The 121,896-nt window shown below is 46.3% G+C and overlaps 4 protein-coding genes across 5 annotated transcripts; 3 read left to right on the top strand and 1 right to left on the bottom strand.

The window, feature by feature from the left end:
* Positions 1 to 17,860: 17,860 nt before the first annotated feature.
* Positions 17,861 to 42,823, top strand: LOC142573923 (uncharacterized). Its single transcript, XM_075683125.1, has 4 exons — positions 17,861 to 18,052; positions 21,981 to 22,051; positions 34,168 to 34,257; positions 42,410 to 42,823. Exons 1-4 carry the CDS (start codon positions 18,022 to 18,024, stop codon positions 42,758 to 42,760), a joined length of 543 nt encoding a protein of 180 aa, XP_075539240.1. The 5' UTR covers positions 17,861 to 18,021; the 3' UTR covers positions 42,761 to 42,823.
* Positions 42,824 to 53,242: 10,419 nt separating this feature from the next.
* Positions 53,243 to 63,930, top strand: LOC142575363 (uncharacterized). 2 transcript variants are annotated; one of them, XM_075684686.1, is made up of 4 exons: positions 53,243 to 53,423; positions 55,077 to 55,147; positions 57,825 to 57,911; positions 63,590 to 63,930. In XM_075684686.1, coding segments are annotated over exons 1-4 (468 nt in total). In that variant the 5' UTR covers positions 53,243 to 53,422; the 3' UTR covers positions 63,899 to 63,930. The 2 variants fall into 2 exon arrangements, with proteins under 2 accessions (XP_075540801.1, XP_075540800.1); XM_075684685.1 differs by lacking the exon at positions 53,243 to 53,423 and adding an exon at positions 53,665 to 53,806.
* An 8,643-nt stretch (positions 63,931 to 72,573) lies between these two features.
* LOC142574465 (cholinesterase-like) lies at positions 72,574 to 98,360 on the bottom strand. Its single transcript, XM_075683534.1, has 6 exons — positions 97,963 to 98,360; positions 94,256 to 94,394; positions 81,716 to 81,888; positions 77,663 to 78,002; positions 75,385 to 76,532; positions 72,574 to 73,665 (listed from the first exon to the last, which is right to left on the bottom strand). The coding sequence occupies exons 1-6, from the start codon at positions 98,229 to 98,231 to the stop codon at positions 73,527 to 73,529; spliced, it is 2,208 nt and encodes a 735-aa protein (XP_075539649.1). The 5' UTR covers positions 98,232 to 98,360; the 3' UTR covers positions 72,574 to 73,526.
* A 1,863-nt stretch (positions 98,361 to 100,223) lies between these two features.
* Positions 100,224 to 121,296, top strand: LOC142574466 (cholinesterase-like). Its single transcript, XM_075683535.1, has 3 exons — positions 100,224 to 100,354; positions 116,942 to 117,242; positions 120,163 to 121,296. The coding sequence occupies exons 1-3, from the start codon at positions 100,224 to 100,226 to the stop codon at positions 121,294 to 121,296; spliced, it is 1,566 nt and encodes a 521-aa protein (XP_075539650.1).
* Positions 121,297 to 121,896: the final 600 nt, after the last annotated feature.

A 121,896-nucleotide genomic window follows, 5' to 3' on the forward strand; every position in this document is an offset into this window, starting at 1 on the left:
GTGTAATTACCGCACTCCCACTATCTTGGTTGTTTTGTTGGTTTTGTTTTTGTGCATGTCACCTATTTTAACCATGCAGCAAGTTAGAATATGATATCGAAAACGAATATGCACATTTCTATCATGACTTCATATTTTATAACTCTTCTAAACTAATCTTACTATTCACTTGAGGGCGCATGTAGAAATTGCCCAACACTCCGCTGATATCATAGCATTGCAAGAAACCTGGTTATCAACAGAAAAGAGATTTCATCTAAAAATTTACCGCACATTTAGTCTAGACCGTCCCTCTCGTGGTGGTGGCTTAGTTATTTCTTCAACAATTGCGCACCGGGCTAAATTAGCTTACCAGCTTATGACTTCAGAAAGTGAAATTCTGGCTATAAGCATTTATATTCCGGGTCGCATCCCACTGACATCAGTTAACATTTATTTCCCCGGAGGCAATCTAAATACTAGTATTCTATAGATACAGTAATTACGTCCTGTAGAAATAATTTTTGCCGCAGACATTTACTCCCATATGATTTCGGGGTGGGGGGAAGGGGGTTCAAGATCGAGTCGAGTGGTAAACGTGTGTGAGATTGGGCTGCTAAGAATAACTTATCATGCATTAACGCGAGAACACGCATTTGTAGTCATTGCGCGATAGATCTCATTTTTGCTAGCTCTAATTTTCCTATCTCCGCATCGTCTGCTATAAAATCAGGCACAAGCAGTGACCATCTTCCTATGCTTTTTGAGCTTGTGTGCTCGTTGACTCAAATTAGTATGCATTCTGCAGTGAAGAATGTTAACGCCACTTGGAGAAGCAGAGCGCGCTGCTCATGCAAGAAGATGACAATTGAGAAGCTCGAGGCTACTGAGCCCGTTTTGAACTTGGCTCGCTTCAATTTATGCAACAAAATTATAGATTTTAAATTCATCACCTGAACACATAAGTAAGGTCTGTCCGACTCTTGGCCAATCCCCGTGAGTGGTTATGCGCCATACTCATCAAGGTCCTCATCATCATCATCATCATTTTTTGCTCTGTTCTCTGCCTTTGTCACTTCGCTGACTACGACAGTGTCTGTTTTATGAAAGGAGCAGGTTCCGAACGCCCCATTATAATTCATATACTTTTGTTAACTTCAGCACATTCAAAAAGCTCTTATACATGGCTTTATCTAATCAGCAATGGGATAATGAAGAAGAAAGGGCTATAATTGTTTTTTTGTTTTAGAAGATTCCATAAAAAAGACTAAATTCATTGCGCACTCCACCAAAAGTGGGCCTTGTAACTCTCGGTGGAACGCATGGTGCTTACGTGATTACAGGATAAGAAAAGCAGCGTTGCAAAAACTACTTCATGACCAGTGCCGTAGCAATTGGAAAGACTATAAGTTCGCGGCAGCAACATTTAAAAGAACCGTTGCAAATGCGAAAGACCACTTTGATTGTAAACACTTCGACTTTCTTTATAAGGCCACCAACTGAAAAGTGCTCTTTCGATTTCGGAGAAATTAGAAAGTCCTTCTGGTACAAATAAACGTTGACTCGGTGGTTTCAACACTCTGCGAATTGGTCAGATTATTGCAAGATGTTGCTAAACCTCGCTTTAAGTAGATTTTGCCCTATCACGCTACGCTGCCTACTCATGGTGAAGACTTCGAAGAAGTTAGTTTCGGAGCTGAAAAATGTACTAAGCCAGCTTTATAATTTAGCGCCAGGCTCCGATAGCCTTACTACGGCAATAATAACCTTATTTAAGGTATCGGCGCACTCATTACTTATCATGGTGAACCATTCCATCAAAAACTCCTGGTTTCGTCCGGAATGAAGACTTGCAAAAGTAATTCCAGTCTTAAAAATATTAAGGTGTAGGTTATTTATTTATTTATTTAATATACCCTCAAGGCCTGAAGGCATTGCAGCGGGGAGTGGGAAAACGGGAAGCAAGTCAATAAAATACGGAAAATAAACAATGTAGCGTATTAGTAATTCCTAATTATATAATATTATGTAATATCTTGATTGTTGTTTTTAAGTACGACAGATCATGTAAACAAAATAGCACCTTCATAATTCCTGTTAGTACAATGTTAACAAGTGTCGTCCTTAGACGTTTGCAAGTACGGCAAGTAAATGAAATAACATGTTAATAATTCCTAATTATACAATGTTAGATAATGCCCTACGAAAAAGTTTGTTGTCGACAATAGATACAATTTCACAGATTAGTTTAGGCCAATATCTCTTACATCTAACCTAGCGAAGCTGTTCGAAAGAATCTTACACGACTGCATTGATAATTGGCTGATAGGGAGCAGGATTTTGAGCCCACGCCACATTGGCTTCAGACGTGGGTGCTTTAACTTTAACTTTCAACTTTATTTCGCATTTTCCTTGTTACGTGTTCCGTGCTCCATTTGGTGTGCCCATGTCGACCGGAAGTCGTATGCAAATAGCTCGATGGCAGAAACAATATGCAGCTTTAGTCACTTTGGATAGCACTAAAGCGTATGAGAGTGTTGAACATATAAGCCTAACAAACTCGCTTCAGAATGTAGGTCGGGCAAATTATTTTGTCGCGTGGGTTTATGTATTTTTAAGCGGCAGGGAATTTTACTGCTCTAAACGCAGATTGTCTTCATTAACGTATCGACAGTCAAGAGGTCTAGACAAGGATCAGTCCTATCGCCATTGCTGTTTAATGTTTTACTAAGTATCGTACCTTTGCAACAGGATGTGAATGTGTACATATACGCCGACGACATTGCATTTTTGCTGCATCGGTAGACTTACGTGCTTTGTACCAAACTCTACAGTAGTATATGAGCAGCCTTCAATTGTGGCTTGATGGCATTAAACTCTCTCTTAATATCAAGTAAAGCGCCATCCTAATTTTCCCGCAAAGCGTTCCTGTGCAAAGTTCGTTTCTTTATCGCCAAATGGGTATCCCACAGGTGAATTCACCTAAATATTTGGGTGTAATGTAGAGCGAAAAGCTTAATTCTAGTGCGCACGTAGAGCATATTACCTCAAAGGGAGCACGCGCAATAGGAATGCTCTATAGGCTTAGCAGCAATCGATCAGGGTTGCGTCGAGATGCCCTCTTTATGATCTATTGCATGTATGTTCGCTCGATAATACAGTTCGGCTGCATTTTGTGTTCTGGCGGACCTGCATACAAAATTCGGCTTCTGGTTCTATTAGAACGAGAGGCATTACGTTTATGTGTTGGGCTTCCAAAATTTGTCGTTTATGATATATCAAGAAGCACGCCTGCCTTCGCTTCTCATGCGATTTCATATCGTAAGAGGAAGCTTTGCTCGGGTGCTCTTATCTAAATACATGTAAAAAGAGAACTCGTTTTTATCGGCAACCACGGCACCAAACTTGAGCAGGTTCGATGCATTTAAAAGAAAAGGTTAAATTCTAGTGACTGTTGGTTTCGAAATTTTTATTTAGGTCGTAAATTTTTTATTAAAAATTGGCAAAAAGCGCAAACCTTCAGAAAACAAAACTATCAAGTTGACAACTCTAACTCAGCAAAAAAAACATGATATCATAATTCAGTGAAGTGCATCTAATAGCACATCTAAAGCGGACAACACTGATATGTTACTCATGGATCTCAAAAAATTTAACAATATGGAAATACAACTTCTGCAAAATCCTTGTACACAACGTAACAAATTCACGTAATCTATAAACTGACACATCGAATTTGTCCGCTTTGATTTATCTTGTAAATGCCGCTTACAGAACCGCGATATCTGTTCTTCATGGAGCGCTATTTATTTGTAAACTTCGTGCTTTTATTTTTTTTTAGCTTTCGAATTTTAGAAAATTCTTTCAACAGAATTCAAGCGATAAATTGAAATTCCGCTTCCGACAGTCACTGTAGTTTAACTTGCTCTCTCAAGTGCAACAAATTTCTTTAATATTGCTCCAGTGGTTATCTCAGAAATGCGTTTTTGCATTTTACATGTATTTGAATCGGCCGCAGCGGAATAGGCCGCAGCTAAAGCTTCCTCTCAACAGTAGACTTTTCTAAATATATATGCATAGTCACCGAGGAGGTCACAATGTGTTTTCATTAATGAATCGGCCTTACTTATTTAACCATCAGTGGTATCGCTCACGTTGGCCTCAAGTTGTTTTCGTACCAAAACTATTGGACCCATTAAATGTTCAGCTACGCGAAGTGGTCTTACTAAATTGCTCTGTTCCAGTCGCTAAAATTGAATTTGATATTTTTTTCCAAACAATGCTAAACATTTGCCGGATCAATATCTGAATAGTTGTTTGGAAGACTACGTTGCACACCTGGGTACAAAGGACGTTATAGCAATGGATGTCTCCGTCTGTGAAGAGAAGGCAAGTGTGTGCATTGTACCACCACATCTAAATTGGTACTTTTCCATTCGGCTACCTGAGTTCACGCCTATCTTTCAGGCGGAATTATTGGAAGTGGTATTAGCCTTACGCAAATTACCTTGATCTCTGTCATCAGCCGTATAGTCTTAATGAATTTTCTGTCGTCTGTTGTTCCATAACCACGTTCAAGTAGTCAGATTCCTTAGCAACTGTCAATTCTCTTGTTCCAAGACACTTACGTCTCGTTCGTTTGGTGTGGGTGCCAGACCCCAAATATCTATCCTTAAAGAAATATACAGATTCAGTCGCATATCTAAATTTTCGTCCCTTAATTTAGATTCCTTAACTTTGTTGTGGGCCAGAAATTTTCTTTCCTTCCGTAAACAATACACTGTTACTAATTCCGTCTCAACTCCTCATAGTGATATCACCTCCGGCGTCCCCAAGGGCAGCGTTTTGGGTCCTTTATTACTTTTAATTTACAATAATTATCTGCCAGCAGGAATCTCCTCTAACATGCGACTTTTCGCAGACGTAATCTACCGAAAGATCTCTTCTTCAGCTGATCCTCTTGCTCTCTAACAGGACCTGGATCTCGTAACTAATTGGTTCTCACGCTGACAAATGTCTCTTAATAAGAATAAATGTAAACTAATGACCTTCAACTGCAAGAAATTAGCTTCAGCATCCAGCTGCACTCTTAATAACGGCCACGTAGCAGGCACAGCGTCTTTACAAGTGAGTACCTTGGCGTGCATCTCACCCAAACTTTCTTGAACAACTCACACGGATAAAATCACAGCACAGGTATCACGTACGCTTGGTTACCTTAACAGAAAACTTCATGACGCTCCTTTTTTGACCAAATCACTAGCACATCTAACATTCGTCCATCCTCAACTTGAATACGCGCCATCAATTTGGCCACCTATTCAAACCTATCTAATCAACGCTCTTCAACGTGTTCCAAATGGTGCCGCGCGTTTCATCGCCCGGCACGATCATTGTCAAAGACTACAACCGTCATTCCAGTGTTACTAATATCAGATCTCTGTCCTCCTTAGAATCACGCAGAAAGATTGCTCTAATCTTCATATTTCAAAAAATAAGAAACCGTCAGCACCAAATCACCCTCCCTCTCTTACAACTGTTACGAACGTCTCGCCATTTTCACAACAACCGCTCCTTCAAACATATCTTTGGGCACCCTAACGCCTTCAATTCATCAGCGTTGCCAATTAAACTATGAAATAGTTTCTCTGATAATGTTGTCCGCATTCATGACCCTGTTAGGTTTCCTCATGAAGTGAATACTATTTTTTCGTGACCCAGTTGCTTTCATTAATTTCCTCTTAATTATGTACACGCTTCCCGCCAACTTCTGTATTTGGCAATGACGAGAGATGTACCCTTATATTACTTTTGTAAAATTTGACGATGTTAAATGATGTATCCTTACATTGTGAATGTCGCCATTCATTCCGATAGTGTATATAACGTTCCGCTAACTATCATGTAACGTCACCTCGTTTTATGTACCTTAGTATACGTCTCATATACTCGTTATCTCTTTGCATTCTTTGTGATGTTTCCATTTATGAAGGTATATATTGTATAATCCCCCCCTCAGACAGTACTGCTGGAGCCAGTGAGGCTTTTTGAATAAATAAATAAATAAATAAATAAATACATAAATAAATAAATAAATAAATAAATAGCATTCCACGATGGTCCTATAATCCCCCTTTTACCTACGTCAGCTTTCATCACTGCGGCGCGATTCTGAAAAATATGCTACTTCAAATAACCTCGCGCAGTCATCGTTATCAACATCTCGTATGCCACATCTCCAATTTTACTTGGAAGAACAAATGGTGCTTCACTAGGAAAACTGAAGTAACGGTCACGAGACTACGACGCCGAGTCACCCACTGAACTTTTACCTCCACTGGTCTCGTCGGGCTATATCAGTTTTGCGTCCTTTATGCAATGGGAGTGAATCTCTGCAATCCCTCTTTTTGACATGCCATCGTTTCATTATTCAAAGGAAAAGATTTGTAGAAGAACACTTCCAAAAGCTTGGCTTTAGTTTGACTCTTCCTGTAATCCTTTCTTTTGTGGTTACCGTACTGCGTTACAGTCACAGGAACCTTTGTGAAGCCCTCTGCACCGTTCTGCGTGAGACAAAAAGAATTGCATCCTAGAATTCTTCCTAATGCTTATTATGCTCACAAATTTGTTATGTAATAGATAATTTATCATTCATATATGTAGCAGTAGACACTTTAAATCGCATTTGTAAGATACTTGTTTCATTTCGCCCCAACTTATCAACCAAAAAATTCGATAACAGTTTTTTGCACCGCCCGATTCATGGCCGGTCCCCCAGAGTCGGCTGTGCGATTTCACTAGGGAACAAGAACAAGAACAAGCACGACAACGACCACAACGGTGACGGTCAACGACACAAATGCTTTTCTGACTACCTCGACCTATGAACCATGATGACGAAATCTGTGCACAGACATCGCAAGCTATTATGAGGTGTTCCTAACGACTTTTGGCTAAGAAAAAAAAAACATAAGACACCGGAGTGCCACCCAAAGCTCTAGCTCTTAGAACGTACGTTCGTGCACAAACTTTATCTCTCGCTACAAGAGGATCATCATTCGTTCTTGGTATTTTACTCGTAAAAAAGCCATGTCGCGACATTTTGCAGCAAATGTGTCTAAAGCACATATGCATCGTGTTCTCGACATGTCTTATTCCTAAATAAAACAATACACTCGGCGCTCTTGCACGGCGAACACGCGCTCTTTTTCGCGACCGCTGACATTTCACGATGCATTGCATTAAAAGGTCTTTAGAAATCTATTAGAGCACTTCGAAATAAAGGACAGCAGTGCACACGAGGACGGAGGCTGATTCGCCGACGTATAGTAACATATTATCGTAACCTTTCCGGGCCGCTTGTTATTGTTATGACGCCTTGAAGTGCGCGAAAGATACCCTAACATTCCCCACCCCCATCTGTCACCATCACCACCGCTCCTTAACAAAAAGATAATAGAAAATGAATTACTGTTAAGTGGCACTAAATATATGGTGACCTTAAACTACGGCGGGGCGAATATTTAATGTGTTTTTTTTAAAACTCTTTTAAAACTCTAGCTTTTACGCTACAGAAAATAACACTTCCTTGCAACGTGCCCTTTTACATATGTCTATGGCTCAAAAGACCTTCACCAGCTTTGATTTTTTTTCCAGCAACTCCCGATCTTTTTTTGACAACAACTTATTAGGCGTAGTTGGAAACATAACCTTACATCAGCCATTCTTTTTTGCAAAGCTTGTTTGGAAGATTTCATAAGTTGTGGAAATGCTATTTAGGTATTGTTTAATGGCAGTTAGTGATCTTGTGTTTAGAAGTCATCCTTTGTCCCTGACAGTTAGCTGTCTATTTCGCATTTCGCAGCTGTCTATTTCGCCTGTAGTTACAGCACAACCCACTACGGAGGATTGGCCATGAATCGGGTGGCAGTGGGTCGAAAAAGAATAAATACCTAAATAAGATTTTTTTTACTGAAAATGAAATATTAAATGAATTCTAATCGTTAATAATACTTTTCATGTTATCATTTTTTAAAATTAGAAGTTAATATTTTTGGTTTCTTGTTGTGGAAAATAAAACAGTAAAATTAGCATGGAAGTCTCCTTGCTTCCATTACAAAATTATATATGGCATCACATACGTTCCTATTACAGTGTCCTAGTGCTGACGCCCCCAGAGAGAGTGATAGGTAGGGATCAAAACGTAGCCAGGAGATCGGCTTCCTGTTTTTAATGCGGATCAGCGCATCGCGCTAAACGTCGTGACTGTGTGCGTTGCGATACCGCATGCTGGACTCTTTCTTATACTATAACAATACTGAACAAGTCGTCTTTAACTGACATGCGCTATGTAAGACGATCGAAGTATTTCCTGTGGCTTTGGATCGCGCCAAACATGCTCGCATGACCCTCTCGGCATAACCAGGATAATGATGATGATAATGAAGATGATGATGACGATGATGATTTATTGGTATCACCTTTGAAACTGGGCGGTGACAAATAGTCACCTAGGCTGCTTGAGTTAATCAGGTAGCTATGCTAAACTCTTAAAACAGTTGCATCATTTGAGGTGCATTTTTTTCCCACAACAATAATCTTCGTCTGCCTTGCTTGCGTTTCCTTTCTTGAAAATGCTGCGCTTGCTACTTTCCTGTCGAGAATGCTATGTCACGCTCATAACGCGCATGCCGTTCGTGACCTGGAAGTACCGGGCTTGCAGCGTTAAAGAAAGAAAATGCGGGCAAGAGAGACGATGCTTATTGCTGCGGAACAAGACACGGCCGAAAGGGTGTCAATTTTACAGCGAAGCTCTTAAGGGCTAGTTCCCCCAGTATCGTGTCCGTGCGTAGAAACAAAATCCCGAAGATACTGCAATGTTTAGCCGTCCCGCGGTGGAGGTGAAGCGGGCGTAAAGCACTCCCCATACGTGGGCCGACCTCGAAGATAGTGCAATGCCGAGGTGCAGTTCTACATTGAGAGGCCCACACAACACAGCTTCGCTGGTCATCCTCCTTCAAAAAGTGGTAGGGCACTGATTTTTTTTAAAAAGTGTCCACATGCTTTTCACTTTAGTATTTTTGCATCCGTATCCTTAACCTTCTTTCTCTTTTTCAAAAATTTTCTATCTACCTTATACGGCAACTCGAAACGTCTCTTGTTCATCTCGAGTGCTGACCGGTTCCGTCCACTTTAAATTCAAGCGCTTCTGGAAGGATCTCGACTTCAGCGACGCCACCTTTCGGTAAGAAAGAAAAACTCGTCCCCGAATTTTTATTGCTCCCGCGGCGTCGTCACTCTACCTAACTGCCTTTCTAACACCGTGGTCTTGAACATGCCGTGCCGTCTTATTTTCTGATAACAATAACATAACTGGTGTCACGATTTGCCAGCAAGGTGAGACGTTCGCTCTAGGACATGTGCAGTGAAGACATAATCCTAGCCATCTTTTACAGTTACGCACCGCCCGAGGTCCGTTTACCCTTCCTCTGAAATATTTCAATAACAAGGCTTTGTACCTATTAATTACACGCTCATTTGCCTCTGAGTGAATGCTTTGACGTATCAATAGTAGTTTTTACGTATTTCTTCTATAACAATGGAGTATTCTTACGCGTTATAATAATAATATTATTATTATTATTATTATTATTATTATTATTATTATTATTATTATTATTATTATTATTATTTTGTGCATAAGAACGCCAACAGAGAAAAGAAAGAAAGCGCTAGCTGGCAACTATTTCATTTCAGACTACGTCATTTATTGTCTTGTATCTATGACAATAAATTTACCAGTTCTATATTCATTAAGCTTTATTCGCCCAATTGGCCAATCCTCTACAGTAGATATGAGCCCTATTGTATGACGACGACGACGACGACGACGACGACGACGACGACGACGACGACAACAACAACAACAACAACAACAACAACAACAACAACAACAACAACAACAACAACAACAACAACAACAACAACAACAACAACAACAACAACAACAACAACAACAACAACAACAACAACAACAACAACAACATCATCAAGTGGGGCACAACGCCTGCGTTTTCCTGAAGAAAACATGTGGATAGGAAAATGAAAGGAGCTGAAGAAGAGGAAGGAGCTTAAAGGGCCCCTCACCAGGCCACATAGCTAGTTTTTGTTGCACGTTGAAAGTTGTTGCGTGCCCTCTAGGGAGCTTTCTACCGCAAGAATTTTTCAACTTGCCTTTTTAATAGCTGAGATGTGAAGTCCGTGATTTCAGGAGGCCAGCGTCACCGCAAACATACGTTCTCTCCACTTGCCGTTGTCTATCCTCCACACGCAAAATTCCTTACTACGTTTTCTCATACCGGAGCCATAGGATCGCATGACACGTACGTCACGCGATCCTATGGCCCCGCCTTCTTTTTTTTCTTTTTTCACGTTCTCGTTTGCGGGGAAGGGTTCGCTGTTGCGTTTGTCTCCTTTCGTGCAGCGCACGATTTTACGCGCTGTTAACGAGAACACTTGACAAGCGGAATATGTCAGTGCTGCACGAGCACTGAGGCAGATGCAAGCGGATCGAAGAGCATGGCCGCGCGCTGCAACCCAGGAGAACAACGCAGGTAGTTTAGTTCTCATCGCGCGCGGCTGCATGACGGGTAACAAACAGATGAAACACAAGTACGTCCCTCTGCTATACGGTGACGAAGTAAAACAAAGAATCACAGACATTCGGTTTGCGTGACATGACATGAAAAACACGTTATTTGAGTCCTGAGGGACTGAGATCTTGGGGAGCCAAAACCGAAGGCTCACGAAGATCAAGTCGGTGGCTCCACCCACGATGGGACCGGCAGGTGCACATAAAGTCCCGCCGGAATGTCGTGGGCCCTCTGGACAGCCTGGAGTGAATGTGGAGATTGCTGCTCTTGAGAGATTTCGGCCATTGTTCTTTCGTGATGGGTGGAGACGCGTTAAGGGCTGGGCACAGCCAGAGCATGTGGTCAAAAGAGCACGAATCATGACCACAATTGGGGCACGACTGTGAGTCGTCAGGATCTATCCTCTTAAAGGACCGAGGAGTGGGATACGAACGGGTTTGCAGGAGTCTGAGTGTGCGAGCCTGAGGTTTGTTCAAGTTGGGGTGAGGGGGTGGAAATGTCCTCCTGCTCAGTCGATACTGGGAAACAATTTCGTGGAAAGTACATAATGTATTTTTGTGTCTGTTGGCCTCGTTCCAAGCCTGGCTACCCGCCACAGCGCGGTACCTGAAATCGCGCGCTCTCCGGTGGGCCTGCTCGTTAGGATTACATCCAAGTGGGTTAATTGAGCTATCAAGATGGGCTGGGAACCATGAGATCTGGTATCCTCCTTCGCTGCTCTCCCTAGTCCTTTGAAGTGGTTTGATCACAATACTGTTCGCATGTTCAGGTACGAGGGCGTACGAAAAGGATCTAACCGCAGTGGGTGAGTTCGAGAAGGTAGCGAGAACTTTGGAGCGTTGAAAAGCCAGAGCAATCACCGTTTGCTCCGCCACATGGGCGAACTTCGTATCAATAGAGGCTGCATTGACCAGGTTGCCCCCCGCGTCTACTACCGAGACAGCGACTTATCCCCACTGTCATATCTGGCAGCATCGACAAAGAGGGCATCTAGTTTCTGCTGATTGACCTTTTTAAGGATGGACTTGGCTCTCGCGAATCTTCTACCTTCGTTATGCACTGGGTGGATGTTTCGCGGGACGGGGTCAACCATGATGCGAGTTCTGGTTTCCCGGGTCAAGCTAACTTTGGTCGCCGGTTCATGTCTGGGTTGGATTCCCGCTTCTTCTAAAATCTTGATCCCTGGCTTAGTGGATGAAAGTCTCATTATTTGAGCCATTGTGTTAGCTTCTATTAGCTCATTGATGGAATAATGGAGTCCTAGCTCCAGCAGCTTCTCAGTGCTTGTGGACTGCGGAAGGCCGAGCACACGTTTGAGGCTATCTGATTAGGGAGCCGAGCTTGGCCTTTTCCTCTTTACCCCAATTAAGGTACGACGCGATGTAGATAATATGACCCAGGAAGAATGCCTGATACGCTCTGAGTAAATTGTCCTCTTTAAGACCGCCTCTTCGATTTGAGACGCGGGCTACATGTATTAGGACATTACTAGTCTGTCCAGTGAGCCTGTTGAGGGCCGTCGAGTTACAGCCCTGGGCACCATTGACACCTAGAATCTTTACCGAGTCCATCCTCGGTATGGGATGCCCATTTTTAGCTCGAATTTCTATCGGCAGAGTTTCCAGAGGCGCAAGGTTTCTGACCTCCTGTCTGGACTGGCGGTATAACAGTGGCTCTGATTTAGCGGGGGAGAGTTCAATGCCCACGTGTTTGAAACAAAGACTTCGGTAACCTCTAACGCGCTTTGTACCGAGTGTTCGAGCATGGCTAGTGATCCACCCGGTGCCCAGATCGTGATATCGTTCGCATTAATTGCGTGACCCACGTTCGGGATTGCAGCGAGGCGAGTGGAGAGTTTGTGCATGGCTATATTAAATAAGAGTGGAGAGAGGACCGAGCCCTACGGGGTGCCGCATGTGCCTAGTTCGTAGAGTCCTCCCGTGACCATGCCTAGTCGGAGGTGTGCCTTGCGATCCGCGAGGAAAGAACTGGTGTAATCATGAAACCGCTGGCCCAGGTTGAGAGACGAAATCCCCGTCAGGATGTGTTTATGCGCGACCCTGTCAAAGGCCTTGGAGAGGTCCAGTGTGAGGATCCCTCTCACGTCACGAGTAGGGTTAATTAAAGATTGCTTTCTTAAGCAAAATCACAGCGTCCTGTGTGGACAACGCCTGTTTAGAGCCGATCAGGTTGTGTCTAAAGAGCTCCTTATTTTCAATATGTTCAGTGATCCTGTTATGTATCGCGTACTCCGCAACCTTGGCGATGCGTGATGTAAGGGAAATAGGCCGCAGATTATTTATATGTGGGGGTTTTCTTGGTTTGGGTATGAGTACCAATTTTGCGGTACGCCAGTCTATCGGAACCTGTCCACTTTTCCACACCTCATTTATTTTGGTCGTGTCTATCTCGATTGCCCTATCGTCTAGGTCCCTGAAGAGTTTGTTCGTGATTCCATCAGGTCCCGGGGCTCATCTGCTATTTAGATTCAAGAGAACGTGTCTGATCTCTGACACGGTGAAAGGTTCGTCTAGATCAGGTGCCGAGAATCCCATGTAGTTCACACGCTCTACCGGGGGATTCGCGTCTTTGGCGAGTGGGAGATAAGTATGCGCTAAGTTGTTGGCTAATTCCCTGTAGGTGAGTCCGATTGCGGTTTGCTTCTTAATGAGCCTATCCGTTGCTAGGCTAAGGGTCTCCTTAGACTGTTTATCGTTGAGGAGAATTTTCAATAAGCCCCATTTGCTACCTCTTCACATACGCCCGTCCGTTTCGGTACACGTCTCACCATTGCTCCTTGTTAAGAAGCGCGATTTTCGATCTGAGTCTACGATTAAGCTCTTGGGTCTTCCACCTGGCTGTGAGAGCAGGGCGTGTTTGGCCTCGAGAAGGTGAGCAAGTCTCGAGTCTATTTTAGGAACTTCAAGATCCATAATGATTTCTTTGGTTGCTCCTTTAACTGCCATCTTCAGATTCTCTAGCAGATCTGCATACGTTTCATCTGGCGGGACTGTATCATTTCTGATTTTCCGAAAAAGGTCCCAGTCCACATACTCATATCTAGCGGGTAGTCTGGGTTTGACAAGCAACAGAATTTCAAGTAAGTAATGGTCACTGCCTAGCCCCTCCTGGAGGTTGTCCCACGTGCCTTTGATACCTTAGAGGAAGATGAAATAGGGGGTCGTATCTCGACTGACCGAATTACCGGATCTGGTGGGCAGCCTTGGATCTGTGACGAGTATTAAGCCGAGCTCTGCGGCATTGAAGGCCAAATTCGTCCGTTTTGCACTTTTGTAACCGTACCCCCATTCCGTATTGGGTACGTTAATTTCACCCGCAACAACGAGGCGCGCTAGACTAGGCGCCCTAGACGTGGCGCCTAGTAATGTTTTGAAGTCTCTTTTCCTGTCCGATGGTGCGCTGTACACGTTGAGAATGAAAATGTTAGAATTGATTGTTCTGTTGGGTACGATCTCTAATAACTGGGCCTCGAGGCCCGCTTTGTACGCGCGGACCTCGTGCTGAACGAACGAGATGTTCTTTCTGATTAGGGTAGCAATACCTCTGCCGTTTTCTCTCCTGTATGCTACCGTGCGGTACCCGGAGAGGAAAATTTCTGCTGTACATAGCGTTTCCTGTAACAATATAACTTGCGGCTTGTCCGCAATAGACATGATAACTGTCCCAATGGGTCCTTGTGCCTCTGGAAACTTGAGCAGTTCCACAGCCAGATTTTAACATTGTTGCTATTCGCGTTCGCCATTTTGCCTACTGAGAATGATCAAATAGCCCTTTAGCCCCACTTTCGGGATTCGGGTTTGCCTGATTCTGCACTGTCGATACCGTAAGCCTGCCTTTGGCTTGGACCTTGGGCCTCTCTAGTTGAGTTAATCTCGTCTCCATCCCGGAGAGCACTTCCATCATGCGTCCTAGGGTCTTTTCTATGGCAACTAGCTTGCCTCTGCTGTTTATCTCATCCTCCTCTTCTGTCTCGCTAACCGGTTCTGGGTTGGGAGCTTTACGCTTGGATTTTCCAGCAAGCGGGCCTAGAGCTTTAATTTTATCCTCATCGCGGTTCGAGATTTGCCTTCTAATGCTATTAAGGCTCCTCTAGCTCTGCAAGTTCGCGCCTGAGCTGTTGGTTTTCCGCCTCAAGTAATTGGATTCGGGGATCATTCACTTGCTCTGACTGTGCCTCACCACTTGCTCTTTTGGCCGTCGGGTATTATTATTTCTCTAAACTTCAAACAGTGTATTGAGGCAACAGATTAAACAAATAACTGATGTTGCCTAGAATAATTATCAAGATCACATGTCACTATGAGTTACGTCCCAGCACTGCAGTATACGTAGGTTCACTTGTGCGATTGACGACGATACTCCAGCTTCCCGCGGCGTGTAGTGGTCTAGCTAATACTTTGCAGGCAGCATCGCTAGGGCGCATTGTATGCGCTGCGCATGTTAGCTGAAAATGACCAGAGCTGGTGAGGCTCCCTTTAAGGGGGACTGGAGATATTGAGTGATGAAGAGGCTGACAGTATACAAAATAAGATAAATGAGGTCAATAAAACGGAAGCGAAACAGAAATGCTCACACTAGTGAACAGCATTAAAGCGAGACATACATCTGAGTCGCACACGACACCGCGGCATTGAATGTCCTGAAGACAGCCGGCAAGTTGGCATGAAATCAAGCCACACCCACGGTTGCTGGATAAAAAAAAGTATGCCCTGCAGAGCCAAGCCGGCTGCAGTGGCAACGAATGTAACAGCCACAGTTGCATTCTCGGCAGCTTGGCTGGGCCTGACGGCGCCAGCTGCCGGGCACGGGACGCGTCGGGCGACGGCATTCCAAGCGCATTCCTAACGCATTCTCTTATGCAGATCCCAGACAAACAGTCCCGACTGGTGGCGTCACGCCGGATGACACCGTTTTCAATGCACGCGACGTGCCACATCAGTGGTCAATATAACGGAGTGCAAAAATGCCTGTCTTCAAATTGCTATGTAAGGCTCCGCATGTCTCGACAGACTACCAGCGAGAAATCCCTCTGCTACTTAGCTTTTTTTAAAGGTGGGTTTTTATTAGGTCTAAAGAAATTCATTTTTGTGGGGGAAAAAATTCAGACACGGGAAGTTCATTGCGACTCCACCAGACAGAAGGAAGCCAGCACTGACGAAAATATTTTTGAAATACGGAGTGTTTCTCGAATTATTGTATGACTTTATTTTTCTAAATAAAAGAACACAGTGCATTTACTAACAGATATTTTCGGACAATACCTGCTTGTTCTCTTCTTTTTACTCGAAGTTAAAATAGACAGATAATTAGCGTTTTTGATCGTTTTTACAGCATTCACGCGCATTAAAAAAAAAGAGGTCACGTGAAGCAACCTGGCACTGCTATAATAGAACTGACCCAATGGAATAGTTTAACCTAAAATTTCGTTATAGACATAAAATTTTGTGTTTCTTCTCATCATTGTTTATTAAGAAGTTTTTTGAAGTTTTGTGAAAATAACATTTTATTATATTTGTAATTAGAACAAAGTTGAAATGAAAATCTTTATTTTTCATTTGCTTTCCTTGGATTTATGATATTTTGGCTACGTTCCTTTTGGTAACTGAACACTTCGGTCCCTCTTATTCTATCTCGATCATTGGACGGAATTTCCCGTTGAAAGGGGGTCCGAGATGACCACAATTATTTAAAAATGTGTTTTCCTTCCGGAGATTGATTTCACAAAGCCCCTGGTTGTTTCTTTGCCCATGTTTTTAGTGTTATTATAGATAAAGCAGGATTCATGTGGCTCGAGTTCTCCACTAGGCTGAAAATAGTTTTCATAAAATGACACTGAAATGGAGTCGACGTTATGATTGACGTGATACGATTCCAAATCCGAAGGTTAGTGCCTGCAGTTAACGATTATCAGAGAGTCCAATTTGAAAGGGTGTGTGTTTTTCTGGGATATGTACTGAATGTTACTTGCTCCGCACACGATGAGACAGACGATATTCAATGAATCAGTCAGGTTTTGGGTATTGCATGCATTTATGCAAGTGTTTGCACACATTGCAGCTGTTTTCTCCGTCAGGGCAGCAGCCAGTGATAGTTTTACTTCGCGTTATTGAATGCATGCTTGGTTAACTGATACATTTTAGCCGTCTATACACTACGCGCGAAGCAGCAGCGGAAATGTTTAACATGGTTCCCTTTTTTCAGCATATATTATTTTGCGTGCAATAAGTATACAGGGGAGAAAACTAATTACGTAGGACACAGCGTGCTCTGAACGACTGAATAGGATGTCTTAGGACGCAATCAACACTTTCTTATCGGAAGTCTCGCCTTCAATTGAAGGAAATAATAGAAACGGATTATTCATCTTCTAGAATTTAGTCAGGTGTTTGGTACACAAACACTATCCTGGTTGCGGAAGAGGACTGAAGATGGAAAACCGCAGGTCTCTATATATATTCATATCATGCGTCTTTTCTTGAACGCAGAATAACTTCGTAGGATGTCGTTCATAAGAAGTGACGAAAATTTTGAAAACGTTAGATTTCGTGCAATAATTAATTTTTTGTTTGTGGTATCCTTCAAATGTGAGCAGCCTGTACGTTATTATACGCCAGCCAGCGGGTTCGCATGACATCTGTTTTTATGCCTTGGTGAGCACGGAAGACATTTGATGTTCCGTTGTCAATGACCTTTCTACAGACGTAACGGCAAGTGACAACACAAATTCGAAGACGGTGAATTTTTAATTTTCGCTTGCTCTTTTACGGAAACCAAGAAACAACCGACAAAAGAAATGCCGTGTTACCACCTTCAAGCTTCGCGACTCCCACTGTTACTGTAAGTTCTGTGCAGTGCTATTAGAATCAGTTTTTTCTTGAAGCAACTTTTGCGGAGGTGGAGGGCGGCGGGTGAGCGGGTAGGGGAGAGCGGCAACCGTACGTTTTCGCAAGGCCTTGAAACGCATAATTTTAGGAATACTTCATTGAAAAAGTTACTGAACTTGAACACCGACTTGAGGATTCGCATCGTGGTACTTGAAGTAAGCGACTTCTTGGCTACCATAACGAATGTATAATCAAATAAAAGGACGCCACCTCAGGTCTACTGAATAGATTTATTTACAGCGATTTACAGCGAGAATGGCCTCTGCACAGCAGCACTTCGTTAAACGGCCCATCCAATGACTGGCCTTCCACAACAACTTTGTTGGACAGCTTGTGAACTGAACTTAAAATTCACGCGATACAATAAGTGGCCGACAGTTGAAGTGGAAGCATAAAAGCCATATTTCCTAGCTCGTGAAGCGCGTGAACCGAACGACAGATAAGTTTATCGCACGCCACACTGCTTGTACGGTGTGGCTATCAGGATGAACGTCCAGGGCCTTTTCTTTGCAATTGGTAAGAGCAAAGAGCGTTTGCTTGCGTGTTTTTATGCCCAACATCGTAACATATCTGGTAGCACTCACGATACAAGTAATGTTTCTCTTGATGTTTTCTTGCATTCAAGCTTACGGTGTGCGTGAGTAAGCAATTGTTCTTTCATGTTCAGAATATCGGATTCGGAATGTGACCAAACACGGGCGTGGAGCGCCAACTGTGTGAGCACATAAGAAGCCTTTGCTATGTTCAAACATTTCTTCACGAGCTCTGTGAGCAACTGCTTCGGTACTTTCGCCTTCAGCACTGCAGATGAAGGCCTTTTATAGGACGTTAATTATTGTTTCTTGCGTGAGTGCAAGAAATGTGCCTACATGAATAAGCAAAGTGGCTTTGGCCGTAGGCTATACTCAATTAGTAAATGTGTTGGAATAGTCAATACCGTACGTATGTTTCCTATTTCTAAACAAAGCGAAGTATGAAGTCCGTTCTTAAAGAGAGTCGCAAGGGGCGACAACATACGAGGAATAAGGGAGGGTGAAGTGCCGTTGTCATCCCATTTTTGTCAGCAAGTGATGCACTTGCGGGCATTGAACACACGGCACTTGCCGCGCTCACTATACTCGCGCACAACTTTCTGTGGCAATCAAAGGAAAGCTACGGGCGCTATGGGTAGGGGAATATCGGTGTTTGTAATAAAGTAGCGGTTTTTAAGAGCTTCAAAGATCATTATCTCCAGGGAAAGAGTGTATGATCCTCTGAAGGTTCCTTTTGATTTTGTGTCTGACTGGGGTCAAGTATGTGTTTAAGCAGCAACCAGGTGCTTAGGCACCCTAGCTGGCCGTTAAGGCGGTCGCAATATCCCATTCGAATTGCGCGATGCGTTTGCGTAGGCTACTGCTTTGTTTCTGCGCGAGCCAGAGCTTCTGCAGCTCTGCCGCACAGACCACAGGTGGACCAATTTAGCACCAGGAGCCGGGCCTTCCTCCTCCTTGTCTACCTCCGTGATTGAGTTAGCTGCGTCTTTGAGAAGAGTGGATATGTAATGGTTGCGGGTTCGCGTAGATTTCGAACATACTGGAAAGCGTCCCATTTAGGGTGATTAATTTTTAGCTTATTTCGCTTGTAGCCTCTGGAGGGTAGCGTAATGAAGAGAATGTAATGATTGCTCCCAACTTTTAGTTCGGTAATCTCCCAGATGGCACTGTCTATGTTTCTGGTGGAAGTAAAATAAGGCTTATACCGAAAAAGAAAACAGGGAACTAGACAGAGAAATTATGGAATCTGAACTACACGCTGTTCTAAACAACGTCAAAACTACAGCGGTGGCTGGCGAGGACCACATCATCAATAAAATATTACGGAACCTAGACGGTCAGTCGGTTACCGAGATCATCAGCCTTTTCAACATCCATTGGAAAGAGGGAACTATACCCGCCAACTGGAAACATGCAAACGTGATTTTCATACCCAAACCAGGCGAGAGGGTAAAGCTGGAGAATCTTCGCCCCATCTCCTTAAAGGGCCCCTTAAACGGTTCGGACAAATTTTGTAGACGCGTAGGTTACAGCTTAAGTAGAACATTCGCACCATAATTTAAGTGAAGCGTTACGTGTTAATGGAGCTACAAGCGATTACAAGTTACCCTCCTCCCTAGCCATGCTTTTCCTCCTCAACTCGTTCGCCGAGCGATCGCGGCTAAGCTCCGCCTTCACTGGTTCTGAGTCACGATGCGACGTCACATCGTCCACTTCCGGTTGTTTTGGAGCCCGCCCCCGCCAGCGCGGAACCTCTCCGCTAGCCGCTTGGCCGTAGACGCCAAGCGAGAGCTATCAAAGCAGCGTGCGTTGCGAGCATTCTGTCGTAGTGCCGAACATGTCTGGTATTCCGGTAACGACAGGCAAGCTGGTCATTTCGGCAAATGACTGGAGGCATAAACTCAAGCTGATGAAGGATGCTGCCTTGCAGAGGGACACGATGTCGCAGCTTGACATATTGCCAGTCGCTACGTTTGCAGTCCACAAGGCAACAAAGTCGAATCGTAGTGCTCGCGAAAAGACTGAGACCGACTCTGACCGCGGAGCTCTCGTCAAAATGGAGTACGTTGTAACACAAGCAGACGACACTTGCTGTGTGCCGGAAGTGCTTAAATGTACTGAAAAATTGTTCTTGTGCATTCTCTTTATGTTACTTTCTTTTTATAAAAACAAATGAACTAACATTCCAACTATTACGAAGATAATTTGTTTACCATAAGGCTGGAAAAATTATCGATCACGTGCCCTGGTCAGCCAATCGGATAGCTCGCCCCCACTGACGTCATATGGGTAGGGGCGGCTTAAAATTCCGCCGAGCAGTGTGCTGCGACTGGCAGCGATGTGCATTTTTAAAACCTTTTAATAAATTACACGCTTTACGCGGAGCACTTAGATGTGTCAATTAATGATCAGAAGTACCTACTCTAACGACTCAGTACGTTTGCAGAAAATCGTCAAAATCGTTTCAGGGTCCCTTTAACCTCTTGCCTGGGGAAGGTTATGGAACATGTCATTCTTAACAGGCCAAACGAGTACACTGAAAGCAACGGGCTACCCCATACGATGATTGGCTTCAGACCAAATTTGTCCACTCAAGACATCCTGTGGCCAATTCAGCAAGATATTCTACACCCGGGCCCCATACGAGCCACTCGTACCATTCTAAGGCTAGACGTGAGTAAAGCTTTTGACAATGTGTCATACGCATCAATACTCACAAATCTAGCCCAAATGAATGTCGTGACGCACACTTATAGCTATATTACAAACTTTCTCAAGGATCGCATTGCGGAAGTACATTTTGGGGACATTAAAAGCGGACAATTTCAATGTGGTACAAGGGGAACCCCTCAGGGTGGGGTCCTCTCCCCTTTCCTTTTCAATGTGACCATGCGAAACCTGTCCCCGTTACTGGAAAAAATCCCGCATACCAAGCACTATATTTGTACTGATGATACCACCGTCTGCACCAATAAAGGTTCCGATGGAGAAATCATGGACGCATTGCAAGCGGCCGCGGACACCGTACAAAATTTTATTTTGTGCGACAAAATGGTCTCACGTGCTCCCCGACAAAATCCGAGCTTCTAGTCATACGACTGAAAGAGACGCCGCTGAAAGAGACACCACCTCGCCTATACGAGTCAATATGGAGGACGGCCCAGATCCGCCCGTGCCGACAATAAGAGCCCTGGACATGCTACTTCAGCATAACACCCATAATTCTGAGGCTATTGCACGATTACAGACGACAGCCCACCAAATGTGTGGCCTGCTCAGACGAGTCGCCACACGATACCACGGTATGAAGGAGGCCGATCTCTGTCTTCTGACGCAGCCTTTCCTGGTCGTATCGTGTGCTCCTTCCCTTGCTACCACCTGGCATATCCTGGCATAGCCGAGCTAAGCCACTGCGAATTTTTTTCATTTCACCCACATTGAAGCGCGTCCGTCGAGACAGGGATCGCACCCATTACTTAGAGCTCAGCGGCACAACGCCATTATTGCTTAGTTACTGCGGTGGTCTTTTTTACGGGATGCAAACATCGTTAGGCTGGAACGTATACACATAGTAAATTGGTTTGCTAGATCGAGTCGACAGACTCGCAGGATCCCTCAGAGCAAGACATTATAATTGCATGACTGAAAATTATTCAGAAGTTACCTGCTTCATACGTTTGCTAAAAAAATGCTGCATCTGCACTACGTTCGCAGCTTTCCTGCAGCAGAATCATTTGGAACAGCCGCCGCTTGCGTTGATATTACTCTCCTAATGTTCCCATAAGTACTGTTGTACTTTATATTCGAGCAGAAACGAAGATTGAACAATTTGAAATAGTGAGCTCTCGAACCATACAGTTGGGTCTATGTGCACCAGCAGTACTATTTCGTTGTGCCATTGCGTATTTCAGTGCCCCTTCTCGTTGCTGATGGAGCAACGGGCCAGGCGGTGTGCCCGAACAAGACATGGAATCCTATAGAGGTAATGACTTTGAGATTTTTTCTAAAATTTAGCTGGGCGCTAGCAAATATGAGTTTTGAAATTTGAAATATGTTATGCAGATTGACTTCGCAATTTTTGCCACCTATAGACTTACAAACACTTCGCTCGCAATAATAAAAATGGATGGATGGATGAATGCATGCAAAACTTTAATGAAGGTCCTGAGGTACGCGACCCAGCGCGCTGCGGGCCTCTACCACGTTGGGGCAGTCAGGCCATGCCCGACTGCCGCATCGTGGGCCCTCCGGACAGCCCATAGTTGCGCCCCGGCATCGGGGCTCTTGACAGCGGGCTCTTGTCCTCATTGATTTATTCCGTGTCTCGCAACGAGGTGCAACGCCAGAGCATATGGCCTAGTCTAGCGAAGTCATTGCAGTGCCTGCAAGAACTAGTGGCATAAATGTCGGGATAAGGCTCGTGGAATAAAGCCGAGCTGGGATACGAGCCTGTTTGCAATAATCTGAGGGTCAATGCCTGTGCACTATTTAACTTCTTGTGAGGAAGGGGAAAGTCTCTCCTGCCGAGATAAAAGTGCTGCGTAATTTCATTGTATGTGGTCGGTTGATCTCTGTTCTTCACCACTGCGGGCCGGCGGGGGAGTTCTCCATGGTCGCGGAAAGCGAGACCTCACGCCTTGGAATGGGCCAGTTCGTTGAGGTTTGTGGGGCCTCCCATGAAGGATCACATGTGAGTGGGGAACCACGTGAAAGTGTGGGAGGCAATGCTTTTGCCGTCGAGGATGCGACAGGCTTCCTTACACACGGCGCCAACGCTGGAGGCGCGGATGTCTGCCCTGGAATCGCTGAAGATACTGGCATGTTTGTCGTCCAAGAGGTCCAAGGCAATGGCCACTTGGCCGCACGCGACGACGTGCTTCGTACCGAAGCGGCGTTAATGATTGAACCCCTGTGGTTGATCGACACTACCATGAAATTGTTGCTGTTGCCATACTGGGCCGCGTCAACTAAGCAGCTGCCGCCAGGGAGTTCTGTCGCGTGGCGTAGGAGCACCATCGCCCTGGCCTCCCTTCTTTCTACGTTGCGCTGGGGATGCATATTGCACGGGGCGGGGATATGATGATGTTGTCTCTGCTCTTTCGGAAGGCCCTGGCAGGCGTCTTCAACAGTGGCCGGGGTACGCCCATATGTATTAGGAGTCGTCTGCCCGCCCTGGTGCCGGAGAGTCTGAGAATCTGTGCCCTTTCTTGTGTTTCTGCAGTTTCTTCCAGGCTATTATGAATACCCAACTGCAGGAGTTGGTCGGCGCGTGTGTAGTTTGGTAGTCCGAGTGCGCTTCCTTATCACGGCATTTAGCTTGTCTCGCTCGGCCCTCTTCCAGACGTGCATGGCCGCTATACGTACGTTAAATGGCATAACAAGAAAGCGTGGACTAGCCTTATCAGATTCGCTTCGCTCAGGCCTCTCCTTCTGTTACCTACCCGCTTGATTAGAACGATGACACTATGCGTCTTTTTTGCAAGTTTGTGAATGGTGATGCTATTTGTGGGGGGGGGTCCGGCCCTTCGAGTGTCATTCCCAAGGATTTAAAAAGAACAGTGGTTAGTCGCATCTGAATGAAACCAATGGCCTATGGTATGCCGTCATGTGGCGCACCTTAAAATATCTTTATATGCCGCTTAATTAGTTAATTACCTAGATGGATTATGCAAAATATGAATATTCACTTTAGGGCCGAGTGCATTTCGTTGCGTTGTAGAGGGCGTTCAGAAACGACCGATCCAATTTTTTGTGGCAAGGCACATGCAGGGTGTCCATGTTTTTCAGCCTTTAAAGAGAGCCCGGGAAATATGAAATAAAAGCACGTGACTGCGCTCATGCGCTACCGTATTGCAGCACTCTCAACTGTGCTTCGTGTGAAAGAAGCACAGTAAGCGTAAAGAGTGGACACTCCCGTAGGCGCCTGCGGCCGACTTTGGCTCTCAGCGCACCTATCGGAATCGGCGAAACACACCAGCCTCCAAGATGGTCGCGCACGTCGCCAAATCTCGGAGGCCCTAATTTCAGTTTCGTTTCTTGTATTTTTTTTGTGTGACCCATACCGTTGCTTAAGTCGAGTGATTTCATGCAGGCGCTTGTGCCACTGTTTGTATGTTGTGACGACGAGCGCGCAAAGCTGTTTCACTCGTGTTAGTTTCATTTAAATTCATATTTGCTGTTTCAAGCTGTAACTTGCGCAACAATCATGCCAACTGTTGAGGTAGTAGAACTTTATCGCTTATGATATTGTACGTCTAGTAACTCACGCCAAAAGGCGTATCGTAAATAAATGTGCCGTGTTCCTTAAATATAAATCAACTTGCCGCACAGTCAAGAACACGAAGATAGCAGACAACAATTTATTGCAGCAAGATTGTAAGAGGCAGATACATGAAAACGGGAAGAAACAGCGAAATGCAAGTAATACGGGTGTCAGACGGCGCACAATTAAACGCGATCAAGCCTAATCCGATTTGAATTTCTCGGTCGCGATTGGTTCTTTCGCGTAAGCTGCGTGATGGAGCCAATAGCAGTCGAGACTTTCAATCCGGATCGGACTTGATCGCGATCGAAAGTGGTCGTGTGACACCGGTATAATGGAGAATACTCCGAAATTAATGGTGTGATAGCAATAACTTTGGACAAGCAAAACACATAGAGGACGTGTTGCAACTATCCAGATAATGAAAAGAAAAAGCTGCACATACACGACAGCAATTAATTTGCTCAAAATGGTATTGTTTTAGAAGGAAGAAAGATATGACGTTTTTTCTTGTACTTCTGAGAAGAATGTTGAATTAGGGCAGCAAAATTATGTGAGTGGTAGCGTGGCGAAATAAAATGACTGCAAAAATAATTGAGCACGCACAAACATCCTCATTTCGAATGTGTAAGCCAGTGTGTTCGTCAATAAACAGCTGGAATTAAGCACCTTGTGTTGGGGCTCCTTACCTGCTGTCTTTGAAGCCTTGCAATCATCTTCTGATACTTGGAATTTTGCCCTTGAGTATGCATGATGTCCCTTGGCTGTACAATGTATTTTGAGGAAATAGTGGAGATTCCTGCAATACGCAGATTGACAGACAGAAGGTAAGCAATACTGAAGGCTTCAAAGCTAGTGAATGTAGACGCTACGTTCCTTCGTATAAGCAATACTGGAGCCTGCAAAGCTTTGTAATGGAGATGCTGCGTTCCTTTATGCAATGCGTATATTTTTTTGGGCTAAGGAAGCACTGTTATAAATGCTAAGAAACAAGAAACTTTCTACGGTAACGCCTCCATACACAATTAAAACATGAAAACACGCATCTTCAGCCCATTGCAGAACAGCTAGCAATGCTCGAGCGCGCATAGCCTGCTACAGAGGTTGAGAGAGAGCGCATTATTGCCATACTGAAAATATTGCACGTGTACCGCTTCAAAATAGCTATATTTCTTTTGCAAAAGTAGAGCACCATACTTTTTCAGCAGTCGCCACGCGTATCATAAAGCTCTCTGCCCCGAACGGCATGTGTTCATAGGCCGCATTTCTTCACGAACCATTTTAATTTCTGACTTCGTCATTCTATCGAACGTGCCTCGCAGCTCGAACGCTGCCATATCGCTGTTATCGCTAGCATCACCGCTCATTGCTGCGCATAAAAAAATGAATACGAAATGAAATCCAGCGTAGCAAATGGGCAGCAGCTCTTCGTGGTTGCAAGGCTGCCGTCACTCGTTCAGGCGGTAACAGTGACATAACGAAATGCGAAGAGAATAAGTCGTTAACAACGCGCAAAAGAACTTGCTGTGGCCTTATCATGAAACAGCGACGAAGCAGACGCTGGCAGAAGAACCCAACAACGATGCTCAGGTGCATTTTACAGAAAGAGCCCGGCGCGGCATAAACAAAGAACCAACTTGGCGCGGTCTGACTAGGCTTCGCACATGTTGGGTCGTGCCCAGTGGTCGTGCCGCCTGTCAAGCTGCTAGCCGCAGCCGCAGCCACAACCGCATTTTATTATGTGTTCTGCCACCTAGCGGAATCGGCGAAGCTCCATAGCTCGGCCAAGGTCGTTTCAAATAGGTTGCGAAGCTTCGGGCGAAAAGCGGTTAAGTACAGATTGTCACCGACATCAGCATGGGGGGTTATGGGAGCAGCGATTGAAGCGCGACTATGTTTGGAGGGAACAAACATTGGGAAAGAAAAAGCGTTTTTAATTCAAACGAGACACAGTTAGATTCATTCAACGAAAATAAAATTCCCAGTCAATTTTATATATTCGTGATGAGTTAAGAAAATACAAGTTTAATTTTATTACCAGTAATAAATGCATTTTTTTCAGCGCCAATCGCTACAGGGGGCGTTGACGCCACTATCACTCGCAATGCAATGCACGTCTTGAAATGGGCAGAAAGGCGCACTCGTAAAGTTCACCTGTTGAAATACGCCCCCCTCGTAGTTCGTGCTTTTTTGCTCGTCGAAGTTTGTCTGAATTTGGTGACGCGGGTAGCTTCATCGCTTCTTAATCTGTTCAGTCAAAAGTAGTGAGTTACGACCGCCAGATAATTGTGTAGTTGTTTTCGTGCGACTGCGCTGGCCGACGGGCTTGGCATCCGACAATAGGATCAGCACTCGACACCTAAAGCTTTCGTCGGCCTCCAAAGAATGTCCTGTGCAGGGATGCGATTTCGACAATCGTACGGCTGGGCTTTTCCTGCATCGGTTTCCACGCTGAAAGCTCGAAAGGCCCATCAAGTCGAATGGCGGGGCATTTGAATATATAGCTCCAAAGGAAGGACAACAAAACAAACTTCGCGCCTTCGAAAAGAAAATGACGTCACTTCTGCTTTTAACGGACATGACGTCACATTATTTTTTCTTCTGCCGGAAGTGTTCCCACCACATAGAGATGGCGCTAAGCCCCATGAACCGCCGATGGACCGCCATGTTTTGAACGTATGGGCTTCTATGGAAGCTTCTCTACCAGGTATATTTACCTTGGCTCGGCCGCGAACGGGCTCGAGTGTCCGCTCTTGTCGTTTACTATGTTACTCTATGGTAGAACTTTATCGTTTGTGATGTTGTACGTCTAGTAACTCACGCCAAAAGGAGTATCGTAAATAAATGTGCCATGTTCCTTAAAGGGACACTAAAGTGAAAAATGATTTCTTCTGCATCAGTAAATTACTGTTCTACAACACCAAAAACACTACTCTTACAACAATAAGACGTTTGGTAAGCCAGAAAAAAGCGGAAGAACGAAATACGGGTGGCGACGCCTACTCGAGTTCCCCCACCTGGGGGCTGTGATGTCTTGAATTCTGATGGCATTTTCTAGGGCCTACTAATTATATATAGCGGTTCGGATTGACTACATTGTGTTCTAAAGGAACCAAATATTAAACAAGGCAAGTTTCGTGAACCTTTATTCAGCCAACGCGGCCCAAAGGCGAAAACATACTTTGGAATCCCTGACGTCACTCTGACGTAACAGCGCTGGGGTTTCGGCGCGAAATTCAAATACTGATACTTGGACCTTCATTTTCTCATCTAATAATCAAATTATTTTTTTGAAATGACTGCCTGCAGGGTTCTCAATCAATGCTTCATTATTCTAAACTGATTTATTGTTTCGCTTTAGTGCCCTTTAAATATAAATCAACTTGCTGCACAGTCAAGAACACGAAAATAGCAGACAACAATTTATTGCGGCAAGATTGTAAGAGGCAGATACATGAAAACGGGAAGAAACAGCGAAATGCAAGTAATACGGGTGTCAGACGGCGCACAATTAAACGCGATCAAGCCCGATCCGATTTGAATTTCTCGATCGCGATTGGTTAGTTTGCGCAAGCTGGGCGAGGGAGCCAATCGCAGTCGAGAATTAAGATCCGGTTCGGACTTGATCGCGATCGAAAGTGCTCGTGTGACATCGGTATAATGGAGAATAGTCGGAAATTAATGGCGTGATGGCAATAACTTTGCACAAACAAAACATGTAAAAGCTGTGCTGCAACTAAGGGCGTCTTGCGCTGGAGTTTGAGTTATAGTAGCGGCGCCTGGTGGCGGCGCGCGAAACGTTATCTGGGTAGTACCAGCTTGGATAGTATTGAGCCCTGGCTGTGGCGAGGCACGTTTCTAACCCAAGTTTTGCGTCGATTCGCGCTTTTTTCTGCCCTGTTGCGAGTGCGAAAAAGCTCGTCACTTATCACAGACCACGCCAACCATGCTGCGAGCTTGCCACAGCCTATATTTTAACCGAAACAGACTCTCCGTGAGACACAATGCTGGAAGCAGGAGGAATCGGCGGCGCCGATCCGGAGAGACCTAGCTCAGCCTCGAAAAGCATCACCGTCGTTACTTCTGCGTCGTGGGCTGCCATGGGCAAGATGGCCTGAATCCCAACATCAGATTCTACCGTTTTCCTTCAAGGCCTCAAGAAGCGGAGCGTCGGGCGCGCTGGATAGCTGCAGTTCGTCGCGCTGAGTAATCGAAACTTCGCGCCACGCTGACTGCTTCGCCTGTCTTAGAGCTTGCTTGATTATCTGCGTTCTAAAATTCGGTCTTTTGCACCTAGAGTCCCAACAGCAGACCGACATAGCCGCAGGCATGGCTGGTGATTCATGATTCGAGAACCGGCCACAGCGACAATTAACAATTCGACCGGTGCGAAGTGGTGAAGTGACCAGCTGTGTGCAAATGAGTGCAAATGAGCGCAAATGCATGGTCGCGCTGATTCGGTGACAGTTCACTACCCCACTAAGAGTAGCACATGTTAGAGAGTTAAATGAGCTCATCCTTGACCTCAAGCCAGCACATTGAGGCAGCGCAACAAGGTATAGTATTCATTGCAGCACATCGATGTTCGAGCGCTGTCATTAAAAGCTACATCAAACGAGCAGCGCACGAGCTCGCGCTGCAGCGTGATTCACACGTACGTTACTGCGAGCTCATATGCATTACATCAGTTATTTATCAGTTGCTAAAGGGAGAGATGGCTGCTACTACAGTGCAGACATAACTACTTGTCCAGCGGCATGCAGTCAACAAAGATTGCAGGAGGCCCGCCGTTTCGCGGCATGTCGAAAGACCGCTGCCGTCGCGGCGCGTACGATCGTGCGATTGAGCAGTTCGTACATCGCGGCGTGATGAAAAACCGCTGCCGTCGTGCGCTCGAGCAATTCCATACACATGATGTATGCTTATCGCTGCTGTGAATTCATTTATAGCCAGCATTTCTTCGCGTTTGTGCGCCTGAATCTAGCAGCGTGCAATCCTTACCAGAAGTTCAACTTCGTACGCGACTCGCTTCACTTGCGATTGACACCGCGCTAAAACTTCACCGCTTATTTCTTGGATGGCGTACACGTATTCGGCGTTGCATGCGTCGCATGATTTATTGCCTTTACGCAGCGCGCCATCCCTGAAAAAATCTTCGGCGCCCGATATTCGCTGCAAGGTGTGGTACAACAAAACCGAAAGTGGCGGGTCCATATTGTAAACGTGCTTTCGTAAGCAGACGACCGAGCTTGGTACTACTCAGTTCAGGACAGAGGGCGCTCTTTAGCACCATTTTCGCAACGCCCCCTGGGCAATGCAACAGCGCCATCCAGATAACGCAAAAAAAAAAAAGATCTGCACAGACACGCAAGCAATTAATTGGCTGAAAATGGGATTGTTTCAGAAGGAAAAAAGTGTGACGCTTTTCCTTGTACTTCTGCGAAGGAGGGTAAATTAAGGTTGAAAAATTATGTGAATGGTTGCGTGCCAGAATGAAATGGCTTCAAAAATAATTGGGCATGCACCAACATCCGCATCTCGAATGTGTAAGCCAGTGCATGCGTCATTAAACAACTGCAATTAGGCACTTTATGTTGGGGGTCCTCACTTGCTGTTTTCGAAACTTTGCAGTCGTCTTCTGATACTTGGAAATTTGACCTTGAATATGCATGATGTCATTTGGCTGTATAATGTATTTTGAGGAAATAGTGGAGATTCCTGCAATACGTAGTATGACAGCCTGAAGGTGCGCAATACTGTAGGCTTCAAAGCAATTCAATGTAGACGCTATGTTCCTACGGCATCGGCTTCACAGTGCGTCAGCATATTTGGCGGTGGCACACGGAAAGGAAGCGCCGTCGTCTCGCAATAGGCGATAAGCTCGACGCATGGTTGAGAGCACTGCGGTACGATAGTGCACGAGCGCAGTCACGTCGTTTTATTTCACATTTCGCGGCTTTCTTTAAACGCCGAAAAAAAAAAATCAGCGTGCAGCATTTACATTGACACAAAATACTGAATAGGTCGTTTCTCAACCCTCTCTACAACGCAATGAAACGCACTAAAGGGAATATTAAGGTGTCGCATAAATCATCTTAGTTAATTAACTATGTAAACGGAATATAAAAATTACTCTGAAGAGCGCCGCATGGCGGCAAACCATATGCCGTATGTTTCATTCAGCTGCGGTGAACCCCTGTTTTTAAAATCCTTGGTACAGGTTACGTGAAACACCCTTTATATTTATGTTCAGTCTTATGTGTGGTCTAAAATGCATGTAGGCGAAGTTTCTTTTTTCACCCTCATGGTTTCCAAGTTACAACACAGTGCAATAGCGGGAACTCTCCTTTTCACGGTGGTATAGTTGAACTTTTCTTTCCTGTATTTTCTGTATAAATTCGAGGGGCAGGTCAATAATATCCTTTGCATCAGGCCACAACCTGTGTCTTCTAAATGACAGAAGTCCGACATTTCTGCGTGGAACAACGTACAGCAGCTGCCTTGGCTTGACTTTGGGGTCACGTTGCCTGAATTCGAGCGTGCAGTGGTTCACTGATATTGAAACCCATGGAACTGATCATATTCCAACCTATGTGAGAATCGATGGACTAGACGCTGCATTACCGGATGTATCTCGCCAAATCGACTGGTCAGTCTTTCAAGATTGAGTAGAAGACACCTGAAAGAAACATATCGCACGCAGATTAGAAGACGTACATAATTGCAGATGCAATGCAATAGTGCACGTGTTGCTTTACACATTCGTCAAAGCGTGCAGAGAATGTCATTGAATTGGAAAGGCTTCGTACAATACGTCGCCGTGCTGAAAGGAGGTACAGGCGCACAAAGTCAATTCTTGACCTCAGAGAAGCTCGGCGCATGTAAAAGAATATAAGACGCCGAATGGATAAGCTAGCGGATCAAAGACGGAAATGATTTTGCGAGTCACTAGACCCTCGCAAGCCATTGTCCCGTGTGTGGCGTACCCTACGGGGTCTTTGCTGAAGACCCCAGCAACGACACCCTTCTAACGCCCTTGCCCTCTATCAAAACCGCCGTGAGATAGACGTTGCAGAGGAATTTTGCGCGAAAATCGCCGGCGGCACAGTTTTAGTCTCTGACATGGCTTTAAGCGACATCCCCGGTCCACGAGATACAAGTATGGAGGCTCCATTCTCTATGGAAGAGTTAGAAGCTGCTATGGCGCTCTGTAGGTGTTCGTCTTCACCAGGGTCCGATGGCATAACATATACTGCTTTGCGCCACCTAGGCCGAGAAGCACGAAGAGAACTTCTCAGCCTTTTTAATAGTTCATGGCAAGATGGTGTCGTCCCACAGGAATGGAAACGCAGCCGCCTGATACCTCTACTAAAAGCAGGAAAGTCGCTGCTCGAACTGGCATCGTATCTGCCATAGCACTTGCCAGCTGCATCGGGAAACTTATGGAACGCATGATACTCATGCGCCTCGAATGGTACCTAGAACACCGCAAAATTCCCCCTGATTATATGGCGGGATATCGATGAGGCCGTTCATCGATTGGCAGTGTCATCGATCTAGTGCCATCTGTAAAACAGCAAAAATGTTGGAAACGATTATCAGTAGCGCTCTTTCTGGACGTGAAAGGCGCTTACGACAACGTTTCCCATCCACCCATTCTAAACGCACTTTTGATAATTGAACTAGGAGGGCAAGTATATCGATGGATCAAAACTACTTGACACAAAGGTCCTTGTTCGTACGTACGGAAGACGGTCCTACTACCGACCACTACATATGCCGAGGAGTTCCCCAAGGTGGTGTTCTAAGCCCTATTCTTTTCAACCTCACGCTTCTTGAGCTGGCGGAATCCCTACCGGAAACAGTGAGTGTATCAATCTACGTCAACGACATCTGCATGTGGTCATCAGCGGTCACTCGCCTGCAGGTTCGCACAAGGCTACAGAAAGCAGCAACACACGCATCTCACTATCTTCACACACAAGGCCTCACCATCTCAACAGAAAAATGTGCGTTAGTCGCTTTTACACAAAAAGCGATGTCTCGTTATCCAGTATGCATCAATGACCAGCCTATCTCCTACAAGAAAAATCATCGGTTTTTGGGTGTCATTGTGGACCGGGCCCTCTCTTGGAGCCCTCACGTTGCCCACTTGAAGAAGAAGCTCACATCTATTGTTCATGTCTTCAAATTCATCGCCGGAAAAACATGGGGATCGTCAGTGGGCTCCATGCTACAGTTATATCGGGCGCGTTTTATCGGATTGCTACGTTATAGTTCTCCCGTGTTTGCTAAAACATTCAAGTCAAATCTTCGAGAACTTCAGAGCGTGCAAGCACAGGCACTACGTGTTTGCCTAGGCCTTCCGCGGAGTGCCTCAACAGCAGGAACCATTATAATGGCTCAAGACCATCCGATCGCGACTTACATTAGCACCGACACGTTTAGCGCCCATCTTCGTCATGTTTCACGCATGCAATCAAGCTCTCTTGCCTGCCTGCCAGAACGATGACCACAGGCGTCTTTCTCCAACGAGGTCAGCATCCATCGTGCCTATCTGCCATCGGGCTTCACACCCTCAGCATGTTCAACCTCAGCTTTGTGGTGTTTAAAACAACCTCAAGTGCGTCTTACGGCTCCAGGGATAAGAAAGAAGACCGACCTGCCTACCTTGGCCCTGAAGCAAGCAGCTATGGATTGTTTGAACACTTTCTACTTTGACCGAGTCCACATATATACGGATGGCTCTTCCACTCAGACCAGCTCCACCGGCGCAGTGGTTATACCATCACGATCAATTAGCATCCGTTACAAGATTTCTCACTTGACAACATCGACCGGGTCGGAGCTTGTTGCCCTCCGAGGTGCCGTTGATTACATTAACAACCAACCCGCTAATCGGTGGTAAATATTCTGCGATTCGAAGGCGGCCTTACAATGTCTTCTGTCATCTCTTTGTCGCGGTCCTGTGAACAACTAGTGTCGGAGATACAAGAAATGCATCATCGTATGATAGCGAAAGGACACGACGTCGTGTTTCAGTGGCTGCCTGGCCATTGCGGTGTCTCCGGCAACGACCTCGCTGACGAAGCTGCTAGGAAAGCACACGAAGGAGCAGCCCTACTGGATTGAGTCAGAGTCTGTGATCTGGACTGAGTGACCGAACGATATCCCCAGTACACTTTCTCTTATTTTAATCTTTCCGTCCCCTTTTCCCTTTTCCTAGTGTAGGGTAGCCAACCGGGCTGAGTCCTGGTTAACCTCCCTACCTTTCCTTTATCATTTGCTCTCTCTCTCTTTCTTTCATGTAGCTTGTAAGTTACCTTGTATCTGCAGCGAATTTTTAAGCTATGCAGCTGTTGTGTTGAAAACAACACGTAACAGAAACATGCCTGCGTTTGCACTCGCCTTATATGAGCATCCACGCAAAGTATTAATGCTGCGAGTGAAATTAGCACGTGAGCCTGAGAACATGCAAGCTTCGTCAAGTAACTACTACAAAAAGAAAAACAATAAAGTTGTATTGTTTTGCAAGTCATTTGTTCGTGCTGTGGAGCTTTCCACTGCCGATGCAATCATGCTTGAAGAAGCGGTATCAGAACTCTTCAATCGCATACTAACAAGTACGTCCGACAACAAAAGAAAACATCTAACAGCATTTATTATAATGTACTGGTACTTTAACACTACGGTGCTATATTGAAGAACGGCAGTGCTTCAACGTAACACGCAGAATAGCTCAACTGGTCTTTCCACTGCTTGCGATACTCGAATGAGCGAACCCTTAAGCAAAAAATTAACCCTTATCTTACGAGTGCAAATCGACATCAATGCAGGACGCACGGTGGACACGCTGCGTTTACTACTGTACTGATAGTCGGGGAGCCTGGCACATCGGCTATTTCCTTAACAACACCGTATGTTGGGTAAGTAAGCTTTTTTTTTTATCTGCTCTGTATCGGTTCGGAATGGTAAGGCAAAATACCCATGGAATATGACATACACAGTGTTATATTTATCTGCACTAATCAGAGGTGCAGCATGACATGCAGCTACATACTGTACAGCTATCCTTCCAATCTCTGTCCTTGTAGTCATTATAGCATGGCAGTGCTTGCACATTTCTTCACTCTTGAGTAAACAACAACGTTCTTTAAAAAATTACGCACAGGATCTCCTGTGGGAGTTATCTAAATGATGCGTAAGCATTTGGAACTAATCACCTGCTGTTTCATCAGAGTTAAAAGGTATCAACCCACCGCTTACTTGCAGAATAGATTTTGTCACTTCAGCCGGTTGGAGAACAGCTGCTCGTCACAAGTTCATAGCAGGACTGCCTAGATAGAAATAAATTTACCGCATAGCGCGTTCTGCCTCGGTATGTATGCGAGATTGGCTGCACAAAATGTCCTATGCCGATTTACAAAGCATGCCACGGAGTGGGTGATGTGGTGCATTTTATTCGGTGAATTCCGCTTTCCCATGCAGCATGCGAGTTCTTGATACGCTTCTTACTACGTAGAGGTACGTATCAACAAGCTCATATATAGTGTTAGATACGCACCCTTTTCCTGGCATCCCTCGAGTTCCCCGATCGCATCCAATCGCCGTCGCATTCCAATTAAGATGCGTAGGAGCGCGTCTAACACGTTCCCAGACCTGTTAGACAAGTTGGCGACTCCTACCTCAGCTGCCACCCGTCGAGCTATTGTCTCCACCCCTGCTTGACTCTTCCAGAAAGTGACACGGGAGCCTTGCACGGTTCCAGGTGGTTGATCTTGGTCCCGAGCAAAGCCGTTTTGCAGCTCTGAAAGCTCGTTCAAAAACAACCCTTCTCCTTCAGCTGAGCGCTTTCAGACAAGGAGGCAACACCAAGGCAACGCCGGTTGCAAGTCACCCGTAAGTAAGTCACAATGGAGCCTAGGGTGCCTAGGCACCCTAGTGGAACCCTCCGAGCAACCCCATCTGCCGAATCTGACTGCCCTTGCACGGGCGCCTACCATTGGAGCAAAATGGCACCTGAGTGGGCTCGGCGATTGGCCAAAAATGGCGTGACCCCGAGACACCGAAGGCGTTAAAAGCGAGAGACAAGGAGCTAAGACATGCATTCCTTCATTCATTCATTTTTTCATTCTTGCCACGGGCCGCAGCGTCCGGTTTGCTGTCGGCCGTCGATTACTTTATGACTGTTAATTAGTTTGTGTTATTACTGTAAATAATGTAAATAAACCTTCAGTTTTATCTCAAAATCCTCCTCAATGTCGTCCAATTCCCGCACTCAACGGCACGATCCAATCATAGACACCGTTGGGCAGCTTCGTTGTCCTGTTTGAGGGGAATCTGGCTACAGCCTCCTTCCGGACACTACACGAATGGTAACAGTAAACAAGGAACTTTCCTGGCTAAATTTCATCCACCTGAGTACAGTGGAATTAAAAAGAAATTATATAATTTGGACCATTCCGGAATCCTCGAGTTGAGAGCTTCACAGTCAGAGAAAAGGTCGTCCTTGTCTTCTAATAGAAACAGTGATCACAGCCTCTCAGTGGTGTACCCAACAAGTTATTCTCATGAACATGTGAGCTATTCTATCATTTTTCACAAAAGACACGGGAGTCAAAACGCCGATGTTTCTTCTCCTGCGGTTCTTTGTTCGCAGCATGTTGCTTACTAAATACGAAATCCTTCTAACTCACGTAGTTTTCGTTAGAACTCAACGTCAAAAAGAATAAAGCATCTACGCATAAAACTAGGACTTACAGAACTCGCAAAAGAAAGTTCATGTCTCGTTTGCGCACTGTGCCACGGACGTATTAATCTCCGCTTCAGGTGCACGTTTGTTGATTTGCACTAACAATTAAGCAGGTACTAAGTGTCTCGGTACAGACACTGTGCTTGTTACGGCCCGGCAGTGTTGCGGACCTAACTAGCACACACTCGGCGAATTATGGCTGATGAGCTCTTCAAAATTTCAGTACCCCGGTTTGCGTACTTTCCTGCCTTTCTTATCTTTGTGTTAGACATTTGACGAAGAAGTGGCTTCTCACCAGATGATGTAAGCCAGTGCAAGCACTAACTATAACGCGTTAGACGAACTTGATGGCAAGCACATACACAAACTAAACAAGAAATGGTACCTGTAACCAAAGTTCACGAGGTTAAGGTGATACCGCCTCACGAGGAACGTGGAACGTGATGCCGCCTTTTAAGAAATTTATAGTGTGTTTAGACATGAAGATGATTGTCTTATGGCGAGCATAGGGCGTAATTATTTGCGCTCGTGGACAAAATGGAGACTTCGGATTTTCCGATGGAAATGGCTTGCAGGTTTCTATGATAGCGATGCGCCATTACAGAAGTACTGACACAAAGATTTGAGGCTGAAGTGCCTGTGTCGTTCGGTCAGCACAAATGGATATTTTCTAAGAGTATTGATTAAAAGCAAAGCATACATCATCTTTTAATTTGACCTCTGAGGCCGTTCGGGTGGCGTACTATAGAGCATTGCGCGACATGTAGTAAAGTTGCATGAAGAAGCTTTATGACTTAGGCAAGTGTTCGGACACGTTCGGCGAGGACCTACAGGCATTGGGAGTTGTAGGTCCTCCGTAGGCCCAGGCGAGGACCTACAGGCATTAGGGCCCGCGCGGCCGCGCCGTACGCAGCCGCCACCGTAGTACGGTTCATCAAGGTTGATAATGGTTCCGCGGGGATGGGTAAGGCGCTAAAGAGCGATAACGGCTTATGATGATCGGAACGTGATCAGCGCACCTGGCGCCGCCACCTACAGTAGTTTGCTTGCGTCATCAATCCACCTTGCGCCGCCGTCGGAAACTGTTCGTGTCGTTTCAGCGTTGTCGTTTATACTGGTCGAACCAAGTTTCAAAACATCGATAATAACACCGGGCCACGTGGAGTTGAGCAAGTGGCGCAATGCTTACGCGTATTTAGCCAACTTCGGTAGGAGATTCTGCGTTAATTTTTTTAAAAGTGTGATTGGTTAGGTAATTAGTCATGTCCAATTTATGTCGTTCTTTAAGCCGTCATTGAAAATTTTGTAGAGAGAGATAGAGATAGACAGCATAAACTTTATTGTTGCTCTAAAAAAGCTTTTCGTTGTGAGCTGTGTCGGTCATGCCGGGCTTCCTTCTTCTAATCTGGGGCCCCGCTGAGACAGCGCCGCGACGGTATTAGAGAACGCTAAAAAACTTCTGATAGAGTCGTTTCAAAGATGTTCCTTTTTACATGGTCCTTTTTTCCCATGTTCTGCAGGAACTGCGCGTAATATATAGAAAATGACGTCACTGCGCGCACACGCGTCCCCGTTTTCAGTGCGGAGAGTTGTGCTCCCAAAGATCGATGCCCACGTGCCCGTGTAAGGCCCACGAATATCTGCGCCCGTATTCAGCGCTGGATTGGTCACACATAATCCGCTATGAAGGAGTAGTGCCTTTGGCGTTGCGCTGCTAAGCCCGATGTCGCGGCATCGAAACCCGGCCGCGGCGGCCGCATTTCAGTGGAGGCGAAATGCAAAAACGCCCGCCTGCCATGCACTGGGTACACATTAAAGAACCCCAGGTGGTCAAAGTTAATTCGGAATCCCCCACTATGGCGTCCTTCATAATTAGAGGGCGATTTAGGTACGCAAACTTCCATAACTTGACTAATCGATTTATGGGTTATCATTTAGGACCTTGTATGATGCTAACCCTGGCATCATACAAGATGTGGACGTGCTCGGCAAAGTGTGCTGAAGTGACCATAGGATGGTAAGAACTCGAATTAGCCTACACTTGAGGAGGGAACGGAAGAAAGTGGTACATAAGAAGCCAATCAATGAGTTAGCGGTAACAGGGAAACTAGAGGAATTCCGGATGAAGCTACAGAACAGGTATTCGGCTTTAACTCAGGAAGAGGACCTTAGTGTTGAAGCAATGAACGACACTCTTATGGGTATCATAAGGAGTGTGCAATAGAAGTCGGTGGTAACTCCGTTAGCCAGGATACCAGTAAGCTATCGCAGGAGACAAAACATCACATCAAGAAACGCCAATGTATGAAAGCCTCTAACCCTACAGCTAGAATAGAACTGGCGGAACTTTCGAAGTTAATCAACAAGCGTAAGACAGCTGACATAAGGAACTTTAATATGGATAGAATTGAACAGGCTCTCAGGAACGGAGGAAGCCTAAAAGCTGTGAAGAAGAAACTAGGAATAGGCAAGAATCAGATGTATGCGTTAAGAGACAAAGCCGGCAATATCGTTACTAATATGGATGAGGTAGTTCAAGAGGCTGAGGAGTTCTATAGAGATTTATACAGTACCAGTAGCTCCCACGACGATAATGTGAGAGAGAATGGTCTAGAGGAACTTGAAATCCCACAAGTAACGCCGGAAGAAGTAAAGAACGCCTTGGGAGCTATGCAAAGGGGGAGGCAGCTGGGGAGAATCAGGTAACAGCAGATTTGTTGAAGGATGGTGGGCAGATTGTTCTAGAAAAACTGGCGACCCTGTATGCGCAATGCCTCATGACCTCGAGCGTACCGGAATCTTTGAAGAACGCCAACGTAATCCAAATCCATAAGAAAGGGGACGCCAAAGACTTGGAAAATTATATACCGATCACCTTACTGTCCGTTGCCTACAAAGTATTTACCAAGGTAATCGCAAATAGAATCAGGAACGCCTTAGACTCCTGTCAACGAAAGGACCAGGCAGGATTTCGCAAAGGCTACTCAACAATAGACCATATTCACCCTATCAATCAGGTGATAGAGAAATGTGCGGAATATAAACAACCCTTATATAGAGCTTTCATTGGTTACGAGAAAGCGTTTGAGTTAGTCGAAACCTCAGCTGTCATGGAGGCATTACAAAATCGGGGTGTATGTAAAAATACTGAAAGATTTCTATAGCAGCTCCACAGTCACCGTAGTCCTCCATGAAGAAAGCAACAAAATCCCAATAAAGAAAGGCATCAGGAAGGGAGATAGGATCTCTCCAATGCTATTCGCAGCGTGTTTACAGGAGGTATTCAGAGACCTGTATTGGGAAGAATTGGCGATAAGAGTTAATGGAGAATACCTTAGTATCTTACGATTCGCTGATGATATTGCCTTGCTTAGTAACTCAGGAAACCAATTGCAATGCATGCTCACTGAGCTGGAGAGGCAAAGCCGAAGGGTGGGTCTGAAAATTAGTCTGCAGAAAACTAAAGTAATGTTTAACAGTCTCGGAAGAGAACAGGAGTTTAGGATAGGTAGCGAGGCACTGGAAGTGGTAAGGGAATACATCTACTTAGGGCAGGTAGTGACCACGGATCCGGATCATGAGACTGAATTAACCAGAAGAATAAGAATGGCTGGGGTGCGTTTTGCAGGCATTCTCAAATCATGAACAGCAGGTTGCCACTATCTCTCAAGAGAAAAGTGTATAACAGCTGTGTCTTACCAGTACTCACGTATGGGGCAGAAACTTGGAGGCTTACGAAAAGGATTTTGCTTAAATTGAGGACGACGCAACGAGCTATGGAAAGAAGAACGATGGGTGTAACGTTAAGGGATAAGAAAAGAGCAGATTGGGTGAGGGAACAAACGCAGGTAAATGACATCTTAGTTGAAATCAAGAAAAAGAAATGCGGCATGGGCAGGACATGTAATGAGGTGGGAAGATAACCGATGGTCACTAAGGGTTACGGAATGGATTCCAAGGTAAGGGAAGCGTAGCCGGGGGCGGCAGAAAGTTAGGTGGGAGGATGAGATTAAGAAGTTTGCAGGGACAACATGGCCACAATTAGTGCATGACCGGGGTAGCGGGAGAAGTATGGGAGAGCCCTTTGCCCTGTAGTGGGCGTAACCAGGCTGATGATGATGATGATGATGACGATGATGATGATGATGATGATGATGATGATGATGATGATGATTTAGGACCGTGGGCGATTTCCATCTTTACATTGAAGGTGCTGACGTGTGCTAGATTCCGTGGCTGGTCGCTTTTCAAAATTTTTATTGGCTTATGGGCTTCGTTCTTTCGAAACACGTCTTGACTGCGGCGATCCAGGTACCCAAAAGCGCTGTAATGTTTTTATTTTTTTCATATTGCGCAAGCTTTCTTTTGAGCCCGGAAAAAAGAACCATTTAAATGTAAACTCATGCAAACAACTCTATTGGGTGCTTCAGAGCAAGCTCTATCGCTTTTAAGATGCGACTTATGACCTAAAACGAATATTAAACATAACTGGCTACTTCAATGTTTTTCTAAATAACCTTATGGTTGTCATCTTAGAACACATGTTGCTGCAGTCGCAAAAATGACGTAGAGCAATATGGAGTCATATTCAGTGTAGCAGAAATTCATGAGATTGGCGCGAATTTTCCAATATTCCTTCCCATAGTAGGCAAAAAAATGCAATCGCATTGCTTCCTCACTTGAAGGCGCTCTACAGTGACAGCATAGGTGTTGTAGGAGACGCCCATTTCTGAGCCACGAATTAAATTAAAAAGCACGAGTTTCTTTGGCACACACCCAAGGCGCTGTAAATTAGCTTTTTTGCATTCCACCCTATGGGAATGAGCCCGTTGGACTGGAAATTGAAACCACTACCATGTGCTTAGCATAAGAGCGCCGTAGCCTGGGGGCCACCTTGGCGCGCGCATTACATTCCAGTTTTGTGTCACAGCGCGTGAAGGGTGATCTTAAGAAGCTCAACTTATATCCACAAAACATTTAAGCTCACACTTCTCCTTTCAACTGTAATAAAAATGCAATGTGTTGCAAATTTTCAGAACGATCACATCGAAACTGGTGTTAGTCCTAGGATAAACGGATATACCACTGAATCTCGATGATACGATTTTCACGGGAACCGGAAACTGAAACGTATCATCCAAAATATAGAGTTATCCAAAGCAAGCTCTCAAAAGTAAGAAAATAGGCGTACTGGTTGACAAACTCAATATCAAAGGTTCTTGGGGCCTCGAGTGACACAGGCCCGCATAACATGTTATGCGGAGCAGCACCTCTCGACGCCACACGAACCGCAGCCAACACACTTTTATTCAGCAACATTGAAATAGGTCGCAGGTTTTCGCTGAATTTGCTTCTTTTCAATATCCGTACAAAAGTTATCCAGGGAGCCGCCGTTTCCTCGCTCAAGTGAGCGCCGTCGCACCGGAAGTCGGTGTGGCCGCACGGCCGCAGCAGCATTTTACCGGCGACGGCGCTGCGCGCACGTTTTTCATCCAGTGCGTTTGGGGCTTGACACATTGTTCGTGGGCCGTTAGTAAACTGTAATTTAGTAATTTATCAAACTGGGATATAAAACTACATGTTTTAAAAATACCAGTAAAAGCCCACTTTCGCAGTCATAATATCCAAGTTCATGTGAAAACTCGATCGCAATGACCATGTGAAAAATACGGTGCTCCTATGGGACGTTGACCGGAAAGAGCAAAAAAGAACGTATTATCCAAAAACGTATCATAGAGAATCTTATCAACAAAATTTGACTTTACAGTTTTCAATATGTCGAGGATGTAGTGTAAACACTTCAATAAGGGCTAACGCTGTTTTCATAATAAGTGATTATGCTATTTGCTTCAAGTGTGAACATTGCATATAGTTAGGGACACATCCCTTAGCCTGGCCTAACTTACGCAACTGAAACATGTGTGTCGTGAAGTGAATTGTCGAAAGGATTATTAATATGAATAGTATATAAGATTATTAGTCTAAATTTATTATTAGATATCCCAAAATTACAAATTGTCGTGCAAATTTGGCCCGCTTTAGAAGTAATGCAACTGAAAACGCCATATCTCCAAAACACGCACGCATCATACCCACAGACGCACATACGCAGACACACGCACTGGCGCGCGCGCGCTTGGTACAGTGCGTACAGTGCACCAACCACTTTGTCATGAAGTGACGCTATTCATGGATGGATATGAAAAGTTCGCCACATTATTAACGTTCCGTTGAAAGCAATTTGTACCTCCAGTTCTCTACGAAAACTCACAATTACGATTTCTGTTTATTTTTAACAGCATACATTTCCTTTGCTTTCTTTATAGTACACCCCGGAGAGAAATGGGACGTGCTATGATGGTTTGTGCTATGGATCGCCGCCTGAACACGTGCATCTTTCTACTGCCTCAGATGAAGTCTTCGTAACGGATAGTACGCCGGATAGCAAGCCGAATCGCACGCCGGATAGCACGCTGGATAGCACGCTCGGCGACAGTGGGCCGACAACAACCAAAGCCGCGACTGCCACGCAAGAACAGAAGAAAAAGAAGAAGACGAAGAAGAAGGAAAAGGAGGAGGGAAAGAAGGAAGAGAAGGATAAGGAGGGAAAGAAGGAAAAGAAGAAGCAAAAGAAGGGCAAGAAGGAAAAGAAAAACCCAGAGCTCCAAGAGTGGTAGGCTCCAGCCCTTTGAAGTTATCTTTTTCTGGCGAAATCAATAAATGAAATTGCAAACAAACGAACAAAATTCTTTTTTTCCTGCTGCAATGCTTCCCTTCACAAGATTCAGCAGAAACCTGCGCATCACAGCATGACACCAAAGCGCATCTTGTGGAGATTGAGGACTTCGCCGGGCGCCTGTTCGGATGCAATGTCGCATTGTCGTCGATCAATTCTTCTACGTTTCCACTAAATATAGAGGTGGAAGAACTTCGATATTTGGTACAGCCTAAATACTGCAATATGTCACAGTGTTGAGTAATAGGCACGTATTTTCTGACAGAGCATGTTAAGGAGCAGCTTATATTAACAGCAAATATATTATTTGATACCATGAAGGTTTTCTTAAGTATAAGATAGGTGTCTGAAGCATACCTTGACGCGTATCCTCTGATTCTAATCATGAAAATGGCGTATTGGAAACCTTTGACGAGGGCGTAAAATGAGTAAAAGAAAGCTCAACATTATGCATGACGCATCTGTACATACTTTTGCCTGCACCACTATCATCATCATCATCATCATTCTTTTTTATGTACACTGCAGAATGAAGGCCTCTCCCTGCGGTCTCCAATTGCCCCTGTCCAGCGCCAACTGATTCCAACTAGCGCCGGCGAATTTCCTAATTTCATCGCTCCACCTAGCCTTCTGCCTTCCTCGACTGCGTTTCCCGTCTCTTGATACCTATTCTGCAATACTAATGGTCCAATGGTTATCTAACCGGTGCACTACATGACCTTTCCAGCTCCATTTTTTTCTCTTGATACCAATTAGAATATCGTCTATACCCATTTGTTCTCTCATCCAAAGCGCTCTCTTTCTGTCTCTTAACGTTATGCCTAACAATATTCGTTCCATGACTCTTTGCGCGGTCCTTAACTTGTTCTGATGCTTCTTTATCAGTCTCCAAGTCTCTGCCCCAGATGTTAGCACTTGTAAAATGCACTGATTCTGCACCTTCCTTTTCCAATGATAATAGTAAGTCAGGAGCTCACAACGTCTGATGTATGCAGTCCAACCCATATTTATTCTTCTATGAATTTCCTTCTCATCATCAGGGTTCCCTGTGATTAATTGACCTAGGTAAACGTACTTCTTCACAGACTCTAAAGGCTGACTGGTGATCTTGAACTCTTGTTCCCTTGCCCGGCTATTCATCATTATCTTTGTCTTCTGCATATTAATATTCAACCCCACTCTTACACTCTCCCTGTTAAGGTCCTCAATCATTTGTTGTAACTCGTCTGCATTGTTGCTGAATTGAACAATGTCATCGGAAAACCGACTGTTGTTGAAATATTCGCCGTCAATCCTTACTCCTAAACCTTCCCAGTTTAATAGTTTGAATATTTCTTCTAAGCACGCAGTGAGTAGCATTGGAGAGATTGTGTATCCCTGTGTGGCCCCTTTCTTTATAGGTATCTTCCTGCTTTTCTTGTGTAGAATTAAGTTAGCTGTAGAAGCTCTGTAGATATTTTCCAAGGTATTTACGTAAGTGGTCTGTAATTCTTGATTACGTATTGCCTCTAAGACTGCTGGTATCTCTACTGAATCAAATGCCTTTTCGTAATCTATGAAGGCCATATAGAGAGGCTTATTGTACTCTGCAGATTTCTCGATAACATGATTAATGACATGGATGTGATCCATTGTAGAGTATCCCTTCTTGACGCCAGCCTTGTTCCCTTGGTTGACTAAAGTCCAGTGTTGCCCTTGTTCTATTGGAGATTATTTCAGTAAATATTTTATATAATACTGGGAGTAAACTAATGGGCCTATAATTTTTCAAATATTTAATGTCTCCCTTTTTGTGGATTAGTATAATGTTTGCATTCTTCCAGTTTTCTGGGACCCTTCCTATAAAGACATTCGTATAGACAGTTCGTATGGACAGTTCGTATAAAGAGCCGCCAGTTTTCCAAGCATTATGTCTCCTCCATCTTTCACTAAATCGACTGTTATTGCACCTTCTTCTGCCGATCTTCCTCGTTTCATGTCTTGCAAGGCCCTTCTGACCTCATCGCTAGTTATAGGAGGAGTTTCTGTATCCTGTTTGTTTATGTTTCTAATGGAGGTATCCTGACTCCTCTCGGTACTGTACAGGTCAGTATAGAATTCTTCCGCTTCTTTTACTATATCTTCGAGATCGCTGATGATATTACCCTGCTTGTCTTTCAGTGCATACATATTGGTTTGTCCTATGCCAAGTTTCTTTCTCACTTAATTCAGGCTGCGTCCATTTTTTTACGGCTTCTTCAGTGTTTCTCACGTTATAGTTTAGAATATCACTTATTTTCGCCTTGTTGATCAGTTCTGACAGTTCCGCGAATTCTATCTTATCTCTTGAATTGGGCACTTTCATTCTTTGTCGTTTCTTTATTAGGTCCTTTGTTATTTGGGAGAGCTTGCCTACTGGTTGCCTTGGTGCCTCTCCTCCCACTTCAAGTGCTGCCTCTGAAGCTAGCCTAGTTATGGTTTCATTCATTATCTCCATGTCATCATCATCTCCCTGGTCTAAGGCTGCATATTTGTTTTGCAAGTACCAGCCTGAAATTGTCTGTCTTTACCCTTACTGCCTCTAAGTTCACCTGTTTCTTCTTGACCAATTTTACTCTTTCTCTGTTCAAATTGAGGTGAATCCTAGCCCACACCAACCTATGATCATTACACTTTACCGTACCTATCACTTCTACACCCTGCACTATGCTGGGATCAGCAGAAAGTATAAGTCAATTTCATTTCTTGTTTCACTATACGAATACCTATACCAGAGCGCCACATCATTCGCGCGCGATGGCAACAGAGGGAATGTTCAATCTTTTCTTTCTCTCACAGATCGCGGTTCTAGAAAAGCAATAATTCCCATGGTCATTTTGCTTTATCTACCAGCTTGTTGGCCAGTCTCCCTCATTGGGTATAATCCATAAAACTTGGGTAGAAACGGGGGAAAAAAGTGCAGAAGCTATTGTCGTCATCGCAGTTAGAGCGTGCAAGAGTTACGATCGCGTACTTTGTAGGTTAGCGCATCTGCAGTACCGACGAAGGCAATTAGCGCGTCGTCGCTTTCATTCGTTTGCTTAGTCTCAGCGAGTACAACAATAAAATAAATTTCAGAGCGTGCGTCCTAAGCATCGAGCCTGGCGTTAAAGACGAACTGCATAGGCCTCGTAAGGAGGGACGAATGTCATCATCAGTGTTATCAGTGTTAACATAAGTCACACACTTAGGCTCAGAGCAATACGCGGTCTTGTTCCATTTCTACATTCTGAAAAAACTCGCGGCTCAACGTTCAGAAAGAAAAAACCACGAGAAAAACATCCACCTCCATTCCGCCCTCTGGAAGCGGACGTACAGTGAACGACGTTAGACAAGCCCCACCACTACAAGCGACATGTGTTACACGCCTTCGGGTTTCATTCGCCGTTCGTCAAGCATGCGAATGTGGGTTCGACTCCCTCGACCTTTGGCGGGATTCGAACCCACTTGGAGATATCGGCGAACCTGCCGTATCTCCAAGCTAGATTCAAATTGTTATCGTGAAGGTCGAGAGTCGAACCCACTACTTTGGTGGGAGTAGAACCCTCGACCCAACATGGAGATACGGGCTAACCGGCCATATATCGTTGCATTCCAGTTGCCATCGTGAAGGTCGATTGTCGAAGCTACTACTTTTAGTATTAATTATGGCGAAGCTAATTACGCCACAGGTAATAAAGGTAGAATCAATTAAGGCACTCGAACCCATGGCCTTTGGCGGGAGAAAACCAGTAACAGGAAGTAACGACGCAATCGAATGAAAAAGTCAAGTAATGTAATGAATGTCTCGTGAGCGCACAGGCTTTGCCTTGAAAACAAAGGTTACGGCGCTAAGCAGACGAGGGCGAAATGAGACACAAACGACATGGTATTATCGTGGGTGAGCCTTCAGGAGCAATAGATTTGAGTAAATAGTTTTTAATGTTCATAAAATTTTATGCTTCCCATTGGCCGCCTCAAACTGCGTCGCAATTACGTGTATATATTCTCAATAATGCCGTACACAGTTTTGCCTCGCAGCATAGATTGACTCATGCTGGCAGAAACTGTATAACTTAACTTTGGTCTTCAAATCACGAACTGATGAGTGCATCGTGCCTAGTTCTGAATCACTCACATATCCCGTTCTTGCGGGGCACGCAATTAGCTTCAAACTTCTTCACAACCACGTTGTAGCTGTTCCAAGGCTCTCCTGCTCCAAAATGAAACATGAATGCACCGAGGGCATCCTCACCTGCATTGTGCAGGAGCCGTGCTGCCTTGTAGCATTATGGTTTATCAGAGAATCCCACAGATCTTGTGTAGATTTTCAACCTCTGCTTGAACCAGCGCTCGTTATGTTCACAACAAAAAGGTGGGCGACTGACGGAAGCTGTCCATGCTCCGTGTCCATAGTTGCTTGCCACACAGTTGTGTGGCCGAACTGTATGACGAACGCTGTGTTTTTTCTTGTCATGTCGACCAATTGTGCGATGTATTCGGTCAATACGAGCAGCATGCAGACAGAAGGCGTGTGTTTTAGTGCCAGTTTTATTAGAATGTCGGCTTTTATTTACTGGTGCATGCTTCTTCGAGTCACACTGACCAAGTGAGCCATGTGTTGGACCTATAAGAGTTACACGCAGACTGATAGTTACCGGTGAACTGGCAGCTTTATTAGAGTGCCGGCTTTCAACACTGATGCTTCTACAAGTCACGCTTACCAACTGTGCCATGTATTGGGCCAGTAAGACTTACACGCCGTCTGATGGCGAGCCGTGAACTACCAACTTTAATAAAGTCGGCAGTTCACCATACGAAATAAGGAGAGCACTTTTATCGGCCATGTCAACTTGTATTAGAATGCCGGCTTTTATTTACTGGTGCATGCTTCTTCGAGTCACACTGACCAAGTGCGCCATGTATTGGACTTATAAGAACTACACGCAGACTGATGGTTATCGGTGAACTGGCAGCTTTATTAGAGTGCCGGCTTTCAACACTGATGCTTCTACAAGTCACGCTTACCAACTGTGCCATGTATTGGGACAATAAGGCCTACACGCCGTCTGATGGCGAGCGGTGAACTGCCAGCTTTAATAAAGTTGCCAGTTCACCATACGAAATAAGGAGAGCACTTTTGTCAGCCATATCCACTTGTATTAGAATGTCGGCTTTTATGTACTGGTACATGCTTCTTCGAGTCACACTGACCAAGTGCGGCATGTATTGGACCTATAAGAGCAACAAGCAGACTGTTGGAGATCGGTGAATTGTCAGCTTTATTAGAGTGCCGGCATTCAACACTGATGCTTCTACAAGTCCTGCTGACCAACTGTGCCGTTAATTGGGTCAATAGGATCTACACGCAGACTGATGGAGAGCGGTGAGCTTTATTATTGTGCCTTTCTTTACGCACTGGTGCTACCAGTGTTACCAAATCAAGTGCCAGTGTTGCCGCCTGACTTTGGACGGGTTCGCTTGAGACAGGACAGCATCGAATTCCCAGCACTCCTGCGCCCGTTCCTGCGGCGAGCGTTGGCATCGGCGGCGTCGGCGGCGTAACCGAGCGAACGAGCACAGCGAAAGGTGAAAAAGCAAATGCGGAGTTGGAGATGAAAGCCGCGAACGGCGGAGACCAATGAGAACGGCCTGTACAGTGACGTGCGCGCGAAAAACTGGTATCATGCGAACCCGCCCGACCGCTCGATGCGTACTCGCATCTAGTTTCAGCCGGACCGTTCGTTTCGTGCTATCGTCTGCTCGTGTCAGCTCTCATTCTCGCTTTTTTTTATTTGCTTAGTTTGATCTCGTTCGTGATTATTTCAATTGCAATGGTTCGCGCTTGTTTTAGAACGCATCTATTAGGCGCCTGTTCCTGCAGCGAGCAGTGGCGATGGCGGCGACGATGGCTATGAGATGGCGCCAGAGTATAGCACGTCATCTGTTATATTTGTCGGAGGCGGCTGCTGTGAATCACACCCACGCGTCACCCATGCGTTGGCTCTCGCGATCTCCAGATTAGCGAGGCAGTCGCGGTACACTTCACTGCATTTGCAATGTGCCGCACGAGACAAATTGTCCGCGCCGGCCAATATATTGCGAAATGAAAACATATATAGAACTGCGCTCAAATTTTGCGTTAGAGAGTGTCGTAATCATCGCAATTTTTTTTCCTCGTGCACATGGCATGGGGAAAACGCGCGTGAATGTGTACAGGGGCGTATGTGTACTCTTACGTGTTCGCGCTTATGTGTCTTTGCCATTAATAATAAAAAAGCTTGCAGTTTCCCCAGAAAGGCCAAGCATTGACTGCGATAGGAAATTAGCAGACAAGCGAAATAACGAGAGCACTTTTATCGGCCATATCAACTTTTAAACATTCGCTTGCTAACTAAATCAACAAGCATGATGTCAGCGTGCACAGCATATATGAACACATCACATTCGATGACCGCGGACACTCGCCGTCGAAACGCTGGCGTGAGTGAGCGTGGCAGCAGCAGCGAGCGAAGTGACCTTCGGGCTGTGTGTCGGTTCAACGCATTCAGCGCACGGGAACACACAGCACGCACTAAGCTACGAGCCGTCTACGCAGCTAGACTCTGCCCCCAAACAGATCACTCTCGCGTCCGCCTTCTCGGCCTCCACATACAACAGGACGGCGGAGGCGAATACACCATCCAACGTCTCAAGCAGACCACTTCCAAGTCATGCGAATGGTCAGCCGCATCACCTCCAAACAATACGGACTGAAAGAAGACATACAACTCGTCCAGGCCCTGATAATCAGCCCCATTGCCTACGCTGCCCCGTACTTACCCCTCACTCCCAAGGAGATAGATCTATTAGATGTACTTCTTCGGAAAGCCTACAATCAAGCGCTCGGCCTACCACCGGGAACAGCGACACTCAAGCTTGAAGCCCTGAGATTCCATAATACAATAAGAGAAATTATAGACGCCCACCTCACAAGCCAACGATAATGTCTAGCCCTCACACCGACATGAACAGATATAGCGCGCCTAGCTAGGCTACCCCACACAAGGCAAAGGCCACGAACAAGCAATGCATCTGGCCTCCAACTTCCGGGAGCACATCAAGGTAGCCCCTACCCCCGAAGCAAAGACTCTACAGACAAAATATGGCAGTCTCCCCACCACACTATACACAGATGCCCGCCCAGTACTCCCAAAAATCAGCCATGACGGCCAGCGTTGTCAACCATAACCTTCAAGAGGTGGTCTCGATGACGGTCCGCACTACCAGCGCCCTCGTAGCGTAGGAGACAGCCATCGCCTTGGCCATCGCGTCTAGTCTGACCAATGAGTACGTCACAATTATCACTGACTGCCAGGCAGCTTGCCGTAGCTATGCGAGAGGCAGAATATCTTCAATCGCCCACCGACTGCTCAAACAAGCGTGCCCTATTCCCGGATGTTGAAATAGTACGGACTCCAGGAGACGAGTCCCTCCGTGGAAATCAGCGTGCGCACGCTGTAGCCCGAGCTCATGCCTCCCGGGCGCCACAAGAGAGGGTTACGGCCGCATCTATGGAGCCCGTACCTTTACAATACAACGCCATACTACAACACCACAGATTGAACAGACGACAATACCCACCTCCACACTAGACCCTCTCACGTGAAGACGCCGTAGCATGGCGAAAATTACAAACCAATACATACCACCATTTAAGCAGACTACACGCAATATACCCTACCCTATATTCATACAAATGCCCCCTTTGTAACGACTACGCCTCCCTATATCACACCACATGGGCATGCCCAAACGTCAAGGCAGCCCCGCAAATACCCAACCCCATCCCGAGCAGTGGGAGGCCGTGCTGACTAGTTCGCACCCTCGTAACCAGCAACAACTGGTGCGGCGGGCCCGGGAGACAGCAAGAGCCGCAGGAGCCCTATGACTAAGGGCACCTCCCGCACAAACAGAAAGACACCTGCTTGTCCCTTTTTCTTTAAATAAATGTTCCTCTTCCTCCTCAAGATACGGCCGCGCCACCACACTGCCGCCACATACGCAGTTGCAGTATGCTCAATCGACCCCAAGTGAGCGGGAAACCAAATGAGATAATGCGCAGAGGTACTTTTGGCGTTTTGGAGAATGCGGAGGGCCTGGGGGGAGACCATACCGGTTTGGTAGGCCTTAATGGCTGCCTTGGAATCACTATATATTGCCTCTCTGCGACCATCGAGTACAGCCAGCGCGATTGCAACCTGTTCGGCTACCACGGGCCTCAAATTGCGTACCGTAGCGCAGCAAGTGAGCCTTGAATTGGAGTCTACGATGGAGATGGCGAATGCCTATTGTTGGACATATGCCGCGGCATCCACGAAGCTTGCCTCAATGTGGTTATTGCGGACATGCTCGAGTAGAGCTGTACCCGTGGCCCGACGTCTGCCGACGTTGTTTGCGGGGTGCATATTGCAGGGAAGGGGCGCGATGTGCAGTTGAGACCTGAAGTCGTTGGGAAACCGCACGGCGTCAGGGCACTGGTCAACAGGATTGAGGCCCATCTCGTCGAGTATTTTGCGGCCTGTCGGGGTGCCGGATAGCCTGACCAGCTGTGAGTGCTCTTGTGCCTCGACAATCTCTTCGAGCGTGCTGTGGACTCCGAGCTTCAACAGGTTTTCGGTGTGGGTGCTTGCAGGTAAGCCGAGGGCAAGCTTAAAGACTTTTCTGATGAGTGAATTGAGCTTGTTCCCCTCTGCAACATGCCAATTATGCATGGCCGCCGAGTATGAAATGTGGCAGAGAACAAAAGCATGTAATGCGGATGAGATTGTCTTCCTTGATTCCCCGGTGCCTGTTGGCGATCCTCCGAATGAGGCCGAGAGCACTCTTTGTCTTGGCCGTGATCTTTCTGAGTGCGGTTCCATTGGAACCGTTAGACTCGATATACATCCCCAATATTCTGAGCGAGTCCACTCTGGGTACCGGAGAACCGTCACCAGTGAATAGCCGTATTTCGCTTTCGGACGCCGGTTTCCAATCACGATGGCCGCCGCCTCTGAGTCTTTTCTTGTAGAGAAGTAGCTCAGATTTTGATGGAGAAAATCTGAGCCGAGTGGGGAGGAGGAAGCGCTCGGTCGCATCGATGGCGCTCTGCATGGCGGCTTCAACTTGGCCGTCACTCCCACCGACTCACCAAATGGTGATGTCATCTGCGTAGATGGTATGGTTGATTCCCTGAATCTTCGCGAGCTACTTAGAAAGCCCGGTCATTGGGATGTTAAATAATGTTGGCGAGATGACTGAGCTCTGAGGCGTGCCGCGTGAACCGAGGGTGATCTCTTGCGAAAGGTATCCTTCGATCTTGAGCTTGGCAGTTCTCTTGCTAAGGAAGGATCGGACGAAGTCGTAGGCCCTCTTCCCGAGCCCGAGGCCGGCAATAGACTGTAGAATGAACTCGGGTGAGATATTGTCGAACACCTTCTGCAGGTCTAATCCAAGGATGGCTCTGGTATCTCCCGTGCTCCGGTCGATGATCCGATGCTTTATCAGCTTCATGACGTCCTGTGTCGAGAGGCCGGCTCTGAAACGAATCATATTGTGGGTGTACATGTCATTGGCCTCGACGTGCACCTTGAGCCGGTTGAGCAGGGCATGCTCTGCAACCTTACCGACACAGGACGTCAGGGAAACTGGTCTTAGATTCTCTATTCCTGGTGCTTTACCAGGTTTGGGGATGAGTTCCGTGCAGGCCGCCTTCCCCTGTGTGGGGACCTGTCCACTGCGCCAGACTTCATTAATCCTTTGAGTGAGAAAGTGAGAGCCGCCTCAGCTTCGTACGCTTTCACTCGCACATACAGCATACGACGCCCGGTGACAGTGTTATCATCCTTGGAGTTTATACGGAACAACAAGGTGACGGCGATGGCTGAAACGCGCCTGCAGTGTCCATATAATTTCTGTCGCATCAAAATAGTGCCAACCACTACACTGCACATTTATTGCAGCTTCCGAAGCTGCAGCAAATTATACTTAAGAAGTGGTGAAGTATCACAACTTGATATAGAAACAGAATGAGTTCATTTTAACAGTCATATTCCAGTTTCCGAAATTATCGACAGTGTTTAAGCGGAGGTAATAATTTACTTTTTGCAAGTGCCGTAATTCAGTTGGTAGCAAGCATTAAATCGTTGCACACCGGCTAACATGTGAGTCATACATCTTCTATTTTCCTGCTCTATTGCATGCTGATGACATTCTGTGCACTTTTGTCTGCAACCTTTCATCAATTACCATTTTGTCGGTCTGTCCACATCGACACATTTTCACGGACCAAATGGCAAGACACTGAACAAATGCCAGATTGCTAGCGCCTATTTTTTTATCTTTCACACACATACATAAGCAAGGCAAAAGATCCCGTGGTGCCAGCTTCAAACGTCGTGGGGCACATTGTTAGTGGGATAGTAGTGTGCAGTGCTTGCAGAAGTAGATTCTTTAGAGAACACCTGAGTGGGTAGTAGCGTCTCGTTTCAACGATGGCCTTGCCACACAGGCGTACAATTTCAAGATATATTTCTTCTCTGAAGAACGTCGAATAAACTTGAACATCTCGCAAGGAGGTACTGAAAGTAAGCAAGCTCTCAGCATGCCGGATAAGTAATGGAACTTAAGGACACCGCGTGGGCTCCACTGCAAAGAACTAACGTAGAGAATACGCCAATGAATGGTAATGGCAGTGGCCGTCGGACAGCAACACCTTGTTTAAAGGTCCACGCGAAGTCGTCATCAAACTGGCTCTTCCCAGTTACTTTGTTTATTGCGCCAGCCGTCAATTCAATTTAAATTTCACGTCACGTCGTGCCTAAAGGAAAGTAGGAACAACGTGGATAAAAGCACAACTGCGCCGATTGTCAAGCGGGCAAAGTATACGCCATGGAAGTGGGGAGTACGCCTCCCTGCTTGCAGGGTGGGATTGGCATGATGAAATTCTTCTACTTTTTGTTTACGTTTGGTAAGAATCCAGAGTTCCTTTTCTCTTGTTTGTAGGGTATTTCCATGTACATGGCACAAAGTACTTGTAATTAAGTAAGTACTCGTGCCAATTAAGATGGAGAGAAAGCCGAGATTAGAAACGACGTTTGGTTCACCGATTCCAGATATTTTAGCTGCGTACAGTTCTGTGGCTACCCATGTTTCTCTGCCATCCACCACTACTCTCTTCCTTTCTCTTAACTTTACGCCTAACATTTTTCATTCCATCGCTATTTGTGCGCTCCTTAACTTGTTCTCGAGCTTGGTTTTTGCCCGGTATGTTAACACCGGTAGAATGCAATGATTGTACACTTTTCAACGAGACGGTTAAGCTCCCAGTCAGTATTTGGTAATGCCTGCCGTATGCGCTCCAACTTATTTTTATTCTCTAAATTTACTTGTCATGGTTGGGGTCCCCTTGTATTCCAGTTGACATTAAGATAATCTAATTGAGTGTGGCAGCCCATGTAATGCGTAGGGTAGATAACCGGTGGATCATTTGCGTTACAGAATAGCTGCCAAGGGAAGAGAAGCGTAGACGAAGAGGGCAGAAGATTAGTTGAGACGACGAAATAAGAAAATATGCAGGCGCAAGTTGGAATCAGCTAGCGCAAGACAGAGGTGATTGGAGAACTTTGGGAGAGGCCTTCGTCGATGCAGTGGACATAAAGATAGTCTCATGATAATGATAGTTCTGTGGACGTCCTGTAAAGCCTCAGCGTTGCGTTCATCTTAATTGGTGCTCGGCCTTCCTTGAATATACGGTCGCACCAACTTACCGCAAGATGTGCTGCTAAAAAAATACCTTGAACCATGCAGTTGCCGTCCCGCCATCGTCATCATACTGTCAGGCGTCGTTGTTATATAGTTGTAATTCCGTCATGCTTATGGTCAACTCTGGCAAGCGAATGTTATAGCAACGTTGGCCGATACCGGAAAACTCTGTAAGCGTAAACAGCCGGTGCATCGGAAGTCTTAGAATGACCGCTAAAATATTTAAATAAACCTGTCTTCAGCGATACGGTGCACTGCTACATTGCTCGAATACTAATCACATTAGCGTCTACAGACATCCTGAAATGGTTCCTGCAGGATTTTTTTCTCGTTCCTCCCAAGCTTTGTTCCTATTCCCCCGTTCTTTCTTTCTCGTGGCTGCCGATTAACGCTAAAATGCGGGGTACATATTCGCACAATGCAGAGTGCGAACTGGCTATAAGCGTAATATTTCATTGGGTCATTGCGTGTTTCAGTGCCTTTCACCGTTGCTGACCCATTAGTGAACGAGGCCCTGTGTCCCAACAGGACGTGGAACCCTAAAATGGTAAGATCTTTTCAATCTATCTAAAAGTTTACAGAAGGTATTTAATAATTTCGTTTACCATACACATGTCAGCATCGCGATTTTTAAACTTAGTAGACTTTTAAAAAAAACGCTTCACAAACGTCTCAGAAAAAACTTTTAGTGAAATATTTGACGGAGCACACCACCACAGTTATGAGTGACATTGCAGGGCAGCTCTTAATAGAAATTAACAGTTGAAGGAATGCATTCGCCTGCGTTACTGTTTAAGTACCAAGAACGTTCTCCTAAGGGGACACTAGTCAGCTATTTCCATTCTGAACAGCGTCAAGCACATTTTCTGATACCTTCGGTATGGAAGAGCATTCGATATAGGGGATTTCGGTGCACGCTAACTGTGACAGATCGTCGTGAAGTGTTCCGTCGGTGTATGATCAAAATAATATATATATATATATATATATATATATATATATATATACTATTAAATTAAGAATGTAATAGCAGAAAGCAAATGATAAGAAAATGACGGGGAACTTTAGAAAATATCGCGTCTATAATGTGTTCGAAGCTTATATTTCTTTTTACGATGCCTTCTCTCAAATTTCTCAATAGACTCTAAAGTAATGTTGTAAGTTTTAAGAGGCAAAGAAAGCTTCCTTTAAATCGGAGACAAGCTTTAATGCGATGACAACGAAGAATTCACCAGCCCTTCCACTCTTTGAAGAAGGACGAGCCGCGATGGTGTGGTGTGTTTTACCTTAATCAAAGTATCTAGGTATTATTATTATTATTATTATTATTATTATTATTATTATTATTATTATTATTATTATTATTATTATTATTATTATTATTATTATTATTATTATTGAAAGACACAGTCAACGAATACATCTTTTTACTGCGGAGAGATTCATCCTTATTCTTTTATAAAGTAGTCACGTGTGCAAGTACCGCCGCATGGGAGAAGGGAATTCCACAATGTTTACAACAGCGTATACGTCTGCTCTACCCTTGAGGGAAAGTTGAAGCAGTTGCTTTCTAACTGGGACATGCTACCGCCATAAGACAAACACATATTAGACAAGTACGGGCGGTACGGCTGATTGGTTGTCGGCTGAATAAATATGTACAGCGGTCGTCCTTTTATTTTTTTTGTCTATGTGTTTGTGTCTCGGCTTGTTGAGCTAACATACCGTTCTTATAATGCAAGACCAACTAGCCGAGCAGTCGGACCTTTTAAAGCAGTTGCTCATTTTATCTTTGGTAAGTTCTTTTTCCTCGCCTTTGCGTAAACTGTAAGGACGTAGCTCTTCCGTTGATTCACTTTGTCTGCTGTGCAGAATACAAGCATCTTGAATGCGTCTTCAAACAAGCAAAACATCGCGCGTGGTTTTATTCGGCCAAGTGCTGACCAGCCAACACCGCCGGCGTTTGCAACAATTCCTATCCTTGGCCCACATGACGTCCCTATACTGCCATTATCAAGACTTAAGTCAGCGTCTTCGTGCCAGTGTAGCCATCTATATTTTCTTGTTCTTTGCATAATTATATTTTTGAGCCCAGCTCTTAATGGCCCGTTCCTGCGGCGAGCGTCAGCATCGGTGGCGTAACCGAGCGAACGAGCACAACAGCGAAAGATGAAGGAACGAACTCGGCGCGGCAGATGAAAGACGTGAGCCGCAAACGGTGGACACCAATAAGAACGACCCCTTCAGTGACGCGTGTGCGGGAAACTGGTTTCATACGGATTCGCACTACCGCTCGATGCGTACTCGTATCTGGTCTCAGCCGGACTTATAGTTTTGTACTATCGTCTGCTTGCATCAGCTCTCGCTCGCGCTTGTTTCGACAGTCATGGTTTGCGATTGCTTTGTAATCTGATTGTATGCGCGACGTGAATTACATAGTACTTTCTGGAAGCCAAGCGGCACCAGCGATTACGCTGGAAAATTTGACGAGTCATGTATAAAAGCCGACACGGTTGACTCGCAGATCATATTTTCAACAATTACTGACTGTTACACGTCTCTCTTAAATTGTTTATCTCATTATATCGCGAAATAAATACACGTATAGACCTGTGCTCCAATTTCGAATTAGGGAGTGTCGTAATCATCGGTAATTTTTTTTCTTGCGGATGGAAAACTGCTAGCGTCCACCAGTGTTAACCAGTGTCAACAGCCGATTCCTATCTGTTTCCCTAGCTTTTTGTGAAACAGCAGGAGCAGCAGCAGCAGCAGCAGCAGCAGTAGCAGCAGTAGTAATAGTAGTAGTAGTAGTAGTAGTAGTAGTAGTAGTAGTAGTAGTAGTAGTGGTAGTAGTAGTAGTAGAAGTAGTAGTAGTAGTAGTAGTAGTAGTAGTAGTAGTAGTAGTAGTAGTAGTAGTAGTAGTAGTAGTACCTATTGTAAGCAGCTCTTCACAGTTTCGACAAGGAGATGGTCTTCGTCAGGCCAACAAGTCCTCTTGCCGAAGCACTGGCTCCCGAGTCTTCCCTTGTTCGATCTTTGCAGATCACTTCAAATCTGCATCTTCCTGTGCACGCGTCTCTTACTTAGATTTCGCTGTGTGCTGTTACTCGCGTAGAAATTGTTATAATTACCAATCAGCATGCTTTTTCTGGGTATTAATCTCTGATACCTTATGCAAAGAAGTAAGGTGCCATTTTCGAGTACAGATAAATTTACATCTGCAGGACAGCAGCAGGCACCGCTGTGTTTACTTCTGTCGGCAAGGAAATGGATGGATCATGGGCTTTTTCTTTAATGGAACGAAATGCTGGGTAAGTGAGCAATAAGTTCGCTTTGCACGACTGCATCTTTGGGAAGCCCTGAGGTCCAAATTGCTACAGTATAAGCCCGCACCAATGGGGCTTAAAATTTGACACGCTGAGCTGCAGTGGTAGCGCGAGCAAATGTCGATTCCCGCAGTAGCTGCCTTTGTTCGCGTTTTATGGTTATGTGAAGATCATTTTGTACATTTCTTATGTATCCCCGTAAAAGGCTTCATTTAAGCTTTGGTCTCGGGACTGAATTTCGGTGTCATATTTCGCTCCAATTCAATTAGTAGAATATTCATGTCATATAAAAAGGTTTTCGATAAATAGTGTGTAATATCTATACCTTCTATGAACGAACGCACTGTCGTAACTGATCCAAATAGGGTGGAAGGTTGGACAGGGGGAAAGGACTCACAGGAGGCCCAGTGTCAGTGTGTTTCGTTTCGATAATAAGTATTTGTCTGTTTTTGTTTTGTTTTAATGATGGCCTAAACCTTTAATGACTTTAATACTTACTTGTTCAGCTTCCGCAATTAAAATCTCCACCTTCACGTGAAGAGTAAGATAGTTGATTAGTGCAAGTTAGCGGTTAGCTACCTTAACATTGAGTCATGCAAATAATGCAAGGCTATTCAAGTAAGCCACCTCTGTAGAGGCAAGATAGCGCTGTATGTCAGAGGTGACTTTAAAAAATGAAATTACTTTTCGGCGCACGTGCGAAGGGGGCATAGATAGACTAACGCTAATTTGTTTTTTCCTGAACCGGAACCGTAGTTAAGAGAGAGTGAGAGAGAGCTCTCTAATGGGTCCTGGAGAGATTAGCCTGGTGGCGCGCCTAGCATGCTACTCCATATAGATATGATGAAATGAAATATGCATAGCGCACGTCACACATAACAACTAAACCACCATGACGTAAAATATACAAAAATTATGGGGTTTTACGTGCCAAAACCACTTTCTGATTATGAGGCACGCCGTAGTGGAGGGCTCCGGAATTTCGACCACCTGGGGTTCTTTAACGTGCACCTAAATCTAAGTACACGGGTGTTTTCGCCCTCATCGTAATGCGGCCGCCGTGGCCGGGATTCGATCCCGCGACCTCGTGCTCAGCAGCCCCACACCATAGCCACTGAGCAACCATGGCGGGTGTACTGTACATACATACATACATACATACATACATACATACATACATACATACATACATACACACACACACACACACACACATACATACATACATACATACATACATACATACATACATACATACATACATACATACATACATACATACATACATACATACATACATACATACATACATACATACATACATACATACATACATACATACATACATACATACATACATACATACATACATACATACATACATACATACATACATACATACATACATACATACATACATACATACATACATACATACATACATACATACATACATACATACATACATACATACATACATACATACATACATACATACGGGACACAACGCCAACGCCACGCGTGCGGCTGCTGTGTCAGTATATTTGCAGCATTTGTCAGTAATCAGTGCAAGCGCGTTCCAGCGGCCCAGTGTTCTGCCACTGCGCATTCAAATCGGGCCTCAGTGATGCGCACTTTTATTCTTTGCTTATTTTATGTCAGAAACAATCTGCAGCCTATTTTTAACCTTAAGCGTGGCAAAATCATCTCAGTTGTTAAGAAAGGCGATAACTCATTATTAAATAACGACAGACCTATTTGCATTCTACCATCCTTTAGAAGAGTTCTTGATAAACTAATTGAGATACGGCTAACGAAATACCTTTCTAAATTTAATATCCTCTCTTCATGCCAGTTTAGTTTTCACCATGGATATTCCACTGAGCTGGCACTCATTCATCTTACTGACCAACTAAAAAAATTAATCGACGAAGGATTTCTCGCCGCCTCAGTTTTTATCAATCTAGCGCAAGCATTTGATAGCATAAATCATAATATCCTGATCTATAAGCTCGAAACAATTGGCATTAGTAGGCCTGCTCTCTCACTACTAAAAAGCTACTTATATAACAGAGTTCAAGTTCTTTCTATTTCCAATGCTTATTCTCGGTAGCGAATTACTAACATTGGTGTGCTCCAGGGATCTATCCTGGGGCCACTTCTGTTTTTGGTTTATATTAATGATTTACCTAACTGTCTTTCTTCGACAGAATGCATTCTGTACGCAGATGACACCACTATATTCACCTTTCATAAAGATATCTCATCTCTCGTTAATAAGTTAAATGCTAACTAGAAAATATCTTAAGGTGGTGTAATGTTAACATGTTATCTATTAAGGCAACTAATACCAAATTTGTTGTATTCTCTTTGCATCAGCGAAACATACCATCCATTCCACCTATCACTTTTGGTCCTCACAGCCTTCGTCAAAGTTCGTGTTCATCTTTCCTTGGTATTCTACTTGATTGTAGATACCAATACTACTTGACTGTAGAACACATATTGCTCACATAAAAATGAAGATAGCTTATGGTATACGCATCTTAATTAAAACACGCCCTTACTTCACACGTACCACGTTACTCTCACTCTAGCAATCTTTTGTCCACTCTCACATTACTTATGGCATACGATGTTGGGAAAACACATATAATATTCATATTGCGTCTCTCCAGACAGTTCAGAACCGAGCCATAAGAATAAATACTAACAGTTTACGCTTTTCTAATGCCACTTCCCTACTACACGAGAATAACATCCTCACCATTTCTGGACTCACTAGATACAACCTAGGTTTTTTTGTTCTACAGATTTGTAAATAATGAGCTACCATCGATCCCATTTTCACCATCTAACCTGATGATTCATAGTACCACCAGATTTTCGTTGAATAACAATTTTCTTCTACCAAGAATCCGCACTAACTATGGTAAACAGACTGTAGAATTCCCTTCCATATCAATATGGAACACGCTTCCTTCCATTATGAAAAACGCTAGATCTTCATCACAATTTAAAAGAGGACTAAAAATGCATTTTTTTATTGCCAGATTAACGACAAGGATTACTGTAGTCGGTCTTTGCTCGCTTTTCTGTTTTCTCATTTTTTCTTTTGTTGTTGTAAATAAACTATTGATATTTTGTTCCCGCCCAATATTTCCTGCTACTATGAGATATGCTAAACCATGTTATTATTTGTAATCAATTCTGTATTTTGTTCTGTAACCGTTATTTTCTTGTTGCTTGTATACTTCCTTATTATATGCTACTGTTGCTTCGTGATGTTAACTATAATAACTGTTTTTGTACAGAAGGTCCCGATACAGTCTTTGACTATGGGATCTCCTTCTGTATACCAAATACTTGCAATGTGACCCAACCTCTAATAGTAATAAATTCTGATACATACATACATACATACATACATACATACATACATACATACATACATACATACATACATACATACATACATACATACATACATACATACATACATACATACATACGTACATACATACATACATACATACATATCAATCAATTAATCAATCAATCAATTTTTTATTATTACATAAAAATAATATACAGATAGTGGTATACAGAAGGAGCTACCATAGTTAAAACTGAATTGGGACCTCCTGTTCATGGTTGACATAAAAGTTCATAAGGCAAGCAACAGCAGCTCAATTGCTACAATTGCAGTAATGATAAATAATGAGATACAAACCTAAGTAGATGAGTTAATTAATAGACAATATAACGACAGTAAGCAATATTTCGAAACTAGATAAAACTAAAGTAGAAGAGGAAGAAAGAGACAGACAGACAGACAGACAGACAGACAGACAGACAGACAGACAGACAGACAGACAGACAGACGGACGGACGGACGGACGGACGGACGGACGGACGGACGGACGGACGGACGGACGGACAGACAGACAGACAGACAGACAGACAGACAGACAGACAGACAGACAGACGGACGGACGGACGGACGGACGGACGGACGGACGGGATTTCAAAAATTCAAATTCGAAAACGGCCACGTCCAGTGCATTGGGCGTGTTAAAGATCTCCAGGTGTTCAAAATTAATTCGGAGTTCCCCACTACGGCGTGCCTTATAATCAAATCGTGGTTTTGGCACATGAAACCCCAGAATTCAATGCAATGCTTCAGAAGTTCTTGCAGTTTTGTTTGTTAAGCTTTGGCTGCCTTCATTCGTCAAAATGTCGAAGCAATTTATATTAAACGCAGAAGGCAATAAGGCTCTGAGGACACGCATGATCGCGACAAACCGCAGCGGTTGCACTTGTCGATGTGGTTAAATCCAAAAGCGTTGGCTTGCCCCCGAAATGTCTTAAGGTTCTTATATGCCGCTTATGCATTCGTATGCAGACATATGTATTCATTACGTAAATCTTTCAATATTTGGCTTCTGGGCCAGATATATATTGTGTTGGAACCGTGCCGTCTAACAATCCTACTAATGTCTCGCTTTAGCGCAACTCAGTTTGAGTATGAAGGGACGGGGACAAGTGACATGATAAGCGCTCATCCTGTCGCTTGTCCCTGTCCCTTCATACTCAAACTGAGTTACGCTAAAGCGAGACAAGAATATGATGCACCAACTCGCCCATTCAGCAGTTCTTGTTAAATCCTATTACTGTTCGTTTGATTACTATAACTTAGCACTTTGTTGAAAATGATCAGTTTGCGAAAAGTCACAATGCCATTTGAACTCATAGGGACGAAGGTTAGGAAAATCTATGTGGTAACCATCATTCTCATGCTGACTAAACCGCCCTTTTTGCTGCTCCTGGAGACACAGTACAACAGTTCCCTGGAATAATTATATGAAGCTTTATGATGTTTACAGACTCACGTGTTATGTTTAAGCTTGGTACGCGCAGAATACCTAAACATTTTGCTAGGCGCAGATTCTACATTATCGTAGCATCCTTGTCTGAATTTTTGTCTGTTCGCTGCATTGTTTTCTTTTGAACCTCTGTTGCCGTCTACATCGTTTTTTCGATGACGAACGCACAAAGAAAACTGTCTTTGGTGCTCAGGGTGGGAGCATTGTCGTGGGCTTGTGCCCCACGACAACGCTCCTACCCGCACAGCAGTGGGTACGCAGCACTAAGTAACAAAAACTGACAACGTTATCTTATCTCTCACTTGCTGTGCTCCTCGTGTGTTATCCCCTACAGCTGGTTATCTCCACGACTGAAACAAGAGCTTAAAGGAAAGCATTTTCAAGATGTAGAGGACATAAGAAAACGACTGAAGCTTCGGTTTGCAAGAGTTCTAGAATAATCTCGAACAATGAATAAAGCGATGGTTCGTTGGTGGCTATCTCTAAATTCAACCAAAGTCCTTGAATACTTAGAAGGACCATGCTGAACGCAGTATAGGCTGTCCATTTCGCAGGTGTTTTTTTTTCTCTACCCTAATATTGTTACGAGATTGTGTGTGCTTACTTGAATCTATGCCCCCCTTACTCAATGCCCCATGTAGGGGCCTCGTAAGGTATTTAGAAAATATTATTTATGTTGTAGTAAAGTAATTAGTCCTTCCTGCTGTATAGGTAAGCCTGCAAGCACAAATCATGTTAGCGCTTAACAGGACAATTCTTGTTTTCCTTTCGTTTTAGTACAGCGATGACATAAATGGAACGTGCTTTGACGGTTACTGCTACAAAACACCGCCCACTGGCGTGGATATCCGTCCCCCTAAGGTTTCAAAGGAAGCCACTACAACAAAGAATGTACTGGAGAACACACTCAACACTCAACCCATGAAAACCACCAAGGGACCGACTGCTACCCAAAAGAAGAAAAAGAAAAAGAAAAAGAAGAAGGAGAAGGAGGAGGACGAGAAAACGAATGATGAGAAGAAGAAGAAAAAGAAAAAGACGATAAAAAGAAAGAACGAGGAAAAAATAGTACCGCAAGAGTGGTAGGCACTGACCCTTTGAAGTTATTTTTGTGCCGAAATTAATAAAGCCTATTAGGACAGAAAACATATTATTCTTCGCTGTTGCAGTGTCTTCGCTCGGATTGTGCTGATATCCAAGACTCGTAGCGTCAGACCAAAACGCATATTCACGGGTGCGAAAGCATCTGGGCTTTGCAGTGAAGTCGTCAGGGCGCATTACCATCGTTCATTGCATCTGCAGTTCCACATAATAGAAGAGTTGGAAGAATTTAAAGGTTTAATTACTGTAACCCAAATGCTGAAATATCACAGCCCATTCTTTTTGACAGACGAGGTCTTGGAGTAGAATGCTGATAGGAGAATTACAGTGAGGATGCTTTTAATATAAGATAGACGTGTGAAGCGCTATAAAAGGTACAAGCTTAAGGTCCGCGCACCTATGCGCTGAATTCTAGTCCTGGCGGTGGCATCTTTGAAACATTTATTGAGAACATAGAATCAGTAAAAAAAAGAAAAGAAAAGATAAACACTAGTCATGTAGAACTAATGCTAAAGTTCAATGAGAACCTAAAATTTTTATAATTAGTTGATTATGCATTTTGATTTCTCGTAGAAGCAATGTGCGCCTCATTGGTTTATCCAGCTCAACGTCTACATATATGTTAATGCGCCATAGGCGATTCTTTAAAATTCTGTATATTCTAAAAAAAATTCAGTCCCCTTCCATGCTGTGAAGAAGGATAACCAACGATTAAATAATTTATTAGGTAATTAATTACTTCAATTATTAAATAAAACGTCGCCGCCAAACACGGGAGCAGTGGCGCGAGCGCGTTCGCATGGTAACGCCGAGGGGCGCCCACGAGTTAGCTGCGGAAGAAGACGACGCTGGAGCCGATCCTGATGATACTTTTGTGTCTAAACACGAACACGATCCTGGGGAAACTAGCTCACGTCAAAGCAAGAACAGCATGTGTAATCCTCTTTCTTTCTTTGTAATCTCGATGCCCGACTTTGTCGTGCCCTCTTTCCTTCTGCGATGAAGGTCGCCATGTCCAGCAATATCATATCACTGTAGTCTATGTACACGGTGCTAAATAACCGGGGTGCAAACGCGGAAACGTGTAAAACGAAACGGGCAGCACGAACGCTATTTTCGTTTTGCTTGTAGCCGTGTTTGCACACATCCAATGCAATACTATGAATATTCAATACTATGAATTCTTATAAAAACTTGCTCAACTTTCAGTCAGTCTATCCTATAGTACATAGGGGGCTCGCCATGTCCCTGGCTATAGGATTCAAGTGGCTTCAGGCAGCGTACGCCATCATGCGCTCTCTTTCACTACTGATAGCTCGCGCACTGTAGCGATTACAAGTTTAATATACACAAACCCACGAACACGTCAAAGCACTTAATTTTAATATATACAATGACACGAAATAAACGGGGACGTTAGTCACATGTTCGTTTTTGTGCGCGCCTTATTCTAAATGGAGAGACTGTGGAGTAGAAGCTCCACAAACGCTTGTTGCGTCCGTATTGTGTCTTTATGTCCTACGTATGTCATGCCATTGCACATGTTCTGAATACAATACTGACCCTCTCAGGACTCTTTTGCCCGTGAGAGCTCGCGTCTTGAAACGATTCAAGCGCTCACTGACGTTCTCAAACGCACGAATGCGTCAGGAAGTTTCTATGAACAACCAGAGCTGGTCGGTACGCACTACAACAGTTGAGTTTGCGACTCAAACGTGCTGACGCCGTGCCGCAAGGAGGCCACACAAATTTTGAAGGATAACGTACGCGTACCTGCATTAACGTTTCCTTTAGCCCGATGTGTCCAGGCAAACTATGCCCATGGCCATGCGCGTTGAGAAGAGTGCATGCGCTCGCGACTTCTAGCATGCACGCGCCCAGTGTGGTGAGAAGCTAGATCCAGGTGCCTCTAAATCAGCTGTCAATTTGCGAGCGCGAAGTGAATAGGATATTGGAAACAGTTACCTCTGCTTGCTAGAATGTGCACTACGGCGCCGCTGCTGGCAAGCGGTGTTTCAGTGCTGGTTGCTGATAAATATTTATCAACCCATAAACGCACCCTTGGCCCTACAGTTTCTTATATTTAAAAACTCCATGCTCTTGGCCGTCGGCCCTGATAACCTAGTGGATTAAGAATTCTTAAAGTGTCAATTTCAGTTTCAAGCCACAGGACAGCATGTGGTTTAGCGGTGTTCCACGACAAGCCACCCTGAAACCATTGTGAGAAAACTCTGCATCAGCGGCAAAGCCTGTACCGACCGAGTGAGGTACGACCAAAGGGAACGTCAGGCTGGCAGTCTGCTAGGGCCTTAGAAACGAACAAGGACCACTGTGACCGTACTCATCGTCTCAGCGAGATGGAATCGCATTGTGACGTGCTGATTGAGTAAACTGTTATCTTTCGACCTGCTCGAGTTTCCTAATTGAAAAGGGTTCAGAAAGATGGACCGTAAAAGCGCCCACCAAAGAAGCACCATAAAAGCGACCAACTGCGCCTTTCCAGTCGTCTTGTCAACCGCGTTTTACATGCAAAGCTCTTTGCGATTTCTTTTGTTATTCATGTAGCACTCACCAGCTTATAAGCTTCTGCGGCCGCCCAGATTGGTTCAGGAATGAAGTGACCGCCAATTTTATTCATTTTGACCACCGACTTCTTGGCCAGTTTCAGTAGTGGGTATGTGAGAATATCTCGGATGGGACCAGGCAAGAAACAGCATGCCTGCTGCTAGACTGGCAGCCGCCAACCAACCCCGGTCCACCGAGACCTGACCAACCCAATGACAGCGATGCACGGCAGCCTGCCGCTGCCACCGGCTGCAGCGCTGGCCTTGCACCAGCAGCGACTGCCGCCGCCGCCCCAGCTGCCGCCGCCACCCCTACACAAGCCCCGAAGGAAGAAGAAGAAGCCCAAGGCCGCCAAATCTGAAGATGCACCGAAACCGACGTCGTCCGAGACATCGGTGCCTCCTTCTCCACCGTGGCCCATCGTGGACCACCGCCGAAGACCGGGTCCCAACCCGGTCGTGATATTCACAGTCGCTTTCGTGGTCATCGTCGCGCTGGCTGTGGCGTCCTTCTTCCAGGTGCACTCTTACTTAGATAACCCAGTTTAACTTAGCCATGTTTGTTGTCCTACGATTTCACCTATAACCAGCTCAACACGTTTCAGGTGGTCCTGATCGTTTACTTTGAGATCCTCGCTGCCTGAGGTTCACGCGTGCAAAGTGGAAGCCTAGTGTCCTTCCATTAGGTTGGGCTGGTTGTAGGTTGTAGAAGTTGCACTGCCAAAGTTCTGGGATCTGAGTTTCAAGTATATGGTAGACAAAGTACAAAGCTTAAACGAATAATATATCCAAACTAAGTCTTGAAGAAGAGAGAAAGCAAGTGCAGGGATCTGCAGTTCATTACAAATACTATGTCCTTTACACATGTTGGCATTACAAGAATTACAAATAGAGCTGATATGTGCAACGCAGTACAACTGCGGGAAACGTCAACCGTTGCCTCATTACATACAATGAGGGAATCGGCGTCAGTAATGAAGGCGAATCCTTGATCGACAGTTTCGTCGATGGGAGTTTTAGGGTGTTGGAAATGACGAGACCTTCCCAACATGACGGGATATTTTTAGGCCAGCACAGTGCACCTTAGATTCGACTTAAAGCCGAGGTATTCTGAGTTGTGACATCACAAGCCTCACAAACGTCTAAAAATTCAGAGTATTCTCTAAAAAAAAAGAATATCTGTTGTTGACATAGCAAATCAGTATACGATGTTCGACATTTCCTTTTCCGCACTGAACCGTGTTTTATAATCCCCAATATGTGTTTTACGTACAACCTGAAGCTCCAAATAGATAATTTATTTAGTCAGTGGCACAGCTTCTCTTTTGTGCGCTTTTTTCTTGCGCTAGTGCCTTTCCGTCAAACTTTTGATTACGAAAAAGGCCCGTTTGAGTTGTAAGGGAACGATTTTATTCTTGAATCACGCGGTGTTTTGCGAATGTGATAGCTAAAAATGTGGCCCCAGCATAATGATACTCGAGATCATTGTGAACACTACGGGAAGTAAAGCATTTTACTTTAACCTGAAAGCGACGAGATTGTGTGGGGCACACCCACAATTTTAGCCCATTTAGTGGACTGTGCATAACATTTTATTATAAGCAAAAAAAAAAACCATCAGCACGAGAAAAAGCAGCAGATTTAGCGTTTCGCCCTGTTCTTTTCTCAGCAGTGCGAATCGCTTGTTCAGGGTCGAGATCCCCGCAGAACTCGCCATGACCATAGTACACCAAACGCAAGTGTCAGGCTCAGGTCGTCCAATACGAGCAGGAGCCAGCACCCGAAGAGAGTGACTCCCGACTTGGAGATTGCAAAGCACAAAGTGGCAACACTACAGCAGCGAAGATCGCCTCAGACGAGTAGCGAACACTGACAAGAGTTATGTCTTACCTCGTGCACTCGAGAGACATGGGCAAAAACTTTGCTTTGTGAGCAGTGCACTTTGATGCGACCCTAGCAACTTTATGAAAGCGTAGCCTCTCATCACTAACCTAAACTGAAATTGTTAAAATTTTCCTTAAACGGTTTCGCCCTATTTTTCACCGTATTACGTCCGTTTAACTGTACAGTAGCGCTGGTGGGGACACCTTGTGATCCTGCGGCTTATCCCAGACTATCTCGACCGCACTTCTAATAAAAAGAAGTCGGAAATAGCCTAATAAAAATTGCGTGGCGTCCGCCACAGTGACTGCAGTTAGCGCAGTCGCATATTTCTCCAGGAATTTTTTACACGCTACAGTTGAATACAGCCTCACGGATAATAACTCTGACTACCCCTTGCTGGCGCAGTAATTCAGTAGCGGTGGCGTATGTATGCCAGGCTAAAACCGTGTGTCCTGCATTATTAACGCGGTGACAGGTCCGTGAGCGCGTGGAGTCGAGTCCTGAAGCGCGCCGGGCCAGGCGGGTCGCTGCCATGGCGGCGACGCAGTCCACCACCCAAGAGGACGAGCCGGCCACGACGTTCCGGCTGACGGACAACACCGAGGAAGAGACGCTGCGCACCGCTGTCTTCCTGCCCAAGGCGCACACGCGCACGCGCACGCCAACCAAGAAAGGCCGTTGAACTTGTGGTGGGATGTGTATAGTTCCCGTACACGTCAACGCCTGCCGCCACTTCTCATTAAATAAGCGTTGCTGTGAGCCGCGCTTAAAAGCCACCCGGCGAAGGTATTTCAAGCAGCATACACGTATGCTGCCCAATGCATGAATGTCATTGAACCGCGCCTGACGCACTAAAACGGAAATTGAGCAGAATGTGCCGTAGTTGCACGTTAAGGTAGTGGGCAGTCCGTTTCAGATTGTAGGTCAGTATACCCAACTGTAGTTCTTGCATCTGTCACATTGAATTTATTAGTATTTTAGAAATTTAGAGGTCAGTTTTAATTTTGATATTTGTTTAGCCTCATCCACCTGAGTCTTGGCCGATCTCCCATGGCGGATATGAACCAGGAGTTCGGAGGACTGGTGTCCTGGCGTGGCTGTCGCATTCTTATAGAGGCTGAATGTTAAAACGCTCCTTTGCTGAGATTTTAACTCAATTCAGTTCGATTTCGGTGCAAGTTACCCAGCCCGGTCAAAGTGAACTCTAAGCCCTCTAGTACTATGTCTAACTGGCTATGCTCATTGGCTAAAATGGCTGTTGCTTTGGGACATTTAACGCCAACAACCAACCAATGAACCCGCCTCAGTCACTTGCCATACATGAATACTATTACCGTCAACTTCCATTAATTTGACCGCGACGGCACCAACCAAACTGATCGGATTACCAGGCGGGTCGAATTAAGCAAGATGCAGGAAAAACGCCAAAACTCACTGCTGATTCATTTGACGGTATTTGTCCTTATCTATCGCGTCCCCAAATCACACACGCGCCCACTTTCAATGTGTAAAAAGTAGACAACTAACGTAGGAGTGACATTAAAGTTTCTGAATCAAATAGAAATCTAAACACGCACCCGATTTTCTAGAAAAAAAGAAAAGATAATTGTTACCCAATGGAGGTCGGTTTTCGAAAGTCAGCTTTGCCACATAATTTTAAAGTCAACTCTGTCGTATTACACTTCTTTTATGCGGTAAAGCATGCGACCGTTGAGAGGGTGGTTTTCGTTCGGTGTCCGATTGAACCGCGCTGACAATTTTCGTCCCAATTTTCTTCCAAGAAAAAGGAGGCGCAGTTTATAATCATGTAAATAGCGTAATAAGACATTGTGAGGTTATTTCTTGAAATTCATCCTAAGGAGTGCCGGAAAAAGGCGTCTTCGACGAGCGATGGCGTGTGTTCAACGCATTCACTGTCCCCTAAGCTCCGCCGGGACAGACGCTGCCACTAAGGGAGTCACTATCGGGGTCCCCTTAGGAGTCAGCCGCGTGCTTGCTCACTGGTCATATTCGAATTATACGGCGAAAACCAATTATATGATAGAAATAATAATGGTTTGAGCCCATTGAAATCCATGGGCGCTAGCCGGGACCTTCAGTTGGGATCGAATTAACAACAAAAAAAATCGAATTAACCTGAAGCAAATCAACGGAAATCCACTGTGTTTATAATCTCCAGGCCTGGCTGCAAGAAAAGACCGCCTGCGAGTCTTTTATACTTGACTCAAAGCGCAAATAAATGAGGACACAAGAAGGAAAGCCAGACAGGACGAGTGCTAAGGACTGGAGCTCGTCCTGTGTGATTTTCCTTCTTGTGTCCTCGTTTATTTGCGCTTTGGGTCAAGTATGAATTCTTACACACTCGCCCAAATTTCAATTCTTGTACACTCTTATATAATGCGCGTCATGCACCGAGATGGCGTTTTTTTTTTCAGGAAACCGTCTACTTGCCAACTGCCTCAGTGCCAAGTACGGCTCTCGTTGCTGCCTCGAAGCCATTTAAGATATGAGCCGCAGCAGTCATCATTTACACTGCAGGAGTTCATCTCATTAGCCTATAATGAATATGTTATGCTGGAAAGAATATTGTACGCAGGAAAGGTGGTGTTTAAAGTAAAAGCTTTGATCAGCAATGGCATTGCAATATAGTGGCCGACTTCCTCTCCCTCTTAATTTTACTTAACAAAGAGAGGCAGAATGAGAAACATGCACGTGAAATATCCACCAATCGCTCGTGCAATCAGTGAAATTCTTAGATGAGCATGAACGTTGCGTAGCTTACAAGTTTCTGGCGTTCTGTTATAGGCTTTAGATTCACGTAGTTATATAAACGTCGCACCCAAACATGCAACAGGAGGATTACGCTTCTCTGCCTCAACAATGCACACTAATAAATTTATCGCTACAAGTACTTACTTTTCAATGATCCAAATGTAAGAGACGTGCACCGCCCGTATGCCTACCTGTATAGACGCTAAGTTTAGAGAATTAATTCTGCAAGCAAAAGAAACCGTAAGCTAGATTGCCGGAGCCTCACAGCCTGTTGATCTAAATCCAAAATACAGGCGCACAACCAAACGATTATGATGATCTCATTGATCCAGTACAGTGTCTGCTTCACATGGCATATCACGCGTGCATTCCATGGATGGATGGAAAAACTTTATTTTCGTCGTCATGTGCGGACGATTCCGTGCTAGATGGCCATCAGCTCATGGCTGACGGCGACCTGGGTGGCCCACTCCACGGCCCTGGTCTGGACGACCGGGTCTGAGCTGGCCAACACGGCCTCCCACTGCTCGAGAGAAGGATCTCGCATAATATCCGCCGGTGGCGACTTTGACAAAGAAAATTAAAAAGAAAATTCTGAGCCCTTCCACTATGTGAAGATGAAAGACCAGCCAGCTGTATTACTGAATAGCTATATTAAAACACAAACAAGCTACAAGCCGTGTACAAGCTTAGACTGCAAGTGCCACTCGAGGCCTTCCGTACATTCCACAAAATATCTATTCACCCTGACCTGCAGGCCAAGGTCATCGAGAGAGCTGAGGAAGCCGCCCGGGCCCAGGGGCTCGTGGCTGCCTACAACAACAAGGTCATCCGTCAATACCTTGTTTTCAAATAGTCTTTACTCACTCACTCACTATTCATCCTGCCACCTATATGACTAAGCTGCCTTGATTAAAAAGTCCCTCGTTCTCTCCTTGTAACCCATTACTATATATATATATATGTCATAAAGCCGTACCGTACCAGCGGTGATACATTTCGATACTGTTTTCCAGATGCGATAGAAATGTGGAACCAATTGCCAAACGCTATTGCTAGCCTAAAGGATGTCAACGACTTTGAAAATGCTGCTCAGGCGTATTTACGGGAGTTTTCAACTTAGTTTTGAAGTGCCAAGTGATATGTGCGACTTGATGTCCATTGCACGTATTTCGATAAATGCCAGAAGTGTGCAACTTTACGTACGTTGACATTGTCCATATTTGATGTAATTGCATTGCCCTCTCTGTTATGACCCTCTATGAGGGTTGGCAATATTAATAAATAAATAAAAACAAAATTAGATTTGCAGGCGCAAGTTGTAGTCAGGTTGATATCGCTGGAAGATGCCTTCGTCCTGCAGCGGACATAAAACAGGCTGATGATGATGACAGGTGCGTCACACATCCACAGCGTGGTATTTGCAAGACAGAAAGAGGAAAGGGGAAGGCAAGGAGGTTAACCAGAGGGGAAGGAGATATCTAAAAGTATACGAGTTAAGATAGGGGCATGGACGTCCACATTCCTATGTTAATTCAACCGGGCATTATCATCATGATGTGCGTCAAATCACAGACAGACGAAAAAAGAAGAGCCTCAGGCGGCGTCCTTTACTTTTGCTTTTCAGATAGCTATGCATTCATCTGTTACTGAAGCGTCTACAAACACGTGACTAGAAGCCACGTTCATGTTGCAAGCTTGAACAGTAACAAGTAGCAGGCTACTTGGCGTGCTACGTTCACAAACACCTATACACAAGTTTTGAACCACTACATATGACAGCAGCACTAATAATGCCGGTGAACAGATTTTAAATGGCTACTGTCTTTTTTGTGACGACGCCACTGAAGGCAATCACCTAACTCTATCGCGTCAACAGCGTGGGGATGTTCACAAAAAATTTGAGTTTACACGAAGAATAAAGAGCAAATAAAAATACGAACTATTTTTGGTTTGACAGTGCGTCTCGCTCACTTTCAGAACTCGTAAAGTATACAGGCAAGAAACGCAAGAGCCTGGAACATTCCTCACATGAACAGATATGCAGTCACTAAGCCGATTGTGGCTCGTATGGTGGTTGGCCAAGCACTTGTACCACACGAGAGCACTGAAGCTCACAGCTATATTGCAGTGTCTCGACTTGAAGGGGCTTGAGAGTTGACAGTAGGTTATCGATGTGGCTTCACCTAGAGCGAAGTCCAGCCTGGTTTAGATTCACAAAAGCTCAATCTCAAATGTCATCCCGTCATTGAGCGCGAGAACTAAGCGCCCCGCTTAGACACACGAGCAAGTTCCATGAGTCCTATAAAAGCGATGATATCGTCAAGGTCTCTGCGCCACGTTCCTTTTATGATGCGTCTAAATCAGAAGTCCGCGGTATTGGGCGCTTTGGGCTAGACCACTTGCAAGCGCCTCGACAGCTCCTGCACCCAACTGCACCGCTCGTAGCGCCAGTTGAAGAAAACGTCGGGGTGTGTGCCGTTGTCGACGTAAACGGCCTTGGTGTCGCCGAAGGCTGACCACGGCACTTTCCTGCAGTGTGAATTGAGAATATATAATTGTTGTGATAACTTGACGAGAAACCTGCCTTTTAAGAGGCCGTAGGTGCACAGTAGGCAACTGCATATCAGGGAAACAAAAATTAACAATGTTGACGGTGCAGTCAAAACCAAAACTGTACCAAACTTAGATAATCTGGATCAGTTTGTGCGGACTTTTCTGCAAGTGGGCTAAAAAATTATTTTTAATTTTAAGTTTTTCGCTAGTCTCAGTGTAAGAACTTTGCGCCATGAAAGTCTTCTTTCTGCGCCCTTTACTTTTATCGGCAAAAACGCGAGAGGTGCCAATTGCTTTATCGATTGCATTGCCGAAAGAGCATAGTGAGGCTATGCAGAACGGGCGCGCCGCGTGTAACCCAATAGGTAATTATTAGGGGTGTGCGAATAGCGATTTTTGAGACCGAATCGAATACGAATCGAATAGTGCCAGAAGATAAATCGAATACCTAATTGATTTTGAATAGATTTCGGATATCGAACGGCCGCGGTCACACTTAATCTAAAACGATGTTCACATCCTATAGTATTCTTAAGGTTAGCATGTTTCCGTCATTAATAGCACGTTGTGAAGCGTTGCTTATTAAAAGCATAAATGGAGCGTTAGGAGCAAACAAGCAGTTTCTTCGCACGCATCCATGCGAATCTGCAACGAGCGCGAATGATCGCTCTATGGCGAGTAAAGTATAGCTACCAAAGTAACATAACACGCCCCATTACGAAAGTTCTGATGTTTTACGTCTGTACTATGCCTGCGGAGGGGCCAATTTAACGTACTTTTGTTCCAATTTTATGTTTAATTGGGTTTGGCTGATGTTTTGAAATATTTGAAACGTATTCGAAAAATATTTGATTTTACGGATAGTGACTATTGGATTCGAAGACAGGATCGAATAGGACACTTTGATTCGTTATTCAATAGTTTCGATAATTCGCCCACCCCTAGTAATTACGAAAGACGACTCTAAGCGACGTCCACATCCCAATCTTGCGAATCTCCAGCAAACGTACTTGTCGCGTGCGGTGGTGACACTCAATACCTTTGCATTCTTGGTCGTCATTAGTTGTCAACAAAGTAGCAGACTTGAAATAACTGCCTTATGTTAAAGCCATAACATGGTGGAAGCGAAACAACGGCTGTAAATGCACTTGTATCTCTCCAGGAATGAAACGCGATTATTTGAGTGCTCCACCTTCGGCATCTGTTGCACCATGCTGAAAAGCATTTAGGCATCGAGAGATATTCAAAAGCACATGAGTCGGTTCACTAAAGCGAACTCCTCGCTAGCCTTGTTTTACCCGCAAATGTGCGCCTGCACTGCAAAAATAGTGTCAATTATGTATAAAGGACCGCAGGCTCACATTGTTTAACATCGTTCAACCCTGTACCTAAGTTCATTGTTTAACCTTTCACCGTTTATTAGATGCTTCTCAAGATAATGACAATCATCGTAGTTTGCCTATTCATTGTGTTATTTCCAAAAAGATGTCGTTACCACAGCAGCCTAAACCGGATTTCATTTGGGAATAGTGTTTTCCACGTGAATGAAAGTTCTTTCTTTTCATTAGCCTGGCAAAATAGGTGGAGGGGGGTGAGGCGACCTAAGTGTTACAACCATGAAACAGCCATGCTAGCTACGCAACCGCGTCGCTTCCAGCCTTCGTTCTTCTTCCTTGAAGAAGAAAAGTAACTCACCCGCTCTTCGCGAAAGCGATGGTGTAGTTCAAGTTCATCATGGGCCTGTAAACTTGGCGTTTCACATTCCCGTACACGTAGGCAACGCCTTTCATCTTGGTGATAGCCGTCGCCATCTCCACCAGAGGGCAGTAGTAGAGGGCGTCGGCTAGAAAGTCCACGGCGCCAGAAATCGCGTTCTTTTCGAGCGATTCCACGGCGCTGTCGGGTAACTCGTCGAACAGCTTCGGCGCGCTCCGCATCGTGAAGAAGTGCACGAGGCGTCCGATCACGTGCCGGGGTGGCGTGCGCTCGGAGATTCCTTCCGACTTGGCTATCTCGTCGTCGAACAGCGCTTGACCGTCTTCCTTGCTGTAACCGCACAGGACGCTCACGTCTTTCAGCGGCCTCAACGGCATGGCGCTCCACGGTGCGACGGCGCCGAAGGACGGACGCCCCGACCCGGTGTTGCTGTCCAGGTTCGGAACGAAGCGAAGCGGCGGCGTCATCGTCGCGCTCGCCTCCAGCAGCGTCCGCGCGCTCACATTCCTCAGGCACTGCAGCACTGCGGTCGCATCGGTGGTTTTCGACGTGCCTGCGCATTCCTTTAGGTTTGCCGCGATCATCTTGGCGTTGTCCATGCCTATGTTTCGAGGAAGCAAAGACCCAGCCACCAAGCCGTGCAATATGAGTCGCTTGAAGAATGCCGCCATCCGGAAGTTGGGCGTCAGCAGATCCAGCGAAAGCAGCACGCCGCCGGAGCCCACGCCTAGGCCGACCATCGTCTTAGGGTCGCCGTGGAAGGCGGCGACTTTGGTGCGAAGCCAGGTCAGGGCCCTGACGAGGTCGCTGAAACCGGCGTTGCTCGGCATGCCTATCCAAGGGGTTCGCAGGAAGCCGAATACGCCGAGCCTGAAGTTGATCGCCACCACGACGACGTCTGCGGAGGCGATCTCTAGGCAGGCTTTTTCGTGGTCGGACACGTGTCCGGTCTGGAACCATTCGGACGACACGACCACCAGGACCGTCTTGAGCGACTCTTCGCGCGTGCATAGGAAGGGTGCCCAGATGGAAAGCGTCAGGCATTCCTCGCGCATTTCGTCAAGCAGGGTCTCATTGGTCGAATTCTGGAAGCAATGTGGCCCGTGCTGGTCGGCTTGAAACGTTCCCTTCGCTCGTGCGAAAGAAATCACAGGAAAAGGAAAAGGCGTTAGCGACCGAGCTCTCATACATTAGTGAACAGGTGAAGTGCGTTGTGCCAAGTTCGGGGGGTAAACTTTGGCTCATTAGTAAAGCATGTTGTCAGGAGCCCTGTCTGCCTTTTTCCATATTCGCTGTACCTTCAAGGTACCATGCGTGCATACTAGGTGATCACATGTATAAAATGCAAATATACATATACATTTAATTTTCTTAGCTCCACCGTGTCCTTTGTTCAGAACTTCATCGTACGTCCTGAAATCTGCAGCTTATACACTCAAGCAATCACATCACGAGGCCACGAAGTATTCCAACCAGCGATTTAAAAAGCAGTGGGCATTTATGATACGATTTTAGCCTTGCATGGCGTCGTTGGAACTAAGGCGGATAAATTATTCAAAATTATAAAAAATTACAGTCTATAACGCACTCCTCTAGAGCAGGGGAATGGTTTGCTGTAGATTAAGCTTACGCCGTCTGCCGAAGGTTGGCACTGCACGCACACCGAAGACCGACTGCTGCTACACTGAGGAGCAGGTGGCGGGACAGTTTAACGAATGCCTTCGCAAAGCCGGACGGCGTTCCACGCTGTCTGACTTAGACATATTACATATTACATCTGACATATTATTTTTTACCAAAAACAATGTCTTATTCGGGTTTTGGGACACACTGGCACACGCCAAAATTAACGGTCCAAATGCGACCCTGTCTCATTTCTAACGTTGAGCGCATGCTCATGAAGGATAGTGTCGTTGCCTTCTGGTGCTTTATTAACAAGTTTTGCGCTGCTCTGGACCACAAACGGCAGAAGGCGCAAACGTGCGTCTGGACACACTGCTATCACGGTATAATAGGTGTTCAGAAGTCTGAGCATAAAGGACCAATACGAAACAACCCAGTGCATATATAGCAAAAATAAGAGGCATTCTGCGTTTTTGCGGATAGATGTTATTGGCGAGCTGGAAGAGCCAGGTGAGAGCTACTCTGCAGGGCCACTGTGTATAAAAAACATCTCCTTTGTTTTGGCTTTAGCATAAACATTTGGTTTCTTCCTTGCAGATTGACGTATCGCAAGCGAGTACAAGAGTACAATTACAGGCATGTCGGTCCCGACGGCGTAGTTGAAGCGGTTGACGCCACTCGTCGACCTGCCGTAAGGAATGCCAAAGAACTGCCGGACTGGCTTCTTGCCGGCGCCCACGGTACCAGGACTTCGCCAGCCCCGGATCTCGCCGCTGTCGATCCACACGCTCAGCTGTGCGGCGTCGGTGCACGCGGATGTTTGGTGCGTGGTGACGCGGTCGGCGTTCGACGACGTAGTCCCGCCGCTCGACTTCCTCCTCGTGTTCCGGGAACGCGGCCACATGAAGTACGCGGACAGCAGAAAGATGAACACGAACAGCAGCACAGAGCCGCCGATGTTTACCACGTGAGCCCTGCGAGGAAACGATTTTAATCAGCTGCGGAACCAGCTAAGTATGAAGCAAAATACGTGCATGCGTGTGTCTTCAGTCCGCGCTGCTGCAGATCTGCTCCTGCAGTGCCTGAAAACTTCCTATGTCATTCTTAGAGAGGCATTAAATTAGACTAAAGTCCTTAGTTGTGGCGCGCCCGGGCAACACAACAGCAACTATACATCTGCAAAGTCATTCATGAGTCTCGACTCACTCTGACTCACTCGGACTGACCCGTCAGTCTGAGTCAGTCCGTCTGTTACCAGTGCGTCACTCGGTTGAATAGAACTGGTAACTTATTGCGGTAAAAACCATAGACACAAGAAAGGTGAACAAAGACAAGGGCTTGGTGACACTGTGCGAAGCAAAAATTTTAATGTTTGCAATGTTATGTCGCTAAATTACAGTGCGCCATATAGGAAGCAAAAAAAAAGCTTATAATTCCAAAGTGACCACGATATTTTCCGTTTACAAATGCCAATATGAGCGCGTTTATACGCCTCAAAAGGCTGTTTTCTACGCTCTTGCACGTAATCGATACGGATTGCGATAAAATCAGACACAAGAAAGAAGACGCGCAGAGATGGACGCGTTGAGGCGCCGCACCACGTGCCGCAACCTCTAGCTGTAGCGACGCCACTGCCTGCTAAATGGCTATCTTTAATTTTATGCCCACAGTGGTTGTACAACGATATACTTCATTAATTGACAGTCATATATAAACATCAGATGCTTTCTCTCATGAGCATGGGCGTCCATTTACGCGCGCATAGATAGCGCTGGGCAATGTGTAGTCGTGACGCTAAATGCAGGGGACTACGCTGAACAGGTTCGCGAACCGATATTATATATATATATATATATATATATATATATATATATATATATATATATATATATATATATATATATATATATATATATATATATATATATATATATATATATATATATATATATATAATGTGTACGAACCCGGAACTGAACTGGAAAGAAATCAGAGCGTGTTGAACCCGAAGCGAACCGGCATTTTTCTTTTTGCCTCGGCACCCCGGTTTGATTAGCAGCGAACGCTGTTGAATAGCGTGCGGAGAACAGCGTGCAAGAGAGTGCTGCATGTATGTAGACGTGAGTGTGAAGGTGACGTTTAAGCGAACTCTGGCATTGCTCTGTATCAGTGTTCCTTTTATGGTGAGCTGGTAATTCACACGAATTATAAACCTGTGAGTCCGAATAATAAAAGTGAGTGAGTGAGTGAGTGAGTGAGTGAGTGAGTGAGTGAGTGAGTGAGTGAGTGAGTGAGTGAGTGAGTGAGTGAACTTTTATTTGGTCCAGCGAAACGCGATAAAACGCTCACCCGGCTAATCGCACGACGGGACTGACAGATCTAGTCTGCCGGCCCGATCGCGGGCCCGCTGGACGGCCAGGATTTGGTCCTGATTTCATGAAATGGAATCTGGTTCCGTAATTCCGCTAGTTATGAGTTTGTTCGTATTTACCCGAATAGGAGTGAGCCCGAGTTATTGCACCTCCGTGCGCCTAAGTGAGCTTGCCTGTGACTGATTTTGGCGAGTCTGAGTACAAATGAACTTATGTCAGTTCGGCCTTGATTAGTTTGGCTTCGAGTGATCAACCCCGATTGAATAGAATTTTCGTGAGTGTGAGTACGAATGAGCTCGGCTGATTAGTGTTTTGACGAGTCTGAGATGCGAGAGATCCCAGCGCAAGATAGCATATTTTGACGTAATAGTTATGCGGAAACCCGCAAGGTGGAGATAACTAATTAATGAAGGGGAATTATTAATTAATAGAACCTTTATTAACAGCATATTTTGTGAGCGAGTACTAGTGAGTCCCGTTCATTCTGCCGATATGCGCCTGCAACCACAGTCGGCTAGTCAACCAATGGGACGTAAAACAATAGTCGACGAAAGAATGCTAACTTGCATCAGTAAAATAACGCTTCAGCATTATCAAAGTGTTCATTAAAAACGAGGTGAGCCCTGTTCAGTTGAAAAACACTACGATGGCAGATAGGTGGCGTCGCCGACCTTAAGTTTCCACACCATGGAGTTCACGTTAACGTCAAGCATTTCTCCAGCATGCATATGGGTCTATAGTTAAACAATCCTACGTAAGCAAGCATCACATTCTAAACAAATCGGAGATTCAACATCAGGAATATTTATCACGTATTTTGCATGCGACAAAACTAACCAGAATGTTGTTTTCACGGGACGTAAATGACGCAGCATCTCACCGTGTTAGTACCCAAAGATTGCCGAAACAATGACGACAGTGCACCTTATCGTACGACCCTTTGCTTCTTACAACACAGCGCCTGTGTTGTGTTCTTCCTTCAGTTCTCGCCTTTTGCGCCGTGCAAACATGTCGATATTGAATCACCAACTCGCCCAAGCTTCCACTTTATCAAGTTTCTTGATGAAGGCCGTTTTTCACCGGTGTATCACTGTTATCGTCGCGCGGCGCGAGACGCGTCTGCTGTTGTGTCGTCTCTCTTGTTTGCGCGCGGCTTGCCAATGTGTCAAGATGGCAAGATGGATGACAGTGATCGCGATTTATACCGACAAGCCGCTTCGAAATCCATGGTGTCGCGCTTACGCTTCGCGAAATTGAAAGGGAGGGGGGGGAAAGTCAAATTGCATGGTTTTAAGGTGCTGTATAGCTAACCATGATACGATTGGGAGGTACGCCGTATTGTGGGACACCGTGATAATTTTGACCGTCTGGGATTCTTTAATGTGCAGCTAAATCTGAATACATTAGCGATTTTGCATTATATCCCCGCCTAATTACCGCCACGCTGGCCGGGATCATACTCGCGACCCAGAAGTTGAGAGCGCAACACCACTGAGCTGCCCCGGTGTATTAAAGGGCGGAATGGCTAGCCTTCGTTTCCTTCTCTGATTGTCTGCGCCATTTTCCGCCAGAACAAATGAAAATAATACTTTGGAAGGGTACATGACTCATATTGTCAAGCCAGTAATAGTTGCCCTGACGAAAACATATTTCCCTTGCCGGAGCGTTGTTGGTTTTGTCTAAATTGGTTTAGTTTGGCTCTACATAGCATTTCCTTTAACAGGCCGAGAGAAAGCTTTCAAGCTCGTAATGTCCGAGAAATTAACACAATTTGTACTCAAAAAGTGCTTGGACGCCCCAGGTACAGGGTCCGCATCTGCTGTCTGATTGGGTGGACACTACAACTGCATGGAGCATGCACGAGATAGTTACCAGTGTGTATGATTCACCTATCTGTCGTTGTGCTTTATCCTATTTGTTTCTGTTGGTCTTCGCTTCTATGAAATTTTAGGGTTAGTTCTTTTCTATTTCATATTATTTTATTTTTATATTATTTTTTTTTTGCTGCTTAATGGACCTGGTCCTCTGGAGGCGCTTTTGAACCACCGTGACTAACCTAAGTTTGGGCGCTAGGCCTTACCGTTACCATTCTCTATCCTCTATTCCAACCCGTTCCGCACCATCAGCCCTTCAAGCACCCACCCGTTTGTTCGTATCTATCTATCTATCTATCTATCTATCTATCTATCTATCTATCTATCTATCTATCTATCTATCTATCTATCTATCTATCTATCTATCTATCTATCTATCTATCTATCTATCTATCTATCTATCTATCTATCTATCTATCTATCTATCTAATCTGCACTTGCCCTGTCTTGCTGCCGAACGTGGTCGTAGGCTGCGTCGTGGGGCGTCGTCTGAGATAATCTGGAGTGCCGCAGGGAGTCGGGACACGCTGCCTCACGTGGTGCACCGGCGTCTCTGGCTTGGCGAACCCGGCCTTCTTGGTCCCCTCGGTGGCCGAGCGGACGTTGAACTGGCACTGCACGCGAGAAACGCAGCCCTACTGTGCAGTGGCGTAGCCAGAAGTTTCGTTCGGGGAAGGAGGGGGGGGCGGGGCTCATGTTGCAGCTCGGCCTCCTGAGGAAGCATTAGCTATAGGGTGCTGCTGTTTAAATGCATGTAGAAGGGTAATTCGTTCTTCCTCGCAACAACTGAACCAAATTTGACGATCTTTGTTGAAATGAAAAGAGAAAATTAAATTCTAGTGACTGTTGGTTTCGAATTTTTCATTTAGGTGATCGATTCTTTATTAAAAAATGGCCAAAATCGCAAATTTTCAGAAAACGGAACTATCAAGTTTAGAACTCAGTAACTCAACAATGAAAAATGATAGCACAATTCTGTGAATTGCATCTAATAGTACATCTACAGCGGACAAAATAGATATGTTAAACATGAATCTAAAAGAATAGTGTTACGGAAATACGACTTTTGCAGAACCCTTGTACACAACGTAACCAATTCACGCAAGATACAAATTGACGCACCAAATTTTTCCGCATTGACTATCCTAATAGTTGCCGTTTACAGAACCGAGATATCTCTTCTTGGTACATAGTTATTATTTTGTAAACGTCGTGCTTCTATTTTTTCGATATTTCAAACTTTTGAATATAGTTTATACAAAATTCAGGCCGTAAATCGAAATTCCGCTTCCAACAGACACTATAATTTACCTTCTCTCTCAAAAGCAACAAATTTCATTAAAGAACGATTAGCAGGATTATCCCTGAAAAGCGTTTCTGCGTTTTACATGTATTTGAATAGGCCACGTCGGATTGGGCCCCAGCTAAAGCTTCCTCTTAAACAATTTGTCCAGTGATCAAATACATGAATAATAACTGCATTGCCATTGTCAGAAATGCTGTAAACGAATTCTTGAACGCTACGCACTGTCCAAACACGCCAAATGTGTATTTTTTCATCAAAGAATATTCTCGTATCTGCTAAAAATTGTACCCAAAGTAATTGAAACCAATGCTTCCATGTTTTTGTCTATTTAATAAGTAAAGAAAAATATCACACGAACTTTAGAACTATATCAGTTCGAAACCAGGAAAGCAGCGCATGCCGCTGATATGAAAAATGAAAAGGCCATGAAATGAACAAGTTAAGGACAAATATGTTAATGAAACTTAGTCATTCAAGAACCGTGTTTAGATTCTTGTATATATGCAATGGCCAGTAAAAAATCTCCATGACGCTGTCATTTGTTCCAATGTATTACGCAGGAGCAGCTGTCACCGGTCGTGAATCGTGAGTAATTGCACCGAAATTATAGTCTCAACAGAGAGCACGTATAAAAAGCAGGAGTTCTGCAAGCCATACGAGGGCTAGTCAAATGAATGTGAGCCAATGCGAATATATGACAAACGGGGTACTTTATTAAAAAGTAGTCTTCATGAGCATTTAGGCGTTTGTTCCATTGACTGACGAGTCGCGTGATTCCCGTCTCATAAAACTCCTTGGGCTGTTGCTTCAAAAAGTTTGCAACTTACTCTTTCACGTCATCGTTCCACACGAATCTGGTTCCCTTGAGCTGTTTTTTCGGTTGCCCCAAAATGTGGAAGTCGCAAGGCGACAGGTCTGAGCTGCATGGCGGATGTTTCAGCGTTTCCCACTTGAAGTTTCCCAGTTTTGTGTTAACCACATCAGCGACGTAGGGACGGGCATTGTCGTGGAACAAGATGACTAAATTCGTCAATTTTCCACGTAGTTTGTTCTTGATTGAGACACGCAGTGGTTCCGGCGTTTCACATAATCAGAAACAGTTGATAGTCTCTCAAGAATGAGCAAATTCTATCAGTAATGGCCCCTGACGATCGAAAAAAAAAAGTCAACAACACCTTTCCGGCGAAACTGACGGCCTTTGCGTTCTTTGGCCGTGGTAAATTTGAATGTTTCCACTGTAAGCTTTGCCGTCGTCCTTCAGACTCGTAGTAGTGGCACCATGGTCCGTCCCCGATCACAATAGCAAGCAAGAAATCGTCATGCTCATTGTGATACCGGATCAGATGAGTCAAACCAACGCCAAACTTCTCCGTCTTCTGGCGGTGGATCAAAATCTTGGGCATCAATTGCGCACACAAGAGCCGATAACCGAGGTGCTCACGAATTATGGCGTGAACCGAGCCGCGACTGATTTTCACACGCTTTGCCAGTTCATCGATGCTTGTCCTCAATTCTTGCCTCATCAGCTCATCAACCTTTTAATTGTGCGGGATGTGATTGCACGATGGCTTTGGCCCGGTCTTGGAATGTCTTTGCAACTTTCCCATTCTTCTTTGAACCGTTTGCTCCCACGCTTCACAGTGGCCAATGAAATGCAATGTTCAACGTACACGGCAGCCATACGGCGATAAATTGTTTTTTAGGGGGAACACCTTTAGCTGTCAAAAACTTCGCGACACCACGCTGTTCAGCTTTTGGGGTGTCCATTATGTGAGGCAACCATGTTCAACCCAGTGTATGAGAGCATTAAAGAACATTTATCCTCACACATGCGTAGCACTTTTGTAAATGAGAGATGCCACTCTGCTACGCGCATGCCTCGCAGATAATGAACCGAACCATTATTGCGACTAGCACTCATGCATTAGAAATGCGAAGATACAATGGGATATACAAATGCGAAGATACAGCTTGATAAAGGGCAAAAAGTGTGACTGGAAACAAAGTTCACTGCACGTATATACACGAAACCTCGCAACAAGATATTTAAATATACGTATAAGTCTCCAATAAATCTACGTATCTAAGAAAAAGTCGCTGTATATTATGCGTCAAACAAGGCAAATAAACATGTTGCGCGATCACAGATTTGTAGAATTTAAATTCCGCCCCAATTCCATCCACTCCCCCCGATGTATCGCGCGCGACGGAAGGCGGCGCGCTTGCTCCCCGCTTTTCTCCTTTGCGCACACACGACTGAGCCACCATCGTCGGCTCAGCCATTCCAACCCCCCCCCCCCCCCCCTACGCTTTCCCTCGCACATACAGCATGCGGCACGCGGTCACGACGTTATCACCCTTGGACTTTATACGAAACATGAGGGCGACGGCGACGGCAGGAATGCGCCTGGAGTGTCCATATAATTGCTATCGCAATAATATAGTAAGAGTATCTTGCAACTGAAGCGTCCCGTGGCTCATTACTTTGCACAAAAGAAGAAGTAACAAAATCGAACTTTCACAATGCGACAATTCGCTGCGCCGCAGCAATGCATTTTTTTTCCTTCTGTGAGGCGGGGGCACCGAAATGAAAAAAAAAACGCATAGGAAAGTATGTTGGAATCGAATGCCTAGTTTGGGCACCTAATGTGGCTACAGAAGGAATATCGAAGAAAACATGAGACGCTTGATCCACTGAGAACCAACCATACGCATACTGCTCGGTATCCTACACCGGCGAGACAAGACTTTCCGGAGAAGTTCTGCAAAAGCGAACGCGGTGCAATCAATCGAGTCCCCACAGTCATAGCGGCGAGCGACCATTGTTTCTTTTTCTCGTATGCTAGCCAGAAAGTGTCCAAAACTCTGCCAAGCGAAAATCCACTCGGCCAGAGAAAACCGAACGCGCACCGAAGTGCGCCGCGCGGTGGTCGGGGCCACGCGAGAAAAACGTATGCGCTCTGGCTGGCTCTGGCAGCCCGCGGATATGGTAGCGAGAACAACAACAACAACAAAAAAAAGAGGCTCAACGTGTCCTCGCGAATAAAAGTCAAAGTAGAAAAAATAAATAAGAACGTAGTTACCTTGGCTGGCTTTAGTGTTTTGACATGGATGTTTTGGTGTGGGTTAAAAAAAATATTTATATTTTTTTATGTGACATGGCGGCACAAATGAACCACCACAACGCTCCATCTCATTGAACCTCGCTGCGTGCTTCGTCAACTTGTCTGCTAGTGTGTTGATTTGACTTGTCTCGTTGTGTGTTCGGATGTAAGACCTAAGCAAAGTCAATGGACCTTTGGTGTCAAATGTTTATAACATTAAACCCACAAAGTTCCGCAATTGAAAATCTGAAGCACAACTTTGTAAATGTCAATGCACCTTTCACATCAATAGTTTATTAGATTTATACCCATAAATTTTCGGAATTGAGATCCATGCGCCCCATAGATTCCGCGGCCTCTGCGAGATGCCGCGGCGAGCCCGCTCACCATCAAAACGCCCTTGAAACTTTGTGGTCGGATGGGGCCGCTTGGCGTTATGTGACTCTCGGTGCATGGGCGTTGCCGCGAAATCCAGCCCGAGTTCGCTATCCTCGCGGTTAAATGTCTTTTCGAACGTCAAAGAAACCATTCTAGACAAAATCCAGAATGATTTGCGGCGCCGGGGGTTGCTTTCGTCGGCGGTGCATGGACAGAACGAAAAAATTTCGGCGGGGAGGGGGGGGGCTGAAGCCCCATACGCCCCCCCCCCCTGCCTACGCCCCTGCTATAGTGCGCGAAGGTGGCGGTAACTGTTCAACGGCAAGAGTTGTTTGTAACGTGGTTTATTGAGCACTCAGAAACGCGACCGTCTCAGGCGAGCGTCAGACACGGAGAGCGCGAGCGCCTCTTCGTCGGCGGGCCGATGATAGTGCGTCCATAGGACGCGCCAGTCTTCTTCGCTACAACTGCTCCCTGGAGAAGGAGGAGCCATTCTGGCGACTCAAGGAGAAGGGAGGATAAGGGGGTCGTAATAGGGCAAGCCTCAGGACGTGCACTGTCTCGCGTCCGCGATGCCTCCAGTCAGTAGATGGCGTTAGCGGCTCGACGACGTAGTTGACTGGCGTCGCCTGTTGTACGACGCGGTAGGGACCGTGGTATTGAGCGAGGAGTTTAGAGGATTGATTGATTGAAAATATCTTTATTTGCAGGATATTCGTAGAACTCGTGGGTGGGCCGCCTAGTCGGGTAGCCCACTGGTTACTGCTGCTGCGATGGCCCTCCCCACCAACCAGTGCTGACGGTCAGGATCATTGCTGAGCAGAATAGCCTCCCACTGCTCTTTTGAGGGATTTGGAATGGGGTCAACTATGTGATTAAATTGGCAAGCCCACACCATGTGGTAGAGGTTAGCTACCTCTCCACAGTGTGGGCATTGCGGGGAGTATAGTGTAGGGTACCACTGGTGTAACTTAGCTGGCGTTGGGTATGTATTAGTTTGTAGTCTCATAAGAGTGTTCTCTTCCAACTTATTGAGGGATTTATGTGGCGTTGGGTACTCGTTCCTGGCTGTTCTGTATGGTGCGAGATTGTCAGCATACACTGCTAAAGCAGTTAGGTCGCAGCACCCATCACGGTCATCAGGGGGAGACGCCCGGTATAGACACTAGCGAGTCCGGCTGGTAGGTGCAGGGAGGTCGGTCATCATCGCGACGGAATTTTTGGAGACTGGTCTTCAGCCGTGAACGAACGGGCCAGCTGACGGCATTCCTCGGCATACTTGGAGGCTTCAGACAGAGGCGTGCCCTTTGATGGGTCAGGCCGGTAGGGGAGAATGGTGTCGAGCGTACAGGTAGGTTCACGGCCACATACGAGAAAGAATGGCGAAAATACTGTTCTGGCCTGTGAAGTGGTGTTATAGGCGTACGTAACATACGGCAAAAGAAGGTCCCAGTTGGTATGATTCGATGTAATGTACATGGATAGCATGTCGCCCAAAGTACGATTGAACCGTTCTGTTATGCCGTTCGTTTGCGGATGATAAGCTGTAGTGTTTGGAAGGTACGGCTTGCGGTCAGAAGGGCGTTAAGAACTTCGGAAAGAAACGCATGCCCTCTGTCACTCAGAACTTCCCGCGGTGCCCCATGACGCAGTATGAAGCGATGCAGGAGGAAGGACGCAATGCTGCGGGCGGTCGCTGTTTGCAGTGCCGCAGTTTCTGCATAGCGGGTGAGGTGGTCGACAGCGACAATAATCCAGCGATTGCCAGCTGATGTGCAGGGAAAAGGACCGTAGAGATCGATGCCGACGCGGTCGAATGGTCGGGACGGACAAGCTAGGAATGGGCTGCAAAGGACCAGAAGGACGAGGGGCAGGAAGCTTGCGTCTTTGGCACGCTGTGCACGAGCGAATGTACTTTCGCACAAAAGTATACATGCCACGCCAATAAAAGCGGGAGCGAAGCCCGGCGTAAGTCTTGAAGAGACCCGCATGTGCGCATTGCGGGTCTGAATGGAGAGCGGAGCATACATCCATGCGCATATGCCGGGGGACGACTAATAACCATTTGCGGCCGTCGGAAACGTAATTTCGACGATAGAGAACACGATCCCGCAACTGAAAATGAGAAGCTTGGCGGAGGATAGCGCGTGAAGGGCGTGTTGTTGTAGTGTCAGAAATGCAATCCATAAGTGCCGCAATCCAGGGATCTTTGTGTTGCTCTACAGCCATATTGACGTGCACAGGCGACGAAAACGCCGATTCGATGACTGAAATGCAAGTCATGTCACTTGGTGTGGGAGACCGGGAGAGGGCATCCGCGTCGGTGTGTTTACGGACAGACCGGTAAATGACGCGTATGTCGAAGTCTTGTAACCGTAGAGCCCAAAGCGCAAAGCGGCGAGACGGATCTTTCAAAAGTCCATAACCAACATAGAGCATGGTGATTTATAACGACGTCGAAGGGACGGCCGTACAGGTAGGGTCGGAATTTTCCAAGGGCCCAGATGATAGCCAGGCACTCCCTTTTCGGTGACGGAGTAGTTGGATTCCGCTTTCGTTAGTGTTCGGCTTGCGTAGGCTACTACGTATTCATCATGCCCACGTTTTCGCTGTGCAAGCACGGCACCAAGTCCTACGCCGCTGGCGTCGGTGTGGACTTCCGTGGGGGCCGTGGGGTCGAAATGGCGAAGTACGGGAGGCGAAGTGAGCAAATGCCGCATTGTTTCAAAAGCATCGTCGCAAGCTGAGGCCCATGTAGAAAGTCGTGTGTCGCCGCGAAGCAGCTAAGTCAAGGGAGCAATGATAGAAGCGAAATTCCGGATAAAACGACAAAAGTTGGAGCAGAGCTCGATAAAGCTCCGAAGTTCTTTCAGAGATGTGGGTTTCGGGAATTCGGCGACGGCGCGAAGTTTGGAAGCATCAGGTAGTATGCCATCTTTTGATACGACGTGTCCGAGTATTGCAAGCTACTTGGCTCCAAAGCGACATTTCTTCAAGTTGAGCTGGAGGCCTGCCTCGGTGATGCCCTGCAGGACTTGTTCGAGATGGTACAGATGTGTGGAAAAATTTGGAGAAAGAAATGACGACATCGTCAAGGTAACACAGAAATGGCTTACATTTTAGCCCATGAAGGAGATTGTCCATCATTCGTTCGAATGTAGCAGGGGCGTTGCAAAGCCCAAACGGCATAACGTAGAATTCATATAGGCCGTCTGGGGTCACGAAGGCTGTCTTCGGTTGATCGGCAGGATTCATAGGCACTTGCCAATGGCCTGAGCGTAAATCGAGCGAAGAAAAATACTTTGCGCCATGCAAACAATCCAGAGCATCGTCGATGCGCGGTATAGGGTAGACGTCTTTACGAGGTATGTTATTGAGACGGCGGTATTCGACGCAAAATCGAATTGAGCCTTTTTTTTCTTAACCAGGACTACAGGTGACGCCCAGGGACTATTAGAGGGTTGAACCACTCCACGATCAAGCATTTCGCTTACTTGGTTTTCAATAACACGGCGCTCCGCGGGTGACACACGATAAGGCCTCCGGCGCAGTGGTGCCTGTGTGTGGTGTCGATCTCGTGACGCACAGTCGATGTGCGGTCTAGTGGGGCTTGTTGACAGTCGGACATAGATTGGTATTTCCGTAGAAAGCTGATAAGTTGCGAATGCTGTGTAGGGCTCAGGAGGGCACCTACTGAGCTATGGAAGACGTCTTGCGTAGGCTTTGAAGAAGGCAAGCTATAAGTGAACGACTTCGCGTCTGAACTGGTGTTGTCAAAAGGTCCGTCAAAGATGGTTAGTGAGTCGGCAGGCTGAAGACGTCCATGGCACTCGCCACGACGTAAGACGAGGGGCGTGGCCTTAGCGTTGGAAACGAGCAGTCGCGTGCAGCCACCGCTGACAGTTAGGACAGCGAAAGGAAGGGAACATCGTCGGCGAACAAGGGTGTCCGATGGGACAAACAGGGCAGTAGTGTCAGTGGCGAAAGTAGAGCAGGCATTCGCAATCACAGAAGAGTGCGGGGTGATCGTGGTGTCTTCTGTAACGGCCAGTTTGTCACCAAAATCGTCAAGGTCATGTAAACGCGTATCGGGAAGCGGAGAAAATTCAACTTCGGCGCGAGAACAATCAATGATGGCCTGTCGATCGGAAAAGAAGTCCCACCCCAAGATGACGTCGTACGAACAGGTTGAGACGACGACCAACTCGACTGTATGAGTCTATCCTTGAATGACGATGCGGGTGGTACATGCGGCAACAGGGGTAATGAACTGGGAACTTGCTGTCCGGAGTGAGAGCGTCGATAAGGACGTCATTACTTTTCGAAGCTTGCGGCCAAGTTCTTCCATAACTACTGAAACGGCGGCGCCTGTGTCGACTAATGCCAGTGTGACGACTCCTTCTACAGATACTTCGATTACGTTCGTCGGAAGAGAGCGAGGCTTTGTGTGGTTCGACTGGAACGCAGTTCTCGCCTCTTGAAATGCGGTAGCTAGTTTTCCTGCTCCGATGGGGCCGGACGCCGCCGCATGGGAGAAAGTGAGCGGCGACGAGGGAATGGCGAGCGACGATCACGGGCAGAAGGAATGACGTTGCTCGGAGACGGCAAGTGCGAGTCATTTGGTGGCGAGAAGGACGAAGCTGGCGAAACGTAGGAGCGGACAGGTTGGTCATTACCTTGAAGTCATAAGCGACAGCGACAGTGCCATGCCACGTGACCAGGGATTCCACAGAAGAAGCACACAGGGTGATTGTAGGGTGTACGCCAGGGTCCCGCGCTAGCTGGTGATCTGGTGGTGTACACTGGAGAGATTGGACGTCGCGGTGCAGCAAACGGTGTTGCTGAAAAAGTAGATAGAGTTGGTCGTGCTGCAACCTCGGCGTAGTTTAGAGGTACAGGCAATGGTGGTGCTGCACGAGGGGACTGAATAGCTTCGGACACTTGTTCCTGGAGCACCTGACGCAACGTAGGAGTCAAGGACGGCGTAGGCCCTGGGACGGCGGTGAGTATAGGGATAGCTGGCGGGCGACTTCGGAGCGTATAAATTCCTTGATTTCGCCGAGCAGATGGTCGTTGTTAGTCACAGTGGCTAAACTTGCAATGGAAGTATCGTGGATCGAAGAACGTCGAGTGAGTAGACGTTGCCTCCTGAGTTCGTCGTAGCTTTGGCAAAGTTCAGCGACTTCGACCACGGTCCGCGGGCTTTTCCAGAGGAGCATTCGGAATGCGTCGTCTTCGGTGTCCTTCGATCATTACGTGACGGATCTTGTCAGACTCGGTCATCGATTGATCGACGCGCTTGCAAAGGTTTACAACGTCTTCTATGTACTTCGTGAAGTTTTCACCGGGTTCCTGGAAACGGCTGCGCAAGTGCTCTTCGGCACGGAGCTTCCGCACCTCAGGGCGACCAAACAAAAACTTTCGTAACGCGCGCCTTGAAATCTGGCCAGGTGCTGAGGTCTGATTCGTGGTTGTGGTACCACACGCTAGCGACACCCGTGAGATAGAAGTTCACGTAACTGAGCTTCGCGGCATCGTCCCATTTATTGTGGGCACTTACCCGCTCATACGTCGAGAGCCAATCTTCTACGTCACATTCGTTGGAACCGCTGAAGATGGGAATATCGCGCGGACGCACTGAGCCAGGACAAATCAATGTTGCCGATGCGGGAGGTGTTGTTTGGCTGGCGTCGTCAGGCATGATGGCCGGTAGTGTCCGATTACGTAGTTCCAGGGTGGTTGGGGAAGTACTACCCAGCACGTTCCCCAAATATGTAACGCGGTTTATTGAGCACTCAGAAAGGCGACCGTCTCAGTCGAGCGTCAGACACCGAGAGTGCAAGCTCCTCTTCGTCGTCGGCCCGATGATGATAGTGCGTCCATAGGGCGCGCCAGCCTTCTTCGCAACAAATTTATTTCTTTATTTATTTATTTATTTATTTATTTATTTATTTATTTATTTACTAAAGCGAATCTTTCTTTGGCTCTTACGCTCTCATCTCTTTCCTAGCTTGAGCTCTCTAATATTGACTGTTCGCCTACTCAAACCACCCTACTTATTAGAGGTGGTTGCTCTGTGTCTTTGTTAGAGATTTGAGGTAATTTGTAAGGCAAGCCGATCATGAAGATGGCGCTGTGTGAAAGCGTCCACATACCTCATAGCAATAACCAATGGAGCTGAATACTGTGTGTTGCCAGCAGCGTATATGTCGACTACAGTATACCGGAAAGATCGCGCTTGATTTTGCCAATTACGCATCGATAGTTTCTTCTCATACTTCAAGTTTATTTTCACGCCCTTAAAGTAACTCAGGGGCTATAAGAAATGACGTAGTAGGTGTCTATAGATTAATTTCGGCCACCGGCGTTTATGACGTGTTCCCGAACACTGTACAAAAGTGTACACTGATGCCCAGAGATTCTGATGAGCGGATCATATGCCTGCAGTTATGATGCGAAATTTTTCTTTAACTTTGTCATCAAGACGAGGATGAAGCGAGACCAGAGCGCGTGCTTGGTGCTAGAGCTGTGCCGCTCCTCCAAGATTTCAGCGTGTTACACGGTGAATAAACACCTTTACAGTTTGGTGGTGAATGGGCTGCCACTTAACGCTGCAGTTCTTAAGCCAGACCTAAACGCGGAGCCCGGCTAGTGCTACTATGTCGACCGACTCTCCGGGCAACCAACGCCGTCGAACGGACGACGATCTGCGTCACCGCCCACGGTCTGCGCGACTCCGTCATCCTCAGTGGCACCGGTCGTATATTGATGTGGAGCGCTGGCTGGCGCCCTCTGAACGTGTAGACGTTCTTACAAAGTGGGACGATTCTGTAAAATTAATGAACGTCATCTTCTACCTCGTGGCCGTTGCGCACCTAGGGTTTTGTAAACAAGAAGCACATATACCAGCTTGTCCTGCGTTCAAAGTTGTCTTTGCTGACTTGTTTGAAAGTCCCGCCGTGCGGTAGCCCTACAACAACCGGCTTAGTTACCAGGCGATACGTTCACTGGCTATACGAAGGCGTTATGTGCAAAAACGTTAAGCCGACCGTGACCGAAGCCGACAGAATTAGCCAGGTTATTAGGCGAATTAAGGGCGATGCGTTTCAGATGCTTCTCACCAGCCAGTGTTGCAGCTTCTGTCAAGTGCTGCCAAAGCTTTGACGAGCTGCGTCGCAAAAGAGTTTTCACTCCCCACGCCATTCCTCATCAAGCCCGCATCTGTCTCCAGCTTAGCACTTCAGCCTGGCAAAAAACGACTCCGGTGAACTCCTCCCCTCCCCCTCCTTCCAATTATGGCGTTCATTCAAGAGACGGCGGACTGCCGGCTTTCAAAACTACCTCTTCCTCAGGAACCTGCACAGCCTTTGCCTTGGTGTCTTAAGCAAGTGACTGCATTTATGACACCTCACCCCCTGGGCGTCACAATGTGCGGGTGACCGCCCCGCTACCTGTGCCGAAGTCTCCACCAGCATCGCATCGTCCCACTTTTCGTATTGACCCGCGCACTTGTTAATCTTTTCCCGGTGACCATTATCACCGAATAACAACTGCTCCAAAGTTATCGCTCGGCGCAAGACGCGCTTTCATGTATCGGAACTTTCTCGAATGTTGTCACTGATTCCATATAGAGAAAGAGCCTTGTCTGTAATCATATAATCAGAATGCACACATGACGCGAATAGTAGTGTACGTTCTAGAACGTACGCGAGCACCAGTGGTTACGCTAAAATGAGCGATGATTGGCGCTTAGATCAGATTTCGACGACCGACGACTGCGCTTGCCGCTATCGTTGTGCTTTGGGTGTTACTTGCTGTTCTTGGAATACATTCACCCTGTAAAGAATTAGATTTGTTAACCACAGATTGGGCCCTGTGCTTCTCTTCGCCATTACTACAACTTGACAGTATTGATCGCCAATGCACCAGATACCGGCCCCGTGCCGCGTCCCTCGCCTCCTCTGTTTTAACTGCGTAGCGTATGAGGGGCTCTCGGGCAAGGAGATTCATCAAGAATCTCCTTGCCCGAGAGATAGTGGGTAGTTATCTTTTTTTTTGCGATTTGCTGGACACGTCTCTTATAATTGCTGTTATCACTTCCCGCCTCCTCGCGACATCGTAAAACATGGCAGAATTCGGCTGCAAAATGAAACTAAGCAGTTACGCAATAAAAGTTTTCTTGGCGCCATATACCTTGGATGCCATGGTGGCCGTTCGTTCGGATTCGCGGTCTGTGCCGGCGATTATGGCGCAGTGCTTGCCGGTGCCAGGCCGAGATGGGCCCGCCTTGAGTGCTTCCATGCTTTCCTTCTTTCCGAGATTGGAGGATTTCCTACACGCACCACCGAAAAAGCAGTTGTATACCGACAACTATCACTCCACAAGCAACTAATTATAGTTGTACAATCGTTTAAGCGATATTGCTCGCGGGGGTACGCCCTGCAACACCTCACTAAATCATGTACAGCTCAACGTCGTTGTAACAAAGTCAGTGGGACGGAAAATATAACTTCGTTATGTCATGTATTTCGTTAAAAGCGGGCATGATATGAAGTCGACATAGTAAAACGTGGGGCGTAAACGGCACTAGTGCGAGAGCTCGTGAGACCCACATTGAAACAAAGCCTCACTCTATGCGGCGACATGACGGCTGCGAAATTTCCCTTACTCCTGCCTATCGAGTATCCTTACGTGATTGTTCCGAGTGTTCCGAGTTTCGAGTGATTGTTCCGAGTGACCTCCGCAGCGATACTTGCGTCGGGAGGTTGGTACGAACCAAAGACAAGAAACGCAAAGAGTTATCGTTTATGCGGCGCCGAGTGATCCCGTGTAGATCTCCCACTTCACACTAACTGAAGTTCGGTGCCACTGTAATTTAAAGAATCGTGGCTAAAGTGTATAATCTCTGATTCGAACCACGAGAAACTTCAATTGAAGTGACATTCAAAACAATGATTTTGTTTTAACGATTGTTTACTCTTAATGTACACGCTTTTTCGGTGGTTCTAAGGCGATCGTGTTCACGGCCTGTTGCGCTCCCAAAAAGCAAACGTTTCCGTGATCATTAGGCACGCCGCAGTGGGAGACCTGGGATTAACTTTAACCACCTGTAGGGTTCTTTAACGTGCCAGTGAGTCATTCATTCCACTTGGGACTATTACAGGAGTGGGAAATGCCAGCACAGTGGAATGTAGTAAGTGCTGATGCAAAGTACTTCTACGCACCACCAACCCGTATCATTAATCAAACCTAAGGAATACTGTGGAGCCTAATCCCTAAAACTATGAAACATGATATCTAACACTTCGAAAAATAATTCCCGAGATACCACATACTTACTTGTATTTCACCAGAAATGAAGGAATAGCAAAATTCCGCTTATTATTTAGTCCACTTATCTTTCGCCAAGGCACGGTAAACCAGTCATTGTAAACTGTAATCAATAATTTATATAGGGGCTGTGATCACGACGGCATCATCGGCTTATTTTTATGTCAACTGCAGGACAAAAACCTCTCCCAGCGATCTCTAATTACCCCTGTCTAGCACTAGCTGTTTCCAATTTGCGCCTGCAAATTTCTCAATTTTATCATCACACCCGATTTCCGACCATCCTCGACTGCGCTTCCGTTCCCTTGGCACCCATTCTGTAACTCTAATGGTCCGCCGGTTATATATCCAACGCATTACATCGCCTGCCCATTTTAATTTTTTTTTTAGTTAAATGTCGGCACGCTTCGAGACAAATCTGCGCTCCTTTGCGCAGGCTTGAGAGGAACACTTGCCCTTCTCCTTTCCTTTTTAGAGTCTGTCAGCCGTTGCGCCTGTCGACGTGGCGCATCGCTCCCCGCTCAGGCTTATAAAAGCGGCTGCTCAGAGCGAAATACAGTAAACATTCCTTACGTACAAACTCGCTTTATTCTAAATATCGTTTTAATTGAGCGTTTTCGTAGTCTTGACAACAGTGCATTCATATTAGACCAGGTCACTGGAATCCGCTTAATACGAACTGCGATGCGAGAAATTCGCATGGGGTCGCGCGGTGCATCATCCAGCCGCTCCGTGATTCAAAGCGCTTGGAAGCATTGACGGGTCAGCATTCTAGATAAGCAAGATACGTTTAGAGTATTGGTAGAACTGGAGTCGTGGCAAGCGTAGGCAACTTTACGTTACGGATATAGAGGTTTTCATGAAGAGCGCAACGATCTAGGAGACGTAGGGCAAGTAGTAGACTGCTGTGCATGCATGTAGTAATGGCCGAATAAGTCAAGCAGGCTAGAAGACCGTTTATCGCCGCCGCGTTTCGAAGGAGATGCCAATAGAAATTATCATATCATCATCATCACGACCCTTTTCGTTTCTTCGACTAACCTCCCGCGGACTTGCCGAGGCAACGGTCTCTAAAAGATCACTTCGCCTCATGGCGGCAGCTACACGGAACCATACTACGTGATAAGGCAGTTCTTCACACGAGTCGGCAGAATTTCGCCACAATGAAGTCACCGCTATCTCTCTCGTGGGGCTTTATTTAGATGTACGTTTTACGAACCTCGCACTACGACTCTTTCATAGCCAGTGAGCTGGTTATCAAGTAACACACACACACACGCGCACGCACACACACACACACACACACACGCACACACACACACGCACACACGCACGCACGCACGCACGCACGCACGCACGCATACACACGTACACACATATATATACACACCCCATCACCACGTGCACTGCAATGTCGTGTGGCGAAACTGATGCTTGATTGCAACAACCATGTGACAAACAAGAGCGACGATCACAATGTTAAGGTTAGGTTCTTCTCGATACCAGAGGCAATCAAGCATCAGTGCCAGAAGACCGCTGAGCTAACAGCACGAAGAAATGTGGTGTCGTCGCCTTACACGGACCACCACCGCGACACACTGTAAAGTCTGCGGTAGACATTTTCATTTTTTTTTTTTTTTGCTGGTGAAGCAACGTTGACGCTTCTTTGCGCGGCGTAAATGGACGTGACACACATCGGACAGCGTATTGATGGCGGTTACGTTTGCCGTGGTGGAAATTATAAATAGTTCACACCTTATTTTCCTGAAAGCATGCGCCTGTCTCTAGCCACTATTTAACACTATAGAGTTAGCCGAGCTTAACAGAAGCACAGCACCCCGTGCTCCCGTTGAAGTGCGCAAGAACTGCATTTGAAGATGGCCGCGAGAAACCGGGCTCCCTTCCTGACAGCCGACATTTATCACAGTGCTCACACAATTCACACGGAGCGCGGAGTTCCGTGGGCTTGGGGCACGAGAAACACAATTGCAAATAAATAATGGAGGTCTGCGTTCGTTTTATTTCTTCAATTTCTTCAACTTTCCCAACAGTGACAAATAGTGGGCGAACAGTTACACGGTTGCCGCACCCAGCTGCTTGTCAAGTAATTGTGGCACTTCATTGACTTGTAAGCATTAGTTACTTACGAGACACAAAGCTTGTTGCGTTCGCGGGGTAGTATTTAGTCCCAGCGAGATGGACGCGAGGAAGAAGCCCAGCGTAGTGCTAAACTTCCCGCGAGTTCGAGCGGATCGGCCAGCCGCACAGGCACACTTTCTTTTTCCATAGCGTATTCTTTTTCTGTTTGATTCAACACACGTGCGTACGCGCTTGAGTGCATTGTCGCACCAATCGACGCACCAATCGAGAGCCTAAATGGGACAGAGACTCTGTAAAGACGGTAAGTGCGTTTCGGCAGCGGCTTGCAGAGGAACGTATGGAATGACGACCGGCAAGATGGCGGCAACTTCGGACGACGCTGGCGCTCCTCACGGATAACGTAAAGTGCGTACCCTCATGCCCTATTGGAAATAAGACGCCTAGCGCTTGCTTTCCATTGGACGGCTTACTTGGAAGCAGTCGAGCGGGTTTCGACGTGGCTCGGCAGGCCGGCGGAAGAGACGCTGGCGAGGGAATGCAGCCCCGGCAGGTGCGGGTCATCGTCGGGACCGATGGTGACCTCGGCCGCGGGCGACATCACGGGCGCTGGCACCACTTGCTTCCGGGCGGTCGTGATCAGCCGCCCTTCCCAGGGCCTACCGTGCGTCTTGGGCCCATCGCTGGAGTGGAGCCGTGAGGCGGCTTTCGTGGAGCGGCTGCGATTGCGCCGCGATGGCATGGAAGTGTTGGTGCTGAAAGCGGCCGAGGAGTAACCGGAGGGCGACTGTCGGACAGTTACGAAGCCTTCTTCTTCTGGTCGCGTGCGGTGTATTCACGAGCGGCAGCTGCTCTCGTGGTGGGGTGTGCTGACGTCGACGATGGTGGTTAGTATACATGCCGACTTCCATTGTATATGCTCTATTTTAGGCAAGTATTCGCGTAATGTAGTAAAATTTTCAATGACTTCTGACTTTATTATTCTCATTAATACTGTTACTACTATTGCACCCATCCGTTTTTTATTGTTCTGCCACACGCGTCTGGGATGTGCCGTTGTCTGGGATCATCATCATCATCAGCACCTCTAAAATTAAAATTAAAATTAAATTATGGGGTTTTACGTGCCAAAAGAATATGATATGATTATGAATGAGGAAAGCCGTAGTGGGGGACTCCGGAAATTTGGATCCCCCGGGGTTCTTTAACGTGCATCTAAATCTAAGTACCCGGGTGTCTTCGCATTTCGCCCCCATCGAAATGCAGCCGCCGTGGGAGGTATTGGATACCGTGAACTCGTGCTTAGCAGCCCAACACCATAGCCACTAGGCAAAAATGTCGGGTACTTTAAACGTACAAAAGCGGTGTGAGCGCACATCGTACGAAGATCAGATGCTCCCCGTTCAGACCAGTTTAGCGCAGTTATACGATAGGTCACAGAAGAGGTTTTCCTGGGACCATGATCTTGTGCGTGTACGTTGTGAATGGCCATGAAGGTGCTGCGGAGTTGTTATAGCAAGTTGGAGTCCTTGTGGGAGGATGAGAATTTTTTTCGCTTTGTTAGGATTATTGCGATTTCAGCGACAGATGGCATCAGAAACCACCGACAATTAATAAAAAAGAAAGAAGGGGCGTGGGGTAGGGGTTGAGCCTATACTACAGTTATTGCGGTAAAAAAAATAAGTGCCGCAGTTCTAGTAAACTACCATTTTACAATACCAAAAACTGCTCCTCATACCCTGAAATGATGCTTTGTGTGTCACAAAAAACGCAAGAGTGAAAGACGGCTGACAACATGGCTTTAATGTTTCCGCACAAGGCCAACATGACGTCACAGATTTTGACGCCGCCTGCCCACGTGCCTGCAGTTGAAGGCTTATTGGTAAAGATGCTCTGACATCAAATATTAAAGCAACAAAAGACCAAACAGCAATACGGCATTTACACAATGCCAACAGAATGAACATGTATTTTATTTGTTTCGACATACCCTAGCTCTATGAGGGCTGCGGAATGAGGGGCATTATTACAGGCACAGAAAATGCAGAAAGGATGATAAACAGGCGCTGTACACTTGAAATATTGACAGAAAGTAATAAAGGTACAATAATAGAATTGCAAGAACCAACCTACCTATTGATTAAATAATTGTTCAGCAAAATGTAAACCAAGACAACCGCCTAAGTGATATCGACAGTAGTAAATACACCCTTAACTACAGGAATCAACTCAATTCGAACGAGCTCCACTCAGAAGCAACAGACGCTTGGCGTAAGTGCACTAATTTCCTCTTCTGGAAACATGCACCAACTAGCCCCCCAACAAGTATTACTTAATTTCCTCTGCTTTCTGAACAATGCATTCTAGTGCAGGCCGTACAAAGCAGCAACGACACTGCGATAAAGAGGCCACGTTGTTCCGTCTGCAAACTCAAGACGTCCAGTACTTGTCAACACTGCATCTGCACAAGCAGTCTGAAAGGTAACTACAAGCACATTCTAAAACAGAGTTGTATATGGTACGAACAGTGAGCAACGCAGAGGCAACTTCCAACACTGCATTTCCAAACTGGAGTGGACAGTCGATGCTCCCGTATGTAGTCAGCGCAGGATAGGCATGTCTCGGCGACGACGAAACGTAAGCCGTCTTTCGCACACACAAACATGCAAACTGCGAAAATATATCAGCACAGAAACAAAATTTCGTGAGCAGCAAGGTGATCAAGCAATATTATATGTCTAACAGCTTTTCGAAAGGGCGCGTTTCAATTGGACATTATGCCCTTCACCGCGACGCAGGTCAGGAACTGCCAGCGCTGTTCCTCGCGCCGGTGGTCGACTTCAACAACAAGCGTCGTGTCTGCGGGTGAGAACTGGTTCCACTTGACTTTACTGCGATAGGCACAAAGCTGTCATGAGTAAGGCGCGACAAACTAAACAGGAAAAGAAAACGAGGAAAAGAAAGTACGAGGTTCTGCACGCCATTGTGTGAATTATGCGGACGGTCGATCGCCATTGTTCTGTGTGCAATTTACATCGTTAAATTTCTTGCGCACGAGAACTTTTGATTAATAAAGAGAAAATGAGACGTCCACCTCATCGTAGCGATTGCACGGGAAGACGTCTCATTTTTCCTTTATTAATTACTTCTCTCCACCTTGCGGGTTTCCGCAGAAGTATTACGGAACCTTTGATGCGAGCCAGGGCGCAATGATAGGAACAAAAAACATTAGCTCTGGGTTTGTGTGAGATTTCTGTGGATAATTTTTTTTTTGCGAGCACAATACCACGTACCAACCGATACGCAAGTAGGGTACTTCTACGCAAATCATTCGCTCAAATAGACATCACGCGCTCAATCTTCCCATACTGACTTTAGCGCCCAATAATTTAGCCTAGGGAGCACAGGAATCGTATCTTATTGACTTTGTGGCATTGCGCGTTCAAGATGCTTGTTAGCAATCATACACCTCGAGGCAAGCGTTAATGTGTCATTCCCCGTTGGGACGTTCGCTTATACTGCATCATTTACGGCACAGTTGACACTTTCAATGAGTATTTTTTCATTTCAAAGTAAGTTGGTGACGCTCTTTATGCATCTCTCCTACCTTCAAAGGTGAATTAATAGATTAGTTGCAAGCATAATAACTCGAATACCTGAGGTGTCGTATGAATGCCATCGAAGCTCGTACAGCTCTGTTCCACACATTTTCCTTGTCATACAACCTAATACCGTACCTTTTCTGAACTACGCAAGGATCAGTAATTTGTACACAGTATCGGTTTTATAACGATATTTTAGGTATTCTGTAACTTACGCAACTCAACTCTTAAAGTATTACACTTTACTGAATCAACCTTCTTTTGCTCAAAGCAACTTGCTTCGTCCTTATCGTCTTCGCATTGAGTCTAAATTGCAGGCGCGAATCTCCTCGAAAATACATGTTTCTATAGATGCATTCCTCATAATATGGACAGTAACAATTGATATTAACCTTGTCTCACGTACCGCTCAACAAATCCACATTCCTGGTGTTGAATATTTGTACGGCCTACGGGAGAGAGAGAGAATAAAATTTCTCATTCACAAGGATGACTCAGTCGTCTGAGTCAGGCCCACTGCCAGTCGAGGGGATCACAAAAATAATTAGACGAAGGAATAAATTAAAAAAAAACACGATCGTAACATGTCGGTCAACGCCACTCTCACGCACAAGCTCCCCATAGAGTTTATGGGTGTCAGAGCATCGTAGCGCAAGCCGATGCCGTACAACTCCTCAAAACTCCTGGCGCATGATTTTCAACTCACCCTGTTTTCGCGAAGGTAATGATTTCTGCGGCTGAAAAAACTGGCTCGAACAAGTTCTGCGGCCCGAGTGAGGCGTAGTGGTACACCGCCGCCCCTTTAGCCGACGCTGCGGCGGCTAATGCGATGCTCGGACAGGTCATGGTGAAGTGAGTCAGGAACTCCCGAAACCCCTGAAAGTGCGGTCTCTCCAGGAAGCTTTTCGTCGCCTCCGACAGGGAACTGTAAACATGCACGCCGGAGTCCGTGTAGAAGCGAGCGCTCTTTTCGTACACGACAGACGTCGGTGTGCTGTCATTGAATTTCAGTGAAGGAACCAGATAGTCATCGAACAGGGCGTTTCCTTCCAGCTCGCTGTAGCCGATCACGAGATCCACGCCGGCGAGGGGAGCCAGGTATGTCCAGAGATCGGTTTGGGACACCATCGCCAAAGGCGGCCTGTACCTGGACGGCACGAACCGCAGCGGCAAGGAGGCGTTGACGACGTCCAGGAGCTCCTTGTGCTTCTTCGACCGGAGGCACCTGGTCACCGCTACCGCTGACTGCTCATCAACCGGGCACGGCACTGCGCGCTCCATCAGCACCACGCCCGAGGACTCGTCGTTTCTCGGGAACATGCTGTTTATGGACAGGCCGTGCAGAAGGAGACGCCGAAAGTAGCGCCTGCTAGTGACGTTCGCGAGCAGGTCCAGCGAGAAGACGTAGGCGCCGGATCCGTGGCCCAGCGCCACCATCAGGTCGCGGTCTCCGTGGAAGGCGGCCGCGTTGTTGCGGATCCACACGAGCGCCATGAACACGTCGTATATCCCCACGTTTCCCGGCGCGTCGGTGGGCTCTCCGTTGAAGAAACCCATGATCCCCAGCCTGTAGTTTACTACGATTACGACGACGTCCCCGAGCAGCGCCAGGTCCTGCCAGAAGTGCTCGTGGTCCCGCACGTCCCCCGTCTGCAACCACTCCCCGCTGACAGCCACGAGGACAGGCTTGAGGGGCTCGCGCTTGTCGCACACGAAAGGTGCCCATATCGATATTGTGAGACAGTCCTCGGCGCATTCCGCGTAGTGCAGTCCGTTCTGAGGACACGGTGGGCCGTGAGACGTAGCGTTCAACGCGCCGTCGGGGGGGAAGTAGCTGGACGCTCTGGTCATGCGAAAGCGGCTGGTGCCTTCGGGAGGCAGCCCGTACGGAATACCAAAGAATTGCCGCAGAATACCTCGGGTGGAGTTGTCGGAGGCGTGAACGAGCGTCGCCGCTTCGCCGTAGACCGTGCCGCTGCTTGTGGCGACAACCAGCTGCTCGGACGACACAACGTCGCATGTCATCGGTGGGAGCTCCGGGCCGAATGCTCCGTGACCCTTGCTCATCCACAGGGTGACGTAGAGAAGCAATCCGAATAATATCACGGAAAGGACGAAGCCCGTTAAGAAGACCGATGCCCTACGGTAAAAAGACACACCACGAACGAATTAACTAAGTGCGCCCTCTTTTACGTATCTTCGAAAAGTACCCGGTTATCAAGTTTATTTCGCCGCTAATTACATATCTGTGATAAACAGTCGGGTCAAAGCGAATGCATGTGCTGGACTGAAATTTGATGTTAAGTGTTTGTTTAATCAATTTCTGTGCGTACAGTAACATCCAAAAGGAGCGCGTCGAATGTATTGTGTTTTTTTTCAAATACAGTCTCAATGAACGGCAACACGCTATAGGCCTCATCGCCTCTTTCTGACCTTAGCCTAAATAGTTCGCCGATTTTAGGAGAAGTCCGTTTCCATATTTCAAACATATTGCGTAGGTCAGCTCACTATTGGTTATGTTTGCTACGATTGTCTAGTTTTAATGACATTCATCATCAGAAGTATAGAGGGCGCACGAATAATATTAACTGAAAACATGCTCTTAAGAATAGTTTGTGAATACGGCCTGGTTAGTGCCTTCAGCCATTGCCATTCCCATGACAGTGTTCTTTATTATCCCGAAAGTTGCTATTGTGATTGAGGGACCCTCGAACGCGGGCAAATGAGGAAGCGCTTTCACGTAGCGGTGTACCCTTAGGGGTCAACAAATCTAGCAACTTGCGGGACTGTAGTCACGGGATGTTTGCGTCACATAGAGCACGTTTCCTAACTGATCGGCAATGAAGCGCCCGGCACTTGGGATAATATGACCGGAATGTAGACGATCACGGTCAAGCGCGCACAAAGAAAAACAAAGTTAGGAGCAGACAACAAAGCGCTTGGGTTGTCTGCTCCTCACTTTGTCCTTGTTTGTGCGCGCTTGACCGTTATCTGCTATGCGTAACCAACTAGCCCAAAACTCGGTGCTCTGTAGACGATTCGACCGATGTGCTGAAGGTCAGTCACTTATGGCACTTATGTACGTAATAGGGGCTTTGTGAATAGGGACCCTGATTTCTCGTTTATCGACCGATTTATCGACAAAATGAGCACAAACACAAATAAAGTCAATAAATCGAGAAACGTTGACAAGTCACCTTAGCGTGGGCTAAAGAGGATGAAAGCGCGCGCGCTCACGAGACAATAATTAAATCACTTGACATTTTCATTCGAATGCGTTGTCACTTGCTATTGCTTGTTTTCTCTTAATTAACTCTAAATTAACTATGCTCAAAATAATACCAGCGGTCACGGGTTCGACACCCACTAAAGATGGTGGATTCGAGGGTCTTAACTATGCCTTAATCAACTGTTCGTAATTACCTGTACCTTAATTGACACCAAAGATCATGGTGCGACTCCAGCCAAAGGCCAAGAGTTCAACTCCGATCAAGGGTTGCGGGTTTGAGGGCCTTAATTAACTATATCTTAATCAAATTTGCCTTAATTAGCACAAAAGGTGGAGGGTTCGACTCCCAATCATTTTGTGCCATTGAATTTCGGTGCGCTAACGCCAGACGGCCAATTTTTCGATCCATGAGCCACTTAAAGCTTTCGACCTAACAAAGCTGTTGTCATATCGTGATTTCAATTTGTGAACCAAGCTGATTCACCCTTAAGGGGGGCTGTCGTGGTATTCAGAGTCTACTTAAGTGGCTGCTCGCCGAATAAAGGAGTTCTTCGCCTCAGTACCCGCCTTAGTGAGAGTACTCGCTTCAGGCCGCCGTGCCGGCGTGGCGTTCATGGCGGCCGCGCCGAAACAACAGCCATCGCAAGGGGATTGTGCGCTTACCGTGTCATGTTTATCTCCTCGTCTTCGTCCTCAAGGAAGACTGGCCTCATCATGCGGATTGGCAGATTTTTGCCGACCAGTTCACTTAGTGGCGTGGCAACAGTGCTCGCAAGGTTGCTCTGCGAACTCGCCATGCGCGCAGCCAGTTCAAGCAACTGTTCGTTTCGAGAGCTTCGCATTGAGAGCGAAGTGGTGCGGCGCGGAGACGAAGCTGAACGCTGCGGCGATTTAGGAGAAGGAATCGGAGACATTGACTTCCTGGGAGATGGAATCGGTGAGTAATAGGACTTGGGAGACGGGATCGGCGACCTCGGGGACTTCGGAGACGGGATGGAGGCCCTCGGCGTCATTATAGGCGAGGCTGGTGTCGCTGGCGATCTCGGAGATGAAGCTGAGGACATCCCGAACTCGGGAGATTCAACGGGGAATGTCCTTGACTTGGGAGACGGAGCCGATGACGCTGGTGACTTGCTTGACCTCGCCGAGGGACCTCGCGATTGCTTTCGATGTCGCTGCTGTGCGATGTTCCGCATGTTTCTCTGCGTTCCTTAGGCCGGTATTCCAAAAGTTGTGAAAGCGAACTGCAGTAGAAGCCTCAGCACTGCTGCGCTCTTTCATCGCCTTCTTCTTCTTGTCCTCGGTACCTTCGAACGGAACGTGCTGCCCTAGTTTTCTTCACTTTTTCTCACATCATATAGAAACCACCTTATGCGCGACGAATGTGTGCTTCCTCGCCTGTGTGCGAGAAAATAATTTGCTGGCGACATCTTTTCTTCTGTGTTTATATGTATAAACATTGTTAAACGCTTTGTTAGTTGATCTCACTTATCACTAAGCGTCTTTTGCCACTATGTGTCGCTTCTGCGTCTGCGCAGCACCCGACACCTCAACTTGACGTCGGTATTAAGCGCGGCTGCTTTACCAATCCGGCTTCTGCTTTGAAGTGTCAACGTGTCTCGGCAATGGAATTAATGCTCACGGTAGCTGGTGAAGTGAAATCCGCTCTACCAAGTGCTTTTCGCAGCTAAGTTGAGAAGCGAGTTAGCATTTTCACCAGAGACGAGAACAGTCGAGAGGGGTTGGTCGTTATTTGCCACACAAATTTATTTTATTGCCAAGCTTTTTTTGCATCTTCCACGCAATTTGCAAGAGTTGGGTGTGGGCTGTTGTCTTGCACGATGAGCCACGAAGGGTGAGGGCTTGAACTGTCCTCATTGGCCATGTGGTGAGGGTGGTTCGCAGGGAGTCCTACTTCAACCCAGTGTAGTGAAGAAGACCGTGCAACTACTTTGAGGAACAGTTCGTGCAGGACGAATTCTGGCCGTGTGTAATGTGTGCAGCACACTACAGTTGCTGCAGGGTGTGTCAGCACTGTTGCACCACTATAAGTTTATTTTCACTGAGATATTTAACGGTGAAAACAAGTCCAACTTTGTCGTGTGGTATATACTAGCAAATAGTTGCCAAAGAAAAACAATGTCCTCACATATACACTAAAGAATTCCTAAAGGGCGTGGGATGCGCATTCTTAAGGTCCGGTGTTATGGCACCAAAATTCATGGTTCCACCATGGTTCGACAAACAAAGTTCATGGGTTCAAGTGCCTTAATTAAATCTGAATTAATTAAAATGTCTGCGCTGCAGACATCTTAAAGCACTCGAGCACACGACGTTTGGTGGGAGCCGAAACCACGAACTTTGGTGTTACTTAAGGCGTGGTTAATTAAGGCAAGTTAATTAAGATATAATTATTTGCATCACTCGAACGCATGGGGCACGACCTTTGTTAGGAGTCGTACCCTTGACGTGTAGTGGTAATTAATGACAAGTTCATTAAGGCACGCGTAATTAAAAATAAGTAACTAGAGCTCTCGTACCAACGACCTTTCGTGTTAATTAAAGGACACTTAAATATTATAGGGTTAACTAAGACCCTCAAGACAGTGACCTCTGGTAGGGATACGAACCCTCTTCCTTTGGTGGAAGTGGGACGCACATCCTTTGGTGTAAGTTAAGACAAAGTTAATAAACACATGGTTAGGATATAATTACTTGAGGCACCCGTACCAGCGACTGGAGTTGGTAGGAGTCCAACTCATCCGGCGTTAAAAAAATTACTGGCTTTCATGCAATCGAGAGCAAGCATGAAATGGCTACCGGCAAAGCAGATTGGTTGGAGATGATACAAGCCAGAATATTAAAATGGGTGTAGTGCCTATTCGCAACGGCACACCGCACCACACCACACTGCACCACGCCATACTTTGCACTGGTGCATAAGGACGCTGCCCAGCTAGAAGAAGAAAACCGACTGAAGGCGGCCCGACAGGCAGCGAGAGACGCCAAGGAGACAGAATAGGGTAGTTATCTGGTTGAGTCGGTATATCTACAGTGCGCACTTCAAACACGGACAAAGCGCACAAGCGCAAAGCACACTGCCCTGCTAGAAGAACAAAAGCGCCTGAAGGAGGCTCCGCGCACCATGGCGCCATCTCTCGAGAACACGCAAAACCCATACTGCGAAACACACGGGCCGCTGGCGTTAAAAAAGCACAGGCAACTCTGTCTCAGCGCCAAAGGATGACAATGAAATGTATGGTGCCCTGTATGTGCATTTGGAACGTCGCTATTGGAAATGACAAATAAAGACTTCAGCGTAGTAGGAGTTACAGCTTGATTGATATTGTGAACAAACATTACGAAAAACTCGTAAGCAATACTTTTAAAGTTTTTTGTGCAGTAACTACCGTATGTAACGTGGCCCTGCACTAAGTATTGCGGGCCAGAGACCGCATTTTCTGAAGTGTTGACTGGTTGCCCGAATGATCTCGTTTTGTTCTCGCAACAATGACCGGATGTTCTCGACTCGGCCGTGTGTGCCAGTTGATCTACGGGGTTTTGTTTGGCTCAGTGGAACCCAGAGCCGGAACCGGTGGTGGCGCATCCTCGAATGGTCGCGCTGCCCCACGGATGGCCTTGGTGCTTTCCATGGTTGTATGCCTTGACCTCTTTTGCGTCAAGGCTGTCCGAGGGTCAGTCAAGCTTTGCATCCTGTAAGACCGTCATGGCTGTTTGTGTGTTGAGTGCAGTTCCTCAGTTGTGCTGCACCACAACAGCCCCCTTGTCCGGGAAGGACCGTTGGCCCGAACCAAGTCCCCCCGCCCAGTCAGCCCGGGTTAAGGGGGAGCACAGGGGTCACTGTATCGAATGATGTTGGGTTGATGAGTGCATTTAAGCTCTGGGACGCGGCGCCCCCCTGGTGTCAAGTCCTCTTCCCATCTTACGACAACGGATGTTCTCGTCTGAGTGCCCGGATAACAGCTCTGGCTTTTGGCTCAAGGTCACTTGAAGGTCGCTGACAACAGGTGCTACAAGCATTTCATGCTTAATACCGTCCTGACTTATGGCACCAAAATTTATGGGAGTCGAACCCACGACCTTTGATGTTAGTACGAGCGAAGTTAATTAAGGTACAGTTGATTAAGATAGACTAATTAAGGCACTCGTGCGCACGATCTTTGGTGGGAGTGGAACCCTCTAGCTTAGTAAGTAACGACGCATTCGAACGAGAATGTCAAGTAATATAATAAATGTCCCGTGAGCACGCAGGCTTTCGCCTTCATCCTCTATAGCGTATGCTAAAGTGACTGTTAACTTTTATTTATCATGCGAGTTCATTTGGGTTTTATTCTTACGACGTGTGCCTAAAATCAAAATGCTCTTTTGACGTTCTCCTTCTTATTACGTATTGTGCCTCTTGTTGGTGCTTTCTCTGTCAGGCTGCATGTGTCCGCAAACGCTTTATAGAATCAGCGTTATGCATCCATAGCCACTTTGTAAGTACTTCCGAATTAACATGTTTGCGCAAAGGACTAAAGCTAACTGCCCAAAAAAGAAAGAGCCTACACACGTACCGGCCCTGCCGTTTCTTTAGAGCCACAACAAGACGCCACGTGAGCGTGGTGGAAGGCCTGTGTTTGAGCTACCGTTGTCGTTTCACTTGTTCATTGGAAAATAAGCTAGTGGCATCAATCAACGAACAACAACGACAAGAAACATCCGGCGTGCTTTTTCTCGCAGGCGACTTAGTTCGCGTACTTTGCATATTCTTGATCGTTTCCCGGCCTATACGAAAAAGCGGTATGGATACTGTAGCTCCCTTCAACCTTCCTGACAGCCAATTCTACAACTTCGGGTAGAGTCGCGTTTTGTAGCTTTGCGTAATTCGTTCCATCCTGCCAAGTAGGTTGCGCGAGAGTGTGGTACTTACGTCGTTCCAAGTCATAGGCCCCTCTTAGGCTTCCTCTTGGCTTCCTACTAAGAAAGTGCGAACCACTCACCTGTATATGTTTCGCCGCTTTAGTAGAGATCAGTGGTGTGAACCTCTGTGCTTCACGACAGCGGCTTCAAGATGCCCGTGCAGCACGCACTGTGTATCCTTCTCTTGGTATCTATGAGAGGCACCTTATTACACCTAGTATGCGCAAATCGCGTGCAACACAGATATGGTTGTCAAAGGCTTCCAAATCAATCCAAATGTGACCAAGAAAGCGACTTGGCCGGCACTCGACGCTGGGTCGTCGTCGGCGACTTCAGTGCCCCCTACGTGCATCGGCAACTCCGTCACCCAGGACTCGACTACCAACCTCACCTTCGTCAGGAACGTCGAGGATGTGTGCTGGTAGAACCTCGCTATGGAGTTTGGCAGCGTCCACTTCATTTTCTATACCAACTTCAAGGTAGCTTGGAGTACGGTCAGGGAATCCACGTTCGTCGATTGGGAACATTTTCACAAGATTCGGGAAGAACCCGAGAGAGCCAGGCCACCCGCCAGCCTCGAAAAATGGTGCGAAGGCATCCGCAACGACGCTTCCGCGGCCACCAAGAAAATAGAAACGGATCTCGACGTCGATCGAATGGACAGAAGACTCGCCCACCTGATCGAGTCCAAAGACACCTTGCTCCGCCGATGGAAGGGTCAAAGGCTCAATCGCAGACTCCGAAAGATCTCGGTGCTCAACAAGGTCATTGATGACCACTGCAAAGCGCTATGCCAGCAGCAGTGGGACGAGCTCTGCGAATACATCGACCCACAGGTGCGTAACGGAAAGTCCTGGGGTATGCTGAAGCGCCTTCTCGACGAAAGTGGCTCCAAGCCAAATCAGAAGCATACGTTGGCCCGGGCCCTTCACGAAGCCATCGTGTCTCACACGGTCGATGAACTCGTCTCAAAACTCATACAGAAGTACCTGCCCGTCCGGCGGGTCGGGTATCCGGCGACCCAACTCCCGGACTACAGAGGCCCTCCTCGCCCCGAGTTGGACGAAGACTTCTCCGTTACCGAGGTCAGACAGGCCATCTTCGCGCTCAACCGTAAGTCTGCGCCGGGTCCGGACGGAGTCACCAACAAAATGTTGAGAAACCTCGACGGCCTTTCGATAGTCTTTCTGGCCGACAAGATCGACGAGTCTTGGAAAAGCGGCATTGTTAGAGCGTACCTCCTATTTAATTATCTGAATGAAACTTGCAAGGACTGGAGTTTTATTTTAACGGACAAGCGTGGGGCTGTCCGTTTCCCTCCCGTAAAGCCCATGTATTGACAGCAGACGGGAATTGCGCAATACATAGAACTTCATTGTGAACTAAGTGATCATGACAAGTAGATGAAACTCGGCCTAACGTTAGAGTACTTTTAGAGGATAACTTTCATATAATTTGTTTCGTAATAATTTTGACAAAACGAGAGTTACGGCTGATTTCTGTAACCATACTCCCTCCGTAAACGGCCATGTATTGAGAGCGGACGGGAATTCTATGACGTTTACAACTTCACTGTTAACTAAATAATTATGACAAGTAAATGAAACCCGGCTTGATGATAGAATCATCTTAGCGGCCAATTTTATTAGAACTTTTTCAAGATACCTAAATAATATTCAGAGCTACAGAGCATTCGCGAGAAACTGCAGACGAAAATTTTTTCGTGTCGACGCTACGCGTAGACCGACGGACATCGACCACCGCCGGGATGGTAGCTATACCCAGCTTCGCTGTAAAAAGTGTGGATGCTAGCTTTGATCCCGTTCCTGAATGGAACGCTTTTGTTTGTTTTTCCGAATTTTGAACTTTCATTGGACTGCGTAGCATGTGCGCATTTGTTTCTTATGTGTGTCCGATTGTAATATAACAATTTTTGAATGACTCTACTCGTAATTCCATGCAATAAAAAACAAAAGAAGTAGGATCGTGGCCTAATGGTAACGCCACCCGGCTACTGTGATCAACGGCAGAAGTTCGATTCCCTTATTGGTAACACATTATTTTACTTTCTTTTAACCGAGGCGAGAGAGGAGCGTAATTATTCGTGCCTATACGGCAAAGGGCCGAGATTGACACAAATAATTACTTAAAAAATTATAGGGTTATACGTGCCAAAACAACTTTCTGGTTATGAGGCACGCCGTAGTGGAGGACTGCGGAAATTTCGACCACCTGGGGTTCTTTAACGTGCACCTAAATCTAAGTACACGGGTGTATTCGCATTTCGCCCCCATCGAAATGCGGCCGCCGTGGCCGGGATCCAGTTCCGCGAAAGAATTATTCGCATTAAAATTTCATGTGTGTGGTCCTATGCGCTAACAGCGAAACTCCGTAATAACGCAGATGAAGCAAGTGAATTATTTGATGGCCGTTGAATATGGGTTGTGGGCCTACGAGGGGGAACACACTCTAGAATTCTTACTTCGCTCTTCCGGAATCATATGATGGGTTCTAAATGTAGGTTTGGTAGGTATAGCCGCCAACTTCAATACAATAGGCTATATGTGACTGAAAACTATAGAAATATATACTTCGTACTGAGCTCATATTAAAGCATTGCCGTGCGACTGAAGCAACAAAGCAAGACTAAGATTTGTACATAAGTTCTTTAAATTAGGCGTCCCGTTGAACGCTGCGCCAAGTGTTACTTGTAGATACAAAATTGTTTCTACTATTTCTACTTCGTTAGCACCTATGAACAATGACTGGGTCGAGGGAGGGCTTGTATGGCGTACTGAAAATTAGGTACTTATCCTTAGCAGCGTTTAATGAAAGCTTCTTCAATTGGAAACGCTTGTTGACACTCAGCATTTCATCATTCATAATTTCCTGTGCCGTATATAAGGAGGGAAAAGTTGCTAGTGTATCAGTGTCGTGCACACGTAAAATACGTAACTAGATCGAGCATTAAAGAGACACTTAGGTTTGCCATTTACGTACAATGTGAACACAATAAGTTCCATCACAGAGCCTTGAGGCACTACCTTGTAAATAGCTACAAGACTAACTACGATTATTAAACTTACTTTTGAACAATTTAAATGAAAGGCTTCATTATTCCGCAGAATTCCAGATTCTCAGATAATATAGTAAAGTCGATCACGTTGGATGCTTTATTTACATCTAGAATACGGCAATGGCGTAACTGTTGTTCTTAAAGGCTTCAGTTATTATGTCAGAGAGTGACATTACTGCTGAAGACGTTGATTTAGACCTTAAGAATCTATACTGATGTAGAGCCAAGATGTCATATATCTGGAAAAACTTTTCTTTTTCAAAGAAAGTGTGATACTAGGTAGAACAGGTATTGTTCTGTAATTGTTCAAGTCATCTGCACTTCCTCCTTTGTGTACGGGGACTACTTTGGCGATATTAAGAATATCCGCGTATGCAACGTTATGAAATGCTTTATTTAACAGTGATGCCAGAGTAGCAGCAAGGAAATCTATGTTGTCTTTGAAAACATATGCTATTATACCATCAAGGATAGTAACTTTCCCAGTATCTAAAAGCTTTGCTGTCCAATGTAACTTCTTCAATAATATCAATAAAACGAAATGTGCACTCACGTCACATATAACTTGCGTGGTTAACACGAAGTTGCGTGCAATGAAATTCCAAAAGAAATACGTAACTTCGCAGCTTCCAAGTCAGACACAGGCACACCAAATACATTGCGAGCACAACCGTATGACGCGCTCCGTAAGTCGAGTCAAAAATCTCTTACGCAAGGCGGGCAAAACTGTAGTTCACTGCTATACGCATAGCCTCACAGCATGGTGTCTTCTTAGTCTGTAGGCTTGTAGCTGCCCCCAGTAACTCTGTCGCGTGGTTCCGGAGCGATGTTACGTTCGCTAGTCTTCACTGCGACAGAGAGGTACGGCGCATCCAGTAGGTGGCCCTGGTAACGCTGTGGTAAGGTGTTATTCGCGTCCATTCTTAATAAGAAGGCTACTATCTCCCTGATCATTTCCGGGAAGATCAACCACGCGATGACCGCAACCACCGCGAGGCCCACCAGAGAGAGCAACAGGACGCGCGTGCATGTCAAGGTATAAGGCGAACTAATGTTCTTGCTTGTTCCTTTGGACGAGCTTGTACTGGTTCCGGATGCCATCGACCAGGACTTGATTGCTGCAGCTGCATTTTGAAGACAACCGCCATCGACAGTCAGGCTCTTTCCAGAGCTCTGACTCTTGTCGGGCGCGTCCTTTGGCAGCAATGGCGGCTTGTTCTGAGCATTGCTATCACTGCTTTTGTCGGATCCCCTCTCGCTGGTCTTGCTCGAGGTTGCTCTGTCATTTTGCTGCGTGCCGTTGGGAACATTTTTTTCGGAGTCCGCCTGGTCGGGTTGTGTCTTGGCACCGCTTGCGCTGCTCTTGTCGGGGGCTTTGCCGCTGTCCTTGGTGTCTGACAGCCGTCGCTTTTCACCGTCAGTTCGAGGAGCGGTTCCTTGAATGGGCTTAGCACTCAGCCGGCCAAATTTCTTCGCAAGCGCCTTCTTTTTCGCCACTGCGATGACTTTGGCACGATTTATTGATTTCTTATCAGCGGGTATTGCCGACTTACCGGCTGCCTTGCACACCGGTTGAGCAATTCTTTCTTTGGGAATTGGCGCGGCCGCTTTGGCTGAGGAGCTCACAGAACCTCTTTTGGTACTGCTGCTTGTAGGTTGCGGCTGTTCCTTTTCCGAGAGCTTCAAAGAGGGCTTGCTCGGTGACTCGGCGCCAAAGACGTTATTAGGAGCTTTTGCCGACGAAGGTGCCGATGGCTTGTCAGGTACCTTTGCGGTCGCACCGTCGGAAGGTCTTTTCGAACTTTTGTCCAGTGACTGTCTGCCATATTGAGCTGCTTTATCGGAATTAGGCGGCGCGCTCTTGCCCTTGGTAGCGCTTTTGTTCTTAGAATCGGCGCTGGACGTGGACGTCTTGATAGCATCTTTGAGCTTGCTGATCAACGATGATGGTCTGGTAAGTGTGAAAATTTGAGTCATACTGCTCGTCTTTTTCTCCTCGTTGCGCGCGAGCAAGCAGATATCGTTTGTGCACGGCTTGCCTTTCTCGTGAACACAGGCGTTGGGCTGGGGATCCATCTGGAAATGTACGTAGCCGTCTTCCGCGTCGTCTCGGACGTCCCGGTTGGGTGGCTTTCCCGGCGCTGCGCTCGGTAGAGGTGCACCTCGCGCCCTGGACTTCCTTTCCCGGGCTCGCCCAATGGCCTTGCTGAGAATTGGAATACTCTTCAGTGGTATGGAAAAGCGGGGCGCCGCTCTTGTTTGGGGCCTCGTACTTGATGAAGTCGAGGATCTGCGGACGACAAACTGAGGTTCACGCCGACCGACGTCCTCGCTGTCATCTTCCGGCGCCTTGCGGGTCCCCGGCTGGGACGACCAGTACATGACGGCGTGAATTATTCTTAATCCTTTCTTCATCTTCTTTACATCACGAAAATATGCGGGATGCGAGATCGGCCTAAAAAACGTGAATATAAAGTCATTTTACGCCTAAATTGATGGAATGGTTTCAATGGAAGAAAGGAAACGAAAATAGAAAAGAGATGTTAGCTTAACGAAATAATTTATTGATGTCACAATAACGAGAGGCCTGACCGAACGCATTCCAGTGACGTTCATAGTAATCGGCAACCGTTAGACATGCATGACCATCATCACCGTCAACAATATCTTTTTGCCAACGCTGTTAGGTACAGAGTATGTCTAAGAACGCTGTTATCCCAGATCGCTCGTTTTTGCCACCATTATTACGAAGAAGGCAAAGAAGAGTGAACCAAAGAGTAAAGAAGAAGAGAAGGTCGGCTCGCGCGGACGCTCTTTCTGCCGCTCGCAAGCCGAACTCGTCTCAATCGTCTATCTGACCTCTCAGAGGTGATGGAACGCAGGACCCGGAAGCGATCCACAAGCGAGAGGAAAAAGCAGCAGCCGTCCCATCAACGGAAGTCGTCTCAGGCACGGGGACCGTCACAGACTGTCTCGTCACCCACTTCGCCGAAGCCGATCCCGCAAGCAAGCACGGTGTCTCCCTTCGCCGCCGCTTCGATTGTACCCGAACCGAAGCAGCAAACGGGCGTGGCGTCTTCCTCGGATATCGCATCGCCAAGTTCGAAGCCGAGGAAAAAGTTGAGCATGCTGCCTTCCTCGCATATTGCTTCGTCGATACTTAAGGCGAAGCAAAAACTCTACGCAATGTCTCCGTTCAGTATCGCCTCGCCGATGTCCACGCGGACGATCGAGACGGACCGCGATGCCCCAGCGACCAGCGCAACACTGCCTCATTTGCCGGAGGAAACAGGCAGGAAAGACGCCTTCGGAGAGTGGTACGAAGCGGTGCACAGGGGCACCGTTACCCGCACGATCGATACCAGCAATCGGATGCAGTACTCGGAGAAATCTATCAGATCTATCGGCGTCAAACGGTAAATACTGAGTTGTCAACTGTTCGCAAACTGCTAGCGCCTCCTGTAGGATACGGTTTTTATGTTGTGTGCGCCAGCAAGTCTTGGTTTAGTCTGGGACACACGTAGGCTAGCGGGCTGTTGGATAACCTTCGTTACTGCTGCTCGAGGCTACTGTGCGCTCGCCTCTGTGGCCACCCTAAGCCGCAACCTTCAAAACAAACCTAAAGTTGTTTTTTTTATATACTGCGCCTGGGGCCTTGTTCCTCCGTACGAAGTCAACAAGAGGCACTATATGCGCAGTTGTGACGCATATTCTTGAAACGTGTCAGTGCGATGGAATCCAGTACACACGAATGGATTTAGAAAATAAGCAATAGAAACGGCATCGCAGTACTGTCCAATAGTGCTGTTTCACTCCCTTTGCGCACCTTTGAACGAACATTGCATTCTTCCATTGTGAAACACATGGCTCTCGTTCAGGAAGGGGTTAAAGTTTTGATACTCTACACGTGATGCCACCAGGCCAGAGAGGCCAAGCAAGAGGCACACTGAAGAGCACGCAGCAAGAAATGTTTCAGAGGACCTGTAAACCAGAGCTAGCTGTGTCCCTTCTCTTGGCCAAAGAACGGGGTATGCGACAAGAGTAAACACAAGCTTGTAGGGGCCACTATAGCAAGTGGTTAACATACAGCTACGAGCCAATGTCTAAGCGCAAGAAGGATAACAAATGAAATGGTTCATTCGAAAATACCGCCTCTGAGTCGCCGACTTAAAAAGCTCTTACTTCGTAAGTGCAGCCCGCGATGAGCCATCGCAACGGCTATGACCTCGTCATCCTGGCGATTGCAGACTCATGTTGCATGTACTCGAATGGCGACCGGCGAGGAAATGCCCATACGAAAGACCGATGTTGTGCTTGAGTGTCCTGATTTGTCGAGCTTTTTGTTCGTAAGAGCTGCTTCCCGACCGTCCACCTTCGTTGTGGTATTAGGCCCAACGTCATGTCATGCCGGTAAGGCGTACTTAGGATTGCTTAAACGCACTGACAACGAGGACAAGTAAGTGACGCTTGCCGTCGTTGTCAATGCACGTAAACAGTCCTAGGTATGTCTTCCGAGCAAGGCCGAACCATGCGCTTGACTAGCGGGGGCCTAATCTTATGATAAATTCTAGCGCAGGTCTTTGATACGGACACTGATATCCTGCCTGCTTCTTTCTTCGCAGCGGACTTGCTCTGGGGATCGGCACCTGCTTCAGCCTACTGCTGTTCCTGTTGCTCGTCGGAGTCGCCTACTTGTACCCCGCGGACGACAAGCCGGCACGCAACGCCACGTCCGCCAGGGCCTGTGGCACGGTGCGACTCCACCAACTCGAAGTGCTGACAGCGAGCGGCCTGGTAACCGGTAGGCCAGCCACCGTAGTCGACGCAGCCGACAACAACAGCGTGCACGGCGTGCTGCGACATTTCTTCGGCGTCCCGTACGGCGAGCCTCCCACCGGACCTCTTCGATTTGGCATGCCCAAGGTACTGCCCCTACCCGTTAAAGGGTATTCGCCAAGAGTTGGTGTCCTCTTCGCCACCGCACGGCGCAGTGCCTTCAGATGTTTATTTTTCCTACTTCCGCGTACGATATTACACACACGACACAGGCACCCGAGTGCCCCTTTTCTGTGTCCCGTTATTTGCGCTGTTTGCTAAAGTACAATTATCGCTTTCGTAAACCTTCCTCTACCTTGTGGGCTTCCGTAGGACTAATTTGCCATATTCCAGGCTTGTACGCATCAAATTACATGTAGTTAAGTAATTGTACATAATTATATTTTTCGGTAATTTCGTAAATTAACTGTTACGTTGGTTACTCGGTAACGCTCACTACAATTCATTCCTTTTTTTTTGCAGGGACCAATTACATGTAACCAGTTAATTGATGATACAAGCTCTAACAAACGTGCAGCTTTGAGAACCTGTATTGGAAGAAAAACTACAGTAGAACGCCGAGATCGTGCCATGCCGCAGCCTCGCAAATGCGAATGTTCGGATAGGGAAACTCGGAAGCTCAGTATTTGCTTCGTCATCTTAACGCTCACCCTGATTTCATTGTATTTCATTTATTTCTCCTTAAGTGCCTGAAGGCATAAGGGGTGTCATAAAAACATTTGAACAAAAAATATTTGAACAAATATGCAAAAAGAAATACGCCACGAATACAGTCAGTGAAGTAAAAATACAATTGAGAATAGATTGAAAATCTAATGGGTAAACAGTAGAAAACAAAATCAGATCAGGCCAATATTTATTAAGATGTGTTAGTGTCACAGTGGTCGTCTGAGGCTGTGTAGTGGAATCTTAGTTGTTCGCGGAATTCTTTACGTTTGGTGCATGCCGCTGTGTGTTCTGGGAGGGAATTCCACAACACTATGGCATTAGGAATGAAAGATGAGTTTAAAAGCTACCGTGCGGCCGTTTACACGCGACATTGTCTTGGTATGGCTGAGTCGAGAGGGCGCTCTAGATTGTGGTTTTAGCAGCACATTTCGGATGGTCGAAGAAAGAGCGGAGTCAGCAAAGGCCAGATAGGACACGTCGTGACGCGAGCGATGACAGACCGAGTGATTGCTTGAGTGACGAAACACCGACGTAAGACGAGGGAAAACACGGGGAGTGCGGGAGATGGAAATGCAAGATGATGAGGAAAGCGTGAACAAGGTGAAAGCAGGAGCGCGGCTCCTGCTTTCACCTTGTTCACGTTTCGTTCATCGACGTAAGACGAGTAATTTGAGGTGATGAAGCGAGCGGAACGGTTATGAATTGATTCCAAATGCGCGGTTAGATATGCTTGTGAGGGATGCAAAATGGACTATGCATATTGTAGTTTTGGACACACGAACGTTAGGTATGGCAGTTTTTTAACCTCTGCTGAAGCAGTGCTCAAATTTCGACGTAAATAGCCCAGTTATTGTGAAGCATTGGAACAAATAATTTCTATGTAGCTTTACCATAATAGCGATGATGTCATATGTATTCTGAGGTATTTGTATGCTGATGTGGCTTCAGTAGAGATATTATTCATCATGTAGATTTTGGTAATTAGGGTGTGCTTGCGAGTAAATGGCGTTAATTTGTACTTTGTGAGATTTAACAGCACATTCCATTTTTTTGCGCCAGCAGTCAATGATATGTAGGCCAAGTTGTAATTTCAAGGAGTCGTCATTGGAGTTAATTCGATTGTAAATGGCACATTCCTCAGCAAATAGCCATGGTTTTGTAGTAATTTTAGCCGGTAGGTTCTTAATATATATATAGGTTATAACCTATAACTATAGGTTATCCAGCACTGTTAGTATATATATATATATATATATATATATATATATATATTAAGAGTGCTGGATAACCTATAGCGGCCTGGGGTACTCCTGAAGCGACGGCGGCTAGTGGCGAGCGATTGTTATTTGCTGAAGGGAATTGCTTGCGCGTATTGAGAAAGTGATCGATCCATGTTGGCTGACGAATTGAAGAGGTGTTGGTATGTCTCCATAGCGAAGACACCTTGGCACTTTATAGCCAGGAAATAGCACATGGACGATGTTCTTCAGCTTTTCACTGGCCCATCCGGAAGCATCTTCACTTAAGTTCCCGCAACAACCAAGCGCTGCACATCATAGAGATCCTAGACGCTGAGCAACCACAATCTTCTGCTCAGGACCCGTACCCGCGCTACAACAGCGCGCTACAACAGCGCGCTACAACAGCGCGCTACAACAGCGTTCTACACCCCAGCGTACACATTGGGTGAAACAACTGAAAAAGCTCCCTGTATTTCCCTCATTTTCCTCCTTGAGCAAGTCGTCCGTATCGCTGCTGATGTCTTCACAAAAAACAAGAAAATGGATGAAGACCAACAAATCCTTTCTAAAGCAATTTTTAGTGCAGTTAAGCGATGTATGAAGGGCTGCAAAGGACACAGTTTAAGTGCCCGGTCAGCTTGTTCTGTTTACTGTATATATTCCATGTTCATGAATGCCAGGAGGAAAGTAACGTAGAAGGAATCTATTAGTATTGTGTAATTGCTCAATCACTCTCGTGGGACAGTCACTTGGTAAGTGTGGTCAACTACATTTTGGAATGAAGTAATTTTAATTGCAATAGGTTACTTTCTGTAGCTTTCACAAGTCTGCCGTATTCAGCGTCTTTATTCTTTAAGCTGTCAATAAATTCGACCTTGCTCTACGGTCTGATAGCCTCTATAGTTTGCTCAGTTGATAACGCGACCACCCCGGTGAGGCGTTTGTTCCCTGATTTGACCCCCCTCGAACCAGGGCCAATTTTTGTTCAACTGCAAAGCTTTCTTTCTGAGAAACCTGTATTATGTTTCCATTATGGCTTTGTGCTACAAGAGCGTGGATGGCAATCTTTCATGTATGACTGTTTCTCATTGCCCAAGGCGGTCAGCCACTTCCATGCGAACGGTACTTGGGACGCTGATGCCCACGGGCCGCGCTGCCCTCAGAGGGGCCCCCTGCTGGCGTCCTCCGATGAGGACTGCCTGCGCCTCTCCATCTGGGCACCATACGTGTGCAACGACAGCGATCCGCTGAAAACCGTGGTCGTTGCGGTCGCTGGCGACTGGATGCAGACGGGAGACGTGCGCGACCACGAGCGCTTCTGGCAGCGGCTGGCCCTGCACGGCGACCTCATCGTAGCGGTGATCAACCACCGGCAAGGCGTGCTCGGATTTTTTGCAGCCGTCGGCGACAGAAGCGCCCCGGGCAACGTGGCCATCTACGACACGCACCTCGCCGTCGTGTGGATGCGCAACAATGCTGCCGCCTTCCATGGCGACGGAAACGCGATGGTGGCGCTGGGTCGCGGCAGCGGAGGCTTCATGTTCTCCTCGCTGCTCTTCACCAACAGCGACCGCTACCTCAAGCGACTCATCCTGCATGGTCTGTCGGTGACATCGCTGTTTCCTCGGAACGAGGAGACCGCACCTTCCCTTCTGGGCGCTGCCATGAACTGTCCCAAGCATCTCAGGCTCTCGGAAATTGCCGCGTGCCTCAGAGGGAAGGACTTCAGGAATATCGTATCCGCTGCGCAGACGCTACTTCCTCTGCGATTCGTCCCTTCCAGGTACAGGGCTCCGCTGTCGAACGAACTCTACTCGGCAGAAGGTCCCAAGCCCCAAGGTGACCTCCAGGGCATCGACATCATCTGCGGAACAAGCATGTCCGAGGGTGAAACGCTGTTCGACGACTACGTCGCCCCTGGCATGAACATATCGGGCACAATGAACGTAGGTGAAGCGTTTCACCGCTGCCTGGCGTTCTTCGCCGAGACGTACCACCTGGAGTACAGGAACCTGCCAGAGGCGCTCAAGACATTCCTGACGCAGCCGCAGCAGCGTGGCTTTCGCGAAATTCTCCGAGATATCGCCATGACCTGTCCGATGCGCTCGGTTGCCGAAGCAGCTGCGGCAAGTGGCGCCACGGTGCATCATTATGTGTCCACGGGGGCCCAGCAGTTCTTCGAACCCGTGCTTACGTTGGACGACATTGTGCTCTTTGCGACAACCGGGTAAGTCACCTACTTTCTCTCATAACAACTTATGGACTGCATGCACGGGTGCATTTTCTGTGTTTGTGAGCCTAAGCAGTCCTCACGTTCCTATTATATGCGAGAAACGTCTGATGGGATCATACATCTTGTACCAAAAGCCGGTAAACCGTTCTATTTTTAATAGCTGGTGTAAAAAAAGTGGTATTAATGACGTTAGTGGTAGCTGCTGGTAGCCATGGTTCGGTGAAAGCACGGTGTTCGAGGTTGACTGTCATTGCACTGAAAGAGCCTTTGCTGCTCGAATGTAAAGTGGACACCGTCCATTTCAGTGTCTCTATAATACAGCCAAACTTGATAACTCTGTTCCTTTATTCATGACGGTTCTGACTTTCTTTTCCGGGCTCAGGAAAGTCACTGACACGTGGACGCCGTTCAACGACCGGGAAGTCACCCTCATAGTCAATGGCAGCTCCCGCACAAAGGCAGAGCACTGGATGACAAATACGTGCAAAGTGTACTCCACTTTTTCCAGTAGCATAAAAGATAACAACCGTCGTTGAAGACAGGTGCCTCGTACCTACTTCGCTTGTTCTGCGTGCATTTCTGCTGTCTCTACGGCGCC

This window comes from Dermacentor variabilis, chromosome 3 (assembly GCF_050947875.1).
Source record: "Dermacentor variabilis isolate Ectoservices chromosome 3, ASM5094787v1, whole genome shotgun sequence".
Taxonomy (NCBI): domain Eukaryota; kingdom Metazoa; phylum Arthropoda; class Arachnida; order Ixodida; family Ixodidae; genus Dermacentor; species Dermacentor variabilis.

Excerpts from the sequence above, each read along its gene's own strand:
- LOC142573923 (XM_075683125.1), top strand. The coding sequence starts at position 18,022 with ATGAACGTCCAGGGCCTTTTCTTTGCAATTG. Across the intron at positions 18,053-21,980 it reads GGGCCTTTTCTTTGCAATTG|TGCCCCTTCTCGTTGCTGAT; the intron begins GTAAGAGCAAAG and ends TGCGTATTTCAG. Across the intron at positions 22,052-34,167 it reads AGACATGGAATCCTATAGAG|GACGCACGGTGGACACGCTG; the intron begins GTAATGACTTTG and ends ACATCAATGCAG.
- LOC142574466 (XM_075683535.1), top strand. The coding sequence starts at position 100,224 with ATGTCTAACAGCTTTTCGAAAGGGCGCGTTTCAATTGGACATTATGCC. Across the intron at positions 100,355-116,941 it reads AACAAGCGTCGTGTCTGCGG|CGGACTTGCTCTGGGGATCG; the intron begins GTGAGAACTGGT and ends CTTTCTTCGCAG. Across the intron at positions 117,243-120,162 it reads TTCGATTTGGCATGCCCAAG|GCGGTCAGCCACTTCCATGC; the intron begins GTACTGCCCCTA and ends TCATTGCCCAAG.
- LOC142575363 (XM_075684685.1), top strand. The coding sequence starts at position 53,728 with ATGGAAGTGGGGAGTACGCCTCCCTGCTTGCAGGGTGGGATTGGCATG. Across the intron at positions 53,807-55,076 it reads CTACTTTTTGTTTACGTTTG|TGCCTTTCACCGTTGCTGAC; the intron begins GTAAGAATCCAG and ends TGCGTGTTTCAG. Across the intron at positions 55,148-57,824 it reads GGACGTGGAACCCTAAAATG|GACAGCAGCAGGCACCGCTG; the intron begins GTAAGATCTTTT and ends TTACATCTGCAG.
- LOC142574465 (XM_075683534.1), bottom strand. The coding sequence starts at position 98,231 with ATGCCATCGCGGCGCAATCGCAGCCGCTCCACGAAAGCCGCCTCACGG. Across the intron at positions 81,889-94,255 it reads CGGCCACCATGGCATCCAAG|TGCCAGTTCAACGTCCGCTC; the intron begins GTATATGGCGCC and ends TCTCGCGTGCAG. Across the intron at positions 73,666-75,384 it reads ATCGCTTTCGCGAAGAGCGG|GAAAGTGCCGTGGTCAGCCT; the intron begins GTGAGTTACTTT and ends TTCACACTGCAG.